This window comes from Bombus vancouverensis, unplaced genomic scaffold, assembly GCF_051014615.1.
Source record: "Bombus vancouverensis nearcticus unplaced genomic scaffold, iyBomVanc1_principal scaffold0059, whole genome shotgun sequence".
Taxonomy (NCBI): Eukaryota; Metazoa; Arthropoda; class Insecta; order Hymenoptera; family Apidae; genus Bombus; species Bombus vancouverensis.
The window spans coordinates 52,160-196,338 of record NW_027468950.1 but is presented as its reverse complement, the minus strand read 5'-3'; the positions used below and the strand labels follow the sequence as shown (position 1 = coordinate 196,338).

Here is a 144,179-nt window from a genome sequence, read left to right as displayed (position 1 = left end):
GGCTTGAATCTTTTTGGGATTAGGTTTTACTCCTTCCTTTGTTACTACGTGTCCTAAGTATTCTAATTCCGGTTTCAAAAATTCGCATTTGTCCGATTGTATTTTTAATCCTAAATTTTGTAGTCTGTCTAGTATAATGGCTAGATTTCGATTATGTTCTTGGATGGTGCTCCCGAATATTATAATGTCATCCAGGTATACGAAACAGTTATTTCCTATTAACCCCCGTAGCGCGGTATCCATCATACGTTGAAACGTCGCCGGTGCGTTTTTAAGGCCGAAGGGCATGCGATTATAGTGGAAGTGACCTTGTGGGGTTGAGAATGCAGTATATTTTTTGGAATTTTGCTCCATAGGTATCTGGTGAAATCCTGACGAGAGGTCTAGGGCCGAGAAAAATTTAGCTTTGCCTAAGTGCTCGAGTATTTCGTCCGAATTTGGTAAAGGATACGCGTCTTGGTCTGTTTGCTCGTTTAATTTTCTAAAATCTATAACGATTCTCCATTTTTGTTTGCCTGATGCATCTAATTTTTTTTGGAACTACCCAAATTGGTGCGTTATATGGACTGTCCGATGGTTCTATGATTTGTTTGTCTAACATGTCGTTGATTTGAGTCTCGATTTCCTTTTTATGACATTCGGGCGGTCTATAAGATTTGATGTTTATAGGTTTGTCTGTCTTGACTGTGATTGTATGTTCTGTCAAATTGGTACATGGTAATGAGTCTGTTTCCATATTAAAAACGTCTAAGTAATTGATGAGGATTTTCTCAAGGGGTTCTCGAAGTTCTGGATCAATATGTTTGGTACGTATTATTTGTGCGAATTTATTAATTTGGCTTAGTTTATCGGGTTTCTCTATTTCGTTTGTAATGTGACAGATTTGCTTACCAGTGTCGATGAAACATACTGTTGTGGGCTTTCCTTCGATGTATTGGGCTGAGATTAGAGTTTCGCCTGGTCTTATCTTGCTATCGGTTTCCTGGAATGGTAATATAATTTCGTCCAAGGTTAGTTTATTGTTAGTGACGCTGTATTGATACTTTGTAAGGAATGGGAGTCCGATTATTCCATCTTCGATTAGGGGAAAGTTGTTAGGGACTACGTAGAATTGATGATTTTTCTTGAGCATGGTTAAATTGCAAATTTTGTTAGTGGTATGTTTGTCACTTCCCATTAGGAAGGTTTTTGGGTTAGAAGTTTGGACGTTTAGTGAGGCTTTTTCTTTTATAAGGTTGATTCCTGCTCCGGTATCGATGAGGAATCTGGCTCTTCCTCCGTCTCTTCGTTGCAGTACGATTGATAGTAATCTTCCGGTGGTGGTGCAGTTAACTCGAGGTAAGCTTCCTCTGGGTTCTCCGTTGTTTGGTTTACTCGAGGTGGAATCTTTCCTTGGCTGGCGAATGGAAAATTTCGAGAGTAGCATTTTTCGGCTGTGTGTCCAATTCGTAAACACTTTGGACACTTCGGTTTCATGCGGTCGTCTAATGGTCGGCTAGGTAGCCGAGCAGAAGTTTGTGGCTGTGAATCGGTAGTAGTTCGCTTGGATACTAATGTAATGTTGTGAGATTGATTCTTTGGGCGGTTGGCAACACGATTTGCTTCTCGTAACCATTGTTCTCTATCAGCTGCTAGTTGTTGGGCAAGGTTCAGGTTCTTTGGATCGCTAGATACCACCATCTGTCCTATCTCGTATCGTAAGTTGAGCAAATATGTTTTAAGTGCTTCGCGTTCTTCAATATCTATAGCTACGCGTCGTTCTGTTGGTGTGCGGTTTTCGTTTTGGACTGCATAATTTAATTCGTTTAGCTGTTGTCGGAATCTGGAGTTAAAAGATTGTACACTTTCTGTTGCCCCTTGTTTTAAATTCTTTAATTTGTCCCTACAGTTGCTAATAGTTGTTGGTGTTAATACGTGTTGTCTTAAGCATGAATATAAGTCTTCGAACGAGTTGATTTTTAGATATCGTATGTTTCGTTTCGCGTTGTCGGTAATCTTTTCGATCAGTATGAGATCTAATAATAGCTCTCTGTCACTTGCCTTGCACCTAGCTCTTGCTTTGCGGACCGATAAGATGAAATCTTCAACGCCTACGTCATCTTGACCACGTAGTGTCTCGACAGTTCGTATGGCCTTATCTGCCTCGAGCCCTCGATCTTCGTTGTAGTTGTTTATTGGTTTAATCGCGGCGCGGCTAGATGCGGCTCGTGGTCTTTGTGACGTGTTCGGTCCGTCAGTTTCGTCATCCGTTACGTTATCAGCAGCGGTTTCTAAATGGGCGTTTATTTGCGACTGGTCAGTCTCGGTGTCGTATTTTATTTCCATGGTTTTTGTAAGATAGCGTATTTCTTTAGAGCGATTTCTATCGCTAGTTTCCGCAAATTCTTTTATGTTTTTAATGTTTTGATCGGTGCTGTTTCTAAAGCTTCTAAACTCGTGAGTTAGGCTTTCAAATTGTTCAATCAGGGTAGCGATTAGTTCGTTTTGTTTAGCGGTACTCTTGTCAGTTGGGTTCATGCTGAGAAATATGACACTTTCGGCGGAAGAAGAGTCACTATCTTCAGAACGTATTTCAGGCTTACGGTTTCGATAATGTACGAAAGCCAGCTTACCGAGATTCTTTGCAGATCCTTCTTTTGATCAAGGAGGTGACCGTGGTCCTTCGCTGTAGAATCCGTAGAGTTCCCGTTGAAGTTTCCTCTTGATGCGATGAGTGGATCCTGGCAGGATCGCCAATTTTGTCACGTCGATTCGGGGTAATTTCACGTTCCGCACGCAAGGTGAGAAATTCGTACTTAAATTTTGATTGTTATTAGAAAATTTATTGAACACTGACAGAGTAACGATACAGAATGGTCAAACAGCACAGAAAAGAATGTTCTTACAACGACTCGAGAGGTACTTTTTTATATCAAGGACTCGGCTCCTGTGGAGGGGATATCGCTGGATGCCGGTCACATAGGGTTTCTATTACTGCTTAGCCATCATTTTGCTGACCAAGGTATGTGAGGCATAACCATCCTTTCGTTGCGTTCTCACGACCACCGTGACAGTGGAGTAGTTTTGTTCGGCGGAATTTAATAGTCTTGAGGCATACGCAATCGGCAAATCCTTTCCGATTGGCCCTTGACTCAGTACACCGCTTATTGCATATCCTGATGCGTCTGTGGTAAGGTTAAAAGGTTTAGAAAAGTCTGGATATTGTAGAATGGGTTTCGTCATTAACGCTGTTTTTAAATTATTGAATGCATCTTCTTGATTTTCCGTCCATTTGAAGGGAGTATCTTTCTTTAATAGTTGTGTCAATGGTTTCGCGACCTTGGAGAAATCGGGTATAAATCTTCTGTAATATCCTGCTAGTCCCAGAAATTGTTTGATATTTTTCGCCTTCTTTGGTCGTGGAAATTTTGATACGGCTTCGACCTTTTTTGGATCGGGTTTCACGCCATCCTCACTAATTATATGTCCCAAATAATTCACCTCATGCCGTAAAAATTCACACTTATCGGGTTGTAATCGTAATTTGGCTGTCCTCGGTCTTTCCATTAATTTATTAAATTTAATTTCGTGTTCCTGGAGAGATCTGGAATAAATCACTATGTCATCCAGATAGACGAATAGTTCTATTCCTTGCAGACCCGATAATACCGAGTTCATTAAACGTTGAAATGTTGCTGGGGCATTTTTTAATCCAAAGGGCATTCTTTTGAATTGAAAATGTCCGTATGGTGTCGAAAATGCCGTTTTGTGGGCGTCCTCTTGCGACATACGGATCTAGTGAAAGCCTGATGCTAAGTCAAACGTGGAAAAATATTTTGCACTTCCTAATTGATCCAATATTTCTGTGATGTTGGGTAATGGGAAGGCATCGCCAATCGTTTTATCGTTCAATTTTCTATAATCGATAACTAATCTCCAGCGTTTATTTCCTTGCGAATCGGGTTTTTTGGGCACAATCCATAACGGGGAGTTATATGGAGATATTGATGGTTCCACTACGTCCGTATCTAGCAATTCTTGAATCTGTCGATTTATCTCTTCTCGATGTATTGGCGGATATCGATACTGTTTGGTATTAATTGGTATATTATCTGTGGTAATTATTCTATGTTCCAGAACTTCAGTTGCCTCCAATGTATCTCTTGGAATATGAAATCTATCTTGATTGTTACGAATCAATTTTTTTACATTTTCCTTTTCTTCTTCGTTCAAGTGTTCGAGTCGTAGTAACTCATTTATTTTTTCGTATCTACTTTCCTTCGATTTTAAAACTGTATTACACGCTGTCCTAGGAAGCGGGGAGGGATTTTCAAATTCCTTAATTACCATCGTCGGTGTTGTAAATTCGTTATCTCTTGAAGTAGTATTTATTACTCTTATATAGCCTTTTCCTTTATGATTCCTCACAACTGCATTTCCGAAATAGATTCCCTTGCTCGGCTCGATTCTTGGAATAAATCCCTCTTTTATCTCTGGACTAGCGATATTAATTGAACACGTTATTGAACTTCGCTTCGGTATAATTATTTTCTCCTTAGTGTCGAAGGGAATATAAATATTTCCCCATTTGATATGTTTTTCTTCATAATCTAAACGAGCTTTACAACCTGCAAAAAATTCGGATCCTAAGATTCCGTCTTGATCGATTAGTAATGAATCATCGACTACGTGAAAAATAACCGGATGGCCCGCGACCTGTATTACCGTCTGCCCTAGGGAGACCAGGCTCGTTGCCGTAATTCCTCGCACTTCAATTGATTCTTTCTCGTCGATGATGGCTGAATCGGGTAAAGCAGGTTTCTTGATAATATTGATTTCCGATCCAGAGTCTAACAATAAACTCGTCTTGGTTTTTAGATTTGGGGAAACTATTCGTGCAGTTGGGGTCGTTGGAGAATCGTTAAATTTTACTGAAATAATTCGGAGAGGTCGCCTTCCGAATCTGAATTCAACTCTTGATGATTTTCCTTCGCCGGTTGCTTGTGCTTCGCTCTTTCCCTTTTGTCTTGAGATTCTGGATTCTCTGTCTGTGGCCTTGTTTGGTTGTGGGATGACTCCCCCACAGTATTTAGTGGCTGTTCGTTCGATCTTATAGTCGGCATTGCGTTCGCTCCGTCTCTCGTTATGGGTGGTGGAGTTGATCTCGCGTGGGTGGCTGCCCTCGTCCTGTTTGTTGCCGTCGGCGCCGGTCGTCTGATTGCCGCTTGTACTCTCGGGCGATTCGGCGTATCGTTCCCTCGTGGCTCGCCCCATTCTCCCGAAGGACGTGTTTGGTTTCCCGACAGTCTCGAAGCGTAGGGTACGATTAATCCGGCGTCTACTCGGGCTTTAAATTTGTAACAGTCCTTCACTAAATGTCCGGGTTTTTTTACAATAGTTACACATGATATTTTGTCTATTAGTATTCGGAAAATTCTGCGATGGAGGTACTGATCTTCGATCTTGGCGGTTGTTTCTGATATTGTTATTAGTGTTCGAGGGACGTGCGTTATCGCGTCTGTAATAGTTCGAGGGTGTCGGTCGATGGGGTCGCGTTCTGTCGGTTATTTGTCTCAATTCGTGTGTTGCTTTAACGGCTTGACGATACGCATCTTCTAAAGTATGGTACCCTGCTATTTTTACTCGTACATATACCTCGTTCGGAAGTCCTTTAACGAAAGCTTCTCTCGTTTCCCAATCTATAGTATGTTGTACGTCGGGGGATATGATGCCGTAGTCGCCTCTTTCTCCGTCCATTATTGCTAATCTAAGATTTCTAACGCGATCCATATAATCTAATATATCTTCCCCGGGTCGTTGAAATATCGTTCCTAATTCTCCCTTATATTCATTAAGAGATTTCTTTGGGCCGAATAGATCCTTTAATTTGTTTCCGAAATCATTTAAACTCATTAATTCCGTGTCTTCGATGGCGAGGAACGCGTGTCCACGAAGCTTATTTACTAACAATTTTACCAATTGAGGTTCTTGATATCTGGGAATCATATTTCGCGCGCGCTCACAAGCTCTTAAAAAATGGAATACCGATGGTCGATATCCGTCAAACACTGGCACCGATTCGATCGCGTCTTTTAGCTTAATTGGCTGGGTATGTCCACCTGTCTGGATCGTTTCCTGTTGCGCTGTCGGCGGCGATTTGGGTGTTTGAGGTTCCTGTTTCGTTTTAAGTTCGAATAATCCGCTTTGTAATTCGGCGAGTTTTGCACTCATATCGCGAAAGTTCGCATCCCATGCTTTAAGCTTTTCCGACAATGTCAAAACCATTTCTTCGTCAAACGATTCCACTACAGTCGCCATTGTTTTTTAAATATATATTTTATTAACAAGTGTGACAACTTTAATCTACTATGGAGCGTGTCAAATCGTTTAAACCAACTTTAATCCTCCGTGAAGCGGATCCCACCGCTGCCACCAAAAATTTACTACTCTAAATGTTACGTATTAATTTGTTTGTTTAAATCGATCAAATCTTAAGTTTAAATTTTACTGAAAAATTTTTTTTTTTTATAGTTTGAGTTTGTATGTAATCTGAAGGGAAATAAGTTGAAATGATATTATTGTGTATTTAATTCCGATTTAGGTAATTAATTAATACGATAGTTGCTGCCACCAGAAATAGTCTAAAGACTATTTCAAAATATTTTATTTTTATTATTTTCTTTTGCGTTTAAAGGGTAGCGTTAACTGACGCTTAATGCAACTGGTAAACGAATTTCACTTTTCGGCTAACTTGCTATGCGCAGGGATACTAGCGCGGGAGAGGATTAAAGCTGGGTACAATGAATATTTTTCCTCGTTGAACGGATTTTTATTTTGACGTAGAATTGCTTAGGTTATTATATATATATATATATTTTATTAGCTGGATATTTATATTTTAGCGTTGCTGGATTAGATAGGAATATGAGATTGTTCGTTGTTTTATATAAATTTATTTTTACGTTCGACTTCTTCTTCTCTTTTAATTCCGCCGTAGTAGTTTGTCGTTAGGACCGAAACTCAATTCATTTACCACGATGAAGTCTGTCGCCACGATCTTCTTGCCTTTTGAGTTTAATTAACGAGGATGATTCTAACGATCCTCTCTGCGTGGAACTCGTGTGATTTCGCAAGCCTTGCCCAAAGACGGGTAATATTTTACCAACAATGGGAGGAGGAATGCGAAGATCAGAGGATGTTTCAGTAGCTGAAAACACCGTTCGCACAAGCCGACACAACGGACAACACCTTTGTTTAAAATTTAAGCAATGTTTCTATCTTTAAAACCGTTCGCGAAAATGAATGAAATCGATGATAGGAGGTTTTTAATTCAATTCTCGAGGACAACGAGATTACCAGAGAAGAAGAAAGTTTTTAAAATTAATTCTCTTACCTTGAGGAAAAGGTGCTATCGGGTGCCATTACTCCAGGTGTTTCGGTGATCGACGAGGTTTGTTGGGTTTATTATTTAATCTCGAATATAGGGTTTTTACCAGCCTTTACTTTATTAAGCTATTTCGATACAAATTGAGTAACTCGCTAACTGAATTAATACCGTAATGAGGACTTAAAATTTTCTTTTATTTAATCGCGACTCCTTTTTCTTTACCGAAAAACTAAAGACCCCGAAACGCAAAAATACTTATACAAATTCTAAACGCAGTAATGGGCGCAAAGAATGATGAGCCGTAATAACAAACGATCGCAAGATTTATGAACAAACTAATGAACGCTGCGCTATGTTGCTATGCTTATTTATAATGCCATCCCCCACGGGGTGGTGGTCCGCTGGGGGTACGCTTCCGTGGGAATCGGGATGTTGCAGTTTTGGGCTTCTCGGAATCGTACGTGACAAAATGTAAGTTCCATATTTCAACTTAGTTTTCTATCAGTCCTGTGAGGGGAACCCCCTCTGGTTGAAATCGTTGATACTGATCGTTGCGTGAAAGTTCGTTTTGCGAATGAAATTCCCGAAGAGGTTTTGGAGGCGCATCTTCGTCACCATGCTTCTGGGAGAAAGGGAATTTCCCCTGTTGTGCGCTATTGGTGTATGCGTGAGTTCAGCGAACTTTATCCCGGAGCTCCTTGTTTCGATTTTGATTTAGTGTAGCTGCTTCAATTTCGTTGGTTCGCTGTTTGATGTTCCTTATTGTTATTAATTTTTGATATATTTTGTTTTGTGTTCAATATATATATATATATATATATATATATATATATATATATATATATATTTTAAATCTGATAGTGTTAGGTTATTTACGTTTGTTATTATTTATTATATATATTATTTTTTTATTTTTATATTGCCCCCCTTTTATATATATATTTTTTATACATTTGTAGTTGCGCACAAAATTTATTAAAGAAAAGTGTTAACAATGTGTTTTCATGATTTGTTTCTCGCGCCTGACTTCCATTAATCCCTAATATTCCTGTCGCCATGACGCGTATAAATCCAACATGGCTGCTCATAAATGTCATCAGTAAAGTTTTAGTGGCGGGTCTTTAGTTTTGTTTGATATCGAAGTAAATTTTCGTCTGTCGCTCGTTTTTCCTTATTCTACCGCAATCAGAACATTTATTTATTAACATTATTTTAAAGTGACAGTAGTATATCTCGTGTGAATATACATATATATATATGTTTATGTTGTGTGTTACTTCAGTATAGCTAATGTTTTGTAATTCTTTGATCGCGTTATTTATTGTTTCGAGTAGTTTATTTTATAGAGCATTCGATAATACAAAACATATGCACTCACACGTACATATATATATATGTATATACGTATTTATATGCCTATTTCTCTTGCCCGTATAGTGTTCATACGAAATGAAATGTTAATTATTTGTTTTATATTAATTTCTTTTAATAAGATAGAACACGCACACGCACACGTATATATGTATATATTTCTGGCAAAGTGATTTTCATTCAGATTCTTTAGTGATATAGTGTTGTGTATTTGAGGTTATGTGTCAATCATTTGATTTCATATATACATATATATCTTGTATTGTGACAACATAGTATTGAAGGTTTTGTTTCTAGATTATTGTGCGTTTAATGTGTGTTTACATAATTGTGTTTGATGATAGAATTTCTGTATGCAATTCCTCGAATCGTTGCGGTGTTAATTGCCTTGTTAATCCTTCCTTTAGTTTCGTAGCGCCGTGTGTTCGTTTGTGCATTCAAATCTTTATTCGCGCGTTTTGCATGGGATAGTTTTCTTGTTCTCGTTACGGCGCGTGCGGAGCGCGGGACGTGACAATATGTACGCGTATATACAAGACTATCACAAAGCTTAACAAATAATTAAGTCTAATGAATAATAAATTTGATGAACAATGAAGTTAATAAATAATAAATTATACGAATAATTAAGTTTAACGGATAATAAGTCTAATGAATAATAAGCTTAACGAATAGTAAGATTAATGAATAATATGATTTACGAATAATGTATTTAATGTACACTATTAACAGTGTGTTTGTTGGGTTCAAACGAATCCACGGCCAACGAGATAACTCTTTACTAAGCGTAAAAATAATCTTAGGCACAAAATACGATTGATGAAAATGCTCGAGGTGTCACTCTCCAAGGCAATCGCACGAATGCCGGCCTCGTCTGAAATTTTATACGCACTCGTTAGAAGCATCGAGAAAGTTCCGAACGCCGTTGCTAGGCAGTTTCTGCTTGGAGTTTGATTATTGATACAATGTATGTCCCATTGTATCGGCACCTCCGACGTAACCTCACACGTGGCTAGGCCCGCTCTCGAGGCCGCATGCCGCCACAATCTCACTTCCCGGAAAACCCATACAACTACTCCAGACCTCCGTTAGGCAAAACGCTTATCTCGTGAGCGTGGCTATGTTCGGCCACCAATTGTCACCTCGAACCCAATCTCGCTATCACAAATTTTAAACAATTACAGCTATAATAAAATCTAGACTAAAGTACTAGAGGATATTCCCAAAATTTCCAAGGAAAGGCTTCGGCTTTCCTTTCATCTCCGACATATATATTATTTCTGGCATATATATTTCGGGTTCACATTATGATTAGGGTTAGGTGCGTGTAACGAATCTTCATTTGTATTAGCCATTGTTGTTATGTAACAGAGAAGATATTTACTAATACAAATATGATTATTACAGAATTTGACAAGTAGCCGTAGTAATTAGATACTCGAGATGCTAATGACAATAATCCTACGTTCAATAACGAATCCGCGGTCAGCGGAATAACAAAATGCGCTTCCTTCCAAAGTCCAAGTTGTACTCAACTTGCTTGTCTACGGTACAAGTATTACTAAACTAACTGTTGCGTCGCATGGAGCAGCGGAACCCCAGCCAACGCTACCTGGCGGCCAGCGGCCCACCTACCTGCTTCCAGACCCCCAATAAACTCAATGACCGGCCATAAAACGTCACCTTCTAGCTAAATTGTTTCCAGATGTGTGTCGAGCAATCTAGTTGTCTAGAAGCATTTCGGTTTATGTCCGGATTAGCAAAATCCTTGAGTTTGTTATGCTATTAAAAAAGGCTCGGAAAAGGCAGGTAGTCACCGAACGAGAAAACCCAACACATAAACATAGGATAGAAACGACTGGTTTTCCCCAGCAATAAAATCACCCCGGACACTGGTGAGAAATTCCTCATGTCCTGCTTCTTTAGCGGGGTCACGACCAATCGGCATCAAGCTTTCCTTCGGGGAAAACTAAGAGGGAGTCAGTCAGCAGTCGGTCAGTGAGTCAGTCAGGCAGCCAGTCAGTCAGTCAGCAGTCGGTCAGTGAGTCAGTCAGGCAGCCAGTCAGTCAGTCAGCAACCTCGGGAAGTCTCAGTTCGCAGCAACGATTCGCGCTTACGCTCTCGCCCTCTCATCCCCTGATCTTACGTTCTAACCGAGTTCAACCATATCCCGGTTGCTGTTAATTCACCACTCAGTGTATACACAGTGTCTTAATAAAACACAACTGAAAACCCGTTACAGCAGTGTGCACTTCAATTAACTACCTCTATTAGCCTAAACGCAATAGGGGATCGATCATCTCGCGGCGTCGATTGAACAATCGTAACAGGAATTTACGACTCCTGTTGATGCGCTTCTACACGATCGTGTCTCCCCGCGAGTGAAAGAACATTTTGGTCCTTCGAGCCGGATACATGTCAGTGAAAGAGTGCACCCCCAGTTACCACGCAACATCAAGGTAAGCTCGCTCAAATTGTCGAAATCCCTCATGGCTCCCCCTCAGGAAGAGCGCGTCCGGCAATTGCTGCGGAAACGCGAAGGATTCAGACAAGAATTAGAAGCGTTTCGCACATTGCTCAACAATCACGAGGAAGGGACACCCGTGCATGCTATTCAGCGTAATTTGCAAGACTTAGAGGGAGAGTTTGCATCGTTCAAAAAGGGCCAATGCGAATTAGACGACAGAGACGAGGGTCAAACACTGAAGGACCGGGTTGACCTACAACAGAAGTTCTACACCATCGCCGGACAGGCGTCCGCCATCCTTGAGGAGGCAAACAAGCAAGCAGAACCAACCACCACAAATCTTGCAACAAAGCCATCGGACATGTCATTGCCGGAACCCGTCGATTTGCCTAGAATTCAGCTACCCACCTTTTCTGGAGCCTACGAAGATTGGCCGGGGTTCGCGGATCAATTTCGCTCCACGGTCCACGATAACCCCCGCATAGACGACTGCAAGCGACTGATGTATCTCCGTTCTTGCCTAAAGCATGGGGCAGCTCTAGCGATCGCGTCATTAAGCAATGCGGCAGCTAACTACGCAGTCGCCTGGGAAATATTAGAACGACGGTATAACAGACCAGCCAAAATTGTCGAGAGACACTTGCAGGAGATATTTGACGCAGCCTCCTCATCACGGATAGCACATCGCGATTTGCAGTCCTACACGACCAAGTTGGAAGCTCATTACAAAGCCTTGGCCGCCATCGGACAACCAACCGCAGATGCCCTGCTTTTGCACCTATGTACCGCCAACCTTGATCGGGAAACCGATTCAATATGGAAGGAAAAGATAAGGTCCACACCATTCCCCACGTTCCCGGACTTCTTGCAATTCTTGAACGATCGCTGTCAGGTCATAGAACCTGCAAGAACGACACGCCCACCACGAGGGCAGGCATTTGTCACGTCACGATCACCGCCACTCTGTCCAATCTGCCATGGACCACACAAAATTTGGCGCTGCAACACCTTTAGGACGAAGACGATCGACGAACGGATTCTAGCCGCCGAGGAAATCTCAGCGTGTACGAATTGCCTGCTACCAGGACACAAATTGCAACACTGCACCTCTGGCTCTTGCCGCATATGTGATCAACGCCATCACACGCTCCTACATCGATCAGACGCGCCAATGAGCAATCAGACGCCTCCCACCACGCCCCCAAGCACAAGGAAAGCTCCGTCATACCATCCAAATAATCCATCATCCAACTCGCAACGACAAAACAGACAATGACTAAGACGGGCAGGCGCAACAAGGGAGACCAACTCACGGACCATAACCCCATCCAACGACCTGTTAACCACTGCACGCGTCAATATCCTAAACCACAAAATCCAACCAGTGCGCTGTCGAGCCCTGTTAGATACCGGTTCCACTATGAATTTCATAACTGAGCGGCTTGCAAACTCATTAAAACTTCCCCAATATCAGTGTTCGGTGCCAATCGGAGCCCTTGACACCCCATCAGTCACTTCAAGGCGTTACATTACAGCCACGATCACATCCTCTGACCAAGCCTACCGACGCACATTGACGTTCCTAATCCTCCCAACAATCTCGACACTGATCCCAGACCAATTCATAGATCGTTCCGCAATCACGATACCTAAGAATGTCCCGCTAGCCGATCCAGCATTCCATGTCCTATCCCCGATTGATATTTTGTTGGGCTCAGGGCCCACCGTTGCCTCATTGTGTGTCGGACAGATAAATCTTAACCCATCAACCGGCCCCGATCTGCGCCTGCAAAAAACGCGATTCGGGTGGGTCATCGGGGGGAGCCCACCTTCCCCAGGACCTGCCAGGGTCTTCCATGCCTCCACAACGGAACTAGAGACGGACCTCACCCGCTTTTGGGAACTCGACGAGGGACCTCAGATAAAACACTTATCGGAGGCGGATCGACGATGTGAGGAGCATTTTCAAAATCACGTCCAACGCACCAGCGATGGGCGATACATCGTCGCACTCCCCTTTAACGACAAAATCTCGTCACTCGGATCATCCAAGGCAATGGCGATGAAACGACTCGCCTCTCTCCAGCAGCAATTCAGACGAAATCAACAGTTCGAAACAGCGTATCGGGCGGTCATTCAGGAGTATCTGGACTTGGGCCACATGACCAAGGTTGCATCACGCCACGAACCGGAGAACGACTATTACTTGCCACACCACGGCGTCGTTAAGGACTCGAGCACATCCACAAAACTTCGCGTTGTGTTTGACGGATCCGCACCCAGTACCACCGGCGTCTCGTTGAACGACACCCTTTATACAGGTCCGAAGCTGCAAGAGGATTTGTTCGATATCCTCTTGAGATTCCGATCTCACCAGTACGTCCTCACCGGCGATGTCGAGAAAATGTACCGACAATTCCTCGTGCGTCCGGCCGATCGAAGATTTCAGCAAATTTTATGGCGCAATTCCGACGGCGAGTTGGAAACATATCAGATCAACACCGTCACGTTCGGACTGTCTGCAGCACCCTATCTAGCCATCCGGTGTCTCAGACAATTGGCAAGCGATGAAGGGCACCGATTCCCGCGAGCTTCATCGGTATTGTTACGGGACTTTTACGTCGACGACGCTCTCACCGGAGCGGATACGATAGGCGAAGCGCTGTCAATCCGCACAGAACTCACCGAACTCCTCCAACTAGCCGGTTTAAAAATCAGAAAATGGGCGTCCAACAACCGGACACTACTCAACGGACTATCTGACCCGGACATAAATCAGAAGCTACAGCTGGGCGAGCCTCAACCCTTAAAAACACTTGGGGTCTTCTGGAAGTCCTCCGATGATTCACTCATTTATTCGGTTGACGCCAAGGCAGACATTCCCCGCGTTACGAAGCGATCGATCAGCTCCGTAATCGCTCGAATCTACGATCCTCTGGGGCTGCTCGCGCCAGTGATGCTCGTTGGCGATCTCACGAGCGAATCCTTTATCGCCGCTCTTCGTAGATTCATCGCTCGGCGAGGGTTTTGCTCGACAATCCATTCGGACAATGGTACAAATTTCGTCGGGGCAAAGAACGACTTACGGGAACTGTATGACCTTCTACACTCGGACGATCACCACTCAAAAGTACAAGCATTCCTCGCAGACAAACACATAGAATGGCGCTTCATACCCCCTCAGTCTCCACACTTCGGGGGACTATGGGAGGCAGCGGTGAAATCCTTTAAGCATCACTTCAGACGCGTCGCAGGTCATGAATTGCTCACTTTCGAGCAATTCAATACACTGATCATAGAGATCGAAGCCGTCCTCAACTCCCGACCATTAACACCCATATCCACGGATCCCAAGGATCTCCTCGTTCTCACTCCTGGTCACTTCCTCATCGGTGAATCACTAATGAGTGTGCGTGAGCGAGATTTCAGGGACACTCCCTCCAACCGACTCTCCAGATGGCAGCATATCCAAAAGATGAAACAGCATTTTTGGAAACGCTGGCACAAGGAGTACCTCAACCAATTAAACAACCGCAGCAAATGGACCAAGGGTGGACATAACATACACGAAGGCGCAATCGTCCTGCTCAGAGAAGACAACGTTCCCTCGATGTGCTGGCCCTTGGGACGGGTAGTCAAGGTCCATCCCGGAGCCGATGGCTTAATCCGAACAGCGACTGTGCAGACTTCATCGAACCTCCTGGACCGCGGCGTCAAGCGGCTGGTCCCCCTGCCATTCCAATCAGATCCAGAAGCGCCCGGACAATCGCTGACCTCGAAGGAGGCAGAGCACACCCCCATCGAACCCACAGGCAGAATTTGATCGGTGCCCTCTGAACGGGGGGAGGATGTTGCGTCGCATGGAGCAGCGGAACCCCAGCCAACGCTACCTGGCGGCCAGCGGCCCACCTACCTGCTTCCAGACCCCCAATAAACTCAATGACCGGCCATAAAACGTCACCTTCTAGCTAAATTGTTTCCAGATGTGTGTCGAGCAATCTAGTTGTCTAGAAGCATTTCGGTTTATGTCCGGATTAGCAAAATCCTTGAGTTTGTTATGCTATTAAAAAAGGCTCGGAAAAGGCAGGTAGTCACCGAACGAGAAAACCCAACACATAAACATAGGATAGAAACGACTGGTTTTCCCCAGCAATAAAATCACCCCGGACACTGGTGAGAAATTCCTCATGTCCTGCTTCTTTAGCGGGGTCACGACCAATCGGCATCAAGCTTTCCTTCGGGGAAAACTAAGAGGGAGTCAGTCAGCAGTCGGTCAGTGAGTCAGTCAGGCAGCCAGTCAGTCAGTCAGCAGTCGGTCAGTGAGTCAGTCAGGCAGCCAGTCAGTCAGTCAGCAACCTCGGGAAGTCTCAGTTCGCAGCAACGATTCGCGCTTACGCTCTCGCCCTCTCATCCCCTGATCTTACGTTCTAACCGAGTTCAACCATATCCCGGTTGCTGTTAATTCACCACTCAGTGTATACACAGTGTCTTAATAAAACACAACTGAAAACCCGTTACAGCAGTGTGCACTTCAATTAACTACCTCTATTAGCCTAAACGCAATAGGGGATCGATCATCTCGCGGCGTCGATTGAACAATCGTAACAGGAATTTACGACTCCTGTTGATGCGCTTCTACACGATCGTGTCTCCCCGCGAGTGAAAGAACATTTTGGTCCTTCGAGCCGGATACATGTCAGTGAAAGAGTGCACCCCCAGTTACCACGCAACATCAAGGTAAGCTCGCTCAAATTGTCGAAATCCCTCATGGCTCCCCCTCAGGAAGAGCGCGTCCGGCAATTGCTGCGGAAACGCGAAGGATTCAGACAAGAATTAGAAGCGTTTCGCACATTGCTCAACAATCACGAGGAAGGGACACCCGTGCATGCTATTCAGCGTAATTTGCAAGACTTAGAGGGAGAGTTTGCATCGTTCAAAAAGGGCCAATGCGAATTAGACGACAGAGACGAGGGTCAAACACTGAAGGACCGGGTTGACCTACAACAGAAGTTCTACACCATCGCCGGACAGGCGTCCGCCATCCTTGAGGAGGCAAACAAGCAAGCAGAACCAACCACCACAAATCTTGCAACAAAGCCATCGGACATGTCATTGCCGGAACCCGTCGATTTGCCTAGAATTCAGCTACCCACCTTTTCTGGAGCCTACGAAGATTGGCCGGGGTTCGCGGATCAATTTCGCTCCACGGTCCACGATAACCCCCGCATAGACGACTGCAAGCGACTGATGTATCTCCGTTCTTGCCTAAAGCATGGGGCAGCTCTAGCGATCGCGTCATTAAGCAATGCGGCAGCTAACTACGCAGTCGCCTGGGAAATATTAGAACGACGGTATAACAGACCAGCCAAAATTGTCGAGAGACACTTGCAGGAGATATTTGACGCAGCCTCCTCATCACGGATAGCACATCGCGATTTGCAGTCCTACACGACCAAGTTGGAAGCTCATTACAAAGCCTTGGCCGCCATCGGACAACCAACCGCAGATGCCCTGCTTTTGCACCTATGTACCGCCAACCTTGATCGGGAAACCGATTCAATATGGAAGGAAAAGATAAGGTCCACACCATTCCCCACGTTCCCGGACTTCTTGCAATTCTTGAACGATCGCTGTCAGGTCATAGAACCTGCAAGAACGACACGCCCACCACGAGGGCAGGCATTTGTCACGTCACGATCACCGCCACTCTGTCCAATCTGCCATGGACCACACAAAATTTGGCGCTGCAACACCTTTAGGACGAAGACGATCGACGAACGGATTCTAGCCGCCGAGGAAATCTCAGCGTGTACGAATTGCCTGCTACCAGGACACAAATTGCAACACTGCACCTCTGGCTCTTGCCGCATATGTGATCAACGCCATCACACGCTCCTACATCGATCAGACGCGCCAATGAGCAATCAGACGCCTCCCACCACGCCCCCAAGCACAAGGAAAGCTCCGTCATACCATCCAAATAATCCATCATCCAACTCGCAACGACAAAACAGACAATGACTAAGACGGGCAGGCGCAACAAGGGAGACCAACTCACGGACCATAACCCCATCCAACGACCTGTTAACCACTGCACGCGTCAATATCCTAAACCACAAAATCCAACCAGTGCGCTGTCGAGCCCTGTTAGATACCGGTTCCACTATGAATTTCATAACTGAGCGGCTTGCAAACTCATTAAAACTTCCCCAATATCAGTGTTCGGTGCCAATCGGAGCCCTTGACACCCCATCAGTCACTTCAAGGCGTTACATTACAGCCACGATCACATCCTCTGACCAAGCCTACCGACGCACATTGACGTTCCTAATCCTCCCAACAATCTCGACACTGATCCCAGACCAATTCATAGATCGTTCCGCAATCACGATACCTAAGAATGTCCCGCTAGCCGATCCAGCATTCCATGTCCTATCCCCGATTGATATTTTGTTGGGCTCAGGGCCCACCGTTGCCTCATTGTGTGTCGGACAGATAAATCTTAACCCATCAACCGGCCCCGATCTGCGCCTGCAAAAAACGCGATTCGGGTGGGTCATCGGGGGGAGCCCACCTTCCCCAGGACCTGCCAGGGTCTTCCATGCCTCCACAACGGAACTAGAGACGGACCTCACCCGCTTTTGGGAACTCGACGAGGGACCTCAGATAAAACACTTATCGGAGGCGGATCGACGATGTGAGGAGCATTTTCAAAATCACGTCCAACGCACCAGCGATGGGCGATACATCGTCGCACTCCCCTTTAACGACAAAATCTCGTCACTCGGATCATCCAAGGCAATGGCGATGAAACGACTCGCCTCTCTCCAGCAGCAATTCAGACGAAATCAACAGTTCGAAACAGCGTATCGGGCGGTCATTCAGGAGTATCTGGACTTGGGCCACATGACCAAGGTTGCATCACGCCACGAACCGGAGAACGACTATTACTTGCCACACCACGGCGTCGTTAAGGACTCGAGCACATCCACAAAACTTCGCGTTGTGTTTGACGGATCCGCACCCAGTACCACCGGCGTCTCGTTGAACGACACCCTTTATACAGGTCCGAAGCTGCAAGAGGATTTGTTCGATATCCTCTTGAGATTCCGATCTCACCAGTACGTCCTCACCGGCGATGTCGAGAAAATGTACCGACAATTCCTCGTGCGTCCGGCCGATCGAAGATTTCAGCAAATTTTATGGCGCAATTCCGACGGCGAGTTGGAAACATATCAGATCAACACCGTCACGTTCGGACTGTCTGCAGCACCCTATCTAGCCATCCGGTGTCTCAGACAATTGGCAAGCGATGAAGGGCACCGATTCCCGCGAGCTTCATCGGTATTGTTACGGGACTTTTACGTCGACGACGCTCTCACCGGAGCGGATACGATAGGCGAAGCGCTGTCAATCCGCACAGAACTCACCGAACTCCTCCAACTAGCCGGTTTAAAAATCAGAAAATGGGCGTCCAACAACCGGACACTACTCAACGGACTATCTGACCCGGACATAAATCAGAAGCTACAGCTGGGCGAGCCTCAACCCTTAAAAACACTTGGGGTCTTCTGGAAGTCCTCCGATGATTCACTCATTTATTCGGTTGACGCCAAGGCAGACATTCCCCGCGTTACGAAGCGATCGATCAGCTCCGTAATCGCTCGAATCTACGATCCTCTGGGGCTGCTCGCGCCAGTGATGCTCGTTGGCGATCTCACGAGCGAATCCTTTATCGCCGCTCTTCGTAGATTCATCGCTCGGCGAGGGTTTTGCTCGACAATCCATTCGGACAATGGTACAAATTTCGTCGGGGCAAAGAACGACTTACGGGAACTGTATGACCTTCTACACTCGGACGATCACCACTCAAAAGTACAAGCATTCCTCGCAGACAAACACATAGAATGGCGCTTCATACCCCCTCAGTCTCCACACTTCGGGGGACTATGGGAGGCAGCGGTGAAATCCTTTAAGCATCACTTCAGACGCGTCGCAGGTCATGAATTGCTCACTTTCGAGCAATTCAATACACTGATCATAGAGATCGAAGCCGTCCTCAACTCCCGACCATTAACACCCATATCCACGGATCCCAAGGATCTCCTCGTTCTCACTCCTGGTCACTTCCTCATCGGTGAATCACTAATGAGTGTGCGTGAGCGAGATTTCAGGGACACTCCCTCCAACCGACTCTCCAGATGGCAGCATATCCAAAAGATGAAACAGCATTTTTGGAAACGCTGGCACAAGGAGTACCTTAACCAATTAAACAACCGCAGCAAATGGACCAAGGGTGGACATAACATACACGAAGGCGCAATCGTCCTGCTCAGAGAAGACAACGTTCCCTCGATGTGCTGGCCCTTGGGACGGGTAGTCAAGGTCCATCCCGGAGCCGATGGCTTAATCCGAACAGCGACTGTGCAGACTTCATCGAACCTCCTGGACCGCGGCGTCAAGCGGCTGGTCCCCCTGCCATTCCAATCAGATCCAGAAGCGCCCGGACAATCGCTGACCTCGAAGGAGGCAGAGCACACCCCCATCGAACCCACAGGCAGAATTTGATCGGTGCCCTCTGAACGGGGGGAGGATGTTGCGTCGCATGGAGCAGCGGAACCCCAGCCAACGCTACCTGGCGGCCAGCGGCCCACCTACCTGCTTCCAGACCCCCAATAAACTCAATGACCGGCCATAAAACGTCACCTTCTAGCTAAATTGTTTCCAGATGTGTGTCGAGCAATCTAGTTGTCTAGAAGCATTTCGGTTTATGTCCGGATTAGCAAAATCCTTGAGTTTGTTATGCTATTAAAAAAGGCTCGGAAAAGGCAGGTAGTCACCGAACGAGAAAACCCAACACATAAACATAGGATAGAAACGACTGGTTTTCCCCAGCAATAAAATCACCCCGGACACTGGTGAGAAATTCCTTATGTCCTGCTTCTTTAGCGGGGTCACGACCAATCGGCATCAAGCTTTCCTTCGGGGAAAACTAAGAGGGAGTCAGTCAGCAGTCGGTCAGTGAGTCAGTCAGGCAGCCAGTCAGTCAGTCAGCAAGTCTCGGGAAGTCTCAGTTCGCAGCAACGATTCGCGCTTACGCTCTCGCCCTCTCATCCCCTGATCTTACGTTCTAACCGAGTCCAACCGTATCCCGGTTGCTGTTAATTCACCACTCAGTGTATACACAGTGTCTTAATAAAACACAACTGAAAACCCGTTACAGCAGTGTGCACTTCAATTAACCACCTCTATTAGCCTAAACGCAATAGGGGATCGATCATCTCGCGGCGTCGATTGAACAATCGTAACAGGAATTTACGACTCCTGTTGATGCGCTTCTACACGATCGTGTCTCCCCGCGAGTGAAAGAACACTAACTTTTTGTTAAAACGTAGAATATTCACCAAGCGTAAAGACACTATGTAACTCGCTACTGAGACATCACGAGAGAGAATGACTTTCCGTCAGGGTGATGCTGCAGAGGAAAACTGTGATGGGGTGTGTCTAAGGACACGAGGTCATCGGATTCGTCGAGAAAAGCCCTTGTTCGGAAAATGAGGGAAATTGACGTTGCTGTCAATTGGTCAATTTCCATGTTGGTATCGAGAAAAGGATGCTAGCCGCCCTTGAGGGAAAGTTGCTAGTGGGAAGCGTCGTTCGTGAAAAAAATACATTTCCCCTATCTTCACGTAGTTGGGACAAAAACTGTTTGTCTGTTTGAAGGACTTTAGTAAACTAAATCTTAAAATTTATAACGGGTTCTCAAGCTTGCTGAACATGTACTGTGGAGATGCATCGACATCTGGTAATCATTTTAGCCGGAGAATAGGGTCTGCGTGTGGCGAGCCACGGGACAGAAACCGTTGGAATGTTTACTGTCGAGTGCCGCTACAATTATTTCTTTTAAGGAGAGCTATAGAATTTCTCTATACCTCTGTTAGAGAAAGCGTTCATCCCTTGACCGCGGCTACATTCGGCGACTGATTGTCGCCTCGAGCCCAAATTCATTATCACAAATCTCGAACAAATACAATCGGATTGAATAACGACAATTGCTTAATTGCGGCTATAGTAGAATCTAGATTAATGTGTTAAGGGGTTTTCCCAAATTCCAAAGGGAAGGCTTCGGTGTCCTTTTATCTCCGACATATACATATAAATGTGATATAAATTATATCGTGTTTGGCCTCATTTTAATCAGAAAAATCTCACAAAAAAGTCAGTAAAAATTTAATTAAAAAAATTAAACATAAGGTTTAACCATTGACTGATGGATAATTAGTATTCTTTCATGGACGATTGAATTCGGATCATTTTACACTACTCAACCGTCGAACTTAGTGGCGTGTTAAAGGGAACGCTAGGGTTCCTGTAGGTTGATTTCCCCCCAGTAACAGGAATGACGACCGATTAATTGCGATCAATCATACAGAAAATATAACGAATTGATTATAAAAATAGTATGCTAATAAATAATTGATATTGTTTTACGAAAAGAATAACTGTTAGCATTTTATGCAAGCGTTGGATGAAAAAGGCCGACATTGTTTGACCGATATGTATCTTATTAAGCCGACTCTCACACCTTTTCCTGTTTCGCTTGCGCTGTCTTCTCTAAGTAATTCACTACTGTACAAAACTCTACTGTAATTCATCGCCAAGGAGACACGATTTTCGAACAACTATGAAGACAATACGTGTATGTGACTTTACGTATAAATGTTCGTGAAGATGAACGATGTGCATACGTCCACCTAAATGTATGAAATTTTACTCAGGTGGCTACACCTTTTAGGCCAAACGGTGTTCCATTGAATTCATAGTGAAAACGGGTTGTTGAAAAAACAGCTGGACGTCTCTGTTTCGAAGAAAAGTTGTGCCATTGTAGATTTTGGACTCGTGCTTGAAAGATTATCTCATCAGGTTATTTATATCACATAACTTGTGCTGTTTGGTTGGTTGGTTGGTTGGTTGGTAGACAAGTAATATGAACTTTATGCGCATAATTAATTTACGGTGTTACTGGTTTATTTAATCAACTATGTTATATCCGTTGTTTTCTATGATATCCGTTGCGTTATCATAGAAAGAGACTGGATTTGATTAGGAAAAGAAAACCAAGCTGTTTATGTTTCTTCCATCCAAAATCTTTTACAACGACCAGAACGTACAGCAATTAGTATGGTTTCACCTTCTTTGCCTTTTTAACGTGAAAGTAAATATTCACTTAAACCACGAATGACATAATGGATTAGACGTATGTAATGAATATTCGGTATCGAGTTTGCTATATGTTAACAAATTTATTACATCGTCATCCGTGGAATAAAAATTGGAATAAATATAAATAGCCGTTTTGTGCAAACGGCGGCCATAGAGTGTGGAAAGTAAAAACTACTGCAAGAATCAGTGTAATAGATGCATAGATAATTGGTGCGTTAAATCTATTGTGCAGTTCATGAATTATACACTTACGTGCTAGACAACAATTTATAAGTAGTACGTGATTCAGCAATAGTCTATTGACTTTCAAACAAGCGTACTTGAATGTATAACGAATAACCACGACATTGACATACGCTGTAATACTAAAAGTATATTTTTAACACGATGTACATGACCATAAATTATTAAGAAAAGTAGGAAGAATTGGAAAAAATTAAAAAAAGCCAACACCACACGGAGTTCCCAAGCGGTCACCCATCTAAGTACTATCCGTGCCCTACGTTGCTTAACTTTCGTGATCGGACGAGAACGAGTGCACTCAACGTGGTATGAGAGTTGGCTGAAGTGAGTAATTTTGTTACTTGCTCTTAATATTCAGGAAAAAAGAAGTGGTCAGTTGACTGTAGACCTCCGAGCAGGACGGACCTCTCAGTACGCGCGTCAAAGTAGACAAACATTCATTAAAGTAGAAGGAATAAGTGACAAAAAGTGAAAAATATTGCATTGACATCATCTTTATAAATACAAATAAGAATAAAAATAAAATAAAATAAGACAAAATAAAATTGTATAAAAAGATAGAAGTTACCGATAATGAAGCCAAAAGCAACGAAACGGAACCCACCGTGGACCCAATAAAAAAAGCCATCAAGAGAAAAATAATCACACAAAAAACAGCCAAAAAAATCAAGAATAGTTTAAGACTTTCCGCTCAAAAGACGCGGAAACTCAACCCACAACCAAACCTGGTTGCCAGGACGAAAAGACTAGTAAACATCCTATGAAACACAGTTATAGATTATCACTCCAGCCAAGAAGAAAAGGCTAAAGAAATGAAAAACATGAAGCCCGTAAGAGCTACCTCGCCTCCAGCAATCATAACAAAAAACAGATTTAGTATACTACAATCTGAACCAGAGTGTTACGCCGGGCGACCCTCTGCCTGGCCCAGGTCACTCACCGCGGGCCAGACGGACACCAGATGTCCGCTCTTCCGTACGGCGTACCCTCGATAGCCTTAAGTATCTTCCATAAATCTCAGGAATTTCCTAGTAGAGGTCCTTCAAACCAAACAAACGTCTGTTTCCGAAGAATTTCTAAAGACTCTTGTCTACCACGGCTTGACAAGGGAAAGTTAGTTTTTCTCACCTATTGTTACGACCGTTCGCGGAGAGACGCGGTCGCGAGGAAAACGCGTCAGCGAAAGGCGTAAATTCTCGCTACGATTCGGTGAATCGACGCCGCGAAGTAGTCGTTCCCCTGTTTCGGTTAAGATAACAGAGGTGGTTGATTGAATATGACACAGTAGTAAGTTATATTTCACCGTTTATTCCACAACTTATAACGAGGATAGTTACACTGGTGCGTGTGTACGAGATGATTGAGTGACTGATCTGCGGGTGTGTCTACCCGCTCGAAGGATGTTGACCGTTCGAAGGATGTGAAATCAGTACCGTCTTGGGAGACGATGATGTGTCGGAGGAAAGCTAAGGATGGGTGTGTCTAGCGCACGGGACCATCGGATTTGTTGGTGCCGATGTTGTTTAGGAGAGTGAGGGAATAGGCTTCGTTTTTAATTGGTTAAACGAAGGGTCTTAACCGCCCTCGAGAGAAATTGGTTAGTGGGAGGAAAGTTGCAGCGTGCGTGAGAATACCACGGCTTAACTAAGGAAAGTTGGTTTTTCTACCAGAGACAGAGAAACACCATACATACTTGTTAAAAGGTTTAGACAATAGTTACACCGAAACAGAAATACTCACAGACCTACAAGCCTTGCAAATAGACGACGTAAAATTCACAAAAGTCACACGATTCACGACAAAAAGATCAAGGGAGAACAATATATTGCTCCCAATTTACATAATACAAGTATCCCCCGACAGTAATATAAGTAACTTGTTAAAAGTTAACCATTTTAACTACTTCAGAATAAAATGGGAAAAAATAATTTTAAAAAATGATGATATAACTCAATGCCACAAATGCCAGCGATTAGGTCACACAGCACAAAACTGTAACCTAAACTACCGCTGTGTTAGATGCACTGAGCCCCATGGTCCAGGCGACTGCAAAATAAAAAGAGAAAACACAGTAACCAAAGACAAAATATTCTGCGTTAACTGCAAAAACTACGGACACCCCGCGTCATACAAATGTTGCCCCAAACTCGTAGAGCTTCGTAAAAAGCTAGCCGATAAAATCAAGAAAGACAAAGAAACAAAAATAAAACGAATTGCCCAAATACGCCGTAAATACGTCCCAGAACTAAAGCTCTCTGACGTAGTGAAACAACAAACAAAATTAAATCAAACAATCGAAAACACATAACAATTAACAAACTTAGATCCGCGCTCAAGCCAAAGCTCAATTACAATCGATAACATTATAAACGTTATCGAAGACTTTAAAAAAGCTATTCTCCAAGCGTTAAAAGAACAACAAATGCAATTAAATGAAATAAAAAATACACTATCAACGCACGAAGAAAGGTTCGACGCCATCTTCAGCACTTTCAATAGTACAGATGACGAATAACCAAAATCCACTAAACCAACAATTACAGCAAAAAACACGTAAATTTAACCTAAAGCATCTGAAAATAAATACAATAAATGCTAACTCTTTAATTTCAAACCAAAAAAGATACAGTATGCTAACCCTAATAAATAAAGAAGCCCCCGATATGGTACTCATCTCAGAAACAAAACTAAACAAAAGACACAATGTACACTTCAAAAACTACTCCATGATAAGACACGACAGACCGAACGCCAGTCAAGGAGGAGGAACAGCGATCCTCATAAAAAACCCTATAAAATACAAAACAATTCTTATTGATAACAATATTGAGAAACAATGATCATAAAAATAAAAATAAGCAATAAGGAAAATTTATTCATCACTGCAGCCTACGCAACCTACGAAAACCAGAAAGACTTTAACTACGAATTCAATAATCTTTTCGAACTCTTACAGCTCAACAAACCGGAAAACTACTATATAATAGCAGGAGACCTTAAGGCAAAGCATACAAGCTGGAAAAACGAAATAAACAACACGAGAGGCAACTTCATTAGAAACTGGCTAGACAATAAAAGCATCCACTACAAAACAAACTTATACAGCTCCGAGCTACCCTCTTACCCAAAAGGAGGCTCATACCTGGACATATGCCTAGCAGATGCGCGACTAAAATTCCAAAACCTACGTCCAAATAACACTCTCAATACCTTAGCCTATGACAGTGACCATAACGCCCTAGTATTTCACATAAACAAAAATACATCTGACTTCCTAACACTCGAAACTCAGACCGAGACACCCAGGTACAATTACAAAAAGACAGACTGGAAAAAGTTCCAAAACATACTTGAACAAAACTGCGACCTAAAGATCTACAACAACGTCAACCTAACAAATAGACAAATCGACTCATTCATAGACGAAATAGAAAAACATACACAAATCGCTCTCCAAAAATCCGTGCCAATCATAAAACAAAAAAATTCATGCGAGCCCTATATCAACAATAAAATAAAAGATCTACACCGAGATAAAAGCTACATACTCTCCAAAATAAACAATATAAAATTTAACTATTCTTACGACAAAAGAGAAGAATTAGAATTCCTAAAGTACCTACTACACAGAATAAAAGCGCAATTGAAACAAGAATTCGCAAATTCTATAAACCATTACTGGACAAACAAAATAAAAAACATCTCCAAAAACGACTCAGCAAACATGTTCCCACAAATAAATCAAATCTTTAGAGCAAAAGAACAAAACCCCATCCCACCTCTCAAATTGCCCCCAGAAAATGCCTCCCTCATCCAAGAAGCAGGTATAACGATATACAACACCATCAAAGACACCGAGGGTAACTTCATAATATCTAAAACAATAGAAAAACTAGACATTATCGGCACCCACTTTTCCAAAATACACACGCAAAACGAACACATGGGCCGAGAACAACTAAACAGAATTATCATCGTCGAAACAAACAAACTCAAAAATGAATTGGAACAAGACAACACGCTAAACAAAACAGTCTGCACATTCCCAAACGAAAACACCGCAGACAACCCCAAACAACCAGATCCAGAAATAAACTACTTCACAAATTACAATCAACTAAACACAATCCTCTCCAAACTAAACAACAAAAAATCCTCCGGCTTCGACGGCATCCCAAACATCTTACTCAAGCGCCTACCGAACAAAATAAAATGGTACTACACAGTACTCTTCAACAATGCTCTAAACAACACATACTTCCCCAGAAAATGGAAAAAAGCCAAACTGATAGCTATAACAAAAAAGGATAAAGACGGCTCATCGCCCGCAAACCTACGACCCATAAGTCTCCTCCCCAACATAAGCAAAGTATTTGAAATAATCATAAACAACCCCCTAACCTCCTTCTGCACAAAAAATAACATAATCCCAGAGAATCAATTCGGCTTCCGACACAAACACTCCACAATCCACGCAATAAACAAACTCACGTCGGACATCTGCTGGGCTCTAAACGCAAAAGAACGAGTAGCCGCCTGCTTAATAGACCTCGAAAAAGCCTTCGACACAGTCTGGATCCCAGGTCTCATATACAAATTGATCAAAAAAAAGTTCCCTAAACACCTGATTAAAATAGTCTGGGACATGATCACAAACAGAACATTCGCAATGACAGAAGGTTCACACTCATCAAGCAAAGAATTCTCCATAAAAAACGGTCTACAACAAGGTACAGTAAATTCCCCGTTACTTTTCAGTATTTACAACAGCGACTTACTAAACCTCTTTGAGCTCAATACATCCATCCATAAACGCTCCATAGCCTTCGCAGACGACCTAATCATCTACGTAACAGGCCGCAAAACCAAAACTATAAAAACGGAACTCCAAGAACTCTTTGAGAAAATAAACGACTATTACCACGCATGGAAACTAAAAATCAACATAAGTAAATGCGAAACCATACTGTTTAGGCCCAAGTCAAGTGAAATCGGCCCAATAGAAAGAGAACACTGCAAAAAATTTCAGATAAGAGAAAAAACAGACAAAGGGGCCCTCATACCACACAAAAATTGCGTAAAATACTTAGGGGTAAACATAGATTACAAATTAAACTACAAGCAGCACACCGAAATTCAACTTACCAAGGCCAATAAAGCATTTTGGAAAATGAAAAAACTATTCCACTCCAAACATCTCGACAGCAAAGTAAAAATTCTATGCTATCAAGCACTAATCAGACCGATCATAACCTACGGCTGCCCAATCTGGTACAACATATCAGCCTCCCAAATGGAAAAAATTCGCATATTCGAAAGAAAATGCATCAGAGCTTGTCTGAGCACTTACAGATCCGAACACAGCGGATTCAAAAAATACGTAAAAAACAAAATAATATACGACCTAGCCAACGTTCACCGCATAGACTGTCACATCCTAAAGCTAATACGAAACCACTTCGCGCAAGCGGCAAAGATAAAAGAAAATAGTTTAATCTTCAGCTGCTTATTTCCAAATGACACATATTACAAAAACACTCTGACAACAGGCTACATCCCGCCAGAAGCTTTCCCATACCTTTTTATTTATTTGTTGAAATTACAATCAATTCTCGCGTTGAGAATTTTCAGTAATTTTTCTGGCGTGGCGCAGTGACATGGCTGATTATTTACAATAAGTTAATACTTATTATAAATAGGTATAATTTATAAGTATTATAAGTAAGTGCAAATGCTTAATTTGGATAATTAAGAGAATCTAACGTTTAGGTCTAGCGGGTAGTGCCTCTTCAGCCTGCGAATCTGGTCCGTCGTATCGAGTAGTCCAGTGATTAGGGGGTTTCGGTGTTTGTTGATTCTTTTGTTATATCTGTCGCTATATTTTGCTATTTCCTCTTTGACGGTGGGTATCTTGAGGTCGCGGTGTATTGTTTCATTGGTTACATACCAAGGTGCGTCAATTAGGGATCTTAGCGTTTTCGATTGAAAGCGTTGGAGTATTTCAATGTTGGAGTTACTTGTTGTTCCCCATAGTTGGATTCCGTAGGTCCAGACAGGTTTTATTACGGTCTTGTAGAGGGTAATTTTATTCTCTATGTTTAGTTTGGAGCGTCGGCCCGTGAGCCAATAGAGTTTTTTTAGTTTGTCCTTTAGTTGCTTCGTTTTATCTGAGATGTGTGTCTTCCACGTTAGTCTCCTGTCCAGGGTCATGCCCAGGTATCGGACTGTGTCCCTGCTAGGGATTGTTGCATCGTTGATGGTGACCTGGGGGCAGGTTTGTTTTCGGAGCGTGAAGGTTACATGTGAGGATTTCTTTTCGTTGACTTTGAAGCCCCATTTGTGAAACCACTTTTCCATGGAGTCGAGACTTCGCTGGAGAGTGGATAAGGCTATTACCGGGTCTGCGTGGGTAGCTAATAGCGCTGTGTCGTCTGCAAATGTCGCTATTGTTATATCGTTTGATATAGGTAGGTCGGCAGTGTAGATGGAGTACAGTAGGGGTCCGAGGACACTACCTTGGGGTATGCCGGCTTCTATTGGGAATGTTGCGGAAGTGGCGTCTAGGCATTTAACCATGAATTGTCTATTGGTTAGGTAAGATTTTAGGATGGAGTAGTAGGGGTGAGGTAGGATCTTTTTAATCTTGTATAGTAGCCCTTCATGCCATACTTTGTCGAATGCCTGTTGGATGTCTAGGAAAACCGCTGAGCAATATTTTTTCTTTTCGAGTGTTTGGCTGATCGTATGAGTTAAGCGGTGGATTTGCTCTACTGTAGAATGATGTTTTCGGAAGCCGAATTGGTGATCTGGGAGTGTCTTCAAGTTCTCTAGGATTGGAAGGAGTCGGTTCGTGAGCATCTTCTCGAATAGTTTGGACAGGGTAGGTAAAAGACTGATTGGGCGATAGGAGCAGGTTTCGTGTATCGGTTTACCGGGTTTAGGGATGAGGGTGATCAATGAGATTTTCCAGGCCTTAGGATAGTGTTCCAGGTGAAGGATAGCATTAAAAATCGATGTGATGAGTGCTATCCCTTTTGTGGGAAGTTCCTTGATTGCTTTATTGCTTATTAGGTCGTGTCCTGCTGCTTTCTTGGGGTTTAGGCGACTGATTGTTTCTATAGTCTCTGCAGAGGAGAAGGGTTCGATAGGAGGGGACATTTGGAAGGGGGTGTGCAGGTATTCGGTAACGTCCGCGGCGGCTTTGGGGGAATGGGGTTTGAATACTTTTGACAAGTGTTTAGCGAACAGGTCGGCTTTTTCTGTAGGGCTTCGCGCCCATCCACCTTGCGGGCGGCGGATCGGTGGGATTATTTGTGGGGGGCGTGTGAGTTTCCTGGAGGCCTTCCGTAGTGAGTAGTTGGCGTCGGCTGTGGGGGATAAGCTGGCGAGGTATTTATGGAAGCAGTCGTTTTTATAGATTTTTAAGGTTCTGGATAGCTTCCTAGTTGCGTTGTTAAGTTTGCGTTTGTCCTCCGGTGTTCTATGGGTCTGCCATACTCTTCTTAGTCTACGTTTTTCTGCTATTTTTTTTAGTATGTATTGGGGATATTCTTGTTTGCTGTTAGATGGCTTTGTCGGTGTGGAGAGGCGGATTGCGTTTATTATGCTCGTGTTTAAGTATTCCGTGGCTGCTTCGATATCTTCCTTTGTTTTTAGTGGGGTGAAGGCTGAGGTTGAGTGTGTAAAGACTTCTCTGAAGAGCTGCCAGTTGGTGTGTTGGTTGTGAATGGAGCCATTAGGTGTATTCTCGATGATTGTTGAGCTGACTGTTGCTATCACGGGAGAATGATCAGAGGAGAGATCAGCCGAGGAGTTGATCTGGACGTGTCTTGATGGGATATTTTTAGTTATGAAGAAGTCGAGAAGGTCGGGTATTTTGTTGGTGTCAGTGGGCCAGTATGTGGGTTCGTATGTGGTGAGGTAGTTGAGGTTGTTGTTTATTATGCTGTTTAAGAGGTTTTTGCCTCTTGCTGTAACCAGTCTGCTGCCCCATTGAATGTGCTTGGCGTTATAGTCTCCTCCAACTATGAATCTATTGCCCAGGGTGTCCAGGAAGTTATCAAAGTCTTCTTTGGCGATGGAGTGTCTGGGAGGGCAGTATACTGCTGAGGTGGTGATTGAGCCATGACAGTCTTCTATTGCTACGTTTGTTGCTTGTAGGTAGTCTTTCTGGAATGATGGAAGTTCGTAGTGCTTAATACTTGCTTTGATTATTATTCCGGTGCCAACGTGGGCCTTTCCGCTGGGGTGTTGGGTATGGTAGAATTTGTAACCATTTATTTTCAGGTAGCTCTTGTCGGTGAAGTGGGTTTCCGATACGAGCATTACGTCGATTTGCTGGTGTTTTAAGAAGAGTTCTAGTTCAAGTTTGTGTTGCGCTAGACCGTTGGCGTTCCAGAGTGCTATGCGCCTTGGTTTTATTTTGAGTCGGGGCGTGCTAATTTTTCCACGATGAGTGTTAGTAGCGATAGCAAGTGATTTATTTGCTCTGATTGTTTCTCTATTAGCTTTTCAAGCCTTGAGGAGTTGTCTGTGTTAGGTGGGTTGGGGTCACTGTTTTGGGGAAGGTTCCTTTGGCTGTTCGGGTTATTTTGGATGCCTTGTACTGCTTGGGCATAGGAGGTTGAGGTGGAGATGAATTTGGTAGGACTGGGTGCTTGGTTGGTTGAGGGGGTTGGGGTAGTCGTGAATTTCGGCGGGCTGGGTGTTTGGTTGGATACCTCTTTTGCTCTGAGCTTAGGGTACCTGTTCGTGTATAGTGTTTTATATGCTGGGCAGCCTTTGTAGTTGGCGGGGTGGTCCCCTTGGCAGTGGATGCATTTCGCTGGAGTTTCCGGTGATTTGGCGCACTGGTCAGTGGAGTGAGTGCCTGCGCATTTAACGCAGCGGAAAGTATGGTTGCAGTATTTCTGCGTATGACCGTACCTTTGGCACCTTTTGCATTGCACTATTTCTTTTTTCACAAGCGGTGGTTCGAATTTTACTATTGCGTTCATTAGGCGACTGATATTGTAGATTTCCTTATTGTTTGGCTTTTGTTTTATATCTATGAAAAATAAGAATAACGGGTCTTTCGAGACTCTATGCCTTATATTACTTACGTTGATGACTTCGTGGCCGAGTTTTGAGAGTTCGTATTTGAGTTCGTCTATGTCTGCTGAGTGGTGTATGTTTCGTAGGACCACCCGGAAAGGCCTTTCCTGTTTGAGTTGGTAGGTGTGGAAGTTGGCGTTCAGGGTCCTGAGTGTCTTGGTGAGTTTTCTGTAAGCTTCTGGGTTCGTCGGCAGTATTTTTACTCTATTGTTGCTTATCTTGAGGTTATATTCCTCCTTGCTGATATCTCTCTCTAGGGACCTGGTCATTGTCTGTATGTCAATGACGTCGTCCACAAATATTGGTGGGGGAGGGGGGATTCTCTGTGAGAGTTGGTTTGGTGGCGGTTCTACGATTTCCATGGCGTCGTTTGAGGATTCCAATACGGCGAATCTGTTGTGTGTGTTTATTTGCGTTGCTGTTTCTATTTTCCTTTTCTTTGTAGTATTAGCGTCGTTAGTGCGGAGAGTTCTGCTACACTTCTGCCACGGGGGGGGGGGGTAGCTCGGGGTAGCTGCGAGTCCGCTCCGGAGAGCCTGGTCGCGGTTGTTGGGCCATCATCGAGCTAGTTAATTCGGAATTAGCTTAGGCCAGGAGGAGTACCGTTCCAACAGGCTGCAATCGGCGGGAGCCGCGGATAGACAAGTTGCCGTTTTTTGTTCTAACAACTCCGTTTGTGGTATTGGGGTCCAGGTCGGCCAGGAATCTTCCGATTGTTGGAGCCATTCTGGACCGTGCTGCCAAATGGTCGGGCGGAGAAATTCTTCGGGTGTTTGGCCTCGCGATATTAGATCCGCGGGATTGTCGTGGGTGGGGACATGACGCCAACTGCCGATGCTGGTTTTTCTTTGGATCTCGGAGACCGTGTTGGCGACAAACGTCTTGAGTGTGTGGGGTGACGTGGTTAGCCAGTGGAGAACGATGGCGGAGTCGGTCCAATAGACCATACGAGTGATGCTGTGTGATAAGGCTTGATGTATGGTAGCCATCAGGGACGTAAGAAGGAAGGCTCCGCTCAGCTCGAGCCGCGGAATGGTTTGGGATTTTAGCGGGGCTACTTTTGACTTCGCGGTTAGCAGCTGGGTCCGTACGCGGCCGTCCGGATTAACGGTTCGGAGATAGACGCATGCGCCGTAGGCCTTCTCGCTGGCGTCGCAAAAGCCGTGCATTTCGATCTCAGTTGCGGAGTCAATGATCGCCTTGCGTGGGAATGTAATATTGTTCAAGAGTGGCAATTGAGAATAATACCTGTCCCACTCTGAATGGAGATCTGATGGGAGAGATTCGTCCCACTCGACTTTCACTGCCCAGACTCGCTGAAGCAGGATTTTCGCGCGGACGATCACTGGCGCGAGCAGCCCCAGAGGATCGTAGATTCGAGCGATTACGGAGCTGATCGATCGCTTCGTAACGCGGGGAATGTCTGCCTTGGCGTCAACCGAATAAATGAGTGAATCATCGGAGGACTTCCAGAAGACCCCAAGTGTTTTTAAGGGTTGAGGTTCGCCCAGCTATAGCTTCTGATTTATGTCCGGGTCAGATAGTCCGTTGAGTAGTGTCCGGTTGTTGGACGCCCATTTTCTGATTTTTAAACCGGCTAGTTGGAGGAGTTCGGTGAGTTCTGTGCGGATTGACAGCGCTTCGCCTATCGTATCCGCTCCGGTGAGAGCGTCGTCGACGTAAAAGTCCCGTAACAATACCGATGAAGCTCGCGGGAATCGGTACCCTTCATCGCTTGCCAATTGTCTGAGACACCGGATGGCTAGATAGGGTGCTGCAGACAGTCCGAACGTGACGGTGTTGATCTGATATGTTTCCAACTCGCCGTCGGAATTGCGCCATAAAATTTGCTGAAATCTTCGATCGGCCGGACGCACGAGGAATTGTCGGTACATTTTCTCGACATCGCCGGTGAGGACGTACTGGTGAGATCAGAATCTCAAGAGGATATCGAACAAATCCTCTTGCAGCTTCGGACCTGTATAAAGGGTGTCCTTCAACGAGACGCCGGTGGTACTGGGTGCGGATCCGTCAAACACAACGCGAAGTTTTGTGGATGTGCTCGAGTCCTTAACAACGCCGTGGTGTGGCAAGTAATAGTCGTTCTCCGGTTCGTGGCGTGATGCAACCTTGGTCATGTGGCCCAAGTCCAGATACTCCTGAATGACCGCCCGATACGCTGTTTCGAACTGTTGATTTCGTCTGAATTGCTGCTGGAGAGAGGCGAGTCGTTTCATCGCCATTGCCTTGGATGATCCGAGTGACGAGATTTTGTCGTTAAAGGGGAGTGCGACGATGTATCGCCCATCGCTGGTGCGTTGGACGTGATTTTGAAAATGCTCCTCACATCGTCGATCCGCCTCCGATAAGTGTTTTATCTGAGGTCCCTCGTCGAGTTCCCAAAAGCGGGTGAGGTCCGTCTCTAGTTCCGTTGTGGAGGCATGGAAGACCCTGGCAGGTCCTGGGGAAGGTGGGCTCCCCCCGATGACCCACCCGAATCGCGTTTTTTGCAGGCGCAGATCGGGGCCGGTTGATGGGTTATTTGGATGGTATGACGGAGCTTTCCTTGTGCGTGGGGGCGTGGTGGGAGGCGTCTGATTGCTCATTGGCGCGTCTGATCGATGTAGGAGCGTGTGATGGCGTTGATCACATATGCGGCAAGAGCCAGAGGTGCAGTGTTGCAATTTGTGTCCTGGTAGCAGGCAATTCGTACACGCTGAGATTTCCTCGGCGGCTAGAATCCGTTCGTCGATCGTCTTCGTCCTAAAGGTGTTGCAGCGCCAAATTTTGTGTGGTCCATGGCAGATTGGACAGAGTGGCGGTGATCGTGACGTGACAAATGCCTGCCCTCGTGGTGGGCGTGTCGTTCTTGCAGGTTCTATGACCTGACAGCGATCGTTCAAGAATTGCAAGAAGTCCGGGAACGTGGGGAATGGTGTGGACCTTATCTTTTCCTTCCATATTGAATCGGTTTCCCGATCAAGGTTGGCGGTACATAGGTGCAAAAGCAGGGCATCTGCGGTTGGTTGTCCGATGGCGGCCAAGGCTTTGTAATGAGCTTCCAACTTGGTCGTGTAGGACTGCAAATCGCGATGTGCTATCCGTGATGAGGAGGCTGCGTCAAATATCTCCTGCAAGTGTCTCTCGACAATTTTGGCTGGTCTGTTATACCGTCGTTCTAATATTTCCCAGGCGACTGCGTAGTTAGCTGCCGCATTGCTTAATGACGCGATCGCTAGAGCTGCCCCATGCTTTAGGCAAGAACGGAGATACATCAGTCGCTTGCAGTCGTCTATGCGGGGGTTATCGTGGACCGTGGAGCGAAATTGATCCGCGAACCCCGGCCAATCTTCGTAGGCTCCAGAAAAGGTGGGTAGCTGAATTCTAGGCAAATCGACGGGTTCCGGCAATGACATGTCCGATGGCTTTGTTGCAAGATTTGTGGTGGTTGGTTCTGCTTGCTTCTTTGCCTCCTCAAGGATGGCGGACGCCTGTCCGGCGATGGTGTAGAACTTCTGTTGTAGGTCAACCCGGTCCTTCAGTGTTTGACCCTCGTCTCTGTCGTCTAATTCGCATTGGCCCTTTTTGAACGATGCAAACTCTCCCTCTATGTCTTGCAAATTACGCTGAATAGCATGCACGGGTGTCCCTTCCTCGTGATTGTTGAGCAATGTGCGAAACGCTTCTAATTCTTGTCTGAATCCTTCGCGTTTCCGCAGCAATTGCCGGACGCGCTCTTCCTGAGGGGGAGCCATGAGGGATTTCGACAATTTGAGCGAGCTTACCTTGATGTTGCGTGGTAACTGGGGGTGCACTCTTTCACTGACACGTATCCGGCTCGAAGGACCAAAATGTTCTTTCACTCGCGGGGAGACACGATCGTGTAGAAGCGCATCAACAGGAGTCGTAAATTCCTGTTACGATTGTTCAATCGACGCCGCGAGATGATCGATCCTCTATTGCGTTTAGGCTAATAGAGGTGGTTAATTGAAGTGCACACTGCTGTAACGGGTTTTCAGTTGTGTTTTATTAAGACACTGTGTATACACTGAGTGGTGAATTAACAGCAACCGGGATACGGTTGGACTCGGTTAGAACGTAAGATCAGGGGATGAGAGGGCGAGAGCGTAAGCGCGAATCGTTGCTGCGAACTGAGACTTCCCGAGGTTGCTGACTGACTGACTGGCTGCCTGACTGACTCACTGACCGACTGCTGACTGACTCCCTCTTAGTTTTCCCCGAAGGAAAGCTTGATGCCGATTGGTCGTGACCCCGCTAAAGAAGCAGGACATGAGGAATTTCTCACCAGTGTCCGGGGTGATTTTATTGCTGGGGAAAACCAGTCGTTTCTATCCTATGTTTATGTGTTGGGTTTTCTCGTTCGGTGACTACCTGCCTTTTCCGAGCCTTTTTTAATAGCATAACAAACTCAAGGATTTTGCTAATCCGGACATAAACCGAAATGCTTCTAGACAACTAGATTGCTCGACACACATCTGGAAACAATTTAGCTAGAAGGTGACGTTTTATGGCCGGTCATTGAGTTTATTGGGGTTCTGGAAGCAGGTAGGTGGGCCGCTGGCCGCCAGGTAGCGTTGGCTGGGGTTCCGCTGCTCCATGCGACGCAACAGTTAGTTTAGTAATACTTGTACCGTAGACAAGCAAGTTGAGTACAACTTGGACTTTGGAAGGAAGCGCATTTTGTTATTCCGCTGACCGCGGATTCGTTATTGAACGTAGGATTATTGTCATTAGCATCTCGAGTATCTAATTACTACGGCTACTTGTCAAATTCTGTAATAATCATATTTGTACTAGTAAATATCTTCTCTGTTACATAACAACAATGGCTAATACAAATGAAGATTCGTTACACGCACCTAACCCTAATCATAATGTGAACCCGAAATATATATGCCAGAAATAATATATATGTCGGAGATGAAAGGAAAGCCGAAGCCTTTCCTTGGAAATTTTGGGAATATCCTCTAGTACTTTAGTCTAGATTTTATTATAGCTGTAATTGTTTAAAATTTGTGATAGCGAGATTGGGTTCGAGGTGACAATTGGTCGCCGAACGTAGCCACGCTCACGAGATAAGCGTTTTGCCTAACGGAGGTCTGGAGTAGTTGTATGGGTTTTCCGAGAAGTGAGATTGTGGCGGCATGCGGCCTCGAGAGCGGGCCTAGCCACGTGTGGGGTTACGTCGGAGGTGCCGATACAATGGGACATACATTGTATCAATAACCAAACTCCAAGCAGAAACTGCCTAGCAACGGCGTTCGGAACTTTCTCGATGCTTCTAACGAGTGCGTATAAAATTTCAGACGAGGCCGGCATTCGTGCGATTGCCTTGGAGAGTGACACCTCGAGCATTTTCGTCAATCGTATTTTGTGCCTAAGATTATTTTTACGCTTAGTAAAGAGTTATCTCGTTGGCCGTGGATTCGTTTGAACCCAACAAACACATTGTTAATAGTGTACATTAAATACATTATTCGTAAATCATATTATTCATTAATCTTACTATTCGTTAAGCTTATTATTCATTAGACTTATTATCTGTTAAACTTAATTATTCGTATAATTTATTATTTATTAACTTCATTGTTCATCAAATTTATTATTCATTAGACTTAATTATTTGTTAAGCTTTGTGATAGTCTTGTATATACGCGTACATATTGTCACGTCCCGCGCTCCGCACGCGCCGTAACGAGAACAAGAAAACTATCCCATGCAAAACGCGCGAATAAAGATTTGAATGCACAAACGAACACACGGCGCTACGAAACTAAAGGAAGGATTAACAAGGCAATTAACACCGCAACGATTCGAGGAATTGCATACAGAAATTCTATCATCAAACACAATTATGTAAACACACATTAAACGCACAATAATCTAGACACAAAACCTTCAATACTATGTTGTCACAATACAAGATATATATGTATATATGAAATCAAATGATTGACACATAACCTCAAATACACAACACTATATCACTAAAGAATCTGAATGAAAATCACTTTGCCAGAAATATATACATATATACGTGTGCGTGTGCGTGTTCTATCTTATTAAAAGAAATTAATATAAAACAAATAATTAACATTTCATTTCGTATGAACACTATACGGGCAAGAGAAATAGGCATATAAATACGTATATACATATATATATATGTATATATATATGTCCGGGGTTCAAACGAATCCACGGTCAACGGGAAAACTTTAAACAATTTTATAACACAAAAAAAAATACGTTTGCTGAATCACTCGGAAAAAATTACTCGATGTATCACTTTCCAAGGCGATCACACGAAGGCCTCTCTGCATAAAATCTTTTTCGTAATCCGACTGCATTTTGTTTGTTATATTCTCGCTGGAAACATCGAGAAGGTTCCAATCGTTGTTGCTAGGCAATATCTGTCAGAAGTTTGTTATATACTCCTTGGAAACATCGAGAAAGATCCAAACGCCGTTGCTAGGCAGTTTCTGTCTGGAGATTGATTCCTCATACAACGTGTGTCCCATTATATCGACATCTCTAAAGTACAATTCTATGTGATTTCTAGGGAGAACAATACAACCGATCCACACCTTCGTCAGGCAAAACGTTTATCCCGTGACCGTGGCTACGTACAGCGACCAGTTGTCACCTCGAACCCACTTTCGCTTTTCACAAATGTCAAACAATTACAGATGACAATTACTTAATTACAGTTATGATAAGATCTGGGCTAAAGCATTAAAAGGCCTCCTCAAAATTGCATAGGGAAGGCTCCGGTTTTCATTTCATCTCCGACATATATATAAAAGGGGGGCAATATAAAAATAAAAAAATAATATATATAATAAATAATAACAAACGTAAATAACCTAACACTATCAGATTTAAAATATATTTTAATATATATATATATATATATATATATATATATATATATATATATATATATATATATTGAACACAAAACAAAATATATCAAAAATTAATAACAATAAGGAACATCAAACAGCGAACCAACGAAATTGAAGCAGCTACACTAAATCAAAATCGAAACAAGGAGCTCCGGGATAAAGTTCGCTGAACTCACGCATACACCAATAGCGCACAACAGGGGAAATTCCCTTTCTCCCAGAAGCATGGTGACGAAGATGCGCCTCCAAAACCTCTTCGGGAATTTCATTCGCAAAACGAACTTTCACGCAACGATCAGTATCAACGATTTCAACCAGAGGGGGTTCCCCTCACAGGACTGATAGAAAACTAAGTTGAAATATGGAACTTACATTTTGTCACGTACGATTCCGAGAAGCCCAAAACTGCAACATCCCGATTCCCACGGAAGCGTACCCCCAGCGGACCACCACCCCGTGGGGGATGGCATTATAAATAAGCATAGCAACATAGCGCAGCGTTCATTAGTTTGTTCATAAATCTTGCGATCGTTTGTTATTACGGCTCATCATTCTTTGCGCCCATTACTGCGTTTAGAATTTGTATAAGTATTTTTGCGTTTCGGGGTCTTTAGTTTTTCGGTAAAGAAAAAGGAGTCGCGATTAAATAAAAGAAAATTTTAAGTCCTCATTACGGTATTAATTCAGTTAGCGAGTTACTCAATTTGTATCGAAATAGCTTAATAAAGTAAAGGCTGGTAAAAACCCTATATTCGAGATTAAATAATAAACCCAACAAACCTCGTCGATCACCGAAACACCTGGAGTAATGGCACCCGATAGCACCTTTTCCTCAAGGTAAGAGAATTAATTTTAAAAACTTTCTTCTTCTCTGGTAATCTCGTTGTCCTCGAGAATTGAATTAAAAACCTCCTATCATCGATTTCATTCATTTTCGCGAACGGTTTTAAAGATAGAAACATTGCTTAAATTTTAAACAAAGGTGTTGTCCGTTGTGTCGGCTTGTGCGAACGGTGTTTTCAGCTACTGAAACATCCTCTGATCTTCGCATTCCTCCTCCCATTGTTGGTAAAATATTACCCGTCTTTGGGCAAGGCTTGCGAAATCACACGAGTTCCACGCAGAGAGGATCGTTAGAATCATCCTCGTTAATTAAACTCAAAAGGCAAGAAGATCGTGGCGACAGACTTCATCGTGGTAAATGAATTGAGTTTCGGTCCTAACGACAAACTACTACGGCGGAATTAAAAGAGAAGAAGAAGTCGAACGTAAAAATAAATTTATATAAAACAACGAACAATCTCATATTCCTATCTAATCCAGCAACGCTAAAATATAAATATCCAGCTAATAAAATATATATATATATAATAACCTAAGCAATTCTACGTCAAAATAAAAATCCGTTCAACGAGGAAAAATATTCATTGTACCCAGCTTTAATCCTCTCCCGCGCTAGTATCCCTGCGCATAGCAAGTTAGCCGAAAAGTGAAATTCGTTTACCAGTTGCATTAAGCGTCAGTTAACGCTACCCTTTAAACGCAAAAGAAAATAATAAAAATAAAATATTTTGAAATAGTCTTTAGACTATTTCTGGTGGCAGCAACTATCGTATTAATTAATTACCTAAATCGGAATTAAATACACAATAATATCATTTCAACTTATTTCCCTTCAGATTACATACAAACTCAAACTATAAAAAAAAAAAATTTTTCAGTAAAATTTAAACTTAAGATTTGATCGATTTAAACAAACAAATTAATACGTAACATTTAGAGTAGTAAATTTTTGGTGGCAGCGGTGGGATCCGCTTCACGGAGGATTAAAGTTGGTTTAAACGATTTGACACGCTCCATAGTAGATTAAAGTTGTCACACTTGTTAATAAAATATATATTTAAAAAACAATGGCGACTGTAGTGGAATCGTTTGACGAAGAAATGGTTTTGACATTGTCGGAAAAGCTTAAAGCATGGGATGCGAACTTTCGCGATATGAGTACAAAACTCGCCGAATTACAAAGCGGATTATTCGAACTTAAAACGAAACAGGAACCTCAAACACCCAAATCGCCGCCGACAGCGCAACAGGAAACGATCCAGACAGGTGGACATACCCAGCCAATTAAGCTAAAAGACGCGATCGAATCGGTGCCAGTGTTTGACGGATATCGACCATCGGTATTCCATTTTTTAAGAGCTTGTGAGCGCGCGCGAAATATGATTCCCAGATATCAAGAACCTCAATTGGTAAAATTGTTAGTAAATAAGCTTCGTGGACACGCGTTCCTCGCCATCGAAGACACGGAATTAATGAGTTTAAATGATTTCGGAAACAAATTAAAGGATCTATTCGGCCCAAAGAAATCTCTTAATGAATATAAGGGAGAATTAGGAACGATATTTCAACGACCCGGGGAAGATATATTAGATTATATGGATCGCGTTAGAAATCTTAGATTAGCAATAATGGACGGAGAAAGAGGCGACTACGGCATCATATCCCCCGACGTACAACATACTATAGATTGGGAAACGAGAGAAGCTTTCGTTAAAGGACTTCCGAACGAGGTATATGTACGAGTAAAAATAGCAGGGTACCATACTTTAGAAGATGCGTATCGTCAAGCCGTTAAAGCAACACACGAATTGAGACAAATAACCGACAGAACGCGACCCCATCGACCGACACCCTCGAACTATTACAGACGCGATAACGCACGTCCCTCGAACACTAATAACAATATCAGAAACAACCGCCAAGATCGAAGATCAGTACCTCCATCGCAGAATTTTCCGAATACTAATAGACAAAATATCATGTGTAACTATTGTAAAAAAACCCGGACATTTAGTGAAGGACTGTTACAAATTTAAAGCCCGAGTAGACGCCGGATTAATCGTACCCTACGCTTCGAGACTGTCGGGAAACCAAACACGTCCTTCGGGAGAATGGGGCGAGCCACGAGGGAACGATACGCCGAATCGCCCGAGAGTACAAGCGGCAATCAGACGACCGGCGCCGACGGCAACAAACAGGACGAGGGCAGCCACCCACGCGAGATCAACTCCACCACCCATAACGAGAGACGGAGCGAACGCAATGCCGACTATAAGATCGAACGAACAGCCACTAAATACTGTGGGGGAGTCATCCCACAACCAAACAAGGCCACAGACAGAGAATCCAGAATCTCAAGACAAAAGGGAAAGAGCGAAGCACAAGCAACCGGCGAAGGAAAATCATCAAGAGTTGAATTCAGATTCGGAAGGCGACCTCTCCGAATTATTTCAGTAAAATTTAACGATTCTCCAACGACCCCAACTGCACGAATAGTTTCCCCAAATCTAAAAACCAAGACGAGTTTATTGTTAGACTCTGGATCGGAAATCAATATTATCAAGAAACCTGCTTTACCCGATTCAGCCATCATCGACGAGAAAGAATCAATTGAAGTGCGAGGAATTACGGCAACGAGCCTGGTCTCCCTAGGGCAGACGGTAATACAGGTCGCGGGCCATCCGGTTATTTTTCACGTAGTCGATGATTCATTACTAATCGATCAAGACGGAATCTTAGGATCCGAATTTTTTGCAGGTTGTAAAGCTCGTTTAGATTATGAAGAAAAACATATCAAATGGGGAAATATTTATATTCCCTTCGACACTAAGGAGAAAATAATTATACCGAAGCGAAGTTCAATAACGTGTTCAATTAATATCGCTAGTCCAGAGATAAAAGAGGGATTTATTCCAAGAATCGAGCCGAGCAAGGGAATCTATTTCGGAAATGCAGTTGTGAGGAATCATAAAGGAAAAGGCTATATAAGAGTAATAAATACTACTTCAAGAGATAACGAATTTACAACACCGACGATGGTAATTAAGGAATTTGAAAATCCCTCCCCGCTTCCTAGGACAGCGTGTAATACAGTTTTAAAATCGAAGGAAAGTAGATACGAAAAAATAAATGAGTTACTACGACTCGAACACTTGAACGAAGAAGAAAAGGAAAATGTAAAAAAATTGATTCGTAACAATCAAGATAGATTTCATATTCCAAGAGATACATTGGAGGCAACTGAAGTTCTGGAACATAGAATAATTACCACAGATAATATACCAATTAATACCAAACAGTATCGATATCCGCCAATACATCGAGAAGAGATAAATCGACAGATTCAAGAATTGCTAGATACGGACGTAGTGGAACCATCAATATCTCCATATAACTCCCCGTTATGGATTGTGCCCAAAAAACCCGATTCGCAAGGAAATAAACGCTGGAGATTAGTTATCGATTATAGAAAATTGAACGATAAAACGATTGGCGATGCCTTCCCATTACCCAACATCACAGAAATATTGGATCAATTAGGAAGTGCAAAATATTTTTCCACGTTTGACTTAGCATCAGGCTTTCACTAGATCCGTATGTCGCAAGAGGACGCCCACAAAACGGCATTTTCGACACCATACGGACATTTTCAATTCAAAAGAATGCCCTTTGGATTAAAAAATGCCCCAGCAACATTTCAACGTTTAATGAACTCGGTATTATCGGGTCTGCAAGGAATAGAACTATTCGTCTATCTGGATGACATAGTGATTTATTCCAGATCTCTCCAGGAACACGAAATTAAATTTAATAAATTAATGGAAAGACCGAGGACAGCCAAATTACGATTACAACCCGATAAGTGTGAATTTTTACGGCATGAGGTGAATTATTTGGGACATATAATTAGTGAGGATGGCGTGAAACCCGATCCAAAAAAGGTCGAAGCCGTATCAAAATTTCCACGACCAAAGAAGGCGAAAAATATCAAACAATTTCTGGGACTAGCAGGATATTACAGAAGATTTATACCCGATTTCTCCAAGGTCGCGAAACCATTGACACAACTATTAAAGAAAGATACTCCCTTCAAATGGACGGAAAATCAAGAAGATGCATTCAATAATTTAAAAACAGCGTTAATGACGAAACCCATTCTACAATATCCAGACTTTTCTAAACCTTTTAACCTTACCACAGACGCATCAGGATATGCAATAAGCGGTGTACTGAGTCAAGGGCCAATCGGAAAGGATTTGCCGATTGCGTATGCCTCAAGACTATTAAATTCCGCCGAACAAAACTACTCCACTGTCACGGTGGTCGTGAGAACGCAACGAAAGGATGGTTATGCCTCACATACCTTGGTCAGCAAAATGATGGCTAAGCAGTAATAGAAACCCTATGTGACCGGCATCCAGCGATAGCCCCTCCACAGGAGCCGAGTCCTTGATATAAAAAAGTACCTCTCGAGTCGTTGTAAGAACATTCTTTTCTGTGCTGTTTGACCATTCTGTATCGTTACTCTGTCAGTGTTCAATAAATTTTCTAATAACAATCAAAATTTAAGTACGAATTTCTCACCTTGCGTGCGGAACGTGAAATTACCCCGAATCGACGTGACAAAATTGGCGATCCTGCCAGGATCCACTCATCGCATCAAGAGGAAACTTCAACGGGAACTCTACGGATTCTACAGCGAAGGACCACGGTCACCTCCTTGATCAAAAGAAGGATCTGCAAAGAATCTCGGTAAGCTGGCTTTCGTACATTATCGAAACCGTAAGCCTGAAATACGTTCTGAAGATAGTGACTCTTCTTCCGCCGAAAGTGTCATATTTCTCAGCATGAACCCAACTGACAAGAGTACCGCTAAACAAAACGAACTAATCGCTACCCTGATTGAACAATTTGAAAGCCTAACTCACGAGTTTAGAAGCTTTAGAAACAGCACCGATCAAAACATTAAAAACATAAAAGAATTTGCGGAAACTAGCGATAGAAATCGCTCTAAAGAAATACGCGATCTTGCAAAAACCATGGAAATAAAATACGACACCGAGACTGACCAGTCGCAAATAAACGCCCATTTAGAAACCGCTGCTGATAACGTAACGGATGACGAAACTGACGGACCGAACACGTCACAAAGACCACGAGCCGCATCTAGCCGCGCCGCGATTAAACCAATAAACAACTACAACGAAGATCGAGGGCTCGAGGCAGATAAGGCCATACGAACTGTCGAGACACTACGTGGTCAAGATGACGTAGGCGTTGAAGATTTCATCTTATCGGTCCGCAAAGCAAGAGCTAGGTGCAAGGCAAGTGACAGAGAGCTATTATTAGATCTCATACTGATCGAAAAGATTACCGACAACGCGAAACGAAACATACGATATCTAAAAATCAACTCGTTCGAAGACTTATATTCATGCTTAAGACAACACGTATTAACACCAACAACTATTAGCAACTGTAGGGACAAATTAAAGAATTTAAAACAAGGGGCAACAGAAAGTGTACAATCTTTTAACTCCAGATTCCGACAACAGCTAAACGAATTAAATTATGCAGTCCAAAACGAAAACCGCACACCAACAGAACGACGCGTAGCTATAGATATTGAAGAACGCGAAGCACTTAAAACATATTTGCTCAACTTACGATACGAGATAGGACAGATGGTGGTATCTAGCGATCCAAAGAACCTGAACCTTGCCCAACAACTAGCAGCTGATAGAGAACAATGGTTACGAGATGCAAATCGTGTTGCCAACCGCCCAAAGAATCAATCTCACAACATTACATTAGTATCCAAGCGAACTACTACCGATTCACAGCCACAAACTTTTGCTCAGCTACCTAGCCGACCATTAGACAACCGCATGAAACCAAAGTGTCCAAAGTGTTTACGAATTGGACACACAGCCGAAAAATGCTACTCTCGAAATTTTCCATTCGCCAGCCAAGGAAAGATTCCACCTCGAGTAAACCAAACAACGGAGAACCCAGAGGAAGCTTACCTCGAGTTAACTGCACCACCACCGGAAGATTACTATCAATCGTACTGCAACGAAGAGACGGAGGAAGAGCCAGATTCCTCATCGATACCGGAGCAGGAATCAACCTTATAAAAGAAAAAGCCTCACTAAACGTCCAAACTTCTAACCCAAAAACCTTCCTAATGGGAAGTGACAAACATACCACTAACAAAATTTGCAATTTAACCATGCTCAAGAAAAATCATCAATTCTACGTAGTCCCTAACAACTTTCCCCTAATCGAAGATGGAATAATCGGACTCCCATTCCTTACAAAGTATCAATACAGCGTCACTAACAATAAACTAACCTTAGACGAAATTATATTACCATTCCAGGAAACCGATAGCAAGATAAGACCAGGCGAAACTCTAATCTCAGCCCAATACATCGAAGGAAAGCCCACAACAGTATGTTTCATCGACACTGGTAAGCAAATCTGTCACATTACAAACGAAATAGAGAAACCCGATAAACTAAGCCAAATTAATAAATTCGCACAAATAATACGTACCAAACATATTGATCCAGAACTTCGAGAACCCCTTGAGAAAATCCTCATCAATTACTTAGACGTTTTTAATATGGAAACAGACTCATTACCATGTACCAATTTGACAGAACATACAATCACAGTCAAGACAGACAAACCTATAAACATCAAATCTTATAGACCGCCCGAATGTCATAAAAAGGAAATCGAGACTCAAATCAACGACATGTTAGACAAACAAATCATAGAACCATCGGACAGTCCATATAACGCACCAATTTGGGTAGTTCCAAAAAAAATTAGATGCATCAGGCAAACAAAAATGGAGAATCGTTATAGATTTTAGAAAATTAAACGAGCAAACAGACCAAGACGCGTATCCTTTACCAAATTCGGACGAAATACTCGAGCACTTAGGCAAAGCTAAATTTTTCTCGGCCCTAGACCTCTCGTCAGGATTTCACCAGATACCTATGGAGCAAAATTCCAAAAAATATACTGCATTCTCAACCCCACAAGGTCACTTCCACTATAATCGCATGCCCTTCGGCCTTAAAAACGCACCGGCGACGTTTCAACGTATGATGGATACCGCGCTACGGGGGTTAATAGGAAATAACTGTTTCGTATACCTGGATGACATTATAATATTCGGGAGCACCATCCAAGAACATAATCGAAATCTAGCCATTATACTAGACAGACTACAAAATTTAGGATTAAAAATACAATCGGACAAATGCGAATTTTTGAAACCGGAATTAGAATACTTAGGACACGTAGTAACAAAGGAAGGAGTAAAACCTAATCCCAAAAAGATTCAAGCCGTGAAAGACTTTAAAACACCAAAGACCGCGACCCACATAAAGTCATTCTTAGGACTCGTTGGATACTATAGAAAATTTATACGTAATTTTTCTAAAATCGCAAAACCATTGACAGATCTCACAAAAAAGGACACTCCATTCTACTGGACCGATAGACAACAACTTGCATTTGACACACTAAAACAAAAACTCTGCGAAGCCCCTGTACTACAATATCCAGACTTTGACAAAACATTCACATTAACAACAGACGCAAGTAACGAAGGGTTAGGAGCAATACTCTCCCAAGACGGACATCCATGCTGTTATATATCCCGAACTTTGAACCCTCCTGAAAAGAATTATTCCACAACCGAGAAAGAGTTATTAGCAATAGTATGGTCAATCAAAAGACTAAGACAATACCTACTTGGTAGAAAATTTAAAATTCAAAGCGATCATCAAGCCTTGAAATGGTTAAAGAATGTTAAAGACCCCTCATCGAGACTCATGCGATGGCGTTTGAGACTCGAGGAGTACGATTATGAAATCGAATACAAAAAAAGGAAAAGAAAATACAGCTGCAGATGCTCTATCCCGATTGTATCCTATCACTAATGAAGAAATCCAACCCAATGTAGAAAACCCGGACTATTATGACGAGTATATAGACTGGAAAATCAATATCACCCCAGCTCCGATAACCCAAAAACCTAACAGACCACACTTTAAACAAATTACAAAGACCGAACTGGGAGACTTTAACGAACAGCATTGGTTGCGTCAATTAACCAAACACTTTATTAAACACCGAACCGGACGCTTACAAATAGGAATAAACGACAATAGCTTCAGCACGTTAGAAAAGGTAAATATTCAACTCATGCTAACGTTTCTAACAACTAGATTCCCTCAAATTAAATTAATATTTGGACAAGATCCGCCAGTAGACTACGATAACGAACAAAAACAAACGATACTACGCGAAAATCATAACGAATTAGTAGGACACTTAGGTATACACCGCACCGTGAAACGAATACAAGAGCACCATCACTGGACAAACCTAGAACAAGACGTTACAGAATTCATACAAAACTGCGAAACCTGCCAACGAGAAAAGCTAAATCGTATCAGGGCCAAGGAACAACCTATGATAACTGACACACCCCTTAATCCTAATGACAAAATCGCAATGGACATATTCGGACCTCTCACCAAAACCAAACGGGGCAATCAGTTTATCCTGTCTATCCAAGATCAATTAACCAAATATCTCATCCTCATACCCTTAAAAGACCAAACAGCCAACTCAATCATTAACGAACTTTTGGATCACTATGTGTACATATTTTCCGCACCAAAAAGTATTCTGACGGACATGGGACGAAATTTCGTATGTAAATTGATGGACACATTTGAAAGGGCTTTCAAAATCCGACACATAAAAACCACTTCTTTCCATCCACAATCTAACGGATCCCTTGAACGAACGCATGCCGTAGTAAAGGACCTTATTCGAACTTGTACGACCGACCGACAGAACGACTGGGATGAAAACTTAAAATTAATATGCATGGGATATAATACTTCAGTACACGAGACGACCGGACATACCCCATTCGAACTAACATTTGGACGACAAGCTAACATGCCATCCTCAATATCAACCACTCCTAGCCTAACCAGAGAACAATTGTTTAACCTCTGGAAAAATCGACACAACGCCTATATAGCTAAAGCAAGACGAGTTACCGAATCTAACAAAAAGCGATACCAGAGGGATCAAATGCGAAAAATTATTAAAACACAGACGATATTCCGAGTAAAAGATAAAGTATGGGTACACAACGATCACAAAACTAACAAGCTAGACCACGAATGGCTAGGACCTGCAGAAATCCTCTCATCCAATCCACCCACCTATCTTATCGAATATTCCAACGGTCACACGCAAAGAATCCACGGTAACAGGCTAAAACCCTACCTTTCAGGAAGAAGACCATAATATGGATCATCATAACACTCGAGTACATTAGAAGCGATCTAGAAGTAAAACCATTGAATTACGCCAACATATTCCTGGAACACATTGACAATTGCTATCTGTACAACGAACAAATAGATATCACCCTTATAGTAGGCCTTAACGATCCAATTGACCAAGTTAATAGATTACAACGCGTAATAGATTTAATAGACCGTCAATGTAAACCACCTTGCGCTTACATACCAGAAATAAGCAGCCTAAAATTTAAGTACAGAAATCTTCAAAACCTGACACGGCAACTCAAATTATTATTGCGTTATAAAAGCAAACGCGGATTGCTCAATGTCATAGGCTCAGTATCCAAAACTTTATTCGCAACTCTCGACGAAAACGATTTAGAACTCATTAACAAGAACATCGATACATTATTTGATTCCAACAATAAAATAAAAACAATTCTTAGTAACCAAACCGCACTCATCAAACGCGTGCTAGACAATACCAAAACAAATCAACTTGAAAACTTAGCCAACGATATACACAAGATTGAAAACCACAATGAAAAAAACGAAATATTAGTCTCCCTATTAATTCAAACCGAATCTACCATATCAGAACTCCATATAAACATCGACGAAATTTTTAACACTGTTATGTTAGGGAAACAAGGAATCATAAACCCACAAGTTATAGAACCCGAACAATTCTTAAAAACACTTGACCAAATAACGAGACAAAACTTTATGACTAACCATATCGAACCTTCAGTTCAAAACTTTCAACTAATTCTAGATCTAAGCAAACTAAAGGTATGGATAAGAGATAACAAACTTATATATACAATAACTGTGCCGCTTTTGGAAAACAATGAATGGAAAATAACTAAAATTTACCCGATACCTTCCAAACAAAACTCTGTATTCATTGCGCCTGTAATAGAAACTGATTTGATACTAACCGACTCAGAACAATACACCTTTGTCGATAGTCACTACTTAAACAAATATTGTAAACGAACGGCAATCATCCACATTTGTAAAAGAACTCAACCGAGTCACAATAGAATCAATTCACCTGAATGCAGATCAGAATTAATTACTAATCGACAGACGGTCAAAACTTGCCCGACTGCTGTCTTCAAGCTGGAAGAATTGACGTTCGTACCTTTGCAGACGGAAAACCATTATATTATTATTCCTGCGAAAAATGTACAAATCGACGTGTTATGTAAGACACATAAAATCCTAGAAATTAGACAACCAAGCTTAATTAGCAGTAAAACCGGGTGCATAATCACATACGATCATAATATTATGAAAATAAGAGGATCACATAAAAATATCTCTTACGAAACCAAATTTAAGAATAGCATATACAGCTTCGAAGAAACAGATGTTCCAATATTAGAGAAAATATTAGAAACAGCTCCAAAAGTAACTCACAATTTTAACCAATATAAAGCCAACCTCGACACATTACAAACACAAATCAGTACCCTGCAATTTGAGCGACGCATAAATTCATTGAAGGAATATGGCATATCCACACTACAAATATTAGGAATCATAGCCCTAGGACTAGGAACAATATATGTAATGTACAAATGTAAACTTTTCGAATGTCTACGCCGATCATTTCCTAAAAATGTACGTATCAAAATACTCTGCCCTACCGCTCGCGTAAACAGGATCGATCAAACATCAACAGTACCAAGGACGGTCACCTTCCAAAATATCACCGAAGACGAAGATGAGGGGATCATTCAACTTAGAAGCCCCACCAGAGCCTTACGCTTTAGCGGAGCAAAGCGAAGCTAAGGAGGGGGGAATGTCACGGTGGTCGTGAGAACGCAACGAAAGGATGGTTATGCCTCACATACCTTGGTCAGCAAAATGATGGCTAAGCAGTAATAGAAACCCTATGTGACCGGCATCCAGCGATAGCCCCTCCACAGGAGCCGGGTCCTTGATATAAAAAAGTACCTCTCGAGTCGTTGTAAGAACATTCTTTTCTGTGCTGTTTGACCATTCTGTATTGTTACTGTGTCAGTGTTCAATAAATTTTCTAATAACAATCAAAATTTAAGTACGAATTTCTCACCTTGCGTGCGGAACGTGAAATTATCCCGAATCGACGTGACACTACCATAGAAAAGGAGTGTCTGGCAATTGTTTACAGCGCAATGCACTTCCGACCGTATCTTTACGGAAGAAAGTTTACTATCGTAACCGATCATAAACCTTTAGTGTGGATGCATTCTATCAAAGATCCTACTTCTAGAATTTGGAAATGGAAATTAAAATTATCGGACTTTGAATTTGATATTGTATACAAAGAAGGCAGAGCGAACGCAAACGCAGACGCATTATCTAGGAACCCTCCAGAAGTTTGTTTACCAATCAGAAAGAGAGAGGAAGTCTCACCGATTCGCTATCCTGTCCCAAAAAGATTCGAAATAGACACGTCAACGGAAGACTCTCCCGTATTCGAAGCCAAACCACGCGTCTTGCCTCAACCCAGTGATTCCAAAAACCAAGGAAAGGGTTTTACCCGAAAACATTTTACAATAGAAGAAACCTCCATAAAATATTTAGACCAAGCACTAACAGAAATCAATGTAAGTACAGACAGAGAAATAACCAATCGAGAAAAGGAAGACACGGACACGACAAGCGAAAAAGAAACCTCCACTGTAGTTCCAGAACTAATTCAACAACAAGAAAAGGACACGAGGCCTACGATAATTGCGGAACTAAAAGTTTCGGAAACCCGAGACTCAATTGCAAGAGTAAGTGACCATAAAGTAGTATTTATAGATATACACGGCAAACCGATAGATAAAGGAGCCTTAGAAATGAAGGAAACGGGAAAATTGCCTCGTTATGAAGATTTAATGTTAGAAAAAGCAAGATTGAATTACGATTCCGGAAAATACATTGTATCCCTACCGATAAAGGAAAATAGAAATATTCCAATAACACCAGACAATTTATTAAACTCGCTAAGATCTCTATTAGACGTAGTAAATGAAAAACAGTTAACTTCGTTTAGCATTAGCAAAGGAAACTTGGAGGAAATACCCTGGCGATATACAATCAGAAAATTAAAGGAAATATTTATGGAAAAAACCTTATCCATCACCATTTGCACTGGAGAAGTAATTACTCCACCTGTGGAAGCGCGGAACAACATAATACGAGAAAAACATGAATCAAGCGTAGCAGGACACAAAGGAATTACCAAAACTTATCAAAGAATACGACAACACTACTATTGGGAAAATATGAAAAAGGAAATTCAAGATTACGTAAGAACATGTAAGGAATGTCAATTAAAGAAACTCACAAGAATAAAAGCAAAACAACCAATGGTACTTACAGACACACCAGGTAAAGCATTCGATAAAATTAGTATGGATATTGTAGGACCATTACCAAAAACTCAAAAGGGAAATGAATATATATTAACCATCCAAGATTTATTAACAAAATACTCAATTGGGATTCCACTAGGAGGAATCTCTTCAGCCGAGATAGCGGACGCTTTTGTAAAGCGATTTATTTGTCGTTTCGGATCACCGAGAGCTATTCTCACTGATCAAGGAACGAACTTTACATCCTCACAAATGAAGAAAGTAGCAAAGAGATTCCGCATCAAACAATACACCACGACGGCATATCATCCACAAAGTAACGGTTCAATCGAAAGATCTCACCACGTACTGATTGAATATCTCAAATTATACATTGAAAATTCCAGAAATTGGGACGAATGGGTAGAATTAGCTATGTTTTCTTATAATACCTCTGTACACGAAGGAACGAAATTCTCCCCGCACGAATTAGTTTTTGGACATTTAGCCAGAGAACCTACTGGTGAAGTAATAATCGAAGAGAACATGGAACCAACATACGCAGAATATCTCGAAGACCTGTTCGATAAAATTAACACCGTACAACGAATGGCAAGAGAAAATTTAATAAAATCCAAACCAAGATCAAAAGAATATTACGACCGACGAATCAACCCCCAGGATTTTAAAGTAGGAGATTCGATATATTTACTAAAAGAACCCAGTAAAGGAAAATTCTCCGATCAATATACTGGACCATATAAAGTGCTAGAAATCCTGCAGAACCAAAACGTCAAGATTGAAGTAAAAGGGATTCCGCGAACAGTGCACTTAAACAAGCTAAAACTAGCGCATAATCGAAATAAACAATGAATAAAGTGATTTCAGTGGGCAACGTAGTGCAGTAGTGTATGTTGTAGTGCTGTTCGTCGAATAATACAGATATCGAACACCTAAAAGGAAAAAGGGAAAATTATTATATGTGTTTCAATTATTGCTTAAATATAAAACGTGTTAACTCAATGAACAATTAACTAGTGAAAGTGAAAGTTACCTTGTGAACAAGTGATCAACATACAAGAAAGTGTACGTGCAAGTATAGGTTATGGATCGTTGTTCGTGGAACATAATGTACGACAGCTACCTAAAATAAATGAATAAATTAGTCTCAATTGTCTCAGTGCAAAATACGAGGTTACTAAGTGTTATAACTATATTGTGGATAAATCAAAAGGAAGTGTGACACTGTTCGTCGAATAATACAGATAGCGAAAACCTAAAAAAGAAAAAAAAAAGGAAAATTATCATGTGTACTCCAATTATTGTTTGAATATACAACGTGTTGATTCAATAAAATTAAAAGAGTGAAAGTGAAAGTTACCTTGTGAACAAGTAATCTTCATACGAGAAGGTTTACGTGCAAAATAGGTTATGGATCTCTGTTTGCGAAACACCATGTACAACAGCCAGCTGAAAAATAAATGAACTAATTAACTTCAATTGCCTTAATGCAAAATACAACAGTACTAAATGTTATAACAATACTGTGGAAGCATTGCACTGTTCATCGAACAACACAGATGGCGGAAACCTGAAAAGAAAAGAAGTTTATTACAAGTGCTCCAATTACTGTTTGAATGTGAAACGAGCTAGTTCAACGAATAACTAAAACGGTGAAAGTGCAACTTACCTCATGAACAATTAATCACCATACAAGGAAGCGTACATGCATGAATTTCGCAGACTAACAAGAAGAAATAAAATAGTTGATAAAGTATAGAAAGCGGTTAGAAAATAATCAAGATAGATTAATTGAGAGTTAGTAATAAATGTAACTGGAGTAAAGGGATATTTGGTTATGTATTAATCTACGTAGTATTGTGATGTTAATTTGTAATGCACAATAGTGGTCGCACATACAATGCATTATATATATATATTAAATTAAATAAATTAAAAACCACCTTTATGACCACATATATAAGACGATTGAAGGCAGCCGTAGTAGAAGGCAGCCGTAGTAAGTATCCAAGGCATATCAAAGAATCGGATGATGTTGCGGGAACGATCCAGGTAAGTGATGCAGCAACGAAAGAGTAGAATCTGAAGAATTACAGACAATGTTAATCTAACAAGTAGATTTTAATCACTAATAAAGAAACCAATTCATATCATACACAAAATAATAGCAAATAGCAAGTACATGCAATAATAAATTAATAGGGAAAATAAGAAAGGTTAATAAACACAGGAATAGGTTAGAAATTAATCAAGATAGACTAACTAAATATTAACAACATGACTGAACTCGGTGCAAAAGAATAAAGTTACGCTACACAAAATATCTGGTAACACAATACACAAAAAACATTAACTAAATTAAACAAGACTTATATAAATGCAAGTCACGTATAATCAAAACAATGACTATCGAAATTCGATAACAATACAATCCATGCTATCACATTAAGGTAGCACACGGTATTGACACACACAATATCATGAAACACAAAACAATATTACAAAAACATTACTAAGTAAAATTATAGTAATTAACAATTAATTAACTATTTCAACGACACGCTACTGTTGACATTAAACCAACGCCATACCAAAGATACACGCGAGCGGCCATGTTGAAAAATTCGTCGCGCTCACATCCAAATAATAGCCAATAGAATGTAATACAGCATCATAATAGTAATGTTAGGTACTAATAAAAAAAAAAAAAACAACAACAAAAAAAAGGGGGAGAGAGTTAAGGAAAATACATATAATAAATAACAACTAACATAATCATAACATATTATATATATTATATTATATACAGAGATACAGTATTCATACAAGGAACAGGTCCGAATGAAACATATATATATAAAAAAAAAAAAAAAGAAAAAAAAATATATAATATATATATTAACTATTTTTGTATGTGTGTATAGAACTGATGGCGAATTCATCAACCATTCTCTGAACGACGGATGGAAGAACATGTAGATGTTGTCCAGACGTTTCACGAGGAATCCAGAGAGCATTTTGAATCTCTGCAGAAAATCCTTCCATGCATGTTCGTTTACAAAAATCTGACAGACATCGAAAGAATTTTTTTTTATTCCAAGGAATAGCAATCCGTACCGTAGAACTGTAAAGCACCTGTACGCCACTCACGAAATCAAATACTTTCGCTATCCACCTGTAAACAAATGACATTTATAACTGTGCATATAACTTTCACCTAATGTTTAACAATATATACATACACGCATGTTGTAAAGTAGGCAATATCTATTGATAATCTAAGTGACTCGTAAAATAAGTCGCCATATTTACCATTGCACGCACATATATATATATATATAATTATATTGAATATATATATATATATATATATATATATATATTCAAAGACAAGCTATAATTGTAATAAAAAAAAAAATAATAAAAAAAAAACAACACACAAAAAAAACATATAAACTTTTTTTTTATATATTAATAATAATAATAAAAGGTTATTCTTATTTCTAATAAACCCGAGAGTAAGAAACGATTTAATAAATTGTTGATAGGAAGATGAACTGCCTAGTCATCGTACTCACCCTCATCAAAATAACACACGGCCTGGTAGGATATGACTGCAATGGCAACCACCTCAATGTTACCACTATCTCTCTAAACTCCATCGGGGACTGCAGCATACAGCCTACATTGACTGAAACCCAAGATATTTATATACAATTACTTCAACTCTCAGAATTTGAATTTACCAATGTAAGGCAATGCAAGGTGCAAATAACTCGAATTGTATATTACTGTGGCATGCACTCTCACACGTCGGCAGTGCATAACGGATTCGCCGAATACCTCCATGAAACAACCGCCCAACAATGCGCAAGGATGCACCAAGACGGCACGTTTTCACTCGGACCACAAAACCTTATAGTTGGCCTAAAGGATAATGCAACAGAAACAAGGTCGCTTGTCCTAGCCGGCAAGCTAACAGACGACGGCAGCTGCCAGGGAACACAGTATGTAGAGCCATACGGGAGCTGGGAAAAGGTCGTCGTACAAGCAACAGTGAGGATAAGTTTAAAATCAGCAGTCGTGCCAGTACGGATCGAGGAGAACAAAATTCTACTGAAATCAGGAACGGTATGTACCTTTAGCGAAGGAAACTGTCTAGACGCTGAAGACGGATACACTTATTGGCAACCACAACCACCCTCACCATGCAAATTTGATCAGTACGATGTGCTATATGAAGGAATTGCTACAAAGATCCAAGAAATAAAAACCAACAGAGAATCAGCACAACCAGTTTACGCACTAACAACGCAGGAAGTAACATTTGCACTGACTAAAACCGGAGAACAGCCACTGTGTGGATATACCCTACTATCCACCGAACATCCCAAATTGTTCCTGTTAGAAACAACAAGAGGAAATACGTTCATCTCCAAAAGAAAGACAGCAGTCGAAAACTTGGACATATTCGCATACGTCAACTCAAAATTCATTTACGTAGAGAAACATATTAAACGACAAATGACAACATTGTACCATGATATATTGACACAAAGATGTACCACGCAGAAGAAACTAATAGAGAATGCTTTAAGCTTAGCAATCTTACTGCCCGATGAATTTGCATATACCATAACCAAAACCCCAGGACACATGGCCCTGATCGCAGGAGAAGCAGTCCACATAGTCAAATGCATTCCGGTACAAGTAAAGGTACGACATACAACAGAATGTTACTCGGAGCTACCCGTTTGGCAAGGGAATCGCACCGCATTTTTAACGCCAAAAACACACATTCTAACGCAACACGGAAACCACAGAGAATGTAGCGCGGTATTACCTACACTATACAATATCGACGGACTCTGGCACAAATTCGTACCAAAACCCATGGAAACAATTGCACCACAGGAATTCCGCCCGGATGTACGTCAAACGTGGCAATATTCAGCACCATCGTCGTTGGCCACGAGCGGAATATACACCCAAAAGGACCTTGATGCACTTCGGGACCACGTCATGTTCCCGGCAGAAAAATCTGCAGTTTTGAACACATTGGCCAGAGGAGCAACAGGAAAAACAATCGTCCCTGGAACAGTAAACATTCTGGGAATGATGGACGAAAACACATTAACGACAATAGCAAAAAATACCATATCAAGCTTATGGATTGGTTTCATGGAATTTGGAACCGTCAGTGCAGCAATATTTGGAATACTTGTAATATTTAAACTAATCAAGACGATAATAGATATAGCCATACATGGATACCAGTTACGTGAAACTTAGGGATGTGGAATCGCCCTATTAGGAGCAATATGCGGCTCAGTTACCCACCTGCTACTATACCTCAAAAGAAAACGAAATATCGATGATCAAACAGCACAACCTCAAGGGATATCGATAACACCGGTAGTCACTCAACAACCAACGCCATCTACATCCGCCTTGAGCGAACTCAGAGACACCATCAGTCAAATTCCCTTTGGAAATTTGAACTCCAAGGGCGGGGGTGTCACGTCCCGCGCTCCGCACGCGCCGTAACGAGAACAAGAAAACTATCCCATGCAAAACGCGCGAATAAAGATTTGAATGCACAAACGAACACACGGCGCTACGAAACTAAAGGAAGGATTAACAAGGCGAGGGCAACTAATAAATCCAATCAGTATAAAAAAAAATAATAAATGAAACCAGCTAACGGATTGAACGAGTTACGAATCAAACAAATAAACCGGGAAATAAGAATAACTACAAAAGGGGAAATAATTGAAACACCAGATATACATGTATATATAAATATATTTTAATCAATCAACTTGGAAAGTTACATATAAATATAAACATATATGCTAGACATGTAATGAACTAGTAAATACTAGAGTTAATGCTTATAATACTATGCAACAAATACAATATTATCAATTTGTTACGACCGTTCGAGGAAAACGCGTCAGCGAGAGGCGTAAATTCTCGCTACGATTCGGTGAATCGACGCCGCGAAGTAGTCGTTCCCCTGTTTCGATTAAGATAACAGAGGTGGTTAAATGAATATGACACAGTAGTAAGTTATATTTCACCGTTTATTCCAACAACTTATAACGAAGACAGTTACGCTGATGCGTATGTACGAGATGAGCGAGTGACTGATCTGCGGGTGTGTATACCCGGTGGAAGGATGTTGACCGTTCGAAGGATGTAAAATCAGTACTGTACTGGGAGACGATGATGTGTCGGAGGAAAGCTAAGGATGGGTGTGTCTAGCGCACGGGACCATCGGATTTGTTGGTGCCGATGTTATTTAGGAGAGTGAGGGAATAGGCTTCGTTTCTAATTGGTTAAACGAAGGATCTTAACCGCCCTCGAGAAAAAGTAGTTAGTGGGAGGACAATTGCAGCGTACGTGCGAAAAACCAACTTTCCTTAGTTAAGCCGTGGTAGACAATAGTCTTTGGAAATTCTTCCGAACCAGATGTTTGTTTTGTTTGAAGGACCTTTCCTAGGAAATCTATGAGATTTATGGAAGGTCCTTGAAACTATGGAGGATACGCTGCGAGTATCCGAAGACATCTGCTGGTTGCCACATTGCCCGCGGTGTGTGACCTCGGCTAGGTAGAGTGTTCCGCGACGTAACACAATTTATGAAATATAAGTATATACGAAGTTAAGACTTATTAATCAAACGAATACATAAAACATACAATAATGTATTATTAAAGAAATAAAAGTTACATTGTCAGAAACATATATATATGTGTGCGCATTCTATTAAACAGATACATACTTGAAACTAGCCTACGTTCCGGTAAAGAATTATAAATTAAGAACTACATTACGAAACATGCATGTCTGTATATATACATATATAAATTATATTAATGTATGCTCTTTCTACATTATTGATTCAAATCAACAATCTAAGATACATACTTAAAACTAGCCTACGTTCCGGTAAAGAGTTATAAAATAAGAACTACGCTACGAAACATGCATGTCTCTGTACAAACATATAAAAATCTATATTCTAAACTACTACTAATCTATGTGCATTCTACAATCTAAGATACATATTTAAAACTAGCCTACTTGCCGGTAAAACATTATAAAATAAGAATTTGATTATGAAACATGCATGTCTCTATATAAACATATAAATAATCTATTTTTCTAAACTAAAACTACTATTAATAATCTACAAAAGAAATAGAACACACAACGCAACACTTGGGACTAAGCGACAACCTGTCGATAGCCCAAACGCTCAAAATAATTAACACCGCAACGATTCGAGGAATTGCATACAGAAATTCTATCATCAAACACAATTATGTAAACACATATTAAACGCACAATAATCTAGAAACAAAACCTTCAATACTATGTTGTCACAATACAAGATATATATGTATATATGAAATCAAATGATTGACACATAACCTCAAATACACAACACTATATCACTAAAGAATCTGAATGAAAATCACTTTGCCAGAAATATATACATATATACGTGTGCGTGTGCGTGTTCTATCTTATTAAAAGAAATTAATATAAAACAAATAATTAACATTTCATTTCGTATGAACACTATACGGGCAAGAGAAATAGGCATATAAATACGTATATACATATATATATGTCGGAGATGAAATGAAAACCGGAGCCTTCCCTATGCAATTTTGAGGAAGCCTTTTAATGCTTTAGCCCAGATCTTATCATAACTGTAATTAAGTAATTGTCATCTGTAATTGTTTGACATTTGTGAAAAGCGAAAGTGGGTTCGAGGTGACAACTGGTCGCTGAACGTAGCCACGGTCACGGGATAAACGTTTTGCCTGACGAAGGTGTGGATCGGTTGTATTGTTCTCCCTAGAAATCACATAGAATTGTACTTTAGAGATGTCGATATAATGGGACACACGTTGTATGAGGAATCAATCTCCAGACAGAAACTGCCTAGCAACGGCGTTTGGATCTTTCTCGATGTTTCCAAGGAGTATATAACAAACTTCTGACAGATATTGCCTAGCAACAACGATTGGAACCTTCTCGATGTTTCCAGCGAGAATATAACAAACAAAATGCAGTCGGATTACGAAAAAGATTTTATTCAGAGAGGCATTCGTGTGATCGCCTTGGAAAGTGATACATCGAGTAATTTTTCCGAGTGATTCGGCAAACGTATTTTTTTTGTGTTATAAAATTGTTTAAAGTTTTCCCGTTGACCGTGGATTCGTTTGAACCCCGGATCATTGTTTATAGCGTAAATTAAATTCAATATTTGTAAATTTATCAATCGTTAATTTTCATTATTCGTTAAATTAGTAAATCGTAAGATATATTATTCGTTTCTTTTATTGTTCGATAAAACTTATTATTCTTTAATCTAATTAATAATTTAATTTATCATTTGTTAATCAATCATATCATTTATAAAAATTCATTATTCATAATATTTGTAAAACCTTGTTTATTCGTGTAAATATATTCTCTGTTTTGTAAAACAATGGCTAATTCAAACGAAGAATCGTTGCGCGCCTTAAATCTTAATGTTAACCCGACATATATATGTACGTGTGAGTGCATATGTTTATATTATCGAATGCTCTATAAAATAAACTACTCGAAACAATAAATAACGCGATCAAAGAATTACAAAACATTAGCTATACTGAAGTAACACACAACATAAACATATATATATACGTATATTCACACGAGATATACTACTGTCACTTTAAAATAATGTTAATAAATAAATGTTCTGATTGCGGTAGAATAAGGAAAAACGAGCGACAGACGAAAATTTACTTCGATATCAAACAAAACTAAAGACCCGCCACTAAAACTTTACTGATGACATTTATGAGCAGCCATGTTGGATTTATACGCGTCATGGCGACAGGAATATTAGGGATTAATGGAAGTCAGGCGCGAGAAACAAATCATGAAAACACATTGTTAACACTTTTCTTTAATAAATTTTGTGCGCAACTACAAATGTATAAAAAATATATATATATATGTCGGAGATGAAAGGAAAGCCGAAGCCTTTCCTTGGAAATTTTGGGAACATCCTCTAGTACCTTAGCCTAGATTTTATTATAGTTGTAATTGCTTAAGATTTGTAATAAGCGAGATTGGGTTCGAGGTGACAATCGGTCGCTGAACGTAGCCACGGTCACGGGATGGATGTTTTATCTAACGGAGGTCTGGAGTGGTTGTATGTGTTTTCCGAGAAATGTGGTTGTGGCGGCATGCGGCCTCGAGAGCGGGCCTAGCCACGTGTGATGTTGCCTCGGCAATGGGACATACATTGTATTAGTAATCAAAACTCCAGGCAGAAACTGCCTAGCAACGGCGTTTGGAACCTTCTCGATGCTTCCAAACGGGTATAGAAAACAAAATGCAATCGTACAGGGAGAAAAATCTCCACGAGGCTGGCATTCTTGCGATTGCCTTGGAGAGTGATACATCGAGCATTTTCGACGATCGCATTTGCGTCTAAGTTAGTTTCGCTTAGTAAGGAGTTATCCCGGTGACCGTGGATTCGTTTGAACTCAAACATTGCTAATAGTATTATTTAATTTAATTATTCGTAGATCGTATTATTCATTAGGCTTAGTGTTTGTTAGACTTATTACTAGTTGTACCTATTATTTGTTAAGCTTAGTGATAGACCTGTATATACGTGTAAATAAAATCTCGGCTTTGTGAAACGATGGCTAGTCCACATGAAGAGTCGTCGCGCGCCCAAAATTCGAATCGTGATCCGATATATGTATTGGAAAAGCAAGTGGAGGAGCTGAAGAGAGAAATGAAAGAGGGAAGGGAAAGAAGGGAAAGAAGGGAAAGAGAGACAGACAGAGAGAAAGGAGAGTGGGAATGGGAAAAGAAAGAATTATTGGGTAGAATCAGAAGAATTGGAGAGGATCAGGACAGGACAGAGAGAGAGAGGAAAGAAGAAGAAACATAGTAATCAAGGGAGTGGACTGGAACGAAGGAAGCAATGAAGAGACAGTAAAGGAGTTCATAAACGAAAAAATGAGGATAGGGGCAGAAGTAGAAAAAGCACATATGATAAAGGTGGGGTGGGGGGGGGGCAAGAACACAATAATAGTGGCAACGATGAAATCAATGGAGGAAAAAATAAGGATAATGAAGGAGAAAAGCAAATGGGAAAAGGGTGTATACATGGACGATGATCTGACAAAAAAAGAAAGGGATGGGAAGCAACACATAAGAAGGGTAGCCAGAGAAAGAATGGAACAAGGCGAATATGTAAGGACAGGATACAAGAAACTAACAATAGAGAACAAATGGTACAGGTGGAACGAAAACGGAGAGAGGCTGGAGGAAGAAAGAAAGAGAGGGGAAGGAAAATGAAAAAAGAGGAACAGGAGGGGGGACTACAATGGGGATGAAAACGTGCTTCTGAAATGTAGCAGGGCTAATAAGTAAGGACAAAAGAGAAAAGTTAAAATATAGACTACCCAAAGAATTCGACTGGAAATGCAGGGCAGCAATGACAGTAAGGAAAAAAGGAAGAGCAAAGGGAAGAATAACAACGGGTATAAATAAAAACCTAAGAGAAATAGGATATAAAGGAATTAGTGATAATATAGTTGGAAGAAAAATAATATACAATTACAAGACGTATAGGATAATGATGGTTTATAATCAAGATACATAAGGGACATGGAAAAAAATAGAGGAAAGAGTAGACGGAAGAGAAGAGGAAGTGGTGATCATCGGCGGAGACTGGAACGCATGAACGGGAGAAGAGGGAGGGTCGATAAACGAGGACGTAGGGAAAGAAAAAAACAGACGATCAAAAGACAAGACAATAAACATGGAAGGAAGAACACTGCTAAAGATAATCAATGGCAGCGATAAAGAAGGAGAGGAGCGGACCTATATTGGCGAGAGAGGAAACTCAGTAATAGACTATGTGATTGGCAATCAGGAGGCGACAGAAGAAATAATTTACATGAAAATAGGAAAAAGAACAGAGTCAGGCCACATGCCGTTAGAAATAGAAATAGGGGGGGGGACGGAATTACAAAGAAAATGAGGAAAAGGAAGAAGAAGAGAAGGAGAAGAGGGAATGGACAAACAAAAGTGTGGAAAAATACTTGGACGAATGTAAAGACTGGACCTGCAACGGAAGAACAGTAGCGGAAATGTGGACAGAAATCAACAAGAAGATAAACGAAGCAATGCAAAAGAAGAAAGTAAAGATAAGGAATAGAAAGAGAGGAAAAGAGAGATGAGAAGGAAGGTGACAAAGTTTATGAAAGGAAAATACAGTAGAGAAGCTCTTATGGAGGAAAAAAGGCATTCAAATAGAGGTGCAAACAAAGAAAGGAAAGATACGAAGAAGAAGAAATGGTGAAAATCAAGAAGATCAAAACAGAACAAGAAGCGTGGAAATACATAAATAAATACAGAAGAAGAAGAGAGAATATAGATGAAGATTTTATGAAATAAGCGAGGAAGAGTGGAAAAATCATTTTATGGAAATTTTAGAAGGAACAGAGCACAAAGAGGGCAGGAAAAAAGAGGAGCATCGAGCAGAAGAGAAAATAATGGAGGAGAGAGAAGATAATATATAGAGAAGGAAGAGGTGATATAGAAACTAAGAAACTTGAAGGAGAAGTATGCACCGAAGGAAGTGGGTGAAGCGTTATGGGCTCTGTTAAGGAAAATATGGAATGGGGTGGGGATACCAGAAGATTGGAAAAAAGGAGCAAATATGTCCGATATATAAAAAGAGGGACAAGAGAGCAGGGAAGGGTTACAGAAAAGTAACATTAATGGATACAGCATACAAGATCTGTGCAGGGATACTGCACGAACGACTGGAGGCAGAGATTGAAAACAAACTGAAAGAGAGCCAATTCGGATTCAGAAAAGAAAGACGCGGTATTTGTGATAAACCATATCATAGACAAACAGTTGAGTAGAGAAAAAGAAAAACTACATGCCTGCTTTGCGGACTTAAAAGCGGCGTTCGACAGGCTAAACAGAAAGAAATTGGAGGAGAAAATGAGAAAAATGGGGATTAACGAAAACTTGCCCAGAAGGATTAAAGAGATATACGCAGAAACAAAGAATGTGGTAAGAATCAAGAATAACAACGCAAAAGAATTTTGGACAGTGAGGGGAGTCAGACAAGGATGCCCGTTGAGCCCTACGTTATTTAACATCTACGTGGCGGGGCTGGAAGAAGAATTAAGGAAAGGACAAGTCGGGGGGGGGGGGCATAGTGGTAGGAGAAAGAAAGGTATGGTCATTGACATATGCAGACGATATTGTGCTGATGGCTGATAGAGAGGAGAAGCTAAAGGAAATGCTAAAGAGATTCGAAATATTTTTAAAGGAAACCGAATTGGAACTGAGCACGAAAAAGGCCAAGAGTGTAGTTTTCGAAAAAAACGAAAGAACAAGAGGAGACAAAGAAAATGGAAATGGGGAGAACGAGAATTAGAAGAAGTGGACGAGATAAGATACCTAGGGTACATACTACTGAAAAAACGGTAGTGATGAGAAACACATAGAAGACAGGAAAAAGAGAGCAAGAATAGCAATGAAGAAAACATGGAGCGTGGAAGAAAAAATTTCCAAACAGGACAACAAGAGGAGAATGAAGATGTTTGGAACGCTGGTAGAGAACGTGGCGCTGTTTGGAGCATAGGTATGAGGCTGGAACATGGAAGAAAGGCTGGATAGAATACAAAGAAGATATGTGAAATGGAGCTTAGGTTTAGATATGACAACACCGAATTATATATCGATAGAAGAATGTAAGCTAACAGAAATCAAAGAAAAAGTATTAGGAAGAGCAGCAAGGTATGAAGGGAAAGCCATAGAGTCAAAAAAGGAACTAGTAAAGAAGTGCATAAAGGAAAGAGAGAGAAACTGGGGAAATGGCCAATAACGGAAAAGAGCAAGAAAGAGAAAGAAGGGACTAGAAAGGATGAGAAATGGAGGGACACAGATGGAAGTAAGAGAAGAGCAAGAAAAGATGACACTAGACCAAATTATAGAAGAAAGGAGAAAGAGAGAAGCAGAAGAGAGGGGGGAAAGGATAAGGGAATCAAAATATGACAAACATTATAGAAAAATCGCCAAAGAAGAGTTAGCAAAATACTTAGAAGGGAGGATGAAGTGGAAGGACAGAAAAATATTAGCAAGATTCAGATGTGGAAACGAGACTAAATCAAGGGAATACTGGAAAGAAGAGGGAGAAAAAAGATGCAAGCTATGTAAAAAGAAAGAAGAAGACCTGAGACACGTAATAGAAGAATGAGAAATAACAGGAGAACCAAGGGACACAGAAAATAATAATAATAATAATAATAATAATAATGATGATGATGATGATAATGATAATGATAATGATAATGATAATGATAATGATAATAATAATAATAATAATAATAATAATAATAATAATAATAATAATAATAATAATAATAATGATAATGGTAATAATAATGATAATAGTTATCCTTACTCATCCTCAATTATTAACAAATCACACACCCATACATTCTAATTAAAACGTTAAAAACCTTCCTTATTTTATTTTGTTTTTTTTTATTATGGGTAATAGCACAGAAATCCCCATGCTATAGTAATTAGCAAATGATACAAAAATGTAAGTATTTGAAGAAACAAATAAGAACGTTTAATAAAGGAAAAATTAAAAAGAAAATGATAGATACTTCTACCTCCCAGAGGGATCAAGCAAAAGGACCAAACGCATCGAGATCTACAGTAAGACACGGTAAACCGGCCTATCCTGTTCAATATCCATGTTTAGTGTCCTATTATAAATGTATGGCATGAACAAGAACGGCAATCAAAATAATAAATCAGCAATAGCATTCGTAAATGATATGTTAATAAACAATAAAACAAGAAACAATAAACCGTGACAAATAAAAACCCAGCTGCAAGACCTAGTCAAGAAAGTAGAAAATTACGCTTTCCAACACGGAAGCTAAGAATCTACACCCATAAATGTGAAACAATCTCGTTCAGTCCATATATTTCAAAAACTTCAAAAGCAAAGTACGGCGTGAGAATAAATTCGAAAATATTCTTCCATACAACAGAAAATATCAACGGAAAATTTTCCGATGCAAACAAAGTTAGATGCTTCGGAGTCCATCTAAACTTCGGGTTAAATCACAACGACAACATAAAGACACAGTTATAGAAAGCAGATAAATTCTTCTTATACCTCATAAGACTACCTTACTCGAAAGATTCGCACAGATCAATAAAACTTCACTGCTACAAAACACTAATTAGACCAACCATTCTAATGTATGGTCGTTAAATCTGTTTCAATGTAAGTGTCAACGCCACGGAAAAATTAAGAATCATTGAAAATACATCACAGCATGTTTAGGAATATATAGATTGCCAGAATTGAAATTTAGCAAATATAGCAAATCACAAGCTATACGAAGAGCCCAAATTAATCCATATCGATTGTTCATTCTTAAATTAGTCAGACCACTGGTCAAAGATACACAAAATAATCATAAACTTCATCGTCGCCCACAATCTATAGTCAAACCCGTTATACCATAAACACGTTCAAAAAACAGGTTATTTCCCCCCGGAATCCTTCACCTGTTTAGATAGCGTGAAATTAATCCAAAACAATAATAACTTAGCATTATTCTATCACTACAGCAGAAACGTAATAATAAAAAATACTGTACGATAGCGACATAGACCATAAGGATAGCAATATAAGACTTATGTATAAATTGTCAACCGTAGATTTAAGTAAGACACTCAAAGACAATAAAGATAAAAATAAATAAGACAATAAAGATAAATAACCACCGTAGAAAATTAAATTATAGCAATAAGAAAACCGTATGTTTAGTTAGTAAATGAACCAAAGATTGTAAGCAAAGATCACAAAAGAACAATGCAAATGTCACGTAAACTTGAGGGTTAGACGATAAAATAAAATAGCTGAGTCGTAACACAACTATTAATTTTGTTTTCATTAATCTTTATTATGAATTCAGCAATCACAATGAAATGCACACTGAATTAACACACACAAATCACAATTCACTCCAATCACCTTATGTAAAACCTAGTTACACTGATACGTTAAGCACGCGACTGTTATAAGGATAGAGACCGGTAAAGATATGTTGACTATTCTAAGGATACGGAATAAGTGAAGTTTTACTGACGATACTGTGTCTGGGGAAAGCTAGGGATGGGTGTGTCTAAGGACACGGGACTATCGGACTTGTTGATGATAATTTTGGTTAAGGAAGTGAGGGTAGTAGACATCTTTCTCCGATTGGATAATAAGACGGTTGGTGGACGAGGAAGGGTTTTAGCCGCCCTCGTGAGAAAGTTGCTAACGCAACATAGCAGACGCGAGGAAAACCTACTTTCCCTGTTAACCCGTAGTAAACAATAAACGTAAAAGGAAATCTAAGACAAGAGATACTCGCTTGGCCTGAAGGACCTTAACTATGAAAATTCCAAGACCCCTGGTGGGTACTTAGGACTACTGAGGGCACGCGCCAAGGATGTGCAGACATCTGGGCGCCATCCTGCCCGCGGTGTGTGGCCTGGTCTCTGATGTGAATTGACGTTATACAAACACAGTTAAATTAAGAAAATGTTCCCTGCAATTGTGTAATCATATATACGTAATTATATATCTCATACGTTTATTCTCTTTCTTCCCCCTCCTAAAATGTCAGCGATCCATAATACAATATCGGGCCTCCCTATACTAGTTTGTAAGTTCATAGTCTAAGGAATGGTTACATTGTAAGTCAATAAATGGTAGTATGAAGTGCAACGTTTATGTGAGCACCTATACTAGGCGTACATTACGCAAACATTAAAAACTTCCCACAAGCTGAGACCCTCAACTCATAAATCAAATTCTTTTTATTTTTGATTCATTGTAGTAAATGAAATCATTTACCAACATATTTGTCACACTTTTCTCATTCAGATAAGACCAAGCACGATATAATTTGGAGCATATTTGCTTACCGAGTAAATGATAATTAAATACATATCAATAAGTAAATCTAACATCACAAATATATTAGTAAAAGTTTAATTTTGGAAAAGTTAGAAATAAAAAAGTTTTACTTTTGATTCAGCACATAGATACATTGTCTCCGCGCTATCTGCCACTGGACCATATTACACCACCACAAAATATCCCGAAGTTCTTGTTGGACTCAACGGGTATAACATCGCATATACTTTGCATATTTACTGCATAGGCCTCCGCAGTTTATTTAATTTTTTATAATCATTGTAACAAAAGTTAGTGTTATAATTTCATTTTATTGCAGCATAAGTCCAGTTTTTGTGTGTGCAATAAAATATTGTTATACTACTATCACCAGGAACGATGTGTAAAAGTACACTTACAAGAAAAGATAAAAATTTATTTCACAGTTATACTTAAATGTGGCATAAAGAGTAATATGTGAAAGAAAATTTCAGAAACATTGATTTCCAGAATTATTTCATTACTTTCCACATACAGTTGTCAATATCCACAGTTGGCTGAATCCCACATGTAGAGTGTAATAAAAGAAGAACAAGACAATACGATAAAATGTTGTAAGAAACAAGAAATTCTAACAGTGAAATAAATAAAAAAACAGAAAAAGATAAAACAGATAATAGGAAACTACAACGGAACAAAGAAAGCTCAAGAAAGTAGACAGTTACAACTAAAATGGCAGAGGAAAGAAACACAAGAGGAAAATTAGAAAAACACATCATAAACAGCAAAATGGCAACAAAAGACAAAGAATAGATAACAACAAGTATAAACAAAGGAAATATAGTTGTGAACACAGGGAATAAAGGCATGAAATTTGAAATCCTGAAAAAGATAGATATGTTTAGGGAAATGAGAAATTTTTTTTTTTTTTTAATTTATTTGTTGAAATTACAATCAATTCTCGCGTTGAGAAGAAATGAGAAATATGAAAGACAAATTAAAGGAGATAAGAAAGGCAAATAATATATTTAGTTACACCTAATACAAGATGTTAAGCTAGAGAAAAATAACAGGAGATAAGGAAATAAAATGGATAGAAAAAAGAAGAAAACTTGAAACTACAAGATAAGATAGATGAACTCGAAGGGATGACGATAAATTAAAAGTGATAAATGAAGCGGAATATATTCAAGAGATAAAAACAAAACACCATTAAAAGCTGTAACAGTTATACCTTCAGACAAGAAGAATAAGATGAGAGTATAAGTAAATGAAAAGATATGGAACATTCAAGGACATTAGATATAGCATTGCAAAGAAAGGACAAGATCATACATGATCTATCACAAACGCTATCATACTTTGAGAAAAATATATTTTTTATCTTTCTTAAAATCCTTTTAAGAAGGAAAAATGATTTGAAACAAGAACAAAAGAAACTTTCAATCATTTTTCTTGCCTTAAATCGCAGTGTAAAAATAAAGATGAAAATTTGGGGAAATTAGGATTACATCAACATGGATTTTAGCAACAGGTTTGGAACCATGCAGGATCTTAATCCTACTACAGAATTTATCATCAATACTTTTGCGACATAAATTCCTGAAGATGGATTTCTAATATCTTCATTGGAATTTTGTAAATTTCTACCAGAATAAAATATCCAAAATTAAAGCTAGTGGTTTGTTGAATGACTTGACATATCTCATAGCTGTGTATCCTTATATTCTAGAATGAAGCTGATAAAAAATAAACAGTGTTCAATGTTATAGCGGATTGTAAAGACAATACAATGAACGAGCATACCTTGTTGTCGCGAATTGAAACGTTGCTCGTCACCGTGTGTGTCTGATTTGACGTGCAAGACATTTCCTTGCGGAAGTTGACCCTCTAGTTGTTGGCGCGAGGTTCGCCGCTAACGGTTGCTGCGATGCTGATGATGATGATGTGATCATGTGGCACTGTATGATTTACTGCTGTATCTCTGTTCACTTGATCGTCCAATGCTCGTGATCCGGCTCGAAGGACCAAATGTTACGACCGTTCGCGTAGAGACGCGATCGCGAGGGAAACGTGTGAGCGGGAGACGTAAATTTTTGCTACGATTATGATAATCGACGCCGCGAATTAGTCGTTCCCCTGTTTCGTTTAGAATAACAGAGATAGTTCAAATGATTTTAACTTTGAATTAACACGGTTAATATAAACGTGCATATTTAACGATATTTAAAGTTATAATGAATACGTCACAAATGATTTAACGATGATACAATTAGTTTGTTACAGTAATTTGACCCGATTTTATGATATTTCTCGATGTATTCGTTAGACTAAGCGACTTTGATTTTATTCGTCTGAACCTTTCGATGCATCCCGTTTGAATTCTCATTTGCCACTGACTGCCCTTCCATTTTGTCCTTTGTCTTCTCTGAGATACGACCCCCACTACGCTCGGATCACGCCACCGTTCGCGCCTATGATCACGTATACCAGCTTCTTTCTTTATGCGGATAAAATAACGCACCGAAGGCGAATAGATGTTTCTGGAACTCGCTGCTTGACGACAACTATGCGTTTATCGCTACTTTGTGTATATCTCGACGGTCATGTAAGACGATCTGTTTGCGACGGTTAGGAACACGGCCTATAATAAGCCTTGGGGCGTAATAAACGGAGAGAATAGAATAATCTACAGGATTATCAACGGTGAAGTATATAAATATACTAACGACTCAGAAAACATAATTGAAGCGAGTTGCTTAGATATGAAATTATTGTTAATAACTAAAAGAATAATAGTACAAGTTAGATTAGCAGAGAGACAAACGTGATTGTGCAGTGAGTCTAGGAAACAGGATAAAATATAAAACAAATAAAAATGGAATATGCAATACGTCCTATCCAAGAAGATTGGATACCAACTAATGCATAATAAAAGAATGTCCGCAATATTTGGAATTAAGAACAAAATTCTTAAAATAAACAACCACCATCTTTATGAACAGAGAAAATTGATTATTGAGACTAAAGAATTTTATTAAGAAACAACATGACGCTCAGAGCATAATAACTGAAGTTATAATAACCTGAGCACAACTCAAAAACTTAGCTATGACCCTTTTGTAATAACTAACAAACAAACATTTCAAACTTAATTATAAACAAGCTACAGATAATTTGAAGTTGGACATGAACAAGCTTAATAACAAAATTAAATAAATAGAATTTTTCTTATTTAAATGCGACAGTTCGTATTACAAAACAAATTTTGTTCAGGAATAAGGTTTTCTGAAAATTTCCAGCGAAAATTTTTGCAAAAATTTTGCAAAAAATATTGTCCCGATGTACACATATCTGCGAAGCGACTTACTACCCTGTATATTCCAGAAACTTCTTAGTTTGCCCCAGCCTTAGCAATTTGAGACTATTTTATTAAAATTAAGAATTTTCCACATTAGATCGAACGCACTTCTAATAGGTACCAAACAGTATATATATATATAGCAAGATTTCACATATCTCTAAATTATTCACAGAAAATTAATACGGCACATAAATTAGACTTCGGATTGTAAATATTAAGAATAAATAACCGATACAGTCTCACAAAAATAGAAGGATAAAGATAGAGATAAGGGATCAAAAACAACAGTTATTTTTCAAATTTGTATGAAAAGCCCTTAAGAAAATAAGTTCCTCCTTAAATTGAAAACAGTTATATGTATAGAAATCAAACTTGCGATAAAAGTAAAAAAGATAGAAAATAAGAAAATTGTATTTGTTTTTATGACTCACTTTTACATGTAGTATAATTTCCACCGCTATTTTAGCATAGAACGCTATTTTCAAACGCGAATTGTTCCAACTCGATAGTCCCTTGCTTTACTGTAAACGGAAAATTCTTTCGTGTTCTCAACCAAATTTATCAAATTCCAGCAATGACACATGCTATGTGATTGTCAGTAGAACATGGAGAAATGTTTCCAGTAAAGTTTCGAGCGACTTATCGCCGATTTTCAGGAGACACTGCGACGATATCGCGTGTACAGTGCTTCTATCGGTGTTGATGCGCTTTAATACATAGTGCAAGAGAACACTAATAAGATTTCCCAGTGGGCCTGTAAATCCTTATAGATCACTCAAAAATATATCATATTGTTTGTTTCAACTACTAGCAATTTAAAACGTCGTCTACATATATTTAGAAAGTTAGCAAAGACATATATTTGTTCCTGAGCATGATTTCTATCAGTTGAGCGTTGTAGCAAAATGTCCGATACAATTTAATGTTGAATTTGTCTTTTTTTTAGGCTAGCTTGATTGGATTACAGGTAGATTTAAACGATCCGTGTGTTGCATCTCCAAGGCATCTTCGACTCATCGATACGCAGTGATACCCGGCAAACTTCTAGTTTGGACAAGCGACGTTGCTTGCAGGCAGTTTATATACATGTTTTGGCATGTGTTGTCGGCAGGCAATGTCTACAGACGCCTGTAGTCTGCCCGTACGCGCCTTAAGTTTCACTGACAGACATTGTCCGCCGATTACTACGACATCTGTCTGTGGACAATAGGCCGTCAGTGTGGAGTTATCTTTACCCGAATAATTTAAGAAATATAAAATAAACTTCAACGAAAAGTTGCTAGCTTCGATATCTTACTAATACAATGTTATCGAAATTGAATAAACCTCGTTACTGTATTTAAAAGGAAATTGCATTTATATTTCAAGTTTATAGAGACAACAACAACAACCAAACAAAGAATCGCAACGAAGAAATAAACGGATACAACAAACAGAACACTGGATCGAAGATAGAACAATAAACAAGATAGAACCAAGAAAACAAGAGTAACGAAGAACCGGGGCGCAGAAAAAAGCACGAAGCGTGCGAGCTGGAGAGGAAACCTGTGACCGTCGGTGCAAGCGGTAAGCCTACAAAATGGTTGCCGAGCAGGAATAATCGGCTGGAGAGCCAACCTGCTGGGACCGAGCTATATGGTGGCAGGTATCGCGTGGCGCCAGCTAAGCGAGCTGCCGCCCGAAAGGGTAGGTTTAACTTGTCCAATGATCCGCAAGGAGAGGGCAAGTCGCGCGCCGACCATCTATGCGCGCCATTCCCAAGTCGAACGCGAACATCTAAATGCGAAGCCAGTATGCGTTTTTACTGCAGGTATGGCGCGGTCGACCAAAAGGTCGGGCCCTCAAACGCACACATTACTTGTACAATTCGAGTGCTGCAGATACGGAAAAGTAATTTATAATTTATCGTAATTTATCGTAATGCGAATTTTGGCACGTCGTCATAAATAGATTTTTATTTAAAACGAAATTGTTAAATATCCTTTTGTATCAATTCACATAACGTTAATAAATCAATATTAGACATATTACTCATAAATTGTACATATCTTTGTGCATATACGCATAGTTTTCGTGCATATATCAATATTTGTATATTTTATGTGTATAACTTTCATATGCTTTTCGCAAATTTTACATTCATAAACATCTGCAATCTACACGTTACGTTTTTCGTTGTATTTACAAGTACGGACATTAGATATTCTATTACATTCTTTTATTATAATCTTTTGATATATTTATAGTTGTTTAATTATTAGGTCATCCCATAAGTTCGTGCCGTTTTTCGAGAGGTTATATATGTTAAGATCGTTTACGTACCTTTCAGTTTCATGAAAAAATGTAATCCCCCTCTCGTTGTACAACTTCTTCCCATTTTTCTGGTAGGTTCCGTCTCGATAAAAGTTCTCTTGTTTTTCTTTAAAATAATTTTCTATGCTATTTTTGAGAGTGTCAATATTTTCAAATTTTTTAGCTACTAAAAAGTGTTGTAATGCTCTGAACAGGTGGTAATCAGATGAGGCAATGTCTGGGGAATATGGGGGATGTGGTAAAATTTTTCAGTTAAATTCAGACAATTTTTTTGTAACGCTTTTCGCGACATGCGGTTTAGCATTGTCGTGATGGAAGATAACGTTGTTCCTATTCACTAAACCTGGCCGTTTTTCAGCTAGTGCTTCCCTTAATTTTTCTAACTGAGCGCAATATTTGTCTGAATTAATGGTATCACCACTAGATAAAAGTTCAAAATAGAGTATTCCTTTATAATCCCACCATACACACAAAAGAACTTTACGTGGATGTAACCCTAGTTTTGCACAGCGTTCAGGTGGCTGATTTCGTTGGGATCAGCTACGTTTCCGTTCAGAGTTTTCGAAAAGTATCCACTTTTCATCACCAGTTACCAGGGGCGTTTAAGGAATGGTTCACGTTTATTACGTGCAATTAATGACATGCACGCTGTCGTTCGTTCAAGACGGTTCCGTTCCGTAAGTTCATGGGGCACCCAAACGTTCAACTTTGACACCATCCCCATTTTTTTTAAACACCTATGAATCGTTGTCTTAGGTATTTTCAGGACATTTGACATCTCTTGAACTGTCAAACTTGGTGATTTTTCAACAAGATCCCGAATTTTATCTCCGTCTGTCTGAGGAGGACGCCCGGAGCGTACCTCCTCTTCTAAACAGAAATTCCCAGCTCTAAAACGTTGGAACCACTTCCTACAGGTGCGAGATTAAGCGTCTACCACGGCTTAACTAAGAAAAGTTGGTTTTTCTCACGCACGCTGCAACTTTCCTCCCACTAACCACTTTCTCTCGAGGGCGGTTAAGACCCTTCGTTTAACCAATTAACAACGAAGCCAATTCCCTCATTCTCCTAACTAAAATCGTCACCAACAAATCCGATGTTCCCGTGCGCTAGACACACCCATCCTTAGCTTTCCTCCGACACAGCATCGTCACTCAACTTCACTTCTTCTACATCGTTGGAAAAGTCAACTACTAAGTCTATCGCTAATGCCCATCGGGGCAGTCTAAGCTTAACGCGAAAGTCGGTCTCGGTATTGTCGAGCCTACATTTCCTCTCCTAAATATCTTATAGTGCTACGTCCACTAATACATTAAATCCAATTATAAGAGCTCTGCTCTAACGTACATATATATCTTATCTTTGTGCGATAAGTGATTATCTATCTATCTATGCTCATCAGTGTAATCTAAGTGTTGGAAATATATAATTTATAATTCTGTGAATCACAGTGTTATACAAATTCAATCACCCCTATTATCTCAACGGAAATCAGGGGATCGATCAATTCGTGGTGTCGATTGTTATAATCGTACCGGGAATTTACGACTCCCGTTGACGTCTCTCCTAGCGACTACGTCTCCCCGCGATTGGTCGAAGAAACACAGAGCCTCATCCACAACCGGGACCATCAAACTACTCTACTTCGAGCTCAACGCTAGAACAAATAAAAAAGAAAAACGAAACATTACGAGGCAAAATAGGAAAACACAGTCCCACCATACCACCAAAACAATCAACACTGCAGGGGCGACAGACCCCATCGTACAACCCAGGAGGCCCAGCGCCACCAGCATCGCCAAGGGGGGACCGAGCACCGAACGGACGCCCCACCAGATACACCGCAGAGGGGCGTACGAACGCCCCATCCACTACAAGGGATAACAAACCGCCGCCTATCAACATAACGCTACAAGACCCAAAGGACACGGTAACGCTCATAGAGAAAGTAGCGGGCATCAATCAGTTCCATATTAAAAGAATACACTCAGGTAAACATGCACTCTACCTCCGAAACCTACCCGATTTCCACAAAGCAAAACAAATACTCCTCTCAGCTAACACAACCTTTTACACGTACACGCCCAAAACAGAGAAACACCATACATACTTGTTAAAAGGTTTAGACAATAGTTACACCGAAACAGAAATACTCACAGACCTACAAGCCTTGCAAATAGACGACGTAAAATTCACAAAAGTCACACGATTCACGACAAAAAGATCAAGGGAGAACAATATATTGCTCCCAATTTACATAATACAAGTATCCCCCGACAGTGATATAAGTAACTTGTTAAAAGTTAACCAGTCGAGTTCAAACTTTCCGACTGTCCCCCGACTAGTATAAATAAACAAACGAAATGACGACCGAGAGAGTTCAGCGATCGCAACATAAGCATACAGACGCATCATACGTGTATACGGAGTTTGTTGACACGCGCGTATTTATTTCGTAAGACTTATTATACCTGGACTTGTGCTTTGTGTCGAATTAATAACTGTAATAAATTGCTTGGTGGGCTCTCAATGCAAAGCAACGAGTAGCCGCCTGCCTTGAAAAAGCATTCGATATAGTAAGAATTTTAGGCCCTATATACAAAATATGTACTTCTTTGGGCAATAAACGTTATAATTAAAATTAAAAAAGCACTCGTTTTCGTCTGATCACGAAAGTTAAGCAACGCTAGGCACGGATGGTACTTAGATGGTTGACCGCTTGGGAACTTCGTGTTGTATTGGTTTTTTTATTTTTCCAATTTTTTTTTTTTGTTTGCTTTTCTTAATAATCTATCTTTAATAATCTATAATATAAGCATCGAAAAAAAGAAATGTTTTAGTACTACGTGACTATTACCATACATTATATCATTCTCACTTTTACATACATCTATTTTTTTAATATTCTTTTTTCCTGAATTTTTTTTTTTTAAGATGTTTATTAAACCCAAGATACAATTTTAAATACATGTTGGTATTCACAATAAACGGTGAATTTATGTAATGATATCTTAGGCAAAGGTGCCGATATGCAACGGTACGACGTAGCCATGCTATAATATGTGTCGGCGCTTTACATTTTTCGTGTTTAATATAATTTTTTGGTTTAAGCTGCTGGAGGAGCGGAGCTTCTATGTGATTTTGTTTTTATTTGTTTTTACTGTCCTGAAAACTGGGTCGCAAGACAGGACGCTTCGGTAGTATATTTTTGGGCGCTGTGAAATTTTGGGGAGGGGTGGGATGAGGGGGAGGGGGAGGGGGATGTTAAATAGGTTTCTTTTAAAAGAAAGAGAATTACAATAATTACAATGTTTGCACCTGTGTTGTACGGGGGCAGAATTGAGTTTTATAGGTTTAATGGATTTTCTCTCTTATTTTATTATGGATTCAGTATCCACCAATATTTTTTTGTATTTTTTCTATGTTTGTCTTTAGTGTCTTTCAGAGGGAGGGCCATGTTGTATCTCCATCTAGCGTCTGCGGTCTGTCTGTTTATGTTTTCTTCGTAAAGTATAGTTTTGATCCCTATTTTTCTTTTTATGTGATAAATTATTGGAATATTATTTTGGTCCTGGAGGTAGTTTTTTTCTTCAAGGTATAGGAAAGCTTCTGGCGGGATGTAGCCTGTTGTCAGAGTGCTTTTTTAATATGCGTCATTTGGAAATAAGCAACTGAAGATTAAACTATTTTCTTTTATCTTTGCCGCTTGCGCGAAGTGGTTTCTTATTAGCTTTAGGATGTGACAGTCTATGCGGTGAATGTTGACTAGGTCGTATATTATTTTGTTTTTTACATATCTTTTGAATCCGCTATATTCGGATCTGTAAGTACTCAAGCAAGCCCTGATGAATTTTCTTTCGAAGATGCGAATTTTTTCCATTTGGGAGGCTGATATGTTGTACCAGATTGGGTAGCCGTAGGTTATGATCGATCTGATTAGTGCTTGATAGCATAGAATTTTTACTTTGCTGTCGAGATGTTTGGAGTGGAATAGTTTTCTTATTTTCCAGAATGCTTTATTGGCCTTAGTAAGTTGCATTTCGGTGTGCTGCTTGTAGTTTAATTTATAGTCTATGTTTACTCCTAGGTATTTTACGCAATGTTTGTGTGGTATGAGAGCCCCTTTGTCTGTTTTTTCTCTTAGTTGAAAATTTTTGCAGTATTCTCTTTCTGTTGGGCCGATTTCACTTGACTTGGGTCTAAACAGTATGGTTTCGCATTTGCTTATGTTGATTTTTAGTTTCCATGCGTGGTAATAGTCGTTTATTTTCTCAAAAAGTTCTTGGAGTTCCGTTTTTATTGTTTTGGTTTTGCGGCCTGTTACGTAGATGATTAGGTCGTCTGCGAAGGCTATGGGGCGTTTATGGGTGGATGTATTGAGATCAAAGAGATTTAGTAAGTCACTGTTGTAAATACTAAAAAGTAACGGGGAATTTACTGTACCTTGTTGTAAACCTTTTTTTATGGAGAATTCTGTGCTTGATGAGTGTGAACCTTCAGTCATTACGAATGTTCTGCTTGTGATCATGTCCCAGACTATTTTAATCAGGTGTTTAGGAAATTTTTTTTTGATCAATTTGTATATGAGACCTGGGATCCAGACTGTGTCGAAAGCTTTTTCGAGGTCTATTAAGCAGGCGGCTACTCGTTGTTTTGCGTTTAGAGCCCAGCAGATGTCCGACGTACGTTTGTTTATTGCGTGAATTGTGGAGTGTTTGTGCCGGAAGCCAAATTGATTTTCTGGGATTATGTCATTTTTTGTGCAGAAGGAGGTTAGGGGGTTGTTTATGATTATTTCGAATACTTTGCTTATGTTGGGGAGGAGACTTATGGGTCGTAGGTTTGCGGGCGATGAGCCGTCTTTATCCTTTTTTGTTATAGCTATCAGTTTGGCTTTTTTCCATTTTCTGGGGAAGTATGTGTTGTTTAGAGCATTGTTGAAGAGTACTGTGTAGTACCATTTTATTTTGTTCGGTAGGCGCTTGAGTAAGATGTTTGGGATGCCGTCGAAGCCGGAGGATTTTTTGTTGTTTAGTTTGGAGAGGATTGTGTTTAGCTGATTGTAATTTGTGAAGTAGTTTATTTCTGGATCTGGTTGTTTGGGGTTGTCTGCGGTGTTTTCGTTTGAGAATGTGCAGACTGTTTTGTTTAGCGTCTTATCTAGTTCCATTTCATTTTTGAGTTTGTTTGTTTCGGCGATGATAATTCTGTTTAGTTGTTCTCGGCCCATGTGTTCGTTTTGCGTATGTATTTTGGAAAAGTGGGTGCCGATAATGTCTAGTTTTTCTGTTGTTTTAGATATTATGAAGTTACCCTCGGTGTCTTTGATGGTGTTGTATATCGTTATACCTGCTTCTTGGATGAGGGAGGCATTTTCTGGGGGCAATTTGAGAGGTGGGATGGGGTTTTGTTCTTTTGCTCTAAAGATTTGATTTATTTGTGGGAACATGTTTGCTGAGTCGTTTTTGGAGATGTTTTTTATTTTGTTTGTCCAGTAATGGTTTATAGAATTTGCGAATTCTTGTTTCAATTGCGCTTTTATTCTGTATAGTAGGTACTTTAGGAATTCTAATTCTTCTCTTTTGTCGTAAGAATAGTTAAATTTTATATTGTTTACGTTGGAGAGTATGTAGCTTTTATCTCGGTGTAGATCTTTTATTTTATTGTTGATATAGGGCTCGCATGAATTTTTTTGTTTTATGATTGGCACGGATTTTTGGAGAGCGATTTGTGTATGTTTTTCTATTTCGTCTATGAATGAGTCGATTTGTCTATTTATTAGGTTGACGTTGTTGTAGATCTTTAGGTCGCGGTTTTGTTCGAGTATGTTTTGGAACTTTTTCCAATCTGCCTTTTTGTAATTGTACCTGGGTGTCTCGGTCTGAGTTTCGTGTGTTAGGAAGTCAGATGTGTTTTTGTTTACGTGAAATACTAGGGCGTTATGGTCACTGTCGTAGGCTAAGGTTTTGAGGGTGTTGTTTGGACGTAGGTTTTGGAATTTTAGTCGCGCATCTGCTAGGCATATGTCCAGGTATGAGCCTCCTTTTGGGTAAGAGGGTAGCTCGGAACTGTATAAATTTGTTTTGTAGTGGATGCTTTTATTGTCTAGCCAGTTTCTAATGAAGTTGCCTCTCGTGTTGTTTATTTCGTTCTTCCAGCTTGTATGCTTTGCCTTAAGGTCTCCTGCTATTATATAGTAGTTTTCCGGTTTGTTGAGCTGTAAGAGTTCGAAAAGATTATTGAATTCGTAGTTAAAGTCTTTCTGGTTTTCGTAGGTTGCGTGGGCTGCAGTGATGAATAAATTTTCCTTATTGCTTATTTTTATTTTTATGATCACTGTTTCTCAATATTGTTATCAATAAGAATTGTTTTGTATTTTATAGGGTTTATTATGAGGATCGCTGTTCCTCCTCCTTGACTGGCTTTCGGTCTGTCGTGTCTTATCATGGAGTAGTTTTTGAAGTGTACATTGTGTCTTTTGTTTAGTTTTGTTTCTGAGATGAGTACCATATCGGGGGCTTCTTTATTTATTAGGGTTACCATACTGTATCTTTTTTGGTTTGAAATTAAAGAGTTAGCATTTATTGTATTTATTTTCAGATGCTTTAGGTTAAATTTACGTGTTTTTTGCTGTAATTGTTGGTTTAGTGGATTTTGGTTATTCGTCATCTGTACTATTGAAAGTGCTGAAGATGGCGTCGAACCTTTCTTCGTGCGTTGATAGTGTATTTTTTATTTCATTTAATTGCATTTGTTGTTCTTTTAACGCTTGGAGAATAGCTTTTTTAAAGTCTTCGATAACGTTTATAATGTTTAGATGGGGGGAGTTATCGATTGTAATTGAGCTTTGGCTTGAGCGCGGATCTAAGTTTGTTAATTGTGATGTGTTTTCGATTATTTGATTTAATTTTGTTTGTTGTTTCACTACGTCAGAGAACTTTAGTTCTGGGACGTATTTACGGCTTATTTGGGCAATTCGTTTTATCTTTGTTTCTTTGTCTTTCTTGATTTTATCGGCTAGCTTTTTACGAATCTCTACGAGTTTGGGGCAACCTTTGTATGACGCGGGGTTTCCGTAGTTTTTGCAGTTAACGCAGAATATTTTGTCTTTGGTTACTGCGTTTTCTCTTTTTATTTTGCAGTCGCCTGGACCATGGGGCTCAGTGCATCTAACACAGCGGTAGTTTAGGTTACAGTTTTGTGCTGTGAGACCTAATCGCTGGCATTTGTGGCATTGAGTTGTCATCATTTTTTAAAATTATTTTTTCCCATTTTATTCTGAAGTAGTTAAAATGGTTAACTTTTAACAAGTTACTTATACCACTGTCGGGGGATACTTGTATTATGTAAATTGGGAGCAATATATTGTTCTCCCTTGATCTTTTTGTCGTGAATCGTGTGACTTTTGTGAATTTTACGTCGTCTATTTGCAAGGCTTATAGGTCTGTGAGTATTTCTGTTTCGGTGTAACTATTGTCTAAACCTTTTAACAAGTATGTATGGTGTTTCTCTGTTTTGGGCGTGTACGTGTAAAAGGTTGTGTTAGCTGAGAGGAGTATTTGTTTTGCTTTGTGGAAATCGGGTAGGTTTCGGAGGTAGAGTGCATGTTTACCTGAGTGTATTCTTTTAATATGGAACTGATTGATGCCCGCTACTTTCTCTATGAGCGTTACCGTGTCCTTTGGGTCTTGTAGCGTTATGTTGATAGGCGGCGGTTTGTTATCCCTTGTAGTGGATGGGGCGTTCGTACGCCCCTCTGCGGTGTATCTGGTGGGGCGTCCGTTCGGTGCTCGGTCCCCCCTTGGCGATGCTGGTGGCGCTGGGCCTCCTGGGTTGTACGATGGGGTCTGTCGCCCCTGCAGTGTTGATTGTTTTGGTGGTATGGTGGGACTGTGTTTTCCTATTTTGCCTCGTAATGTTTCGTTTTTCTTTTTTATTTGTTCTAGCGTTGAGCTCGAAGTAGAGTAGTTTGATGGTCCCGGTTGTGGATGAGGCTCTGGTTCAGATTGTAGTTAGCAGATTGTACTGAATCTGTTTTTTGTTATGATTGCTGGAGGCGAGGTTGCTCTTATGGGCTTCATGTTTTTCATTTCTTTAGCCTTTTCTTCTTGGCTGGAGTGATAATCTACAACTGTGTTTCCTAGGATGTTTACATTTCGATTCGATATATATTTGTCGAATTATATAAATGTCATTTCGTTCCACAACCTTGCTTCACCTTTCACGCAACTTAAATATTCCATCCGTCCAGAACTTCTAGGATTACCGGCGAAAAACTTTTCAATATGAAATAAAAAAAGTAATGGCTCTCTTGATGAAGATTGTGACAATTCTCATAATAGTTATTTGGAGGGAAGCAAACGTAAAAGTAAATCTTCCAAGAAATGCTTCGGTACTAAATGCATTTTGTTTAATATTTGACGATAATCACTATTCCTTTAGCAAAAACAATGCCCCAACATCAACAAATATTAAAGAAGAGGAATATACGTTGTCAAACAACGAACCAACAAAATTGAAGCTGCTATACCAAATCGAAATCAAAGCGAGCAGCTCCAGGACAAAGTTCGCTGAACTCACGCATACACCAATAACGCACAACAGGGGAAATTCCCTTTCTCCCAGAAGCATGGTGACGAAGATGTGCCTCCAAAACTTCTCCGGGAATTTCATTGGCAAAATGGACTTTTACATAACGATCGGTATCAACGACTTCAACCAGAGGGGGTTCCCACTCCAATCCGACGGTCTCTGCATCGAAGAAACTCTCATCGACAGTAACAAGATTGTCAAAACCCTTTAACTTTACGACAGACGCCTCAGATTATGCAATAAGCGGTGTAAATAGGATAATCAAGAAGACGAAACTTCAGCAGAAGATAAGCAGCACCCGCGTTTCCTCAGGTAAAAGGGAATATGAGAAATTAAGACACAGCGTAAACAAGACAACCAAAAAAACGAAACCTCAGCTTAAGCTGGCAATTACGATATTCACATTTTGTCACAAGTTAGTTACCATTTGGTCAATTGAAGCGTTTACACCTCCACTCTGTCAGTCTGTCTCAATTGAAATCTATAAGTATTAACTACAGTTTGTCTTAATCGGAATCAAGTTAGTAGAAATTTATAAGTATTAACAAGAGCTACCATCTTTCGATAGAAGTGTTTACACCGTCACTCTGCCAGTTATCTCTCGAATAATTGTTTCAAACGAAATTTATAAGTGTTAACTACGAAGGTTGTCCTAGCGAAATAAGTGCCAAAGTTCGATTAACCGCCGAATTGTATAATAGAACACGATTGACTCCGCATACATTTAAGGTGAGAATTTTAAAGTTTGTATATTCTCTTCTCTGATAACTTCGCAGTTGTACGATATTTGAAATCGGAATAAAAGTATCCGTTGGCAGTTACAATCAACGAACAAGAATATCAAGCACACGATTAACGCGGATTTTGCCCAAGACATTTTGGACTCACAACGACCGTTCTCTGCATTAACTAGTGATCTGACGCAGCCGAAACGTTGTGCTAATTACGGTGTTTTCAATCATAGAAAACACCTATGGTCTCCGTGTTTCTCTTCCCATTATTAGCACATATTGGGCGAGAGGGACGAAGATCTGCTTCGCGCGGCCTCCTCGGGGGCGATGGCCTCCCCTAGCGACAAATTAATCGGTTAGGGAAATTTGCATTGTTGGCTCGATCAAGAGGATCGGAGTGCAAGGAGTGCACTGTTAGTAATTCATGAGAGACCCCGGGAACACTTCTGTCAAACGTCAGGATGACCACCGTGGAGTTTTAGTCGGTAAGAGACCGACGCTGCTCTGCTGCTGCCGCAGAGGTGGAGTGCCCACGAGTATTTCTCCACGTACAAAAAGAAAAAAAAAAAGAAAACAAGCGGAGTGCACTGAGTGCGTCGTCGTCCCACGACATCCCGACATAAAAATCATGCCGAATTCTCCAGAATGTGTTTTAGGCAGTGCAAATTTATTCATTGGAAATGACTCTTTTAATGAGTATCTGGTGAGAGAACCGAATAGGTATCATTATTAAGTTATAGATAAATCGAAAATTACATCACAAACAAAGAAATGAACAGAAATAAGGAAATTTTTAGGCCTAGCAGTTCTAACGAGACAAGTAAAAATGAATGCTCTCTACGACTATTGGTCAACTGATCCATGTATGGAAACTCCATTCTTCTCGCAAGTAATAAGCAGAAACAGATTTTTACAAATAACGCAGAGTTGGAATTTTTGCAACAATTCGACGACGAAATGTCATCGTGTTCTTCCTCTTCGACCGTTGTGAACGCGCTCGGCAAGCGATCATACCGGAAGATTACTGGGTCAAGGTTGGCCTCATGGAGGGCGAAAGCGTCCAGCGCTGAACTCCAACGGCGCACGTGGTCACTGTCACGACCGGCATACTTCAAATCCGACGGACTGACGATAGAGATAAAGATGTGGCGGCACTCGGCGACAATGTATATCGCTGAAGTGCCTAATGAACCATCAACATCCCAACGGTCCTTCCACCGAAGGTTCTAGAAGAAAGAGCACGTGGCAACGATCGCGGACGCCTAACAAATGCATGGACGGTGAGGATGTTGAGGGATGACAAAAGAAAGTAATCGGATCCGATCGAAAGTAAAATCATAAGAGTCAGTCTTAGACAGTCACGCCTAGAGTTCGGAAGTAGATTGTAAAGTGTATTGATGTTAGAAAAAAAAAATAAAGTTTTCTTTTTTTATTTTTCACCTCAAATTCCTTTTTTATTTTGTTATTTTACGTGACATCACCACCACCTCCGCCGTCGCCTCAACAATGGCCGATCTCTGCCGTCTCTGCATCCGCGACGGTGCCGTTGGCGGTGACGACGCGCGGAAAGAGGATATAAAGATGGAATCGGATGAAAGAGAAGGGACCGAGAAGGACAGCTAACCGATTCACGGACATGAACACGCGGACAGCGCATATCTGCGGAGGAGGGTGCGCTTTCTGGAGAGTGAGGTCAGTCGTCTCCAGAAGACGGTGGAACGGCTGACCAAGGAATGTGTACTAAGAGGGCAGTAACAGGAGGAAGTGTAGCGACACTCGACAGCAAACTTTCCAACGGTTTCTGTCCCGTGGCTCGTTACACAAAGACCCTATACAAGACAAGATGATTGCCAGATGCCGATACATTCTTACAGAATATTTTCAGTTAACCTAAGGGCTCGCTACAAATCTTAGGATTTTGTTAATTAAGGTCCTTCAAACGGACAAACAGTCTTTGTCCCAATAGTCCCTAAATCTACCACCTACTACGGGAAGATACGAGAAATCTGCTTTTCTCACGTACGACGCTTCCTACTAGCATCTTTCTCTCAAGGATGGTTAGTATCCTTTTCCAACCACCAACTCAAAATTTAGCCAATTAACAACGACGTCCACTTCCCTCACTTTCCGAACCAACGCTTTCCTAAACGAATCCGATGATCTCGTATCCTTAGACACACCCCATCATAGTTTTTCCTATCCAGCATCATCGTGACGGAAAGTCAGTCGCGAGACGCCTGTCCGAATTGATAGTTGATAGTTGGCAGCAATCACTGATACGAGTTGCTCGACATCTCAGGCAATCATCGTCCGAACTCGTAGCGCATATCGAATCGTATCTACCCGAATCTACCCGAGTTCGAACTTGTAATCGCGAACCGCGAACCGCGAACCGAAATTAATAACCGCGAGTTTTACGTCAAGTATACTCACCGAATATATTTTGTTAATAAATATTTATTGTTAAACATATTCGAGTGTTCCTTCAATACCTATCACGCCCATCACCTCAGAAGTAACGACGGTGAAGGGCAAGCGGTGGGGATCACCACTACGAGGGGACGAAAGGAGATGCTCCCGGGACCCCAACGGGAATGATTATGGGCCATAGAATAAGAATACATATAAAAAATTTCCTGCAAAAAGTGATAATTTCGTGGATAGAAGATTGTGGATCAAAGGAAAACGACGAAGAAATATCTAGTACAGCAAACACTTATGAGCTGACAAGCAGATCATCCAGACTAGATCACCCACAAAGACTATCAAATTTCGGAAAACATAAACTTATAAACATAGTGTCTAGTCGTCGGAGTAAAAAATCCCCAAAACCCCAATGTAGAATTTGCACAAGTAAAAAAGAAAAGAAGTAGAATATGTTTTGTCTGTAAATTTTGCAATGTTCCATTACACAGAAGCGATTGTTTTGGACGATATCACACTTTTAAAAAAATATTAAATTATTATTTGCTTGAAGAAAATCATTGTATGGATTATGGAATATTATATAAATATTAATCTAAAAACGATTCTAATAGATCAAATAAATATCAATATAAATATTATAAGTAATTTCGCCAAATTTGAGTTAACATTTCTATAGGTATGAGAAAAAGCGCGTATATTCCCGCGCGATATCCTAGAGTCTAAACAGAGCTAGAGTCTAAACTGGCTTCAACGATGTATCTGCGACCGAGTGAGAGGTAGACAGTACATAGGATTTTCAACCGCTACTGGTCGGTAAAATGATACGATAGTACACAACAAGTGTATAAGGTGAAACCGTGAATGTGCGTGCGTGCGTGCGTGCGTGCGTACGTGGATAACGATAAGGCGAAGCGAATAATATGCATAGTGAATCTTTTCTGTCTTTTGTGAAGAAAGGTTTTATTTTTCATTCTTTTGGCCTCTTCCCTCTCGTTTCTTTTTCCTTTTCTTCTCTCCAGCGTCACATGAAGCGCACAAATGTCCAAATCTTTCCACGGTTCTTTCTTGGTTCGCTATATTTTGCGAATGAAATTGTACTTCAAATCCACTATATCCAAACGTCTTCCCCTATCCTTTCCTATTTCTCTACCTATATGTCGGAGATGAAAGGAAAGCCGAAGCCTTTCCTTGGAAATTTTCGGAACATCCTCTAGTACTTTAGCCTAGATTTTATTATAGCTGTAATTGTTTAAAATTAGTGATAGCGAGATTGGCTTCGAGGTGACAATTGGTCGCCGAACGTAGCCACGGTCACGAGATAAACGTTTTGCCTAACGGAGGTCTGACGAGTGGTTGTATGGGTTTTCCGAGAAGTGTGATTGTGGCGGCATGCGGCCTCGAGAGCGGGCCTAGCCACGTGTGAGGTTACCTCGGAGGTGCCGATACAATGGGACATACATTGTATCAATAACCAAACTCCAAGCAGAAACTGCCTAGCAACGGCGTTCGGAACTTTCTCGATGCTTCTAACGAGTGCGTATTAAATTTCAGACGAGGCCGGCATTCGTGCGATTGCCTTGGAGAGTGACACCTCGAGCATTTTCGTCAATCGTATTTTGCGCCTAAGATTATTTTTACGCTTAGTAAAGAGTTATCTCGTTGGCTGTGGATTCGTTTGAACCCAACAAACACATTGTTAATAGTGTACATTAAATTCATTATTCGTAAATCATATTATTCATTAATCTTACTATTCGTTAAGCTTATTATTCATTAGACTTATTATCTGTTAAACTTAATTATTCGTATAATTTATTATTTATTAACTTCATTGTTCATCAAATTTATTATTCATTAGACTTAATTATTTGTTAAGCTTTGTTATAGTCTTGTATATACGCGTACATATAATCTCGGCTTTGTGAAACGATGGCTAGTCCACGCGAAGAGTTGTCACGAGCCCAAAATTCCGATCTTAACCCGACATATATTTTAAATAACCCAGAGCGGTCGGAGCCTATATCGAATCGATAAAGTTTGGACCCACGTAAAAATAAGTATAAAGCTCAGGAGTTTTGTCGTTTGGGTATTCAATTGTGTGTTCATTATCGTTACTACTCGCACTCCGCACTCGTAGTACAAATCGACAAATTTTTACAATTTGTTAATTTATCAACCACGGTTGATCATTTTACAATCCACAGGAAAATGATAACATGCTCGATATTCTAGTTCGTGTTTGAAGATACATAAAAAATATATATTTATGCACTTCCTATACTACATATCTCATTGAGCATGTGAAAACTCGCTAGTAGAACGCTAGTAGTAGGTTATGAAAATACATCTAATTCATAAATATATTGTGAAAATTATGTAAAGAAATATAAATAGAAGATAAATTTGAGATAACAAAATGATAGCACGCGCCATACAAAATATATGTCGGGTTTACATTAGAATTAGGGTTAGGGGCGTGAAACGAATCTTCGTTTGGGTTACACGTTGTCGTTATGCAATGGAGAAGACATTGACTAGTGCAAATACGATTATTATAGAACCGGACAAGTAACCGCGGTAATTAGGTGCTCGAGAAACTAATGACAATGATCCTAGGTTCAATAACGAATCCGCGGTCGACGGGATGATAGATGAACGTACTCACAAAATCTAAGTCGGACGCGTAATATTCACTGGTCGTAAAGAGTTACTCCTTTCATCAATGAGATCGCGAGAAAGAATGTCTTTCCCGTCCCGATCATGCCACAGAGGAAAACTATAATGGGGTGTGTCTAAGGACACGAGATCATCGGAATCGTCGAGAAAAGCCTTCGTTCAGAAAGTAAGGGAAATTGGCGTTGTTGCTAATTGGTCAATCTCCATATCGGTGGTTAGAAAAAGATGCTAGCCGCGCTTGAGGGAGAGTTGCTAGTGGGAGACGCCGCTCGTTGAAAAATAGGTCTCCCCTATTTTCCCGTAGTTGGGACAAAGACTGTTTGTCTGTTGGAAGGACTTTAGTTAGCTAAATCTTAAGATTTATAACGGGCCCTCGGGCTAGCTGAACATTACTGCGGAGACGCATCGACATCTGGCAATCATCTTACTCGAAGAATAGGGTCTGCGTGTGGCGAGCTACGGAACAGAGACCGTTGGAATGCTTACTGTCGAGTGTTACAACTATTTCCTTTTTAAGGAGAGCTATAGAATTATTCCATGCCTTTATTAGACAAAGCGTTTATCCCGTGATCGCGGCTACGTTCGGCGACTGACTGTCGCCTCGAGCCCAAGCTCATTATCACAACCCTCGAACAATTACAATCGGATTGAATAACTACAATTGTTCAATTACAGCTATAGTAGACTCTAGGTTACAATATTGCGGGATTATCAAAAATTCCAAAGGCTCCGGTGTTCTTTCATCTCCGACACATATATTGTTCCTAATCCTAGGACTACGATTCCTAATATCTGTAGTGTGGATATGCCATATTCCTTCAGTGAATTTATGCGTCGCTCAAATTGAAGGGTACTGATTTGTGTTTGTAATGCATCGAGGTTGGCTTTATATCGATTAAAATCGTGAGTTACCTTTGGAGCTGTTTCTAATATTTTCTCTAATATTGGAACATCTGTTTCTTCGAAGCTGTATATACTATTCTTAAATTTGGTTTCGTAAGAGATATTTTTACGCGATCCTCCTATTTTCATGATATTATGATCGTATGTGATTATGCACCCGGTTTTACTGCTAATTAAGCTTGGTTGTCTAATTTCTAGGATTTTATGTGTCTTACATAACACGTCGATTTGTACATTTTTCGCAGGAATAATAATATAATGGTTTTCCTGTTTTGATGTCTAAGGTATATGAGATATAATTATCCTTTCGCTGCATTCCCACGGTCACCGTGACACTGACGACCTTTCTCGGACACCGTGCACTATTTTGGCACGGCGGCACGTTCAGTGGGATTGCCGCGCCGAAGAGGCCGTCCGAATGATCTTCCGGAAATGCTCGCGTTTATAACACGCTCGACTATTGAGCACACGATGGACATAGAAAATGAAATGCATTATTACAATTATTGGAAAGATGCCGTCAGAAATACTAATGTCCTGATTCTAAAACAGTCTCTTATGTTCGGAAGTATATGTCATAAAATTGCCTATGAAAATCCTCGCGTATTTATTCTTTTGGACGAAACGTAAATGAAACTACTTTTACAGCTTACAATTTTTTATGTACAGTAAAATGAGTAAAATTGAATATTTATATATTTGTCGGGTTATCATTAGGATTTAAGGCGCGTAATTTGGCTTCAGGTTCCCCCGATGAATTTCCTAACGAAGATGTCGGCTGATCGTTGTAAGGAAGAACTCTCATTTCATCATAAAATTGGTCCTCCGTCTTGATATTATTTGCGAGCGTTAGTCGTCGAAAGCGTTGATCTTGTGAGCTTGGCATATAAAGGGCAAAGGCATTGATTACTTCGGGCATCGTTAGATCTTGCAACTTCATCTGCAATATGGAACGGAGGCGACTACCATAAGCTCCTGGGGTTTCGGTCTCCGACGGTCGTTCTCTGGATATCCTTATTAACGCCGAGGCGGCTGTCTCTCTGCCACCAAAACGCGAAAGGAATTGTTCCTTAAACGTTGGCCAGGAAAGCTTTCCACCGCGCACTATTTGTGAAAGCCAATGCGCAGCAGACCCCTTTAGGGCGCGATTTATAGCAGAAAGTAACGCACTATCTTGTATCGGGTAGTCTTTCAAAATCACATCTGTATATGAGCACCACGCGGATGGATCAGCGCCCGTGCCTTCAGGGTCAAAACGTGGTAACGTTACATCCTTAGGTTCCGTACTCGGTCTTTGCTCCCTCGGCTGAGTTATCCGGTCCATGATTTTCATGAGTTGTTCCAAGGTGACACATGGGCTTGATCCCACTTCTGATATCGGGTTATCATTAGGATTTAAGGCGCGTAACGATTCTTCGTTTGAATTAGCCATTGTTTTACGAAACAGAGAATATATTTACGCGAATAAACAAGATTTTACAAAATATTATGAATAATGAGTTTAATAAATGATAAGATTAACAAACGATAAGTTTAACTAATAATTAGATTAAAGAATAATAAGTTTAACGAACAATCAGAGGAACGAATAATATGTCTTACGAATAATAAATTTAACGAATAATGAGATTAACGATTGATAGGTTTTACGAATAATGAATTTAATTAACGCTATTAACAATGTTCCGGGGTTCAAACGAATCCACGGTCAATGGGATAACTCTTTACTATGCGTAGAATAATTTTAAACACAAAAATACGATTGCTGAGACACTCGGTAAATTGCTCGATGTATCACTTTCCAAGGCGATCACACGAATGAATATCTGATGAAAATCTTTTTCGCTATACGACTGCATTTGTTTGTTATATGCTCGCTGGAGGCATCGAGAAGGTTCCAATCGTCGTTGCTAGGCAGTTTCTGTCAAAAGTTTGTTGTATACTCTTTGGAAACATCGAGAAAGATCCAAACGCCGTTACTAGGCAGTTTTTGTCTGGAGATTGATTCCTAATACAACGTGTGTCCCATTATATCGACATCTCTAAGGTACAATTCTATGTGATTTCTAGGGAGAACAATACAACCGATCCACACCTTCGTCAGGTAAAACGTTTATCCCGTGACCGTGGCTACGTTCGGCGACCAGTTGTCACCTCGAACCCACTTTCGCTTTCACAAATATCAAACAATTACAAATGACAATTGCTTAATTACAGTTATGATAAAATCTAGGCTAAAGCATTAGAAGGCTTCCTCAAAATTGCAAAAGGAAGGCTCCGGTTTTCCTTTCACCTCCGACATATTATTTTAGTGCAGTAGTGATAGTATAATTTTTGTCTATCACAAAATGTACATAAAAATTAATTTGGTAAATTTTTTATGTATTTAAGGATATAAAACATATATAAAATATATTCAAAGCGTACATAATGTAGATCAAGTTTCGCATATTTCTGCATATTTCTGCATATTTTTGCATATTTTTTTTATTTAAGTATAAATTAATATTTCAAAACATAAGTAAAGCTAATAATAAGTGAGTTATCGTGTGCCCATATCTTTCATAACAAAATAACTCTGATACATAGATACTTGTTGACACGTTTTCAAACTCTTCTGCTAGTTATATTTTTCTCACTTTTATACACCTTTTTACACTTCTATTAGTTACCATATATACTGCTGCGAATAATTATAAACTCAACCCTATATTCAAATTTTTTATGATACTAAAACAAAAGTTGAAAGGATCGTTTGTATAATTTTATATTATAATATAAAACAAATCTGAAGATAGAACAAACAAAAATTGTCTTCTTTCTGGAAAAAATTAAATTTTCTCTTAAAATTGTGTTTTTGGCTGTGAAACAATATAAATTCAATGTTAATTTTGTTATCCTTTTATTTAATATTTAGTGGATGTTCCCTTATTTTTTATTTCTTCTATGAATCTGTGAGGTACACTATGCACTGATTTATTTAAAAAACAGGAGAGGTATTATCCAAACAAATTATTGCTTTTTTTTAGAATTTAATGTATATATTAATTTACATTATGCTGCTTTTGTAACATTCGTGCTGCTTTTACGAGCCAATAATCATCTGGAAAATTGAAACCACTAGCTGTTCTTGCATACAATAAAGTGTAGTATAGATTATTCGAATTAAGTGGTTTCTTATGCCACTACAATCAGAAAAGCACTCAAACGGAAACTTGGCATTCAGCTTCTTTTGGGAATTACAGAAAAACGCTTTAACAGTTTATAAGACTACGACAAAGAAGAATACAAACATCAGAAAATTTAGAGAATTATTAGTTATGAAATTATTAAGGCTGACTGCTTATGTAATGAAATCTTCTATTTAACGTAGATATCATAATATTGTCATCCGAAAAAGTGCTTCCGGACTGTTGAAGTTATCTGATAGAGGAACGCATGGATAAATTTATAATAGAAATATATATTGAAGTAAGCTGAAGTAGAGGTATAGTATATGCTGATCCAGATCCTCACTCTAGCAGTGATACAGTATAATAAAATATAATAGGGAGCAGGTTGATACATTGACAGCAAAGGACATTACCAAAAAATTAACCTTGGTGTGTAACTCTAGCTGAAAGTTACAAGAAACAGCAATAAAGGTCTACTTATAGCTCTTTTGTTTCTAGACCTTGTGACCCAAAAACAACATTTATATTCAAGGACACAATAATATGGACCTCTCCTTTTCGTTAACTTTTTTGCTTCACTAAGTTCTATTTTCACCGTAACAGCGGTGTCCAGGTCACGAGTATACAAAAGAAAAAGATATAGATTTTTTCTAGAAGTAAATACTTCATCATGGACAAAACATTACATTGAAAATAATTTTTAAATAAACCATGTTTCTATATTACTTTTATAACAGTTTAATAGTCTTATTATTGTTGAGAATTGTGGATCTTAGTCGCCGAAATAAACGTATAGCAACACTCACATTACACGTAGAAATGATATTAAAATAGTTTCATATTTATTTAATATGTGATTTACAAGATATTCGTAGATACACACTGAACGTGTCTCAGTACTCTTTTTGTCTCACCATCATTTTCTCCGTTCTTTTGTTCTACGAGACGCTGCGCACGCACATCCTCCCACACACACTCATACTCACATATATGTGTCACTATTGCGCGGCTAATTTGTGTGTAACACACAAAATTACACATATCTCAAAAATTATATCCTGTGAAATATCCTTCCAAATAACTTTCCCACTAACTTATCTCGTAAGTACTTAAATAAGCGTTGTTCGGGATTTTGATGGTAAGGAACACGTCACTCGCATACGAAGAATTATCCACTAAACTGATAGCAATTGAGGCGAGTTTTGTCCGTATAAAAAGTATTGGTGGAGTAGATGGGATAAAGAATATTCTTTCAACCGACTAATGATTAGGAAAAAATGGGATCAGCATGGCGCAACAAATTCCGAGGAAAGCATGATGGCCGTATCAAGGGACGACAACACGACAATGCCAGTATTCGCCCTAAGTAGCCTCCTATCCACTCATAACAGCAAACGAAGTAATTCGTCATTCGACTTGCCGATATTTCTGACTCTGCCATTTATTTTCCGACTAGATTTAATACATTGTTACATTTCATTTTTGTTAGGGAAGTGATACATTTACACTGTACATGAGAGTGTGTGTGTAAGGGTTAGAGGGCGTCAAGGACTCAGTGGAGACAAAAGACTGTTGCCAGATGTTAGAAGAATCTAGGCTAGTCGGTTGGCAACCAGCGTGCGTGCAAGACGTTCTTAGAGAGGAATATAGATGTATAACTGTTGTATGGGAAATATAGTCAATAATTTGTATTCCCAAATCCTCGAATTTCCTTAACAGGGTCGTATGTTCCAGCGTTTTGCGCTGGTGGGTCGATTACAGCTGTTATTCGGGCGGTGCGCTGATAATCTTCTTTGAATTCTTTAGCGATCAGATTCGCTTGTCGCAATAATCTTCCTGGGTCCGAGTCGTCGACTGCGGCAAGGATACGCCTGATGCGGGCGGGTAATCGGTTCCTCCACAGCGTGAGGGTAAAATCGTCGGGCGTAGAGGGGCTGGAGAGATTTTTTAAATGTTGGTAAAACTGAGATGGCTGTAGCGGCACGCTAATAAATTCAAATCTTATTGTTGTTTTGCCTCGGAGCATCAATATCATAGGACACACACATATTGTATTAATAATCAAACTCCGATCAAAACAATGTCGCCGTTACTTTCAACCGTCAAACGCAGTCGAGTTCAAACTTTCCGACTATCCCCCGACCAGTATAAATAAACGAGCGAATTGACAAGCAAGAGAGTTCAGCAATCGAAGAATAAGCACATCGACACATCAAAGTGTATACGGTGTTTCTCGACACACGCACGTATTTATTCCGATTAATTATATACCAGGACTTGTGCTTTGTACCAAGGCATTACTTTAAAAAGTGCTCACGACTTAGGCTATAATAAGGATATTTGAACTACCTCATCCTCTACATGACTTTCTATCTCCCATCTCTTCGCTTTCCACCAACCTCTTTATCCCGGTGGCGTCCGTATCGGATAATATGCGAATGAGCGCGTGTTTCAGTTTCTCGTAGCGTCCGGTCTCTGGGGGGTTCGTCACCAGGTCTTCGACGTCCTGAAGCTGTTAATCATTGAGGCAATTTTGCTAGCATCACGTACCTTATGTTGTCCGCCGTAATCCGCACTGCCTCGAATTGTCTCTCCAGAAGGGCGAACCATGCCGCCGTGTTCATGGGCAGCAGTGGAGACATGCTGACCACCTGGCTGGCTAAAGTTCCCTGAGTATTATTTTCCATCGTCGCGGCTCACTCAAAATCGGTGGTTAAAAAAGGCGATAGTACTATCACGGTCACCTCTTTCACTATATATCACGTTAAGTCACGTCGGAGTCACCAGTTTGGCGGAGGCGTGTGTTGGAGCTAGGTGAAAAGAGAGTTTCCGTTTCGTCCCGAGACTAGCAATGGACTCGTCAGTAAGGCTAAACCCGGTAGTCCCTGCCTTAGACGTAGAGGGAGTCTCGCTAGGTGCGGTATTTGTATCATGCGCTCGTATATTCGACCGCTAGCGAGATAGACAGACTCGTTGTCATCGTAGCCCTCTGGTGTTGGCGATGGGTACCCGCGGATCGCCCGGGAGGTGTTGCGCCGCGTTGATGCCTCGACCTGTCAGCGTCCTGTTGATACCGATCCGCCACATGCATTTTGTTCGCTCTGGACATGAAGAACGCGTTTAATACGCTCAGTTGGAGGGGAATCCTTGCAAAGGTCAGCGAAAAGCGGTTACCAGGTCAGCTGCCAAACTTATTGAACGAATATCTTTCGGATAGGAAGATTGTGGTACACTGCCGGGACGGTATGGTAAGGAGAAGTGTTTATGCGGGAGTGTCTCAGGGGTCGGTATTGGTTCCGTTGTTGTGGAACCTGGTGTATGACGGGCTCCTAAAGGTGCTGGACCCGATTAAGGATGTGGACGCGTTTGCGGATGACCTGCACCTGGTGATCACCACACGGAGGTCGCAGGACATCGCGGACGGGGTGCGGTATACTATAAAGATGGTCACGGAATGATGCAAGGACACGGGTCTTCATCTGGCACAGGAGAAGAAGCAAATCATACTGCTCACCGGGAAACGAGACCCGAAGGTTTTGAAGTTTGACGTGGGTGGTGGCGAGATCACCGCCAGAAATCCCGTAAAATACCTGGGGGTGCTTTTGGACAATGTCAGGAGGTATTTCCTCCATCTGAAGCAGGTGTGCGACAAGGCGGAGAGATTCGTGGGAGCTATTAGGAGCTTGCTGCCTAAGGTCAATGGACCCACCGACACCGCGAGGAAATTGTATTACAGTGTCTGGGAATCGGTGGTCTTGTACGCTGCGCCGATATGGGCATCTACCCTCGGTATGGAGAAGAATAGGAAAATCTTGGTGAGTGCGCAACGGATGGCGTTGGTTCGTACATTAACGGCGTACAGGACAGTGTCTCATGGGGCACTGTGTGTAGTAATGGGCAGAATGCTCATTCATATCAAGTCCAGACATCGGTGGAAGAAGTACGGGGCGAAGAAGGACTTTGGGGTAAATCGGCAGGGCAGGGCTTACGACTTGATGGAGGAGCTGTAGAGCTTGAAGCAAGAAGCCGAGGATAGGTGGAGTATAGAATGGACATTCCACAATCCCGGCAATTGATCAGGGATCCCTTGATCTTCGTAAGGAGGAAGAGGAGGATTAACCACTATGTGATACAGATCCTTACCGGCCATGGTATTTTCCAATATTTTAGAACGTCTAGCAATCTCATACTCTGAAACCGATAATTTTACCTGCCATATTTTCAAACAATACGTAAAGGATGAGAAGATCGAACGTGTTCCATTGCGGTAGAAACCGCATGCACGATCAGACAAGTTGAGTGATACAACAGGATAATATCTGTGAGATTGTCTTTATTGAGAATGTTGACAATGTGGAAAAGTGTATGAAGCGTGAGACAGCTGTATGAGTGAATGAGAAGCATAGGTGAGTAGGACGTGCGAACAGTCCTATGTTCGAATATGGTCGAGAGTTGTGACGAGTTGTGTATAAATAGTAAGTTGTAACACTAAAGTATTAGCGTAGGAGAAGTGTTCATGTCAATTTACACTGTCACCCTCTCCCACAATGATGAAATTGTGTGAATCACTGGAGAAATGGAATCAGGTACCAAAATAACTGGAGTTTGCCCTGAGTGACACTAGGGAAAACCGGAGCATATTTGTACATGTAGTGTTTTCAATTTGCCGCCTTAAAAATATCTCTTGCGGCTGTAATATTAGCAGAATCAATGGTATGATAATAAAAGGTAATAAATTTGGCAATAAACGAATGTCGATTGAGGGGTACGATTAGTTCATAATGTAAGAAAAAATCAAGCAGTTGGTGAGTTTGTTGGATAAGGTAAGCTTAATTGAAATTATTAAAAGTTAGAATGTAAGCTAAGCAATTGATGATGCATATTTTCATGGCCTGAACTTCTGCTTAATGGGCATAAAATTATTGTTTTTTGTTTTATTGCAATTTAATAATTTTCAATGCGCAGAATAAAAGATGCAAATCTTAGGCAGTCGCCTAACTTAAACTTAAACGGTTTTATTTGAGGGGGGGGCGTACACCTGCCAAGATATCCACCATTCCACACTCTGTCAACTCGGAAAGGTGCCGATTTTCGCAAAGGGACGACCGAATTGGTAGGAGAGTGATGCAACTTTTCCTTATCAGCTATGTTAATTTAACCGTATAAGCAGATCCCTAATGAAATTTTACTTCGCGTCTCGTTGTCAAGATTGCACTTGCAATCTCCTCCTTGTCCGCTATATGTGGCAACGTTTCGTGTGATCGTTGTGACGCCGCATACTCTTGCAAAAGCATACGAATCATATTCGTTAAACCTAGTTCTAGGGGTATTTTGCCTTAAATCCAATGATATATGGAAAAACGCCTCAGGCGCGTGCGCGATATGAAAAGCGATTTTCCTTTCCTAAGAAAAGAGAAGAACCGCATGTAGAACCTGTTGAGTTTTCGGAAACAGTAATCGAGTGCAAGGAGTAAGGGAAATATAGCTCATATATGTACATAATCACAGAATTGTTATTCAAAAGCCAACCTTCGTCCGTACGACTTCTAAATCGCGCGTGAAATGTACTCAGATTAAAAATAAATAGATAATTAATTCTTTTTCCGCAAGAAGTCAAAGAAACTATTATACCAACGCTCGCCGCCACCTTGCACCAACACGCAGCCGGACACTCATTTCCGCTAGAGTCGCTACATGCTACATACGTAAATACTGTAAATAAGTAAATATGTGGCGCAGCAATATTTTTTGTAATTACGTGATTTGTGTAGAAATTAGAAGCTACCTCTGCGCACAATTACTGAGAATGAGATTTATAAGAACCGTAGATTGCGCGTTAAGCATAAAAATGTAATGCAACATACTACTTCGATTTTGCAGATTTCAGATTTGGGCAATCTGAAAAGCAAAGGAGAATTGATTCGTCGAAATATGTGCTTTTTGAATTTAATCAGATAGAAGACGCTTGACGAAACCTGAAAGGGAAACCGCAGGTATCGTTGAAGAAACTGCAACAGCAATACAGAAACATTCAGCACAATTCGTGCAATAAAATTGTAACACGTGTGTCCGTGTCGTTTCCTATTAGTAGCCGATCTTCAGGAGCTGGATCATACAACGTGAAAGCTATTGTTACGTCGCGTGAAATGATCCCTGCGACGTCCTCCGTGGTCTGGCAGTCAAAGCCCACGCACCGTTATACAAACCCGCAATAAACCTAAGGTGAAACTAGCTTTGAAATGTTTCTTATGTTTCAAAGACTTGTGTTGATGAGAAAATCGACTGAGGACATACCTACTAATATTCCAGTCACAGTTATTGATATGTCGAATCAAGATCCAAATCCGGGCCCGAGTCGCCCTCATGGTGTGGGCTTGGGATAGGCAATGATTCTTCACTGAAGCTATCCATTTTCTTACACCACTGAAGTGACTTTTATTGACACACACAAAGATGTTACAAAGTTGACGCAAACTCACGCTGATCACACATTCGCGACACTAGTCACAATGGTCTTAGGCTCGCTAACGAATCCGCGGACAACGGGATGGTAGATGTACGTACTCACAAAATCTAAGTCGGATTCTTTGTTAATATTCACTGACCGTAAGGTGTTAATATTTTCGTCGATAAGATCGCAAGAGAGAATGACTTTCCGTCCCGGCGATACCTCAGAGAAAAACTATGATGGGGTGTGTCTAAGGACACGAGATCATCGGATTCGTCGAGGATAGCCTACGTTCTGAAAGTAAGGGAAATTGACGTTGCTGCTAATTGGTCAATCTCCATATCGGTAGTTAGAAAAGGATGCTAGTCGCCTTCGAGGGAAAGTTGCTAGTGGGTGACGTCGTTCGTTGAAAAATAGGTCTCTCCTATCTTACCGTAGTTAGGACAAAGACTGTTTGTCTGTTTGAAGGATTTTAGGTAACTAGATCTTAGTGTTTATAGCGGCCCTCGGGCTAGCTCATTACGTACTGCGGAGACGCGTCGGCATCTGGTAACCATCATACCCAAAGAATAGGATCTGCGTGTGGCGAGCCACGGGACAGAAACCGTTGGAATGTTTACTGTCGCATGCCGCTATAAATATTTCTTATAAGGAGAGCTATAGAATTACTCCATACCTTTGTTAGACAAAGCGTTCATCCCGTGACCGCGGCTATGTTCGGCAACTGGTTGTCGCCTCGAGCTCAAACTTATTATCACAAATCTCGAACAAATACAATCGGATCGAATGACGACAATTGTTTAATGATAAAATCTAGATTACGGTGTTGAGGGATTTTCCCGAAGTTCCAAAGGGAAGGCTCCGATGTCCTTTCATCTCCGACACATATATTATAGATATGTATTAATAGTCGCACAATTTTTTAAGGAATTAAGAAAAAGACTGAGCTTATGACTTATGAACTGAAGTATCAGCCATAATGCAACGATAGGCATTATAAGTAAGTCTATGATCGATATAATTATAATCATGATATCTGTAAAACGCATATCTTGGAAATCGAAAAGATAGCTAAATTATTCTTACCTAATTTTGTCTATTCAAAAACCTTTTATAACAAATGGCCAGAACGTTTATTTTCTTCTCAATTTTTTATATCTATTCAAGAGTATCCGAAATAATTTATTTAAAATTGATTTTCCAACTAATGGATCCTTAGTTTCTTGGTCCGAGTTAGTCCGACTGTAGAATTTAGAAAAAAATAAATACAGCAATTTATAAATTACCAGAAAAACACATACGGTCAGATTCTTCCGATAAAATGAAATGTAAACTTGCTCTCGATGTCCTTAGTAAGGGATGGTCATATTACTTTACCGCTTCATTGACAGGATGCATACAGACAAGTATGGTTCAACACAATGCTACCTTCTTTGAAACGTTGCATAATGTGTTGGATAATTTAAATAATACAGGCACCCGTGATCCCATTCTCACGCGAGTTTGCTCCAACGAAGCAGATAGTTTGAAAAAACAATTACACGACATGAAATATAGTTTCTTGTTTCACGGGAAGATTTAATACTGTAATACTGTAAGTATTAATTAAATGATCTATAAGTAATTGAACTCAATAGTACACTTCTGTGATTAACGTTAGATGTCAGTTGGGAATTCAATCTTAACGCAAAAAATGACAAAGTGTGGTGTGAAATATTGACTGCGTTGCGTGCACGAATCCAAGGGATATAAGAGTTATCCAAAATTTTATTAAATTATTTTTTTGTTGAAACTTTTCGTTACAAGTAATTATATGATGCGAACAATATATGTTTCTTAACTTTTGTCGCAAAATTTCCCGATTCAGTATTAATCTTACACGAGTCTAACCGGAAAAACGTATATGATTGCGATTCCATACATACACTGTTATCTTCTTACACTATTTTTAATTTTGTCCAATGTATCTCAGAAAATAAAAAATACACAGTAATCTGCAAGCGATCACAATGTTTCACAACTTCTGACAAAAAGTGTATTTCAAATTTATTTTTATTGCTCAATTCTGGCCCATATATCAGTCTCTCAAGAGTTTGAATTATCAAACAGATTTCGGATACGGGGAAAAATAATACATTTAAGTTCCCCAGACACCAAACAAGGGAGATAAAGTTGCAGATTCCGCCGTTGCTATACCGACGAATAAGAGGAATAATGGGAGCGTAGGCCCATTAATTGATTCAAAAGCACGTGCAACACGTTGAAAACTGAAAGAGTGCAGTTTTTTACATTCATACCACAGGAGAACCATATAAATGGGATTGTAAAAAGTATGTGTGAGGATCACTTCCTGCAAAACGTCTTCGAAGAACTAGTTCTAGCATGATTTAGGTCAAAGTTGTTAAAGTGAACAGATTCGAAACTAACCATTTTCAACAAAACAATAAAAAAACTCGACACGTTTATTATGAAACTATCACTTGGAAGTGTGATAATGAGCCTGTTCCAGAGGCACTATATGCTCGGCAAGATAGTGACATGAGATATATACAAGAAATCCTACAGACTACAATGCAAGAACTCGAAGTATCGATTACGTTGCAGCGAACTGCAACAGTAAAAGAATAGCATACGGTGTGTGAAGTGTGTTGCGCGATCACGCTCCGAACTCATGCCCGATAAACAGACATACAGTTGTTAGCCAGCAAACGAAGAACAGGAAGTCAGGCCCTATACAGAAGATGCTCAATTCATTTAGAAATCAAGAAGCGTGTTGAAATGACAAAGAAGCGGAAGAAGAGTAAAATAAAATCCTTCAACAACTTCGTAAGCCCGCCAAAGAGCTTTACATATTTTCACGCCTTTACGAACAATACTCCTGATCAAAGTAATCCCTTGACTCAGTAGAGCGCACGATGAGTATGGACAACATCGTGAACCTGATGGACAGCATAGACCTCTTCAAGGAATTGTTCCGTGTTCATTTGACGGAGATGAACGCATTATCGCTAAGATGGCACGGATAAACTCTGACAGATTTACCACAAGTGACTTTGGGCCTCGAACAAACTTCGAAATTGCGAAATTCATTATCAATCCGCTTGTTTCTAATAATCGTAGGTTACTACTGCTGCAGCCCCTGCAAGCTCTCTCGTTTGAAGTGGTCTTGCTGGCAAAGACGAATCTCACGGAGAGGCATAAGGTCCTGTTCAATGGTCCTCATTTCGAAAGGGTGTGACCACTTGAACTCGAAGTTCGGGAGCGGAACGGCTTTATCATTTAATTCATTTCGATTAGCATGGCATTTAACTTTGAAGCGATAATCACTAAACACGTGCAGACAAGGGTAAAATGGATCTTTCAGTTGTCACGATAAACCTAGCAAACAACGCGGCTTTTCATGTATTCTATTTTCGTTGCAGGCTCCTAAGCTTGTGTCTTGTCACAACGTTTTTGCCGAAGAATGAAACGCGCTTTTCGAAAAACTCTATCTGTGCGATACAATTTTTTTATGCCCGGTGGTGGTTATAACGCGAGACACGTTCCCTGGTGCAGCACGTTAAATAATAACAGATAAGAGAACCTGTGACACTGATTTAACTAGTAACAGATGGATCTGATCCTCCAGTTCAGTGACACTGATTTTGATGGCATTTGATTTGTTAAGGCGCAGTCGTTCTTGGATTTGGTACTCTCGAAAAAGCTGGATATTTTTCTGTACCGAGCTGTCAGAATTTGATATCTCTGTCCACGAGGATAAGAACACTGAGAGAACAGTTACGAAGTAGGGATCGTCCTCCAGAACATAAATAATAATATTCTTTCGGCCCTAGAAGCTTCCATTTCAGCTTCCACATGGGATTTCAATTGCGTTGAGAGATATCTTTATTCCCGCTTCTGAGGTATGTTACATGACAAACACACTATCTCTCGCATCTTAAATCGGCTGAAGATGCGCTTCGGCACACTATGTTACTCTATCCCATCGAACACGTAAGTGCTACAGAGCCATAAAATGTCGTGTCAGGAAGGCTCCTGATAGATTCACGAGTTCTCTGGATCCAAAGAATTAAAGATTCCAAAGGCATGTTTCCGCAAGTTAAACGAATGCCAGGCAACAGGGCTAACCTCGTGATCTTTGTCCTCAAATTTTCTTCAGACGATTCTCACCGTCTTCTACAGTTGAACATCCTCCTGGCTTAGTGCGACAGAGCAGAAGATGCATCGTTACTGGTACCAAGCCGACAAACAAGTCGAGAACGTGACGTCTCCGCTGCTGCCGGCTCCCCAGAACTTACTAGTAACGCGGTGGGACACTAAGAATAAACGTGTACGCAACACGTGCTTCTATTATTCACAATTGTGTGCCGTGATTTCCTTTCACATTATAAACTGTTCTTTATACAGATCTTTAATTTCCATTATGCTCGCGTGCTATTTCATCACTTTAAACGTGTTAAACTTGTTAGAATTTAATCTGAGAAGTGAGATTAATAATCTGTGGAAGACACAATGTTTGTGTTGAAATAATATTATATGATATTTATTAAACAATTATGACAGGAAATATAAGTGAGTGTTGTGGAATGTAGACAGATGGCTAGTTATTCTCAGACTGACTGACTTAGTGACCCATGGCCCTTGAAAAGGTTTTGAACCCCACTCTCTATGCAGTAATGAGTGTGACCTGTGTAGATGGCTGTGTGGCGTCACATGTGCCACGGAACCATCTAGTAGCTTCTCGACGTTCCCATTGTTCCACCCATATCCTTAAAGCTTCTTCCGCCGAATTCTCGAAAGAGCTAGCCGCCGCGGTACATCTCACGAACGCACGCTATAGGGGATATCGCTGGGCAACGAAGGGAAGAATCCGTTCGATCAATCACCTCATCTGTATGCGACTAATATCGTTGTATTCCAACAAAACTTTTATCACTCGTTACAATAGCACTTGTTATTTGTATGCAGCGAAGCATTTTTTGTCCAGCCTTCTTTCTATCGCACGGCAAGCTTCGTGAATCCCGCAAGACTACTGGGTACAAATTTTGAATGTGTGCGCCGAAATGTGTGTGATGATCTTCTCAGGTTCCCAAATTTCATAACCTTGAAAATTCAGATCTTCGTTGAGTCGGAGCCGCTGGAACAAGGTCTATACCTTCACCCGAGGAAACAGGGCTAGTAAACGCTCCGGCTCCCATCTCACAGGAAATTATTTCACGTGGGTAGTAGATTCATTAACGATCCAATATATGTTTCTAAATGGGAAAAGCTTATCTGGCTTCGATATCTTCACAGCTATATAGCTTCCGCAAAGGTACACATTCCTTTTCTCTTTGATCTTCAATGATCTCTTGAACCAGCATATTTTCCTAAGATATGGAAGATACGGAAAGTGGTTTTCTTGCTAGGAAAGGCTAACAACAAACCAAATCCAGCCAGCTACAGATCAATGAGTTTGCTGTTTGCAGAGTATCTATTAGTAAGGTCTTTGAGAGAGTGGCACAGAGACTCATACTGTTTCATTGTAAAGAGACTTCCATTCTTCCCAGCCAGCAATTTGGCTTCCGGATCAAACACAGTAAGGTCCACGCAACGATAAAATTTGTGTCAGACATCTGCTGGTAGGAAAACTCTCCTCATAGACCTAGAAAGGGCTTTTGACATGTTTCGGTCGAGCGGTTTGGTGTAAAAGCTGATACGATACGGTTTCCGTAAACATCTAGTTCAGGTGATTTGGTCCATAATCTCCGGAAGGTGTTTCATTGGATGGCGCAAGCTATAATGTCGTCTTCGGGGTGGATGACGGGCTGCAACTGGGAACGTTCAACACTTCCACACTATTTAATTTGTATTTTAATCATGTTTTGAGCCTCTTCCATCTCAATAGCAACCTTAACCTATGCGCGTTGGTATTTGGAGATGACCACCTGATTTACACGGCGGCAGTGTATACGTCAAAAATTAATTCCAAGCCACAGAAAGTTTTCGATCGAATTATGGTTTACTGTGGTAACTGAAAGTTCCGTATAAATACTAGCAAGTGCGAGTCTATCCCTTTCGGTGTGTGCATATCTAGACATTTTAATTTCAACCGTGATATGACGCGACATTCTCGCTAATTTCTTATCACCGACAATAGCCCCTATCCGTTTCGCATAAGAAAATGGTCAAATATCTCGGTATATATCTGTATTGCAAATTACAAATTACACAGCACATTAAAACGCAAATGTGAAATAAATCAGAAAAGACTTTTATAGCGAATAATGGTTCGTTCTCCTCAAAGCATCTCTGCGTGAAATGTAATCTTGTGTTGCACAAATTACTGGCAACAATCCTATCCCGACTTATGCCTATCCGATTTGGTTTAATGTCACAACGAGCCAGATGGTCCAGCTTAGGCGTTTCAAACGGAAATGTCCGAGGCATTGCATGGGACTGTATCGCTTGAGTTATTTTAGAAAGCAATACAAATATTTTACATAATTTTATATAATCTGTAGGACGCGGTGAGAGTGCCACGGACTCTCAGTTGATCTGTTCATGTTAGAATTAGCGAAGAATCATAGAGCCAAAGCATCTTAATCGTCGATCAACTTTGATGGAGATTTATCTGATCCAGGTCATTACTTATATAATTTTTTAAAATGAATTCAAAATACAGTATGCACCATCTATTTTCCTCTTCAGGATTAATATTTCCATAAAATCGCGAACATGTATAAACCACGATAAATAATTTACGATTGCAATTATAATGCATTTTTATATGCTACTAAGAACACCTACACTTGCTTATATGCAGTGTGATGGATCCTCGAGAAAGAGATGGTATTTGTCAGTTATTTGTTATTTGTATCGATATAGAAGTGTAACGACACTAGTGGTTTAGCATTTTGGGCAACATGTCTGAAAGCTAATTTCTCTACGATTTGGATGATATTGAAATATGTTGCGAGGCTCAACTTTGTGGACAATTTTTTCCTATACATATAACTGGCGATCGTTAGTGTAAAAATTATGTACAAAAAATGTACAAACAAAAGGAATTTCTTGAAACTCCATTGGGCAAAGTGCCACATTTCAAAGCGTAGTGGCACTAGTCAGAGAAAGGAAGGAGCGTATAAATGCGAATCTTGCCCCATAAGCTTCGGGAATCAGAGAAGATTATCCACCCATGAACGGCATGCGCGCCCTGCCGAAAGAAACGAAAAAAGAAGGGGAACGGACCTCCCAAACACGAAAAAATGGACTGTAGAAGAGGTAACTCTCCTGAAGGAGCTGGATGAAGTCTATAAGGACACCGAATATCCTAATGTTGCGATAAGTAAAACCCTTAGTAGCAAGACAGTAGAACAAATAAAGTACAAGAGAAAGAATTTAAATATAGCCAGTGAGGTTATGAGCCCTCAGGAGGTTGCCGAGGTGACAGAGGGAGGGTGTGATCCCATTAACTCAGGCAATGCGCGGACGTGCGAAGAGCCTGATATTAGCGGTGAAATATTTAATGAGGAGTCCATCCGTCAATGGAGACTCCAACTAAAAAATGGAGAAACTAACCGAGGTACCCCGGCCGTTAAAGGAGGATAACGCTCGGTTAACAGAAATTTGGGCAAATAATAAAGGAAATAGAGAAGCCATTATTATTAAGTTGAATGAATTTATTTACAAAACTCTATATGGAGCAATAGAGAAAGTGAATGACAAGATGATGAAAGTAATAAAATGGAAAAGCCCCAAAATAAGGGAAATAAAAAGAAAGTTAATTATTGCAACAGAAATTGTTCGGTTTGAAGGACCTCGACTAGGAAATTCCGGAGATTTATGGAGGGTACTTGAGGATATTGAGGGTACGCAGTAAGTATCCGAAGACATCTGGTTGCCATCTTGCCCGCCGTGTGTGGTCTGGTCTAGGTAGAGTGTTACGCGACGTAACACCTACCTTGTCTAAACTATTCGAGAAGATGCTCACGAATCGACTCCTTCCACTCCTAGAGGACTTGAAAACCACCACACAATAATTCCTAGCAAGGACTCAGTCAGATACCTGGGCATGTCCCTGGACAGGAGACTAACTTGGAAAAAACACATCTCAGATAAAACGAAGCAACTAACGGACAGACTAAAAAAATTCTATTGGCTCACGGGCCGACGCTCCAAACCAAACATACAGAATAAAATTACCCTCTACAAGACCGTAATAAAACCTGTCTGGACCTACGGAATCCAACTATGGGGAACAGCAAGTAACTCCAACATTGAAATACTTCAACGCTTCCAATCGAAAACGCTAAGATCCTTAATAGATGCACCTTGGTATGTTACCAACGAAATAATACATCGCGACCTCAAGATACCCACAGTCAAAGAGGAAATAGCAAAATATAGCGACAGATATAGCAAAAGAGTCAACAAACACCGAAACCCCCTAATCACTGGATTACTTGATACGACGGACCAGATTCGCAGGCTGAAGAGGCACTACCCGCTAGACCTAAACGCTAGATTCAATTAGTTATCGAAATCAAGTAATATTCACTTATTTATTATACTTACTTATAAATTATACTTATCTGTGAGGGGTGGAGGAAAGCGAGGATTTCTGCCCCTCTAAACCGAGAAGAAGGCTTCAGAGGAGCCCTACGATTAATGAAAGGACGGAGGTAGGAGTGGTTGAGGAATCGGAGGGTTCCTTTGGAATTAGAGGGAGCGACCACAGTACGCCGGTAACATGGGAAGGATTGGCCAACGCTAGAATGATGGCCAGGAGGGCGGTGGAGAGGAACGTCAGCGCGAAATCTGCGAGATCGGCTATGGCTAGCGAAGCCGAAGATAGCGCGAGAGACGATACGCAGACGAGCGATGTAGATGACGAGGATGTTTTGATTTTCAGGGCTGAGTTGAAAGGGCTCACACAAGCCTTAGCTGGAGTGGTCCAAATGTTTAACGTGGTTGTGAAGAACTCAAAGTTGGACAAAGATAAGAACGAGAGGATAAGGGAGATAGGCAACCAGATAAAAGGCATCCTGTCTTCCTTGGAGCAGTGTGGGTAGCACAAGGATAGAAGAAGGAGAAGGAGAGAGCCTGTCGAGGTTGAAAAGAGGACATGAAGAGAGAAGAGACGATAGCTAGGGGCGGATACCCAAAAAGAAAGATAGTATAGCCGGCTGAAATTATGAGAGATGAGGAGTGTAAGAGGCCCCGAAGAGGAGAGGTCACATACGCCGATGCGTGTGGGAGGGAGAACAGAGCGATAAGGGGTGACTTCAGCGAGGACTCCGAAGGGTGAATAAGGGTAGAAAAAAGGAAGAGGAAGAGGAAAGCTCCCTTAGAGCAAGCTACCCCGATGGTGCGTCCGGGAAATAAACGGCAGGTTGGTGCCGAAGAGAGAGACGTACCAAGGAACAGGAGGAGGAAGGAAGCCATTCTAATTAAGGTGGAGGAAGGGAAGGTTGCGAATGGCTTCATGTTTATAAGAGGATAATGGAGGTGAGGAGTTCATTGGAGGGAGCCACGGGGGTCCGTAGGACGAGAGCGGGCCACATCCTCATTGAATTCGACAGGACGGTGGTGGTTAGCGAGGGGGCGGCCACATTGAGAGCCGCCTTGAATGATAGTACGAAGGTGGCCGCTCTGGCGAACAGGGCGACCCTACAAATAAGGAACATTGATCCCTTCACCAGCAGGGAAGAGTTGGTGGAAGAGATCAGGTCGCAGTGGGGAATTGAGGAAAATGCGGATATAGAAGTCAAATGTATAAAAGCGGCTCCATGGGGCACGCAAGGGGTGGTGGTGGTCCTCCCGGCGAGTGGAGTGCCTAGTGCCGAGAGAGAGAAAGGAGGAGAGAGGAGAGGGAGAGGAGAGAGGGAGGGGAGAGAGGAGGAGTGACTGGGCTAACGATAGCTTCTGCAAAGCAGTTAGCTAGTGTTCGGCGGTGTTATAGGTGCCACATGTTGGGGCATGTGGCGGCAAGGTGTACTGTTGTATGTCATGGCAGGGAGTTGTGTAGGAGGTGCGGCAGCGCTGAGCATATAATGAAAGATTGTGATAAAGAGCCGAGATATGCCATGTGTTTGAAACATGGTTGCATAAATGCAAGGCATGTAACAGGTTCGTTGGTGTGCCCTACGGTACGCTTAGGTGTTAGGAATAGACGGGGGCCTAACTAGGGTCCTGCAAATAAATCTAAATAGGTGCTTGCTTGCGCAAGATCTAATGATGCAGTGCGCATGCGAAAGCAGGGAGGACATTGTGGTCATCTCCGAGCCCTATAGGCAGTTGCCTTTTTGGTTTAATGACGAGGGTGGGGATGCATCGATATGGGTCACCCTGTTTAATGGAAAACATGCGGCGAGCCAGACCCTGATAAGAAATGTAGGGATTGTAGGGGTCAGGGTTTGTGACGTGTTTTGCGTCAGTGGGTACTGTTCCCCTAATAAGAGTAAGAATCAGTTTAACGATTATTTGAAAGAACTGGAAGGCGTCATAAAGGAGGGGAGGAAAAGAGCACCGGCGATTATGGTTGCTGATGACTTTAATGCGGTGGGGGGGGGGGGCTCTAAGACAGAACGTAGGGGAACATGACTGCTGGACGCTATAACGAGGAACGAGCTTATACCTATTAGGACGACGGGAAATTACTCCTTCCTGAGAAATGGAGGGACTAGTTTCCCGGATATACTTAGTGTTAATAGACGAATGAGGCTGAGTTGGAGGAGGGGGAGTAGGGTCCTAGATTGGTACTCAGCCTCTGACCACTTTTATGTTGAGCATGAGTTGAGGGATAATATTAAGCGGGAGGAGGTTGGCGCTTTTAAATACTTGACGAAAGAGATGGATGTAGAGGGGTTTTTAAACAAATTTGACGGAGTCTATGACGAAAATAGTTTTAAATTTGACGAGACGGTATGCGGCGAACGACTGCAGAAGAGTCTGGAGCATACGTGTGCCGTGGACTCGAAGAGAAGATACCAGGCGAGTGCGAAGAGGAGCGCCAACTATTGGTGGAGCGATGAACTCGCTAGAAGGAGAGCCCCGCGAGCAGTGGCGGTCCGCAAGGATGATGCCGAGGTCCTGGTGGCCGAATTCAAGGATGTTAGGAGGCGACTGAAAAGGGCGTAGCAAGGAGGAGAGTTGGAAGAGGTTCTACGCCACCTTAGATCAGAATCCATGGGGCAGACCGTATCGTGTAGTGAGGAAGAAGATGATGCGGTCGGCCAATGGAGCCCCTTGGAAGAGATAGAGTGGAGGGAATCCTGGATGCCCTCTCTGTCACCAGGCAGGAACTACCGGCTACACAGGAAGAGTCATCGATCCTACCTGGCGAAGAAGGTGGGTTGAGCATCGAGGAAGTAGACATGAGGATGGCCGTTGGGAAATGCGATCCCAGGAAGGCGACTGGAGTGAATGGGATTCCTGGCACTGTAGTGGGGTTATTGTCGGAGCAAAGACCTAGCGTGCACCTGATAGTGCTCAACGGAATAAATACCCATGGAAAAATACCGGCGGTATGGAAAGAGGCTAGGGTGGTACTGTTAGGGAAGTGATACATTTACACTGTACATGAGAGTGTGTGTGTAAGGGTCAGAGGGCGTCCAGGTCTTAGTTGAGACAAAAGACTGCCGTTAGAAGATTCTGGATAGTCGGTTGGCGACAAGCGTGCGTGCAAGACGTTCTTCAGAGTGTAATATAGATGTATAGCTGTTGTGTGTGAAATATAGTCAATTATTTGTATTTCCAAATCCTCGAATTTCCTTAACAGGTACTAATACCCAAGCCTGGTAAAGATCCTGCGACGTCATCGGTGTATAGGCCGATTAGCATACTGCCGGCGTTGAGCAAGGTGTGGGAGCACAAGCTGAAAATGCTCATAGAGAGGAGCGTTGGTCAGGATCCCTTCCATAGGGACCAGTATGACTTCAGGAGAAGGAGGGGACTCTTGAAGCCCTGGATAGGACGGTCGCAGTTGCTGAAGAGTGCAGAAGGAAGGGCCTGGTGTGTGTCCTGGTCGCCCTTGATGTGAAGAACGCCTTAAACATTCTAATGTGCGAGAGGATAATGGAGGAGGTTCGAAGGAGACGGCTACCGGGACGGCTACAGGAGTTGTTAGCAGACTATATGGCTGAGAGGAGAATACACATACAGCAGAATACAGTGGCTGGTACACTGTCGTGACGGTGTCGTAAGGAGAAACGTCTACGCGGGGGTTCCACAGGGGTCGGTCTTAGGACCGTTAGTATGGAATCTCGTGTATGACCGGGTGCTGGAGGCGCTGGACAGCGTTCGCCGACGATCTGGCGGTCCTACTCAAGGTCAGAGGGTCCCAGAGCATCAATGAGAAGATAGAGGCGGTTATAGCCTTGGTCACCAGGTGGTGCTGCGAGGCTGGATTGCACCTGGCCAAGGAGAAGACGGTGGTTATCCTCTTAACAAGGAAGAAGATAGGAAGATTTTTAACGTTGACGTGGGGGATGGGGGGAGAGATTAGCCGTGTTGTGAAGTACCTAGGAGTAGTGTTGGATAGTGCTATCAGTTGCCGTGCAAGGTGCAAAAATTGTAGAAATCAGGATCAAATAAAACGCCGTTTTATTTGCTAGATAACTTTTGCCAGAACTAATAAACATTTGAGGCCTGAGTTTTGCACACTTTTCAAAATTAAGAAAAGTCATATTTCCACAAAGCTTCAAGTTCAGATACTCGATTGTATATAAATATGTAGCGGCACATGAGTAGAGGACAATTCAAATCATGTTGTTGTTTTGCCTCGGAGTATCAACATCGTTAGAACACCAGTAATGTAAGAACAAATAGACTCTGGGCAAAACAATGTCGCCGCTACGCATAACCGTGGAACAAAGACGAATTTGAATCTTCCGACTTCCCTCCGGACCAGTATAAACAAACTGACGCAACCGAAAAGAGCTGTGTATCTTTCTATTCCGACGTGCTATCTACGTGTTATCGACGAGCATTTATCGAGTATTTATCCGCGATTTTATTTTGCGATTTATACTCTGTACTAACGATTCAGCAATTATAGGCTGTATATTAATTTATTATTTTTAAATATATTCGACGGTTACGACAACAAACGATAACCTCCAATAAATCTCACGGTTAAACATCCTATATACCTGTCCTCTACAAAATGAACGAACGCGATCGTAACGTGACCAGTTTTTCAGTCTCACTCTCGAGCGATCTTAATAACGTTCGATACATAGTCTTAGCGAATCAGATAGTATCGAGCGTCTTAGCGAACATTCTCTGTATCTATTATTTTAAAATATATTTGACGGTTTTCAATATCAAGATATCTCGTCACTTAAAACACACTACTAATCATTTTCTACAACCGCGTGACACGGGTCACTGGGTATGCGTAATAGCATTTTCCCCTCTTTGTGAAAAAAATAGGTAATATGTATAAGATACAGACCGAGTGCCGAGTCGAATTGGTAAAACGATCAACGTGGAAATTCATATGTGACTCAGGCATAAACAACCAAAAAGAGCAGCAAAACACACGCTCTCAGGACAACAGGTGCTGAATCTTAGTTCAAGATCCAGAACACAAAAGTCAATTCAACCAAGAGGAAACCATCGCGCAAATGGAAGAATAGCCTGCTGTTCGCCCATTCAACCGATGAAAATATCAGTAACTGATAACAAATGTCAAGAGAATCAAGAAATCAAATGAAGGTACTCTAACCTATGAACGGCAATCGGAATTTGAAATAGATATATCGCTAAAAAAGTAAAAGCAAACACAAAGAAATTCATTTCGAGAGATTCCTGTAGCGCTTAATTTTTTCGTCAGTAATATACTACGTTATTTCCTAACATTTGAGATCGTATTTCAACTAAAATATATAATTCTAGCATTTAGTTTTGGAAAGTGTAGCACATTGCATCTATTGTCATATTCAAAACTGGCAATCCTTTTCTCTCACACCGAAAATCGAGGAAAACACCGCAATAGGGAATGAGCCGTTGCATTCGACTGTCTGTGATGATGATTCTCGGAAAAAGAGGGATTTTCCTTCATTACTGGGACTCGATATGTTTATTGGGAAATACAGGAATGAAATACTCTATCCAATTGTAAAATCTGCTTTCTGACGCTCACTGTATTATTGGAAGGAAAGGGAGGAAACTCCAGACCATAAAAAAATGGAAGGAAACAGATGCTTATGAATGTCCTGTCAACTACGGAAGTGTAACGTTAATTCATATCAGAGGCCGGATGTGTGCAGGTTTCACCGCATACCCTCAATTACCCGAGGGACCCACCATAAACTTAAACTTTTTAAGTTTATTATTTCTGTAAGTGTTATCTGTTTATGGGTGGTCCTTAAAACATCCTTAGGTTGTTATAGGTCCTTACTAATTACGGGGAAAGCAGGTAGTTACCTAATGGGAAAAATCCAATACTTGACTAACGAAAAAGCTGGTTTTTCCCATAAACAATATTACCTACTAGCCACGTTTATTAACGTAGCCTATAACCAATTGGCATCGTGGATCGTTACCCTCATTTTTCCTAATGGAAGGTGCGAACAGCGAATCCGCATTGTTAACTAAAAAGCTTTCCTCCGTAATGAGACGAGGACACCTGGGGAGAAATAGACAAAACCCACGAACAGTGAACATCTCTCCAATTATTGTCAACCTGTGCTGTGCTAGTAAATAAAGTTGGTTAGAAAATAAAAACAGTAGTTGTGTTACAACTCAACCTTCTTGTTTCATCAACCAACCCTTAAGTTTAAGTGACAGGAAAAACGTGCAGGAAAATTAAGGGTAGACGCCGTGACTGAAATGTTTTTGCTTTCAGAAAGATTACATAGCGTGAAATACGTGAATCATATCGATGCAAAGGCATTTAAAACATTAAGCGCAAAGCTGATTTTGATGTGCTGTCCGTTCAAGCAGTGTGCAGACGTGGCCGCGGGAGGTGCGAGTTAAAGTATAAGCAGACGATAATACACACATCGCGGTGACGATTTAGTTTCATTTTATACAAATTACAAACGGAAAATTAAGAGATGGGAAACTCATTTCAAGTGTGAAAATGAAGTTAACAGAGCAGTGAAGTTATTTATCAAAAGTTTACTAGAAGCATCCAGCAGAATTCTTCGCTGGCGGAATGAAGAAACTTGTCACAGGTTGCCAATTATTGATTGATGCAAATGGCAATTATGTCGAAAAATAATTAACATATTTTATAGGTAATGAATTGAATTTTCATTTCCTTTCTGTTTCATTTCAGTCAATCGTCGTAGTTCCCATTAAGAACATAACTGCGGCTTCGTATCTCGGGAAATAATGTAAATAAGAATTGTTTGTGTTATTCGATGATTTCGTTAAACGAAATAATGGCATCCATATATCTTTTGTGCGTTCATGTCTACAAAAAGCTAATTACACACATTAAAGGAAGGGGTTTAAAACAGGCGGATTTTTCGGTGACATTCTTATACTACAATATAAATTTACGTAACAATAAGCATAGTTAATAACTATATCAGAACAATATATATAAACAATATGTGGCGACAAGTACTATGGAACTTTCCAACGGCTCTGTGATACAAAGCGCTACGCTACGCCGTCAAAACGCAACACGACGTACTCAATCTGTCATCGATATCTTCACGCTCCTTCCGCCGAATTTCTCGGAAGAGCATACACGCGCCAGCCACGGCGGCACTTATAATGAACGCACACGAGTGGGAATATCGATGGGCAACGAAGAAAAGAATCAGTTCGGTCGGAAAAATAAGCACATTCAACCACGAGCCAGTCACGTAATTTTTAGGGCTGGTTGGTGGAAATAAAATATAGTTGAGTCGTAACACAACAATTAACTTTGTTTTAATCAACCTTTATTGTGAATTCACCAATCACAATGTAACACGCACTGAATTAGCATAAATCACAATTCACTCCAACCACGTTATGTAAGACTTAGTTACAACAATACATTAAGTACGCGACTTATAAGGGTAGAGACCGATATAGATATGTTGACTATTCTAAGGATACAGAATAAGTGAAGTTTTACCGACGATACTGTGTCTGAGGAAAGCTAGGGGTGGGTGTATCTAAGGACACGGGACTATCGGATTTGTTGATGACAATTTTGGTTAAGGAAGTGAGTGCAGTAGACACCGTCTCCGATTGGATAATAGGACGGTTGGTGGACCAGGAAGGGTTTTAGCCGCTCTCGCGAGAAAGTTGCCCACGGAACATACCAGATGTGGAGAAAACCAACTTTCTAAGCTAACACGTGGTAGACAATAAACGTAAAGGGAAATTTAAGACAGGAAATACTCGCTTGGTCCGAAGGACCTTAACTATAAAAATGCCAAGGCCCCTGGTGGGCACTTAAGACTATTGAGGGTGCGCGCCAAGGATATGCAGACATCTGGGTGCCATCCTGTCCGTGGTGTGTGGCCTGGTCTCTGATATGAATTGACGTTACAAGCCGCGAGACGCGAAAGACGAAAGAAAACGGGTACGCTATTATCGAGAAATCGACCGAACGACGCTATTATTTATCGGCGTTAAGTACCAACCGATGTTAACTGCTAATTGTCATTTGTTGTTATCTGGTTTAATAAACGTTATTGGTTAAATATAACCTAGTGTACTTCAGTACCTATTACACCATTCCACCTCAAATATATACATACGTTCACCGCGGAAAGTATGCTCACATCCTACAATATGACCTGTTTGATGAGAGATTCGGAGGTAAACGAAAGGCTCGTCCTTCCGAATCGGTTCTTTCTTGCTATTATTCTTTTTTTTTCTTTATTTACCAATCAGTCGAAACTCGTGCTTTGTAAGCAACAGTAGTGTAACCGATATCGTAACGTTTCATATCATATACAAAAGTATTAACCTATTTATGTCGAAAAACTGTTAGTTTAGATTATATCCTATGTTTAATTTGTCGTATGATAGATAAGCATAGGACACGAAGCGGTATTGTGTTTATGCTGAAACATACAAAAGACAAGAAGAACGTAAACACAAGAGTACCGTTTCGCGTCCTTACCTGGCTTTCATACGACGAATTCAAATTAAGATACCTGGTGAACTAACAGTTCCTTTTAATCTTTTCATAAGGAATACAAAGATAGATCGATGAATGTATTAAAAAATATATGGTTCCATTTACAAAAATGAAGTTGAAATGGGACCCTACTACTGGATCTACAAAAAAGTAATTTGCACCGTATGTGATGTCTTCTTTCGAACCAAACAATTTTTGTTAATATCCCATGAGATATTCTACCGCTTATTGTTTCGCCATTGGTTAAATATTGAGGTTAGTTTTCTATGTATAATAAATTTCTATGTGTAATAAAATATCTACATATAAAATACATATAAAAATTGAAAGTTTTAGACGATTTAAGTCCATATCTAATTGTAATGATTTGCAACAGAATCTGAGAACTGAGTTTTGTATTTTCTTATTCGTAATTTTTGGTTAATAAATAGAAAAGATAACGAATGAATATACTGTATCGCGTTTCTTAAATGAAGCAATGCATTTTGCGATTAAAATGCAGACATTATAGCAAATAATACAGTAATAGTAGATAATCAGAAAGAAGTAGGGAAAAAACTTACCATAACGGCATGGGAAAGAATTTATGAAGAATTGTGTTACTGGAATAAGCTTCTTTGTTTATCACGAAGTGCATCAGGGAAGGATTCCTAAACAAATTTCGTAAAAAATGACTATCTATCAGATAAATACAATACGAGATTCGACGAATAATGAATATCAACAAAAACATAATTATTTTATAAGAACATAATATTCAATTATAGAAATAATTATACGTTAAGTTCTGTAATTAGTAACCATTATCAATGACCGACTTTATTCTTGGTTCTCGATGAGTATTATCTTTGATGAAAACATTTTTTAGCGGAAGAAAATAAAATAGGAAGAAAGACAACTTTTATATAAAAAATTATAATCAATATGTTTAATTAAAGCTAGAACATAAATATGTATATCATCACTCTTACGTTAATATAAATGTATAAATGCAAGTAGTACATTAGAGACGAAAAATATAATAAAAATAAGAAAAAAGAAAAATAAATAAGAAAACTGTATTGGTTTCTACGACTTACTTCCACATGTGGAATAGTCTTCTGGTTGCCGTATGACCCATCCTAGGGGCAGAACAAAGTTATTAGACTAAAATAATCCACAGAAAGTTTTTAATTCATAAAATTTAATAAAGTATTTACCCTGAATAAATCCTTTTTATAGAAAATTGCAAGTCAACTTTCGAATAACCAGATTTTATATTTTATCTAGCAACTAGCACATCTTACCAATTGCACAAACACTTGCTAAACACAAAAATTGTAACGTTTAAATAGGTAACTATTCCGTAGCACGTCCACACTCCCGCGTTTCGAATATGAAAGACTGTTGGACAATACCGTCCCTAATAACGACAGATTCGTACTGCTTGTTCATTGTCTACACTTCTGGACTCTAAGCGAATCTTGTACGCTGCGCAAATGTCTCTGCGTCGATTACATACGGTTGTCCGAAAAGTGTCTTTGCTTTACAGTCACGTCTTTTACAACAACGCATCTTTATACAAACATAAAATCTAATGTCACAAACGTTGTGATTTTTATCGTGATAAAACAATCTGGATCGTACGTAATTCGATAAAATAATATAAAACGAAAGATGTTGTGCATCTATTATTTGTTTATAAAACGAAACAAATTTTTCGGACCACCTAATATTTCAATTTTACTACAATACAATAACGACTTTACATTTCGAAAATTGTCACTATTACGCTGCTGATTTTTATATAGATATTATCTATCAAAGTGGATAAAATATGTAAATGCAAAATATATTCCATACTATGTAATAATTGTACAAGATTTTACAGAAAATAGTTCATTTAATGATTGTTCTCTCCTTGAGGCATAAGTAATGTTAGAGATATTTGGTAAAAAATGGAGGCTATATCTGCAATCGCCACTGAAAACTGCGTAGCTGCTACACACATATGCACACAAGTATAATACACGGCATAAACCGCTACAATGCTTATAACTATATCGAAGAAGATACTTCATACGTAACAATTCTTTAACCTCCATATGCCCCTGGGGAACAGTGTATACAAAGCCGTATTATACATGTACGATGTATATATACATATTTTGCTCACTGTCAACAATATACAAGAAGGGTACTTTTACGTATCCCCATAACAATTTTTTAAAAGCAATTTTTGTATCGCAATACTTCAGATAGAGGAGGTAATACCAGAATTATACGAGATATTTTGTTGTACGTAACGAATATAGCAGGGACAAATTTAGCAAACAAGAAAAGAAGTTTATATAAATATATATGTCGGGTTTACATTAGAATTAGAGTTAGGGGCGTGAAACGAATCTTCGTTTGGATTACACGTTGTCGTTATGCAATAGAGAAGACATTGACTAGTGCAAATACGATTATCATAGAGCTGGACAAGTAACCGTCGTAATTAGATACTCGAGAAACTAATGACAATGATCCTAGGTTCAATAACGAATCCGCGGTCGACGGGATGATAGATGAATGTGCTCACAAAATCTAAGTCGGACGCGTAATACTCACTGGTCGTAAGGTGTTACTCTTTTCGTCGATGAGATCGCAAGAAGAAATGAATTTCCGTCCCGATGATGCCACAGAAGAAAGCTATAATGGGGTGTGTCTAAGGACACGAGATCATCAGATTCGTCGAGGATAGCCTTCGTTCCGAAAGTAAGGGAAACTGGCGTTGCTCCCAATTGGCCAATCTCCACATCGGTGGTTAGAAAAAGATGCTAGCCGCCCTCGAGGGAAAGTTGCTAGTGGGAGACGTTGAATAATAAATCTCCTCTATCTTCTCGTAGTTGGAACAAAGACTGTTTGTTTGAAGGACTTTAGTTAGCTAAATCTTAAGATTTATAACGGCCCCTCAGGCTAGCTGAACATGTACTGCGGAGACGCACCGACATCTGACAATCATCTTGCTCGAAGAATGGGGTCTGCGTGTGGCGAGCTACCGGACAGAGACCGTTGGAATGTTTACTGTCGAGTGTTACAACTATTTCCTTTTTAGGGAGAGCTATAGAATTACTCAATGCCTTTGTTAGGCAAAGCGTTCATCCCATGACCGCGGCTACGTTCGGCGACTGACTGTCGTCTCGAGCCCAAGCTCATTATCACAACTCTCGAACAATTACAATCGGATTGAATAACTACAATTGTTCAATTACAGCTATAGTAGACTCTAGGTTACAATGTTGCGGGATTATCCAAAATTCCAAAGGCTCCGGTGTTCTTTCATCTCCGACATATATATGTTATGACTTATGACTGTTTAGTGTAATAATAACTGCATCTACGTATAGACTCTATCTCAGAAAACATGATATTTGAGAAAGGATATTAAATTGAAGTTAAGTTTCGATTACGACGAACCAAGAATCTACTCCTTCTAGCCATATGGTTTACCGAGGGTCAAAAGGTAATATGAAATAATGTTTAATAGCAATTTGATGTACCGCATAGTTACTAAAGTCGATGATGCGTGTGATTTCGATACCCAATTTTGTATATATTTCTCGTAGCGAAACTGTTGACCAACTGAACCTGTCTAACCTTTCTCACTTCCCTTTGCACACCTCACAAGTTGGGGAAATATTAAAAATATTAAAATAATAGTATTGGCGAATAGGAGGAAGTCGTGGCGTTCGTGAGACTATCATTTAAAGGATTCCTGCTTCGCGTTGGTCCTAAGTCTCCATAGTCTAAATCGAGCGTACGCTCTCTAAATAAATATGAATTAAGATATGTTGCGCGAACAAAACACCTTCTCTTTTAGATGGGATATCGTCTGTTGGTATGCTTTCACACTCGTAGATCGAACACGTAGCAAGAAAATATTGAAGTGAAGTATTTCCCCGTAGTATGGGCGTTTCTATGTGTATATGTGGAACTTATCGTTTACGCGCTTCATTCGATTTCCTGCTTCTCTTAAGTGCGACATTTGACATCAGTCACTGATATTTTCATCGGTTGAATGGGCGAACAGCAGGCTATTCTTCCATTTGCACGATGGTTTCCTCTTGGTTGAATTGGTTGAATCACTTGTTGCCCTGAGAGCGTGTGTTTTGCTGCTCCTTTTGGTTGTTTATGCCTGAGTCACGTACGAATTTCCACGTTGACCGTTTTACCACTTCGACTCGGCACTCGGTCTGTATCTTATACATATTACCTATTTTTTTCACGAGGAGGGGAAAATGCTATTACGCATACCCAGTGACCCGTGTCACGCGGTTGTAGAAAAAGACTAGCAGTGTGTTTTAAGTGATGAGATATCTTGATATTGAAAACTGTCAAATATATTTTAAAATAATAGATACAGAGAATGTTCGCTAAGACGCTCGATACTATCTGATTCGCTAAGACTATGTATTGATCGTTATTAAGATCGCTCGAGAGTGAGACTGAAAAAGTGGTCACGTTACGATCGCGTTCGTTTATTTATACTGGTCGGGGGTATACCGGAAAATGTAACTTCGTATTTGTTGGACGCTTGCCCGTAGCGGCGACATTGTTTTTGCCCGGAGATTAAGAGGAAGTGCAGAGAGTGAACATGAAGAACAACCTCACGGAACTAGCGAGAATGTGAGACAATTGAGAAATAGAGGTAAGATCAAACGAACCGATTTTTATGGTAGCCCAGTAACGTACGTAGCGGAAAAATTACCGGTGGATTTTAACGAAGCGATGAGATCCGAAAAGAAAGAGTTATGGGAAACGGCTATGAATGATGAAATGAAATCGCACGAAAATAAGATGTGGATTCTTGTAGAAAAACCAAAAGATCAGAAGATACATAGTAATAGGTTTGGTAATGGGTTTTAACGGTATAGTTAAATCCGGACAATTCGGAACGATACAAAGCGCGACTTGTAATAAAAAAGTGTGCACAGAAAGAAGACATAGATTATAAGGAAACCTATAGTCCCGCTGCTCGGTTTGACACAATTAGATTAATGCTCAGTATTGCTGCCGAAAATAATTTACACCTTGGACATTAAAACCGCATTTTTATATGGAAGTCTGAAGGAAGACATCTATATGAAACAACCTAGAAGCTATGATGATGGTGCGAATCGCGTTTGTAAATTGCTAGAAAGCCTATATGGCTTAAAGCAGTCTCCAAGATGTTGGACGGCACAAAAATTACACAAAATTTATTTCAAACTTAAAATTTTATCAGAGTAACACAGATTCTTGTTTTTCTATTTGTCGGGTTTACATTAGAATCAGGGTTAGGGGCGTGAAACGAATCTTCGTTTGGATTACACGTATCGCTATGCAATAGAGAAGACTTCGACTAATGCAAATACGATTATCATAGAACTGGACAAGTAACCGTGGTAATTAGATACTCGAGAAACTAATGACAATGATCTTAGGTTCAATAACGAATCCGCGGTCGGCGGGATGATAGATGAACGTGCTCACAAAATCTAAGTCGGACGCGTGATATTCATGGGTCGTAAGGGGTTACTCTTTTTCATCGATGAGGGAATGACTTTCCCGTTCCGATGATGCCACAGAGGAAAACTATATTGGGGTGTGTCTAAGGAAACAAGATCATCGGATTCGTCGAGAAAAGCCTTCGTTCAGAAAGTAAGGGAAATTGGCGTTGCTGCTAATTGGTCAATCTCCATATCGGTGGTTAGAAAAAGATGCTAGCCGCCCTCGAGGGAAAGTTGCTAGTGGGAGATGCCGCTCGTTGAAAAATATGTCTCCCCTATTTTCCCGTAGTTGGGACAAAGACTGTTTGTCTGTTTGAAGGACTTTAGTTGACTAAATCTTAAGATTTATAACGGGCCCTCGGGCTAGCCGAACATGTACTGCGGAGACGCATCGACATCTGGCAATCATCTTACTCGAAGAATAGGGTCTGCGTGTGGCGAGCCACGGGACAGAAACCGTTGGAATGTTTACTGTCGCGTGTCGCCACGAATATTTCTTTTAAGGAGAGCTATAGAATTACTCCATACCTTTGTTAGACAAAGCGTTCATCCCGTGACCGCGGCTACGTTCGGCGACTGGCTGTCGCCTCGAGCCCAAGCTCATTATCACAACTCGCGAACAATTACAATCGGATTGAATAACTACAATTGTTTAATTACAGCTATAGTAGACTCTAGATAACAATGTTGCGGGATTATCCAAAATTCCAAAGGCGCCGGTGTTCTGTCATCTCCGACATATTTATACAGAAAATGACAAATTAATGTTGATGACCATATACGTAGACGATGGACTGGTAGCAGTTTCAGACGAATCCCTAATCGATAAATTGTTTCATAATTTAAGTAAAGAATTTAAAATTATGAGTTCGAAAGAGGTAAAGAGTTTTCTTAGACTTGAAATTAATAGATTAAAAGATGGTTCAATATTCATTCATCAGAGCAGGTATATCGAAAGCATATTAGAAAAATTTAATATGAATGGGGCAAACAGTGTTTCTACACCTATCGAGACTAATTGGAGACGGCTGACCCCTGTCTCTAGAAAGCGCACCCTCCTTCGCAGATATGCAATATCCTCCCCTTCCTGATCGTGGGTCGGATCCGCGTCCTTCGCGGACGCTTGCTTGTCGACCGGTCCGATCTTTACTTAATCCCTCCGCATGTCATCGCTGCCGTCGGCACCGCCGCGGAGGCGGTGGCGGCCACAGTGGCCGCCTCGGCGTCGGTATCGGTGTCAATATCCGTCCCGCGCCTCGCGCCCCTCTTCTTCCTTTTACCGGGAGCCGGCAGCAGCGCAGAGTCCTGATCCCCCGCGGGCGCGTCCCCCGCCGTGTGAGACGTCCCGCGCCTCCGCCGCAACCGTTGGAGGCCGAGGTGGTACTTTCTGTGGACTCAGTAATCCTGCGATACGACCGCTTGCCGAGCGTGCCCGCAACGGTCGAATAGGAAGAGCATGACGACATTTCGTCGTCGGATCTCAACCCCCCCCTCCCGCGGCCGCGGCGTCGCCGCATCCCATCCCGCGAGGGTCCCTGGCCGACGGTCATAATGTCGGGTTCCTTCAACCCTCTCCGAGACCCCTCAGTTCGTGTGTCCCCTTCGCCAGACGCATGAGCGTATCCGAGGGCCTGGCGGCCCACCCCCAGACGGCCACGGTTGCTCGATGACGACGCAGCGGGGCCCGCTTTACAACCCGCGGCTGCGCCGGTATTGGGGTATCCCTCCCCTGCACCGTAAACGATTTTGTCGTTCGTTTCTCAGTGCATTGTGATTCTGAAGTCGCCGAGGTCGTCAACAAGGGTTTCCATCCTGGTGCCACTCGCTCTTTCGCACCTTGCCCCGGTCAAGGCTGGTGCAGGGTAACGGGGAGCCCCACAAGAAGGTGAGGTGAGTGGTCTTGGCAGATACGGGCTCACCAACTTCTCCGAGGTTTTCTGCACCGGATCGGCAAACTGGCGGGGGCCGAAGACGCCGACCAGTCACCATCAGGCTATAGGAGAACATCAGATTGATCGTTGCGGCGTGGTCCTACGCCCTGAGAACCCGTAGCCGCCTCGTGCCCCCCAACGCATCGACATCTGGCAATCATCTTACTCGAAGAGTAGGGTCTGCGTGTGGCGAGCTACGGGATAGAGACCGTTGGAATGTTTACTGTCGAGTGTTATGGCTATTTCCTTTTTTAAAGAGAGCTATAGAGTTACTCCATGCCTTTGTTAGACAAAGCGTTCATCCCGTGACCGCGGCTACGTTCGGCGACTGACTGTCGCCCGGGCCCAAGTTTATTGACAGACCCCTCTGACACACCCCATCATAGTTTTCCTCTGCAGCATCATCGCGACGGAGAGTCATTCTCTCGTGAGGTCGTATTAATGAGATACTTAGAGTCTGTACGCTCGGTGGATATTCCACGTTTTCGCAAAGTGTCCGACTTAGATTTTTGTGAGCACGTACGTCTATCATCCCGTTGACCGCGGATTCGTTATTGAACCTAAGACCAACATCACTAGTATCGCGAGTGTCTCGGATACTTGCCATCCCGTGCGCCGTGGATTCGTTACCAACTCTGGAACCATCGTCATCCACGTCGGGAGTACTTAATTGCCGCGGGTAACCGCGCCGACTATCCCAATCACCTTAGCACGCCAAATCGCCCCCCCCCCCCGCGTCGTACCGCATCCATGGCTAAGCGCCGTGGAGATACGCCAGCCGCTCCCAACCTTACACCCGATGACACTCCGACATATTCATATATAAATATCAAAAATAATAATCATTTTCCTTAGTTTATTTATCAAAATGTCATTTCCTTATATTATTATAATACAAAGAATTATATACATATATGATGTATAATGCAAAATAAGGATATAAAAATCAAAATTTATTTCACAATTACACTTGAATATGGTATGAAAATTAAAGTTTGAAAGAAAACTTCAGATACATTGATTTCCGGAGTTATTTAATTGCTTTTCATGTTTAGTTATGAATATCCACAGTTGGCCAAATTGCAAAATTCATGCCATTGGCATTAAGGAAACAATATAAAGTGTAATAAAAGGAAAACAAGAAAATACAAATTCTGACAGTGAATTTAGTAAAAAATCAAGAAAAAGACAGACGTTAGGAAACTATAGCAAAATAAAAGAAGCTCAAGAGGGCAACGGTAACCATAATAATAAGAAAGAAACACAAGAGAGAGATCACTAAAATAAATCACAAAGTGTAAAATAGCAGTAGAAGACAAAAAACAAACAACAACAAGTAGGAGCAAAGAAAATAAGTTATACAATATAGGAAATGAAGGAATGATCTTAAATCAAACCTTAAATCCTACAGAAAGTACATATAATATTGAAGGGAATGAGGAATATGAAAGACAAATTAAGGAAGGTAAGAAAAATTTATGATTAATTAAGAGAGATTTTATATTATAATAGAAAGATACCAGAATATAGAAAAAGATAGGAGAAAAGAAAAGAAAATGAGCAAATGAACAAAGCAAAATGGGCAGAAGAAAGAAACAAACTAACAAAAAGAAGTGAGGTACTAGAGGAGTCACACAAAATTAAAAGAAAAAATGAGAGGGAAAACTATTATTATAAAAGGGTTGTAAATAAGAGATAAAATAGAAGAACCCAAAATGATATTGAACATAAATAGATTAAATTTTGTTTCAGGGCATCACTCGTTTCTGGTCATTGTTTGTATCTTCTAATGTTATTTCATGAATATGAAGATGAATATGAGAATGAAAAATAACAGTTTTGAGTTTAGCGATCCATTGCTTCACAAGTAGTGATCAATATACAGGGTGGTTGGTAACTGGTGGTACAAGCGGAAAGGGGGTGATTCTACGCGAAAAAGAAGTCGAAAATATATGTCGGAGATGAAAGAACACTGGAGCCTTTGGAATTTTGGATAATCCCGCAACATTGTAACCTAGAGTCTACTATAGCTGTAATTGAACAATTGTAGTTATTCAATCCGATTGTAATTGTTCGAGAGTTGTGATAATGAGCTTGGGCTCGAGGCGACAGTCAGTCGCCGAACGTAGCCGCGGTCACGGGATGAACGCTTTGTCTAACAAAGGTATGGAGTAATTCTATAGCTCTCCTTAAAAGAAATATTCCTGGCGACACGCGACAGTAAACATTCCAACGGTTTCTGTCCCGTGGCTCGCCACACGCAGACCCTATTCTTCGAGTAAGATGATTGCCAGATGTCGATGCGTCTCCGCAGTACATGCTCGGCTAGCCCGAGGGCCCGTTATAAATCTTAAGGTTTAATTATCTAAAGTCCTTCAAACAGACAAACAGTCTTTGTCCCAACTACGGGAAGATAGGGGAGACATATTTTTCAACGAGCGGCATCTCCCACTAGCAACTTTCCCTCGAGGGCGGCTAGCATCTTTTTCTAACCACCGATATGGAGATTGACCAATTAGCAACAACGCCAATTTCCCTTACTTTCTGAACGAAGGCTTTTCTCGACGAATCCGATGATCTTGTTTCCTTAGACACACCCCAATATAGTTTTCCTCTGTGGCATCATCGGGACGGGAAAGTCATTCCCGCTCGCGATCTCATCGATGAAAAAGAGTAATCCCTTACGACCAGTGAATATTACGCGTCCGACTTAGATTTTGTGAGTACGTTCTTCTATCATCCCGTCGACCGCGGATTCGTTATTGAACCTAGGATCATTGTCATTAGTTTCTCGAGTACCTAACTACCACGGTTACTTGTCCGGTTCTATAATAATCGTATTTGCACTAATCAATGTCTTCTCTATTGCATAACGACAACGTGTAACCCAAACGAAGATTCGTTTCACGCCCCTAACCCGAATTCTAATGTAAACCCGACATATAGAATAAAAATTTTTCGTTTGAAAAATTTAAAAAAAAAGTTAAAGAAAAACTGTTATTGTATATTTTCGTTAACTTACCGTGCCACAATTGAAACGCAATATAACCGTCGATCTGATAAATATTGCTAGCCTCTCTCTCACCCTAATTTTGATCGGACACCTATGGATTTTATCAAAATTTCCTTAGCATAGGATATTTATTGGGCAGATGTCCATTTTTCTTTAGAATGCTTTCTATTTTGCCGTTAAAATCTATAATGCAGTAAAATGTTTTCTCTACTTTTCGTTCGTGTTTCACTTTAGGTGATCTTCGACAACACTGAACAACTTTGCATAAGTTAGTTAAGTTCACACAAATGAAACTTTACTCGAGATTGTAACTGGTGGATTTCCCTTTGGAATTCCTCTAATTCGATGTACTTTTCTTTTCTTCTTTTCCACTCGAACGATCCATCTTAACATACTTCAAATTAAATTCGATAGGAGCTTCGGTTTAAATTTCAAAGTCCAGGTTATTGGCAGAATTTGTAAAATTGTATTTCTTCTGACACAAAGACGCTTCATGTTTCTATAAAGAGGATTTGTTTTAGCGCAGTCACTACTGATTGATCATCGCGGTGAAAACAGGATGGAACAGCAATCCGACACATACGTCGTTATTTTCTAGTTAAGTTCTGCCCGCGCAGCCGGGCTAAACGGACGTGTAAAACAGTGCTTCAGAAAAAGTGCGGAAAGTGGGGAAGAGAAAGTTACGAACGGCAACGCCCATAGCTAAATGGTGGAAACCTGTGTGTTACGTCGTGCGACATTCTACCTAGACCAGGCCACACACCGCTGACAGGATGGCAACCAGATGTCCGCACGCCTTCACTGCGTACCTTCAATAGTCCTAAGAGCCGATCATAAATCTTAGAGGAATTTCTAAGGTCCTTCAGACCGAACCAAACATCTGCACTAAGTCACTGTCTAAAGGTTATTGTTTATTACGGAAAGATAGGAGAAGTTCGTCTTTCTCATGTACGATGTTTCACACTAGCAACTTTCTCTCGGGGCGGTTAACACCCTTCCTCCATTCTTCCACACCAATCCAGAAAATTAACTTATTTACAATTATTATCTATAACTATTATCTAACTATTATCGCAACCGAAATCAGGGGATCGATCATTTCGTGGCGTCGATTAAACAATCGTAACGGGAATTTACGACTCCCGTTGACGTGTTTTCTCACGATCGCGTCTCCCCGCGAATGGTCGAAACACCGTGTCTTCTACTAAGAAAACTATAAACAAAACCAAAATGCAAAAGCACATCTCACCGATAAAAATAATTAACAAAGACGAACAATACTACATAAATAAAACAACAAACATATCAAAACCAAGCCCACCAATAAACCAAGAACAGGAATGCTCAGTTACAAACGAAGTTGATATGAAAACCAATAAAGAAATAATCCAACAGGATGAAAGCTGGAACATGGCGAGTTATAACAAAAAACGAAAAATAACAGGAAATCCAGATACAGAAAAGCAGCGATGGCTGCAAGAATTACCACTAAGAAACTCCTTCAGCTCACTTACGGAAGAAATAGACGATGACCCAGCAACCAAAAACACAACTAAATCAACGCACACTACAAAACCACCACCAATATTTGTCGAGGCCCAGATAATAGACCCGCTTATTGATCGACTAAACGATATAGTTGGGAAGGAAAACTACATAATAAAACAAACAAAGCTAGAACAAGTAAAAATACAAACAAACACCGCAGAAAGTTATAGGAAAGTGATAAAAGAATTAAAAGAAAAAAATGCTATATGCCACACGTACCACCTCAAAACGGAAAGGATCTACAAAGTAGTTATAAGAGGACTACATCCAAAAACTAAGACAAAAAAACTAAATGACAAATTAGCAAAAATTGGCCACCAAACAAGAGCAATAAACAACATGATAAGATACGATACGAAGCAAGCACTACCTTTATTCATAATAGAGCTGGAACCTAGCACCAACAACAAGGAAATCTACGAAATCAAACGAATTCTAAATACGATAGTAACAGTGGAACCACCACGTCCCAAAAAAGATATACCACAATGCATGCGGTGTCAACAATACGGACACACTAAAAATTATTGTAACAGAAGCCCGGCATGTGTTAAATGTGCAAAAAATCATCTAATAACACACTGTCCCTACATAGGGAAAATAAACAAAGTAAAATGTTACAACTGTAATGGAAACCATCCAGCCAGTTATAAAGGATGCGAAATCAGGAAGCAACTATAACGTAAACTGTTTCCACCACTTCGCAATATATCAGTCGATAACTACCAACAACAACAAAGTACAACAGATAATGAAGTAACATTGAAAGCACAAAATGAAACAAAAGCTATAAACAGAAACACAGATCCACAAGGAAACCGAAGCTACGCGCAAGTAACCCAAAACATTAGACAAGCAATGCCCACAAACAATCAGAATCAAAGCAACAACACCGAAGACGCTACAGAAGTTAAAGAACTACTAAAACAATCCATCAAAAACACCGAAATGCTAACAAAAATTATAAGCGAACAAAATGCAGTCCTCAGACAGCAAACGGAATAAATCACAGTCATGCTACAACTACTTAAAAACATGCTGAGCAAAAAATAAAAAATAAAAATGGGCATGCTTAAAATAGCAGCCTGGAACTCTAACGGCCTACAACAAATGGCCCTAGAAACTAAAACATTCCTGTACAACAATAATATCGACATACTACTCGTATCAGAAACACACTTCACTACAAAAAGTTACATAAAAATACCGTACTATACCATATAGGATACCAAGCTTCCCACAGGAAAAGCACACGGAGGGACCGCAGTAGTAATAAAAAAACGACATTAAACATTACTTACACAGTCAAGTTAGTAAGGAACATATACAAGCAACCACCGTTACTGTACAAACTAGTAGCAACCATTTACAGTTGTCAGCAGTATATGTACCGCCGCGACACAAAATTACATCACAAATGTGGGAAGAGTACTTTCAACACTTAGGTGACAAGTATATCGCAACTGGAGACTACAACTCAAAGCACACACTATGGGGATCAAGAATCACTACATCTTGAGGTAGAACCTTGGAAAACTACATTAGAAACAATAATCTCAACATATTATCCACCGGAAGACCGACATGCTGGCAGACCTGAGCAAAATACCTGATCTACTTGATTTTGCAGTTACAAGGGGACTGAACGCAAATAAACTAAGCATAGCACCGAGCCTCGAGCTTAGCTACGATGATACACCCATAAGAATTATATACAGAAACAAACCAACACTTTACAGCAATTCAGAGACACTATGCAATAAAACCACCAAATGGCAAACAATTAAAGAAACAATTGAGAGCAAAATCAACTGTAACATCTCATTGAAAACACTTGAACACATCGATCAAGCAGTAACAACATTTACAGACTCTATTCAAGAAGCAGCATGGACAACCACTATACCTGAAACAACCAACAGACAAACAAAAACAGTTCCACTAGACATCCCCGAAAAAATTAGAGAAAAAAGAAAAGCGAAAGCGAAATGGCAAAAACACAGAACAAAAGAAAACAAAAAACACCTAAACAAACTCGCAAAAGAAATAAAAAACAAAATAAAAGAGCACAACAACAACTAGTTCACAAAGTTCATCGAGTCACTATCTGCACACGAGAACTACAACTATTCCCTATGGAAAGCCACAAAAAGAAATAAAGAAGGCAATAAAACTGGTCCCAGCAATCAGAAGAGCGGATAACACATGGGCAAGAAGCAACGTAGAGCAAGCTGAAGAATTTTCCAATCACCTATGCAACACATTTACACTACATAACATCAACAACAGCAACCACAATAGTCATACGGACGAGGATGCGCTAACCACTAGTACATCAACTGGCCATACCTAAAACAGCAGCACAAGAAATTAGAAACATAATCGGGAAAACAAAAAATAATAAAGCACCAGGAATCGACCTAATCAATGGCAAAACCTTGAAGAACCTTCCGCCAAAAGCAATAAGACAAATCACAATAATATTTAACGCAATACGAAGAATTCAATACTTTCCTAAAATTTGGAAACTGGCACAGATCATAATGTTACCTAAACCAGGCAAAGACCCACATCAAACTACATCATACAGACCAATTTCATTACTTCCTGTGTTCTCTAAAATACTAGAGAAAGTAATTTACGACCGCATAAATCAATAATAGAGAAGGAAAAATTAATACCGGATCACCAATTCGGATTCAGAAACAAACACTCCACTATAGAGCAAATGCACAGACTGGTCAATGAAATAATACTAGCACGAGAAAACAAGCAATACTGTACAGCCCTCTTTATGGACATAGAGAAAGCATTCGACAAAATGAACCATGAAAGCCTTCTACAAACAATCAGAAAACAATTCCCGGAGCAGATATACCATTAATAAAATCCTACTTAAGCAGCAGAACCTTCGTAATAAAAATCAAGGACACATACTCCGAAGTCAAAGACATCAAGGCAGGGGTTCAGCAAGGAAGCATCTTAGGACCATACAAACCTAACAAACACGATACACCTAACATAGATATAACCTAACAAACACGAAGATACCCTGCTGGGGGTAGCCACCCACATGATAATCAAACAGCCAAAAAATTCTACCAAATGTCCAAATCGGACAAATTGTGAATGTAAACAACTAAATAAAAAAAAAATTCTAGTTGATGGTGCAACAAAAACGTAGCTTCAATCTTCTAATTAACGTTGCTTGTACAAAACGTTTCGAATCAAAGTGCTGTATACAGTGGTACCAGTTCACCCTATTTCGAGTCCCGAGTATACGAGGACATAATTTTAACAGTCACAGATTCCAAAAAAATTCTGTTTCAGTCTTTCTAATTATCCTCTAATATCTTTATAATAATTATTATAGATATTATAGGACGATTAAATTGATTTTTAAAAGCCAATACGTAATAGTAGAATTGGCGTTTGTAATTGAAATAAAATCTTGTGTGTAGAACTGTTTTGTTAGTTGATGAGCTCTTTATCTTCAAAGTGTTACATTCTTGAATTATTGAACTATAAGCTAGATTAGAATGATAACTTGATCGATGATAGTTAACAGTAAATAATAAAAAGCATTATTGTTGTCTCTTTTAACATATAATTTAAATTTGATAATAAAAGACTAAAAGTAGCAAAATATACTAAATATTACTTCTAATTCTTAATTTTCTTATTAATAATATATAGAGCAGAGTAGGGCGGGGCTAAAAGTCGGGCGGGAAAAAGGTCCCGAATTCGAAATCATCGTCATGAAATAATTGATGAACTATCGCATCATGTGATTTAGGCATCGAGGGGCAACAGGGATGATAGCAAAGCCGTTATTTCATCTCTGATGATCGTACGAATTGTGCGACGCCTTTATCACGTAAAATAAAAAAAAGAAATCGAAGATGAAAACAGAAAAAGAGAGAATTTATTTCTTAACACTTTGTTTACACTAATGACATTTTACTCTCATACAGAAGCTCTTACAACTTGACTTCCGGTCGGATCTGATTCCTTTCCTTTATCACCTTTCAATATCCCCACTATCCGCGCGTTTGTTAGGCGTCCGCGACCGTTGCCACGCACGCCTTCCTTTCGAACATTCGGCGGAAGGATTGTAATTTCGACCAATCGCGGGGAGACGTAATTGCGAGGAGAGACGTCAACGGGAGTCGTAAATTCCCGTTACGATTATAACAATCGACACCACGAATTGATCGATCCCCTGATTTCCGTTGAGATAATAGGGGTAATTCAGTTTGTATAACACTGTGATTCACAGAATTATAAATTATGTATTTCCAACACTTAGATTGCACTGTTGAGCAGAGATAAATAGATAATAACTTATCACACGAGTCTTTAGAAATTCTTCGGAAACAGACGTTTGTTTGGTTTGAAGGACCTCTACTAGGAAATTCCTGAGATTTATGGAAGATACTTAAGGCTATCGAGGGTACGCCGTAAGAAAGAGAAGACATCTGGTGTCCGTCTGGCCCGCGGTGTGTGACCTGGGCCAGGTAGAGTGTCGCCCGGCGTAACAAGGATCATTGGTATATTGATGGCTCATTAGGCACTTCGCTTCGGTGATATACATTGTCGCCAAGTGCTGCCACATCTTTATCTCTGTCATCAGCCCATCGGTTTTGAAGTGTGCCGGTCGTGACACCCTCATTTGGATCAAAAATTTAAAAAAGTACGTTGCTTTTACTGCCTTTCAATTTCATCTTTACCGATTAAAAGTATAAAATCGTACACGAACGTACCATTTCTCCCTTCTTATTAAAATATTATACTATTGCATCATTAAAATATTGAAACGTTAAAATATAAAATTTCTTTCGAAGTGCAAACTCTTATCGTTCTTTTGTTAAGATCTCTTCCATTGAGAAAGAGATCTATCCAAGCACCTGTAACTTAATATTACAAAAAGAGATGCGAAAATCTGTCATATCAGGTCTAAGCGCGTAAAAGCCCAACGATGTGTTTCCTTTTTAGCGATAAACTGTTTCGAACGAGTTCTCGCTATTATAGTTGATGCTGTAGAAATCCTCCATCAAGGCACTCGTTAAATAAGAAGAAAATTTTGAAAGAACGAAAGTCTCCGTAGAGATTTGAGAAATGAAAATTGAATAAAATTTGACTTTCCAACGAAAAATCATTTTTCGAACCTCTCTGCGATACTCGTCTTAGAATGAGAATGGAAACTAGTCAATTTGAGATGAAGATGAAGATTCGTCAGGGTTTCGCCAGATTCGAGAATGATCGTTACTCTTTCTCCGTTTTTCGTTAATTTTTCGATGATCTAGTCGCAGCAACCTGGGGTCCATATCATAGTTATTAATCGTGCCACGTGATTTGCCAGGAATAACATGAAATAAATTTTTATTAAAAAAAAGACCAGTTACAATAGATCGAATCATTTTATACCTTCCTACGAAAATTCACACCTATGAAATCCCGGACAAGTTCACTCCTGTAATGATTAATTACCGAATGATTTTAAAAACAGTACGAGTTTACGGTTGCACGAACTAATTTACGACAGAGATAGTTCTCCGACGATGCTAAAAATCTGAGCATAATGGAGACATACGTACAACAAATACTCATGTGAAAAACCAACGGGAATAATAATAAAATCAATGAATTAGAAAAATAGAGCTGTAGGCAAATATCACATAATATACAGTGGCATAATCTGCAATTTATTATAAAATAATTGATCCTAGTAGATTCTATTATAAAAGAAGGTTGCTGAATATGACAGACATTGTCGAATACTAATTGAATAAAATCATTTGGTTAACCTTCATAGAATTTAATATTTCTTCAAGGAATCAATTAGTCTCTCGCTAATAGCCTAATAGATCCTTTGATAGATCTAACGAAGAAGTATCTGTTAAGGAAATTCGAGGATTTGGGAATACAAATTATTTACTATATTTCCATATAATAGTTATACACCTATATTCCTCTCTAAGGACGTCTTGCACGCACGCTGGTTGCCAACCGACTAGCCTAGATTCTTCTAACATCTGGCAACAGTCTTTTGTCTCCACTGAGTCCTTGACGCCCTCTAACCCTTACACACACACTCTCATGTACAGTGTAAATGTATCACTTCCCTAACAGTATCTAACCGGGATTATAGTCAATTAGTTCATATTATTCGCTACATAATTAATAATTGTATCACGTACTGTGATGCGGGCGGTATTGAAGAAAAGAAACCATTTTATATTACAAATATAGCGAGTAAATTTACTCGTTTAACTTGAGAGAAATTAAAAAAGAACCTGACTTTTAAGTAAACATTAAGTAAGAGTTTTAAATATCGCAAACAGTGATGTAGGTGTTATTCAAGAAAAACGAACATTTTATTTTTTAATTAGTACGAGTATGTCGGGTTTACATTAGAATTAGGGTTAGGGGCGTGAAACGAATCTTCGTTTGAGTTACACGTTGTCGTTATGCAATAGAGAAGACATTGACTAGTGCAAATACGATTGTTATAGAACCGGACAAGTAACCGTGGTAATTAGGTACTCGAGAAACTAATGAAAATGATCTTAGGTTCAATAACGAATCCGCGGTCGGCGGGATGATAGATGAACGTGCTCACAAAATCTAAGTCGGACGCGTAACATTCACCGGTCGTAAGAGGTTACTCTTTTCATCGATGAGATCGCGAGCGAGAATGAATTCCCCGTCCCGATGATGCCACAGAGGAAAACTATATTGGGGTGTGTCTAAGGACACGAGATCATCGGATTCGTCGAGAAAAGCCTTCGTTCAGAAAGTAAGGGAAATTGGCGTTGCTGCTAATTGGTCAATCTCCATATCGGTGGTTAGAAAAAGATGCTAGTCGCCCTCGAGGGAAAGTTGTTAGTGGGAGACGCCGCTCGTTGAAAAATAGGTATCCCCTATTTTTCCGTAGTTGGGACAAAGACTGTCTGTCTGTTTGAAGGACTTTAGTTGACTAAATCTTAAGATTTATAACGGGCCCTCGAGCTAGCTGAACATGTACTGCGGAGACGCATCGACATCTGGCAATCATCTTACTCGAAGAATAGGGTCTGCGTGTGGCGAGCTACGGGACAGAGACCGTTGGAATGTTTACTGTCGAGTGTTACAACTATTTCCTTTTTAAGGAGAGCTATAGAATTATTCCATGCCTTTGTTAGACAAAGCGTTCATCCCGTGACCGCGGCTACGTTCGGCGACTGACTGTCGTCTCGAGCCCAAGCTCATTATCACAACTCTCGAACAATTACAATCGGATTGAATAACTACAATTGTTCAATTACAGCTATAGTAGACTCTAGGTTACAATGTTGCGGGATTATCCAAAATTCCAAAGGCTCCGGTGTTCTTTCATCTCCGACATATTTAAGCCACTAATTTATAACATTTGAGCCATTAATATAAAACAATTACTCCATTAATTCTTAACAGTTATACCAATAATTTATAACCACATACTCCCATTAATTCAAAGTAATTATGCTCTTAATTTATAACAGTTGTACCGTTAAACGGATGTAACTCTACATTCATTGATTTAAATCTATACCAGCAATTCGTAGTGAGTGCGTTAGGTCGGGTGACCCTCTAGCTAGACCAGGTCATACACCGCGGGCCAGACGGGAACTAGATATCCGCTCATCCTTGCTGCGTACCCTCAATAGTCTTAAGGACTCATCATAAATCCCAGTAATTTGCTAGCTAAGGTCCTTCACACCCAACAAATATCTTTATCCGAATCATTTCTAAAGACTATGGTCTACTACGGCTTGACAAGGGAAAATTAGTTTTTCTCACGTACGACGCTTCCTACTAGCAACTTTCTTTCGAGGGCGGCTAAGACCTTCCTAATCCACCAACCCTCGTTTATCCAATCAGATGCAATGTATACTGCCCTCACTGCCTGACCAAAAATGTCATGAACAAATCCGATGGTCCCGTGCGCTAATCACACCGATCGCTAGCTTTCCTCCGACACAGCATCGTCACTCTACTTAACTTCTTCTACACCGCTAGAAATGTCAACTAAATACAAGTCTAAATCTAACGTCTAAGTCTAAGCACAAACATTCACTTCCTCTAATAAGTATCCTCTAGTGCTACGTCCACTAACATACTAAGTTCAACTCCAAGAGCCTTGCTCTATTGTGCATATCTTATCTTCGTGCGACAAATTGCCATCTAGGAATTTATCTACTCAACAGTGTAATTTAAGTGTTGGAAATAAAACCTTATAATTCTGTGAATCACAGTGTTATACTAACTGAAGCACCACTATTATCTTAACGGAAATCAGGGGACCGATCAACTCGTGGTGTCGATTACTATAATCTTAACGGGAATTTACGACTCCCGGTGACTTCTCTCCTCGCGATTGCGTCTCCCAGCGATTGGTCGAAAATACAGAGTGAATTAATGATTTATTTTGTTTTATTTTATTAACGGAATCTATCAAGTTTTTGAAGTGCTATTTTATTACTATATAGCATTCTTTTTTAATTTTAAGTAGAATATTTAATTTCTCATTTCACTATTTCGTATAAAACCTGTGGTAACAGAGAGTGTAATTTTGAGGTGTAATTTTCCATGTCTGCTCAAAACCAAGGACACAACAACATATTAATGGAATCAAGGAAGCAAGTGTAATTTAACCGAAGGAAACGACATCTTATCATTCATGCATACGCGCTACAATTGGTACCTCGCATGGTTTCGTTTCTTCGATGATAAGTTCAATATTCAAGTATGATTATGCGGATCCACGTACTACAGCTATTCTAATTAATAAATTTCAGTACACGCCACTTCTTTATTATAAAATAATTTTACATCTCTGCTTCCAATGCTTAAACACTCTTTATATAAGTGGGACCCGAGCGTAGTTACCTCCTCGTGGTGGGTCCCAGTAATTGGTATCGTTTTCCAAATAATAATACACCAAGTACTATTTTTAATATTAATATTATTATTTGAAAAACGATATCAAGTTAAAAACTACTTGAATATAGTCTGGTCTCGACATTCTTGCCAACAGGTTGAATGTCGACACCGATGCATAATGTTGAATGACTCCTGGGCGGGTCTCGTGCGTAGTCACCTACTCGTGATGAGACCTGGTAATTGGCATCGTTTTCAAAAAATTAATCAGTTGATTAATCTTTGGAAAACGATACCAAGCCAAGAACTATGCAACAGTCCAGTTTGGATCATCAAAAGCCTCTAAGAGAATTTTCGATGATCTAGACTGGACTGCACCGTCGGACACCGTTGGACACCGTTGGACGCCGTTGGACGCCGTTGGACGCCGTTGGACGCCGTTGGACGCCGTTGGACGCCGTTGGACGCCGTTGGACGCCGTTGGACGCCGTTGGACGCCGTTGGACGCCGTTGGACGCCGTTGGACGCCGTTGGACGCCGTTGGACGCCGTTGGACGCCGTTGGACGCCGTTGGACGCCGTTGGACGCCGTTGGACGCCGTTGGACGCCGTTGGACGCCGTTGGACGCCGTTGGACGCCGTTGGACGCCGTTGGACGCCGTTGGACGCCGTTGGACGCCGTTGGACGCCGTTGGACGCCGTTGGACGCCGTTGGACGCCGTTGGACGCCGTTGGACGCCGTTGGACGCCGTTGGACGCCGTTGGACGCCGTTGGACGCCGTTGGACGCCGTTGGACGCCGTTGGACGCCGTTGGACGCCGTTGGACGCCGTTGGACGCCGTTGGACGCCGTTGGACGCCGTTGGACGCCGTTGGACGCCGTTGGACGCCGTGGGATATGTCTTGACTATGTCGAATCCATTCTGAGCCCATTCTGTACAATGATACTTATCTGACTTGAAACGAAATATAAAAATCTATTCTTCTTTTCCACTGAATCTTGCATTTATTTTGTGCACAAGAGTGCGTCACGTGAGTCCATTGATTCTTTTGAAAGGCCCCGATCTATGAAATTATTCTCTTATTTCACATGAATTTTTAACGTATTATCTTATTGTTTCAAATTGAGTTATAACATCATAAACTTGCAACTTAGTAACAGTTAGATTCAAATACCTCGAAATAAGGTTTCGCGCGCGTTTCTGCAGTATTCTTTAAGTATATTTAAGTAGCGAACTTTTAAATTCTTGCAAATATTTTCCAATATTTATAACACGCGACTACAGTGTATTAGTGGAATGTATATTTCGTATTCTAATAACGAAAATTCATATATTCCAATTGCGAACAGTATAATTCTTGCAAACGATTGCATTGCATTCACGGTATTCGTAAGCATTTGTTCGCTATCGAGAAACATCTCAGAATTTTTAACTAAATAATATCTTTCATACATATTCCAATTTCTTAATAATAAATAAGTGTAAAAAATAGCAGTATTTTCTAAATAAATGTTCGATAGGAAAAAGAAGAAAATTGTCGAAACGACGTTTCGTTTCTTTTTCACCCCCCCCCCCCACAATTAAACAGCTTCATTTTCAGGGAATATTTGTGACCGCGCGCAATGCGGTTGTAGAGTCAGTGTTTGCTACGCAATAATTTCTTTCAGTATTTTAAAATCACGATATTTTTTATTCATTTCGATCGAATAATCACACGCGAAAATAATAAAATTTTATCAATTAAATTTGCACGCGATATTAGAGTTCTTGTTCGCCGACCATAACTTAAGCGGTCGCAGTAATGTAGTCTTTTATTTTTTTTTTTTTTTTTTATATATGTCGGGGTAGCGTCCAACGGGATGATAGATGAACGTGCTCACAAAATCTAAGTCGGACGCGTAATATTCACTGGTCGTAAAGGGTTACTCTTTTCATCGATGAGATCGCGAGCGAGAATGAATTTCCCGCCCCGATGATGCCACAAAGGAAAACTATATTGGGGTGTGTCTAAGGACACGAGATCATCGGATTCGTCGAGAAAAGCCTTCGTTCAGAAAGTAAGGGAAATCGGCGTTGCTGTTAATTGGTCAATTTCCATGTTGATATCGAGAAAAGGATGCTAGCCGCCCTTGAGGGAAGGTTGCTAGTGGGAAGCGTCGTTCGTGAAAAAAATACATTTCCCCTATCTTCACGTAGTTGGGACAAAAACTGTTTGTCTGTTTGAAGGACTTTAGTAAACTAAATCTTAAAATTTATAACGGGTTCTCAAGCTTGCTGAACATGTACTGTGGAGATGCATCGACATCTGGTAATCATTTTAGCCGGAGAATAGGGTCTGCGTGTGGCGAGCCACGGGACAGAAACCGTTGGAATGTTTACTGTCGAGTGCCGCTACAATTATTTCTTTTAAGGAGAGCTATAGAATTTCTCTATACCTCTGTTAGAGAAAGCGTTCATCCCTTGACCGCGGCTACATTCGGCGACTGATTGTCGCCTCGAGCCCAAATTCATTATCACAAATCTCGAACAAATACAATCGGATTGAATAACGACAATTGCTTAATTGCGGCTATAGTAGAATCTAGATTAATGTGTTAAGGGGTTTTCCCAAATTCCAAAGGGAAGGCTTCGGTGTCCTTTTATCTCCGACATATACATATAAATGTGATATAAATTATATCGTGTTTGGCCTCATTTTAATCAGAAAAATCTCACAAAAAAGTCAGTAAAAATTTAATTAAAAAAAATTAAACATAAGGTTTAACCATTGACTGATGGATAATTAGTATTCTTTCATGGACGATTGAATTCGGATCATTTTACACTACTCAACCGTCGAACTTAGTGGCGTGTTAAAGGGAACGCTAGGGCCCTGTAGGTTGATTTCCCCCCAGTAACGGGAATGACGACCGATTAATTGCGATCAATCATACAGAAAATATAACGAATTGATTATAAAAATAGTATGCTAATAAATAATTGATATTGTTTTACGAAAAGAATAACTGTTAGCATTTTATGCAAGCGTTGGATGAAAAAGGCCGACATTGTTTGACCGATATGTATCTTATTAAGCCGACTCTCACACCTTTTCCTGTTTCGCTTGCGCTGTCTTCTCTAAGTAATTCACTACTGTACAAAACTCTACTGTAATTCATCGCCAAGGAGACACGATTTTCGAACAACTATGAAGACAATACGTGTATGTGACTTTACGTATAAATGTTCGTGAAGATGAACGATGTGCATACGTCCACCTAAATGTATGAAATTTTACTCAGGTGGCTACACCTTTTAGGCCAAACGGTGTTCCATTGAATTCATAGTGAAAACGGGTTGTAGAAAAAACAGCTGGACGTCTCTGTTTCGAAGAAAAGTTGTGCCATTGTAGATTTTGGACTCGTGCTTGAAAGATTATCTCATCAGGTTATTTATATCACATAACTTGTGCTGTTTGGTTGGTTGGTTGGTTGGTTGGTTGGTTGGTTGGTAGACAAGTAATATGAACTTTATGCGCATAATTAATTTATGGTGTTACTGGTTTATTTAATCAACTATGTTATATCCGTTGTTTTCTATGATATCCGTTGCGTTATCATAGAAAGAGACTGGATTTGATTAGGAAAAGAAAACCAAGCTGTTTATGTTTCTTCCATCCAAAATCTTTTACAACGACCAGAACGTACAGCAATTAGTATGGTTTCACCTTCTTTGTCTTTTTAACGTGAAAGTAAATATTCACTTAAACCACGAATGACATAATGGATTAGACGTATGTAATGAATATTCGGTATCGAGTTTGCTATATGTTAACAAATTTATTACATCGTCATCCGTGGAATAAAAATTGGAATAAATATAAATAGCCGTTTTGTGCAAACGGCGGCCATAGAGTGTGGAAAGTAAAAACTACTGAAGGAATCAGTGTAATAGATGCATAGATAATTGGTGCGTTAAATCTATTGTGCAGTTCATGAATTATAGCGCACAGTACTAGTGTATAATGTACATGAAATTACACTTACGTGCTAGACAACAATTTATAAGTAGTACGTGATTCAGCAATAGTCTATTGACTTTCAAACAAGCGTACTTGAATGTATAACGAATAACCACGACATTGACATACGCTGTAATACTAAAAGTATATTTTTAACACGATGTACATGACCATAAATTATTAAGAAAAGTAGGAAGAATTGGAAAAAATTAAAAAAAGCCAACACCACACGGAGTTCCCAAGCGGTCACCCATCTAAGTACTATCCGTGCCCTACGTTGCTTAACTTTCGTGATCGGACGAGAACGAGTGCACTCAACGTGGTATGAGAGTTGGCTGAAGTGAGCAATTTTGTTACTTGCTCTTAATATTCAGGAAAAAAGAAGTGGTCAGTTGACTGTAGACCTCCGAGCAGGACGGACCTCTCAGTACGCGCGTCAAAGTAGACAAACATTCGTTAAAGTAGAAGGAATAAGTGACAAAAAGTGAAAAATATTGCATTGACATCATCTCTATAAATACAAATAAGAATAAAAATAAAATAAAATAAAATAAGACAAAATAAAATTGTATAAAAAGATAGAAGTTACCGATAATGAAGCCAAAAGCAACGAAACGGAACCCACCGTGGACCCGATAAAAAAAGCCATCAAGAGAAAAATAATCACACAAAAAACAGCCAAAAAAATCAAGAATAGTTTAAGACTTTCCGCTCAAAAGACGCGGAAACTCAACCCACAACCAAACCTGGTTGCCAGGACGAAAAGACTAGTAAACATCCTAGGAAACACAGTTATAGATTATCACTCCAGCCAAGAAGAAAAGGCTAAAGAAATGAAAAACATGAAGCCCGTAAGAGCTACCTCGCCTCCAGCAATCATAACAAAAAACAGATTCAGTATACTACAATCTGAACCAGAGCCTCATCCACAACCGGGACCATCAAACTACTCTACTTCGAGCTCAACGCTAGAACAAATAAAAAAGAAAAACGAAACATTACGAGGCAAAATAGGAAAACACAGTCCCACCATACCACCAAAACAATCAACACTGCAGGGGCGACAGACCCCATCGTACAACCCAGGAGGCCCAGCGCCACCAGCATCGCCAAGGGGGGACCGAGCACCGGACGGACGCCCCACCAGATACACCGCAGAGGGGCGTACGAACGCCCCATCCACTACAAGGGATAACAAACCGCCGCCTATCAACATAACGCTACAAGACCCAAAGGACACGGTAACGCTCATAGAGAAAGTAGCGGGCATCAATCAGTTCCAGGCTGAGATTAGAGTTTCGCCTGGTCTTATCTTGCTATCGGTTTCCTGGAATGGTAATATAATTTCGTCTAAGGTTAGTTTATTGTTAGTGACGCTGTATTGATACTTTGTAAGGAATGGGAGTCCGATTATTCCATCTTCGATTAGGGGAAAGTTGTTAGGGACTACGTAGAATTGATGATTTTTCTTGAGCATGGTTAAATTGCAAATTTTGTTAGTGGTATGTTTGTCACTTCCCATTAGGAAGGTTTTTGGGTTAGAAGTTTGGACGTTTAGTGAGGCTTTTTCTTTTATAAGGTTGATTCCTGCTCCGGTATCGATGAGGAATCTGACTCTTCCTCCGTCTCTTCGTTGCAGTACGATTGATAGTAATCTTCCGGTGGTGGTGCAGTTAACTCGAGGTAAGCTTCCTCTGGGTTCTCCGTTGTTTGGTTTACTCGAGGTGGAATCTTTCCTTGGCTGGCGAATGGAAAATTTCGAGAGTAGCATTTTTCGGCTGTGTGTCCAATTCGTAAACACTTTGGACACTTCGGTTTCATGCGGTTGTCTAATGGTCGGCTAGGTAGCTGAGCAAAAGTTTGTGGCTGTGAATCGGTAGTAGTTCGCTTGGATACTAATGTAATGTTGTGAGATTGATTCTTTGGGCGGTTGGCAACACGATTTGCATCTCGTAACCATTGTTCTCTATCAGCTGCTAGTTGTTGGGCAAGGTTCAGGTTCTTTGGATCGCTAGATACCACCATCTGTCCTATCTCGTATCGTCCAGCAATCATAACAAAAAACAGATTTAGTATACTACAATCTGAACCAGAGTGTTACGCCGGGCGACCCTCTGCCTGGCCCAGGTCACTCACCGCGGGCCAGACGGACACCAGATGTCCGCTCTTCCGTACGGCGTACCCTCGATAGCCTTAAGTATCTTCCATAAATCTCAGGAATTTCCTAGTAGAGGTCCTTCAAACCAAACAAACGTCTGTTTCCGAAGAATTTCTAAAGACTCTTGTCTACCACGGCTTGACAAGGGAAAGTTAGTTTTTCTCACCTATTGTTACGACCGTTCGCGGAGAGACGCGGTCGCGAGGAAAACGCGTCAGCGAGAGGCGTAAATTCTCGCTACGATTCGGTGAATCGACGCCGCGAAGTAGTCGTTCCCCTGTTTCGGTTAAGATAACAGAGGTGGTTGATTGAATATGACACAGTAGTAAGTTATATTTCACCGTTTATTCCACAACTTATAACGAGGATAGTTACACTGGTGCGTGTGTACGAGATGATTGAGTGACTGATCTGCGGGTGTGTCTACCCGCTCGAAGGATGTTGACCGTTCGAAGGATGTGAAATCAGTACCGTCTTGGGAGACGATGATGTGTCGGAGGAAAGCTAAGGATGGGTGTGTCTAGCGCACGGGACCATCGGATTTGTTGGTGCCGATGTTGTTTAGGAGAGTGAGGGAATAGGCTTCGTTTTTAATTGGTTAAACGAAGGGTCTTAACCGCCCTCGAGAGAAATTGGTTAGTGGGAGGAAAGTTGCAGCGTGCGTGAGAAAAACCAACTTTCCTTAGTTAAGCCGTGGTAGACAATAGTCTTTGGAAATTCTTCCGAACCAGATGTTTGTTTTGTTTGAAGGACCTTTCCTAGGAAATCTATGAGATTTATGGAAGGTTCTTGAAACTGTGGAGGATACGCTGCGAGTATCCGAAGACATCTGGTTGCCATATTGCCCGCGGTGTGTGGCCTGGGCTAGGTAGAGTGTTACGCGACGTAACACCTATGCTGCAACTTTCCTCCCACTAACCACTTTCTCTCGAGGGCGGTTAAGACCCTTCGTTTAACCAATTAACAACGAAGCCAATTCCCTCATTCTCCTAACTAAAATAGTCACCAACAAATCCGATGGTCCCGTGCGCTAGACACACCCATCCTTAGCTTTCCTCCGACACAGCATCGTCACTCAACTTCACTTCTTCTACATCGTTGGAAAAGTCAACTACTAAGTCTATCGCTAATGCCC

At 40.5% G+C, this 144,179-nt stretch overlaps 4 protein-coding genes, 2 long non-coding RNA genes and 2 other non-coding genes across 8 annotated transcripts; 3 read left to right on the top strand and 5 right to left on the bottom strand.

The window, feature by feature from the left end:
• Positions 1-22,871: 22,871 nt before the first annotated feature.
• Positions 22,872-22,990, bottom strand: LOC117164557 (5S ribosomal RNA). The gene has a single exon (XR_004465688.1). It is a non-coding gene; the product is annotated as a 5S ribosomal RNA (ribosomal RNA).
• A 207-nt stretch (positions 22,991-23,197) lies between these two features.
• LOC143304850 (uncharacterized) lies at positions 23,198-28,326 on the top strand. The gene is made up of 2 exons (XM_076627324.1): positions 23,198-27,400; positions 27,494-28,326. Exons 1-2 carry the CDS (start codon positions 25,507-25,509, stop codon positions 28,324-28,326), a joined length of 2,727 nt encoding a protein of 908 aa, XP_076483439.1. The 5' UTR covers positions 23,198-25,506.
• Positions 28,327-32,332: 4,006 nt separating this feature from the next.
• Positions 32,333-32,752, bottom strand: LOC143304845 (uncharacterized). The gene has a single exon (XM_076627321.1). The coding sequence runs from the start codon at positions 32,750-32,752 to the stop codon at positions 32,333-32,335; it is 420 nt and encodes a 139-aa protein (XP_076483436.1).
• A 942-nt stretch (positions 32,753-33,694) lies between these two features.
• Positions 33,695-35,518, bottom strand: LOC143304844 (uncharacterized). The gene has a single exon (XM_076627320.1). The coding sequence runs from the start codon at positions 35,516-35,518 to the stop codon at positions 33,695-33,697; it is 1,824 nt and encodes a 607-aa protein (XP_076483435.1).
• Positions 35,519-40,353: 4,835 nt separating this feature from the next.
• LOC143304849 (uncharacterized) lies at positions 40,354-42,053 on the top strand. Its single transcript, XR_013061481.1, has 2 exons — positions 40,354-40,493; positions 41,041-42,053. It is a non-coding gene; the product is annotated as an uncharacterized LOC143304849 (long non-coding RNA).
• A 10,272-nt stretch (positions 42,054-52,325) lies between these two features.
• LOC143304848 (uncharacterized) lies at positions 52,326-117,473 on the bottom strand. The gene is made up of 7 exons (XR_013061480.1): positions 117,060-117,473; positions 116,544-116,630; positions 55,820-55,932; positions 54,505-55,416; positions 53,602-54,323; positions 53,275-53,496; positions 52,326-53,173 (listed from the first exon to the last, which is right to left on the bottom strand). It is a non-coding gene; the product is annotated as an uncharacterized LOC143304848 (long non-coding RNA).
• On the top strand, positions 55,174-59,126 carry LOC143304847 (uncharacterized). Its single transcript, XM_076627322.1, has 2 exons — positions 55,174-55,290; positions 55,790-59,126. The coding sequence occupies exons 1-2, from the start codon at positions 55,205-55,207 to the stop codon at positions 57,531-57,533; spliced, it is 1,830 nt and encodes a 609-aa protein (XP_076483437.1). The 5' UTR covers positions 55,174-55,204; the 3' UTR covers positions 57,534-59,126.
• A 23,630-nt stretch (positions 117,474-141,103) lies between the features above and the next one.
• Positions 141,104-141,222, bottom strand: LOC117162205 (5S ribosomal RNA). Its single transcript, XR_004465908.1, has one exon. It is a non-coding gene; the product is annotated as a 5S ribosomal RNA (ribosomal RNA).
• Between the last annotated feature and the right edge of the window lie 2,957 nt (positions 141,223-144,179).

What these genes read in the sequence shown, in the direction of transcription:
- LOC143304850 (XM_076627324.1), top strand. Translation starts at nt 25,507, where the DNA reads ATGATCATAAAAATAAAAATAAGCAATAAGGAAAATTTATTCATCACT. An exon ending in AAAAAACGGTCTACAACAAG is followed by an intron (nt 27,401 to 27,493) that starts GTACAGTAAATT and finishes AACGCTCCATAG; the next exon opens with CCTTCGCAGACGACCTAATC.
- LOC143304845 (XM_076627321.1), bottom strand. Translation starts at nt 32,752, where the DNA reads ATGGCTACCATACATCAAGCCTTATCACACAGCATCACTCGTATGGTC.
- LOC143304844 (XM_076627320.1), bottom strand. Translation starts at nt 35,518, where the DNA reads ATGGCTCCCCCTCAGGAAGAGCGCGTCCGGCAATTGCTGCGGAAACGC.
- LOC143304847 (XM_076627322.1), top strand. Translation starts at nt 55,205, where the DNA reads ATGGAAGAACATGTAGATGTTGTCCAGACGTTTCACGAGGAATCCAGA. An exon ending in CAGAAAATCCTTCCATGCAT is followed by an intron (nt 55,291 to 55,789) that starts GTTCGTTTACAA and finishes AATTGTTGATAG; the next exon opens with GAAGATGAACTGCCTAGTCA.